Below are 124,475 nucleotides of genomic sequence, written 5' to 3' on the forward strand. Positions count from 1 at the left end.
AAGTGGCTCAGCAGGTCACTAAACCCAAAAGATTTACACTTCATGGGCAGTTCTAGCAGCAGGCAAAAGAGAATACACAGATCATGTTGCATTGCTGGAAGGTGCTTGAACAGATTGCAGCAATGCCTGAACAGGAATAAAATGAGTAAAAAAGCTCATCAAAACTTCCTATTCCACCTCAAAGAAATTGCCCAGCAGGAGCTTTCTTCTCCCATGACAAAAGATGCTCACTTATGGATTAGGGCTGTGTCTTGCTGTGAAACCTCCTTCTCTGGTGGTCATGCTACAATTTGTAACCAGATACATGACCCCACATGACAGATGTCCCATATCTGCAGATATCCATGAATTACTGCCCTGGGGGAGTCTAAAAGCTTGGCCTGAATTAGCTCTTCAAGCAGCTGCAGAGAGCAACTTGTCTGCTCTTACTTAGCCAGCTTTTTTTTCTTAGGGTGATACCAAATCTCCTGTAGGAGATCCCAGGGTGTCTCCATCACCTGTAAGGCACCTCATCCTCTGGTGTGCTCTGAACCTGCTGCCTGACAGCTTCATTAGATCTCCATTGTCTAGACTAAAACATTTACATGAGTGAAAATGTCATTTTCACCCAAGGGGAAGGTAATTTATCCCCGTTGGATAAATTCACTCTGCTGAAGGGAGCCCAAGCTTGGTTCTGCTCTGTGTTCTCTTTGACTGCCTCCACAGTTTTGGAGTTGAGGCACCACCCCTGTGTCTTCCAGGACCACCCTTTGTGGAGTGGTGGGAGATGTGGGTTCTGTCAACCCCTGAACTGGCCTGGGAGTGAAATGGCCCAGCTCAGCTCCACTATTTACTTTAATTATATATAAATTAGATATAAATTAGATATAAATCAATCAGCACCTGTTCAAGGGTCTGAAGGCAGGTTCACCCTCAGTCCTGACCTGATTTGTCACTGCTATGGCAGACGTGGATGGGCTGCACGGGGAGAGCTTTGCTTTGTCCACAAATCCCAGACACAATGGACTGCGGGGAAGGGGAAATGATGCCAGGAGCTGGGGCAGACAGGGAGACAATTTCTGCCCTCCTAGGGCAGCCAATGCCTGGATCAGGCCTGCAACTTTCATTTCACAAATGTGCAGCCTTTAGCTGCTTTTACGTGTCCCCGGGCAGTCTCATAGACACCACCTGAAGTGTTTGAGAGCCTGGCTGATTATGGGTCTGCTCAAAGCCCTCTGAAGTCAGTGGGAGTCTTTCCCCTGACTTCACTGTGTTTGGGGCAGGCCCTGGATGTCTATCCCTCAGGTTAGACAGTTTAATCATCCATTCAGCAGTACACAAAGCAGATCACATACACTTTTAGCCTGCATTGTATGGTGTTATGAAACGAGAAGATTATTTGATATGATTCAGAGATAGCTCAGGTATAAGGTAAAAAAAAATAACACCTTTGATGTTTTACATCACACTTCAGTTATTCCTTGAGGGGCAAATTCTCGTCACCTTACCCAGGTGAATATTGCACTCAGTAATTTGGTCAAAAACGTTCCGTCAACCTTCTTTTTAATAGAAAATGTTGAGGGGGGGAACAGGGGGGGAAATTCAGCTTGATGGAGACTTCTGCCAAACAGGACAAAAAAGAAAAGGCAAATCCATGTTTTCCTTCTTTCAGCAATCAGAAAAAAAAAATTGGGAACAAAAATTAATTTTGAACGGATTTTGTAACAGGCCAATAAAACCAGTCTTTTTACTCTCTAAAAGCTAAGGAGAAATATCAATTTCCCAATTATTGCAGTCTCCATCTGTCACAGCTATTTCTAGCTGAGGTGTCAGCCATCCATGGACTATCAGCCAGACCTGATTCTCATCTTGACTCTCTTTGGTCAAGCTACAAAATGAGTCTTTGTCCCTCTTATTTTGTGCACTATCAGAACAAGAATGACAGGACCAGCTTCCATTTTTGAGCTGGGCAGAATTTGGGTACATCACACAGAGTCTGGTAGATCTGCAGGGTGTGCAGGGCCTTATCTCAAGAAGTCTGATGATCTTTTTTTTTTAATCTCTAGAAATAGAGAGAGGGCAAGAGCAGGGTTACTTGTTTATGTTGTATCATTTGAACTATTTATAAAATTTTTTGGGAAAAATCACCCTTAATCACCATTAAAAAAAAAAAAAAGGCAATAAAACCTTCTGTACAGGCAACAACACACCACCGTGGCCGAATTCCACGGACTTGGTGAGCGACAGGGCAAATCAAAGCCTCCACCTTCAGAGGAGCAGCAAACCACAGCCCATGGCCAGTGGCGGTAATTGAAGCCCCACTTCTGAAGGAGTTGGCGGGCGATGAAACCCAGCTGGGATGGCTCTGTTCTGCCTCTGGAATCCCCTCCCAGCCGGGATGGCTCTGTTCTGCCTCTGGGATCCCCTCCCAGCGCCCCGCATCGCTGCTGCTCCCCTGGCACCGCCGCTGCCTTTGTTGGTGGGATCCAGGTCTCCTCTGGGGTTCGGGGCTGATCCAGCTGTGCTGGCAGAGCTTTTGTAGCGAGGAGCAGCTCAAGTGCAGACCTGCAGTGGGTATACCTGCCCCAGCCTTCGCTGGCAGGTCGATAAGGCCGGCGCTGAGCAGAGTTAAAGGACCCCGTGCTGGAGAAATGCCACACGTAGGAACCAGCGAGTGTGGTACTCACTGCCCTCTGAACAGAGAGGAGCTGTGAGACAAGCAGAGAAGAAGAAAGGCGTAATTCTGATCCCTCTTGCTGTACCTGTGGAGCGCCAGAGTAAAATGCAATGTAGAAATTGTTTACCTAAAGTAAAAATGTTTTGTTGCCTTGGCCTGTCAGGGCCAAAAGTGTGTCTGTGTCAGGACTGTCTGCAGGCAGTCACGAGACAGTCAGAAATGAGTGCAGCTCTGTGCAGTGTGAGCAAGTACAAAGCAAATTCAGCTTAAATATAATGCATACAATATATATGCATAATATATATTATTATATAATATATATAATATATGTATATAATATATAAAATACAATATGTATAATAAAGTAATTCATTAACCTTCTAAAAAGACAGAATCCTCCTCATCATTCTCTCCCCTTCATCGAGGGTTGCCCTTGCTTCAGTAAGCAAGCATCTGTGTTGCTGATCCAGCACACCTCTGGAAATGCCTCTGGACTGTGCTTCTGCTCCAGAGGGGAATGCCTTTTTTAGGAGTTGTGAGTGCTGGGAGGGTGGCAGAGGTACCAGGCAGCTGAATTCGCAGTCATCAGCACAACCGTGGTTTCTCAGTACGGTTAAAAATAGGCAGAAACTGTTGTAAAATAGTCAATAGATCGTTAAGCATTTACTGTTAGTTTGGTTATGATATTGTTAAAAGGGTAATTATAAGAAATACGGTACTCAACATACCATAACACACCTAAGTAAAGTGCAGCCCCCTCCAAGCGAAACGAGCCAGCCTGGACAGAACCGTAATGGGCCAATCAAGTGCCTTAAACCTTCATGCAGATGAAGGACCCAAAATTAAACCAAACCAATGGGACAAAAAACAGGACAAAAAGGGGCTTTTGACCCACTGAATGTGTGCTGCTCCATCTGGGGCACCGGGGACATTCCCACATCGCTGCTGAAAGGAAGATCCAGCATCCTCGATGGGAACGCTCCTGCTTTAGGCCTTTCTTTTCCTTATAATAAATGCTGAAATCACTTTAGTACCGGGACCCTGCTCTCGTTTTTATCCGTAGCACAGCTGGGGAGGCACCTCTCTGGGTGCCTAAAAAAGAGTGGAGAAAACAAGCAAAGATGAGATTCTTTGTCTAAGTTATGCTTAACTTTAGTGGCCAGCAGCTGGGGTCCGTGGGCTACCAGCTAGGGCTGGTTACGGGATGATCCCCACAGCTCTGCCGGAGCAGAGAGGATGCAGGCTGAAGTTTGGGCCTTTCTCCTAAGGAAGGACAATTGTCGGCTGATTTCCCTGGGAGTGGGCTATGCCCCGGGCTTCTGGGCCATCATCTGACCTGGACTGGGGAGAGGCTCATTGTCATGGAGAACTGCCCAATCCAGGCATGGCCTTGGCATTTATAGGGGACTGGGACTCTCGGGGTGGGACAGCAGGCTAATTGCCTTTGTCTTCCCCCTCCCTCGATCGGGGAGTCTCAGTAAATCCCTAAACCCATGACAAAAGCCCTGCTGCTTTTAAGTGCTTTTCATTAAACTCAATTCTCTTGCCCTCCCTCTCCCAAGATTTGCTAAAAGAAGTCTCTTTCAATGGCAAAAGGAAAGCCAAAAGGCTGCCATTAGCTCATTCACCGTCTCCTCTGCAGCCTGGGTGCCTATTTGCTGAATCTGCTCTCAAGTGTCCCTTAAGCCCACCGGGGGCAGCTCCTCCGGAGGAGGGGCCGCATTCCCCGGTTCCAGCTGAGGATTTGCTTTCCCTGGAAGAAGCAGGCTCTGGTGCTTATGGCTGGACAGGTGCACCGGGGACAGTCAGACCTGCCAAAGCCTCCCCTGAGCGCACCACCATCCCTCAGGACCAGGGCTGGAGCACTGTGATGCGTGAATCCTTATTTGACTCTGCTCTGGCAGGTTCTGGCTATGCCCCTGCCACCTGAAGTGGCACAAACCCTGTTGAACCATGGGATATTGCTGAGGACATACTGCCAGGTGCAGACCACCCTGAAATACAGATTTTGTCATATTCGGGATCCTCGGGAGCAAAAGTTTATGGGTGCTGTGCTGAAACACAGCTGATGGAAGTGGCAATGTGAATTTGTCATTGGTCCTGCATTCTCAAACATTTATGGGTAATGCCTGCAGAGGGACAGCTGATGGAAGAGGGTAAATTTAAAAAAATCTGAGTGGAAGAACACGAGCTGGACACACAAGAGTGTCCTGCATTGGCTCAGCGCTTGCCAAGGTGTGAGAGCAGGCTGGCAGAGAGGAGAAGGGGTGCAATGGTCACTTAGATACACAAGTATGCAGTTCCTGGCTTACTTAGGGACTGGATCTTTATCTTTCAGAGGCGTTGGGAATCCCTCCTCTGCTCTTAGATCAAACTCGGCAGTCCAAACTCCAAATAAACCCATTCCACACCTGGTGGGATTGAAGCAGGACAAGACTGACCACCTTGCCCTTTTCCTAGTCACTCTGCCCTTTCCCTCCCATTATCGCTGCCACTGCAACACCCGAGATGGAATCAAAATCAGGAGGAATTACCCCTAAAGCCAGGAAGATGTTATCTGTGCTGGGAAGGGGCGAGGGGGAGGGGGAGAGGCAGGAGCTGCCGCCCACCCACCGGCCCCAGCGATTGCACAAAGGGCGCTCGGCCAGTGCCGGGGCAAGTTCTTGGTCCCGATCCCAAGCACATGGAAGTCATCTGACGTTTCGTCATGGCTTCATTATATTTTGGATCAGGCCAGCGGTTGGTCTTGCATCACTGCCCTGTGCGTTCTGCAGGTAGCCAGAGCACAGGCGCTGCCAACTGCTCTGTGCCCTGAGCAGCCTGCAGGGATGGCCCCAAATCACGGCAGATGCCTGTGCACTAAACAGCTGCAATTTCATGCCTAACTTCACCGGGGATGCTGCATTCCTCATGAAGACACCTACATTTGTGCTCTGTCTGCACACAGCCCCCGACAAACAGCTCGGGAACACGGCAGGGATGAGGGGGTGTAGTGTAATGGAGGATGGATTCTCCTGTCCCAGCAGCAGGAAATCAGGAAGGATTCCCAAAAGAGCTGCCTGGCCCTCTGGCTGACTGGTCCCAGCTCTTCACTGGCCGACAGTGTAAGCAGGTGCAATCCCATTAGAGAAACTGATTTGCAAAAGGGACTGGGCCTCCTGCTAGCTGGCACCACGGTGGGACCAGCCCCACCTCTTTTACTGTTGTTTTTGGGGTTTTTTTCTTCTTTTTTTACCAAACCGGGCTGAAAAAGGACAGTTGCGATTCAGACCGTGGAGAAAAACAAACAAACAAACGAAAACGACACAGAGCCCACACTGCACAGTGAGACTCCAAGAAACTGCAAACCAGCTCAGATGCATCTCCTCACTGCACAGATGAAATTGTTAATAAATTTTTACACCTTTTATCCCAAATGATGTGAAAGAAAAATCTGTCTCCCACAGAATTTTAAAATACTTCAAACATACTGATGAATCAGGCCAATATCTAACAATTGTTAATATTTTATTCCCAACAGCTGTTCAGCCTGAAAAGTTTCAGTAGTACACTAAAAACAAAAACAAAACCAACAAAAAAATTCAAAACAAATAAAACAACAAAAACGGGGGGAAACAAAGTAAAATAAACTTTAACAAAGTTTAAAACACATTATAAATAAGTACAGCTCCAGAGCATAATTTACAAATATAAAACCACATAGAAATGTATGTACAGAAGAGTTACATTACATACAAATATGTATAAAAATACCCCAGTGTTTATTCTTGTGCTAAAGCTGCATGGCTAGAGTTCTCTTTGGTACTAAGCTCAGGGAAAGAAGATTGTTTTACAAGACACAGCCCTGCTGTACAATATGCCAGGCACAGGAAGACCCTCTGTGGGTTTGAGGAGGTTTTGGGTGGGGGTTTATACAGGGTGTTCCCCCTGTGCATTGCATATTGCAGGATCAGGGCACAAGCAAGGGCTTACAGAGGCAATCGCTGGCAGAAGAGGTTTTTTAATACATTGTACAAGGCACTTCATAAGAAATCTCTTCATTTTTTTTTCCTGCTCTCTTCTAAGACTCACTGGATGTCTACGTTTGGCTCTTGCCAATACCACTTTATGGCTATGGTTTTTAAACTTCTTGTTCTACATTCAGGATTGGAAACCTCTGAAAACATTAATTCAGTTCACGCCTGCAGAATTTAGATGGCAAACCATCTACACCACCTAACGCTTTCATGGAAGGGGGAACAAACATTGCATCTGCCTTCTGCTGGTGCTTAAGGGGTGTTCCTATTTCGAAAGGTGAGAAGATCAGTCTTCCTGGAAGAACTCCTGGGAAGTGTCCACGTTGAAATGCTGTTTGCAAAAGCGCACGGTCCAACTCCCTTTCCCTTTGCAGCGCTGGCTGGCTGCCCCAGCACCCTACACCTCTGTCCCATCCCGTGTGTAGATGAGGCTGTTGACTGTGAAGTTGTAGTAGTGGTTGTACTGGGCTCCCTGGCTGCCGCTGCTGGGGTGGAAGGAGCTGTAGTAGGCCGGGGAAGGTCCCGCGACCCGCTGCAGCTGGTCTGGGGAAGGCACCTCCTGAGAAGAGCTGCTGGAAGGGGTGAAAGTGCCACTGCTCAGCTGTCCAGCAGAGAAGTTCCTGTGATGCAGGTCGCTGCTGAGACCCCCCGCCAGCCGGCTGCCCCCGCCGCTCAGGGAGCTCATGCCGCTGAAGAAGGTGCTGAGACAGCTGGGCGTGGATGAAATGATACTGGAGGGAGAGGAGCTTTTGGGATGGTCCCTGGCAGAGGGTGAGGGGTCCAGCTCTGGGGGTGGGCTGTTTCCACATGGTTTGCCTGTGGCTGGGATGGGTCTCTCTTCCTCGGCCTTCAGGCCCCCCAGAGAGGAGGCGGCAGAGGCGGCCGCGGGCGCGTTGGGCTCAGAGCGCCGCTTGCGCTTGCGACGGAAGTTCCCGTTGTCAAACATCTTCTCACAGTTGGGATCTAAGGTCCAGTAGTTTCCCTTCCCTGGCGGAAAACAGGAGACACAAGAGAGAAAGTCAACTTCTGCAACAGTGAGCCCCGCTGCTGACAGATAAGCAGCATCCATGTCTTGTCCAGCTGGCACAGAACCCACATCCCTCCTGCATCTGCTCCTCCTCCCTCTGCTGTCCAGTACATGGATCCAAAACCTGTCTCCAGGACATTTCCACCTCCATCCCTCCAATGCCCAAGTGAACCTTTAGGCCACATAGAAGAGGAGAACCTCCCCATCCTAAAGCACAAACAGATCTGCACCTGTACCTCCAGCCTGGCTTAAGAGAGTGTGAAGAGGCTTGCTCTGGCTGCCTCACAGAAGCTGGGCCACTTACAGCCATCTCAGCAGTGGTGACAAGGCAGTGCCCGGACCATAGCTCATAGAGAAGCTGATGGAGAGATGGGCTGGCACACTCAGGCACTCCGAGGGGACGGCAGGCCAGCAGCACTGAGCTGCAGACAAGCTGCCCCTCGCACAAGCCTTGGTGCTGGGTACTGTGGTGGCATCAGCTGTCCCCACTCTCCCTGCCCACGGCCGGGACGGGGGCAGTGACCCCACAAGGTCCGGAGCGGCTCCAGCCCGGCACGTCCCGGCACCGCCGGGCCGGAGCAGCGCTGTCCGGGCGCGCCTCCGCCCACTCGGGCACCGGCTGTGCCCCGGGGCCGGCCCGGGCAGCGGCGGGCAGGGAGGGGAGCCGTGAATCACGGCCCCAAGGAGCCGGGCCTTGCACAACCGGCGCTCCCGGGCTGCTCGGGGAGCGGGCGAGGGCTGGGGGCGGCCGCCCCCCGCCTACACCTCTGGCAGGGCAGGCCGGGCCGGGGCGAAAGGGAAGGGTCGCATCACAGCGCCCGGGTCACGGCAGCGCGGTCCCATCACAGCATCCGACTGGAAGGGATGGAGAAACGCGGGCTCATCATAGCGCTGGCCCTGGGGGGACGGGGAGCGCGGTGTCGGGACTAGAAGGGGACTGACTAGAAGGGGACAGGGGACCCGCCGGCCACGGGGACGCTGCCGCCCCTCTCTGACGGCGGTGCCGGTGTCCGCCCCCGCCGCTCCCCGCCGCCCAGCCATCCCTCCCGCCCGGCGCGGCACCTCACCGGGGTCGTCCTCGTCGCGGGGCACCTTGCGGAAGCAGTCGTTGAGGCTGAGGTTGTGGCGGATGCTGTTCTGCCACCCGGCCTTGCTGCGCTTGTAGAAGGGGAAGTTCTCGGCCACGTACTGGTAGATGTGGCTGAGGGTGAGCTTCCTCTCGGGCGCGCTCTGGATGGCCATGGCGATCAGCGCCGAGTACGAGTAGGGCGGCCGCACCAGCTTCAGCAGCTCCTCCTGGCTGGCCAGGCTCAGCCAGCTCAGCTCCGCGCCGCCCGCCGACGGCGAGCCGGGCGCCGGGGGCGAGCCCACGAGCTGCCCGCCCCGCGAGCAGCCGTACGAGGCGGGCGGCAGGAAGGGCGCGGCGGCGGCGGCGGCGGCGGCGCCGGGCGGGCCCTGCAGGTAGGGCGCGGGGCTGTTCATGCCCCACAGGTACCCGGCGTTGGCGGGCGCCCCGTAGTCCCCCAGCGCGTAGCCTCCCGCCCGCTGCCCCGAGGAGGCGGCGGCGGCGGCAGCGGCGGCGGCGGCCGCGGCGGCGGCGGCGGCGGCGCCGGGCGGGTGAAGGCTGGGCTGGGGGTACACGCTGAAGTTCTCGCTGCAGTACACGGCCATGTCGGGGGCTTCCTGCGCGCTGCGGGGCTGCGGGGGCGCGGGGGCGGCCGCCGGCGCCGAGGCTCTGGGCTGCGCCTGCTGCAACTCACCGGCGCTCATAATCCCTGGCCATGCAGGGCGGCCGGCGCTCCCCGCCGCTCCCGTGCTCTGCCGGCGACACCCCCCGCCCCGCGGCCCCGGTGGCCCTAGACCAAAAAACTCCCGGGGGGCTGCGGCGCGGCGCCCTTATAGGCGCTGCCGTGCGCCCGCGCTCCCCGCCCGCGGCGGGGCCGGGGCTGGGCGGGCGGCGGCGCGCAGCCAGCAGCCAGTAGCGCGGCTCGGCGGCGGGCAGGGAGGCGGAGGGGGGCAAGGCCGGGCCCCGAGAGCGGCGAGGGGGGAGGGACCGGCGGGGGAGCTGCGGGAGGCGCCAGGGATTTGGCTCCCGGCAGCGCGGGGGCAGCATCCCCGAGCCGGTCCCACCCCTCCCGTGCTGTGCCCGTGCCCCCCCTTCCCGACCTGGGGGTCTCTGCCGGTTGCCCCCCTCCCCGGGGCTGTCCCGGCGCTCTGGGATGCCATCCTGCTTTCCCACGGGTGCCATCGCCCCCGATCCCTCCGGCCCCGCCGCTGAGGTCGGAGGGGGATGAGCATCGCTGCGCTTCCCTCGACGGGAGCGCCAAGGGAGGAATTCGCTTAAACTCTCTTCTAGAAGTGTAGTTTTGCCGCCCGTCTCCCAACAGCCGCCGTTCATTAACTTTGGATAAGGAATTGCCCGAAATTAAACAAACAAACCCCGCCGGTGTCTTCGCTCGTACCGCGGGCGGAAGGGGCTGCAGGGCGCGGGGCGAGATTTGGTGAATAAAAGTCATTTTCGCCTTAGTGCTCCGGGGCAGCCTGAACGAAAAGCGCATCCTTTTGCCGAGAAAAAGCTCTCGGTGTTCATAACGATCCCGACACCCGGGATCTAACAGGGGCCAGCTCCGGCAAATCTTCTGGTCCGGGGCAAAGCACACGTGTAACAACAAAAATACAGTCAATGGAGCGGGATGGTTTAGAGACTTTGTCTAAATACCAGGTACATGAGATGTACATTTCATCCCCCGTTCTTAAAAGGAGTTGTTATTCAGTTTTCTGCTGGTAAAAATTACAAAAAGAAAAATAGTGCCCTTTCCTGGTGTATACACGAAGCGCTCTCTGCAAGCGCCGGGTGTCTTGGTCTGACAACAGGATTTGGGGCAGAGAGGAGCGTTTGGGAAAAGTCTTTGCATTTTATGTCTTCCATAAAATATCTATAAAAGCACATGTAAACCAGTGAAGCTTTCCCGAGCTGACTTCAATCCCAAATTTTCATCCCGTGCGTGATTTGAGCAGGGAAATAATAGCCGAAGGATTTCCAACTTTGTATTTCGTTTTGAAACAAGTGAAAAAACCTTTTTTGAGACAGAAAATAACTGAAAAAAGTGTCTGGGTTAAAGAATTAGGATTTGGGGTTTTTTTCACTTTAATCATAAAGAGTTGTTTTGGGGGGGGTTGTTGGTTTTTTTTTTTGTTTTTTTTTGTTTCTTGGATTTTTGTGTGTGTGCGCGCGTGTGGTTTTTTTTTTTTTCTTTTTCTGTTGTTATTTTGTTTGTCACTGTTGCTTTTGCTGATTTTATTCTGCACCCCTTGGGAAAACAGCTTTCCGTGTATATTTGGATGCCCAGAACAGCAGGAGAAAATTTTACATTACGTTTCACAAGGTGCTTTTTCCCTTCTCAGATTCCTTCTCTTTAAGATTTATAACAGCTCCTCATCTTTTTTAGAGCAGGGTCGCGGCGGAAAATGCCGGTTTGAATTCTGACGGGACAGCAGGCATCCAAAACAAACAGTTTACAGAGGAATCACAGCTAGAAAGGACATTTAAAGGACAAGAAACAGGTAGACTTTTAAGAAGCAATTTTCCTCTAAGTCTGAAGAGCTAAGCCGAAAATATTATTCTCTAAAATTGCAACAAATCTGTGTTTATCCGTTTGGCCAAAACCCCCGCGATCGTTGCAGCAGGGAGAGGAGCAGTCAGTGGTATCGCCGTATCGCTCGAAATTGAGGTTTTTGCTCCAGGGATTTGATGTTTTTGGGCAAAGGCAGAGCCATCTAGAGGAGCAGCCCGGCTATGGCGAGGCGGGGAAGGCAGTTTCCCTCACAGGCATGGGGTGCTGCTGCCTTCGAGCTTCCCTTAGCTGATTTGTCTGCCTCCAACAAAGGAAACGGGTTAGAAAATAATGCTGAATTAGCTCTAATAAAAACGCGTGTCCTCAGAAAACTCCAGCTTGCTTTACCAAATAGTAAGGAATGTGAAACAAAAATAGCTTTAGAGAGGTTATTACATAGCTGGGATGGCATGGATATACAAACCAGCACTTAATTTAAAGAGTGGAGAGAATAAAGCTTTGATGCTGTGACGGCTGTAAAAACATTTAATTTTCTTAATGCATTTATCCTGCAAGTAGCACGCAGGGTTGCCTCGAAACATCATCAGCTCTCAGTACAGACCTGTTGCTGTTCCCTTCTGCCAAGGCATGAGGAGAGCATGAGGAGATCCAGCACTCTGCCTCTCTGCTCTCTAAATGCTGGGTTTTTTCTGGAGAGCTCTGGGAGACGTTTGCCTTGCAGAAACACACCAGGGAGCTGGCGAGAGATGACGAAACACCAAACTGAAATCAGTTTCAAGGTAGGAGTCTGAGGCCAGCGTCCATCACTGGGAGCAGATTGGGGCTGGGTTTCAGCAGCTTTGTTGGCTCTGTGAGTGGGCAGTGAAGTGTTCTGGACAGAGGAGCCTGTGGCACCTCGAGCTGGGCTGAGCTGTATCCCCAGCCAGCTGGGGTTAAGTGCAAACCTCTCCAGCCAGCTGCCTTGGAAAGTGTTTCAAGGCTTCCCAAGTGCTGCAGGAGAGCAAGGTACTCCCCATCTTTGCCTGGTGCCATCCCCACCGTTGGCTCAGGTGCTGTGCCTGTCCTTGTCACGCACGCAGCACACACTTTTCCCCCTGCAGGAAGACACTGGCTGTGCCTCTGGGGCCCTGCTCCTCTGAACGTGTAGGTACAGGCTCCACTTTCCTGGTGTGGATCTCAGGTGTGTGTGCAGCTGAACACAGAAACCTGAAAAAGCTTCAGAGCTGAGTGCCCAGCCCAGCAGGGGAACAGAGACCTGCGCCCACCTGGACCTCTCTGCGTTTCCCAAGGATGCTGAGCTCTGGGAACGGGGTGTGTGTTGGGGGAACAGAACACAATAGCCCATATTGGCTTCTCTTGGCTTTACTAGGAGGATAGAGAAACCAGGACCCCTTCAATGGCTCCAGATCTCTGCAGGTTTGTTTTGTTTTGGCTGCGTTTGCAATCCGAGTCTCGCTTTTTCCCCGGGGCTGGCGAGGAGCAAGGTGGTAACTCCAAGGTCCACATAAAATCTGCTCAGTAAAAATTCTTTTCTATCTTTCTCCAGAGTGATCAGTGAAATTTGGAATGAGTTCTTCATCGTCAGAGGCAAGATGAAAAAATCATCTTTTCTCTTGAAGTACTCCCGTCTCTCCACCCTCAAGAACAATAAAGAACTGACTAAGAGCAGCTCAAATTAAATTTAAGATCTAGTATCCCTCCCTTCCTTAGAGCCAAGCATTTTTCTCCCTATTCCTCCCTATTAATATGCTATAAGAACATCTCTTTTTTTCACTCAACCCCTGATTTGTCCTGCAAGTGCCTAACAGAGAATATCTGATGGTGTGCAATAGATGTTTTACTGCTGTGAATTTGGGAGGGGTGTTCTGTGTACGTGTACACAGGTTAAAGTAATTTTTTATCCCTTACCTAAAGAGAATGATGTATATTCCTCTCTCTGTATCTAGTCATCTACTGGACTGAAGTTCTGGCAATCTAATTTTGCCAGCTCTCCTTATGGTAAGATCAGAGGTTTTCAAACCTTTTCCTGATTTTTCAGACTCTACCATGTTTCCTGGGGAGGTGTCCTCAGCCCACCATGTTCAGGCTACCAGCAACAGGCTTGGTTTGGTTGTGAGTTCATGGTCTATCTTAAACTCTGCAGGCTGCAAACTGAGGGTTTATATTTTGGATTATTTATATTAATATTTTCTCAGTGCAATTGTATGTTGCTGAGTGTCATGGAGCCACAAAACAAGGATTAAATAATAGTTCATCACAAGCTGTAGATGCTGCAGCACTTTGGGCTGCTGGGAGCAAATCCTGGTTGAAAGGAGCAGTGTCTGCTCTGTGTCCACTTCTCACTGGTTTTTATGGCTGCTGTGCTCTCACAAGTGTTTCTGTGGCTGACTGCGGCACTAATCCGGTTTGAGAAGAACACTCTCTTCCCAATCCTTTTCTTTCCCCCTTTTTCTTATCCCCTCAGGTTAGCTTTAGCCTGGGCCTGCCTAGCTCCTTCCTGAGAGCTTGTTAGAGACTGATTACTGAAGTTTTGATGAAAGCTTCATTGTTTGTAACCCCTGTAAAGTACCCCGAGCTGTGCTCCCAATAAAAGCGGGATTAAATAGACACCTCCGGAGTGAGACAGTTGCAAGTGGGAATTTCAGAGTTTTGAAGGATTGAGGGATGTGGCCAGGCTTCAGTAACTCTGTGTATCAGAAGTGATTTTACCAGAACTGGGAAAGAAGCCTGACTTTTGTGTTTAGGGGGGAAAGGAACCTGGTGGGAGACAGAAGTCACCTGTTTGTGGCTGGATTAAGCACACGCTCCGGGGGTTTGGAAACACGTTTGCAGAAGTTCTCAGCACCCTGCATTCCTCCAGCCTCTCCTCAGGCTTAAGTTCATAAAAAAGTATTTTAAAATTCTCACTCTGATCACATGAATTGAATCCTTCCTTGTTTTATTTTTTGCAACAGTAAAAAAGTCCACTTGGCAATGATGTGTGCTTGACTTGGTACTTTTGGGTTGTGTCTTTTCTGGGAGGAATGTTAAGCAAAGGGCTTCATCCCTTCTGCCTAGAGCAAGAAACTGACCTGGGCTGAAATAAAGAATCTCTGTGCTTTTTGAATGTTTTTTTTTGTGTGTAATGGGATATTTGAAATAGAGTTTGGTGCTCTGGGCTGGTTATTCTATAGTGATCACTCCTACAGGGTCCAAAATCTTTTGGTCCTTATTCGTCTGAATGAGCCACCTCCACTCTGGAACGAGTAATAGAAACAGAAAAACATAAATTTATGGTCAGCTAAGGTAAAAAATAATCAAAACTGTTAGTAGATAAAGGCAGTGGCTGCCATCACCACCACCACAAGGAAATGGAGGAGTATTAAATTAGTATTTCTTTTCTATGTTTGTCTGGGGCAGAAAAAATCAGATAGCGTGTTAGTTTCAGGTGCTGGTGAAAAAGCATTTTGGGCTCCATTAATAACTAGGGATTACGTTAAATAGCAACCACATAAATGAAATATTTTATGATAAGCCAGTCCTGGTAATTCACAGCCAAGGGTTTCAGAACTCTCTGAACCAGGAACATATTGTGTGGGCTGCTAATGCTGGTTTTTTATTTTGGGACACTGGCAGTGTTTTAGAGCACTAAAAAAAGCTGATATTGGCTGATTATTTTAAAACTTTGGGCAAATTATTTGGTGATGCTCAGACTTTCAGCCCTTCACTGTTAAAGGCAGGAAATGTATGGGTGCATCTTTTAATTAATGATTAATTTCCTTCTTAAAGGAAGGCAGTGAAAGTGATGCCAATGAGTGTGTGTAGACAGAAAATAGACCTTGTCAAATTAATTTGCTGTTATTCTCCAGCAAGAGGGAGCAACTCTTGATGTAACTGATTTCTGAAAGTGTTTGATTAGTTCTGTCTTGGAGGTGGTTTTTACAAACTGGTATAAAATCACCATAGTGCAAATTAAGTGGATCCAACTGGTTAAACCAAGATCTCAGAATTTCACTGTGAAAAATGAATCCCGGAGTCTCTGCTCAGGGAAATTTGGTGGAAATTTGTTCATTATTCTGTTTCTGTAATCAATTTAGGGGGAAAATAAAGGATCATTGTATACTAGTTGTGAAGGAGTCTAAAATTGAGAGTATGGAGTGTTAAATAAGGAAGAGAACAGCTCACTGACACAGATTTATCTCTGCCTTGGGATGGGGGGCAAATGGGCAGGATGTCTTTTGATATGGAAAAGATAAAGGACACATTTAATAAAAAAGATTATATTGAAGAGGTGATGGAGTCTGCATAAAAAATTAATAATTTTTAAAGAGGTTATTGTGATTCTTGAGAACAATCAGCTGTTCCTTGTTGTGCTTTTGGGGTGAATGAGGCACAAGAATAAGAGATCATAATAACTCCATATTGATGCTGTATGAAATTGCGATGGCACCTATAAAATCATGAGTGGCAGGGTAAAACAACAGGGATGAAGTTGTTTATTATCCAGTTAAATACAATACAAATACCCTACAGGAATTAAACTAAAACTGGAACCATGCTTGTGAGCAGATACCACCACACAGCTGTGCCTTGAAGCTTCTCAAGGAACTCCCTTTAATGACTTACAGGAAGGGAATATTAGGGGTGACTTGTTTGTAGTCTGTAAATATTTCAGCAAAACCTGGAGCTTGAGAATAGAGTCAGGGGCCAGAACTGAAGCAGGACAGAGAGAAGGGGCTCAATTCAGCTGGTCACACAGAGACAGCTGACCACAGTGACACTGCAAAGAAACATTTTGAAGTCTGTTCACTCTTCTTGGCTCTCTGCTGTCTCCATCTTGGTCAGTGTCTGATGAGAGGAAGTGGCCCAGCAAAAGGATTGCTGCTAATGGAAGCTTTGGCCAGCAGAAACAGGAGTCTGAGATCAGTTTGGGTAAAATCTCACTGCTAATGAGCCAGTTAAAGATTCCAGCACAATCCTCTGTGCCTTTGAAAATCAGGTGGACCGATAAGGGAGTGACACCACATGGAGAAGCCTTGTTATAAAGCAGTGATGCAAAACACCAGAGAGGCATCAGCAGGAATCACACTTATAAAAAACCAAACCTGGTAAACTCAAGATTTGTCACCTTACAGAAATCAGCCTTTCTGTTCAGGGCTGTGGATCAGGTTCCCTGATGCTCACAGCCTCATGGGTTCCTACGATCGATGCTGAGGAAGAACTTCCTTGATTTCTTTGAAGAATTTCAGGTGATTTTGGTACCAGTCAAGGTGTGCCTAAGCCTGACCTTGGGAGTGAACCACTCATGTGCCCAGTGACTGACATTTGTGACTGACTGGCACGTGCTAGAAACCAGCAAAGGCAATACTAACCAGGACAGGCATGGCAAGGGCCTGCAGGCTCTCATGAGACTCCATGTAAGCAAAAAGAAGTGCAAAAACTAAACAGTCAACAGAGCTGAAAAGCTCTGATTGGCATTTAGGAAGACCAAAATTAGCAAGGAGAGGAAGAGCAAGACCTGGATTTCCCCTGGGGTCTTCTGAATTAATGATGAAGGGATCTCCCTGCTTTGAGAGAAGGACAGGCTGAAGAGATGGGGGAAATATTACCAAAGTTTTTAAAGCTGACCCATCAAGAGATTTAGAGATTCTCAGTGTTTGTGAGATTATAATGCTTCAGAAGAAGGCTGACAAGAAAATCTTGCTAGCAAAGGTGCAAAGAAGACTGAGAGAATTGGAATTGTTCTGTCTGGAGAAAAGAAGGACCTGAGGTGATCTTATTGCAGCCTTTCAGTGCCTGAAGGGAGCCTACAGGAAAGCTGGAGAGGGACTTTTTACAGGGGCGTGTCATGACAGGACAAGGGGGAATGGCTTTAAACTGACAGAAGGCAGGTTTGGATTGGATATTAAGAAGAAATCCTTTGTGAGGGTGGTGAGGCTCTAGCACAAGTTGACTGGAGAGCCTGCCTCATCCCTGGAAGTGTTGAAGTCCAGGCTGGACAAGACTGAGAACAATCTCTAGCAGAAAATGTCCTTGCTCATGCTAGGGGTGTTGAACTTGATGATTTTTAGGGTTTCTTCCAACCCAAACCTTTCTATTAAAGGCTGGGAGACTGAAGAATTCTGAGGGGCTGAGAAAGGATTGATGTGGCTGTGGCATGGGTCACTGGCCCAACCAGGCACCTGTGTGTTATCAGGAAAGAAAAGATCCCTGAAACATGGAAAAGTGTTCCTAGAAGGTGAGTTCCCACAAGGGTCCTTCTGAACATTGTGTGTTTCCTGACACCCAAGGAAATTCCTCCCCGTGCTCCTTGCTGGAGGAGTCAGAAGGTAAAATCTTTTCCAAAGAGCAAGAGGGACAGTGCAGCAAAACCAGTGCAAGAGGCTGATCCCTGGCAAGTTCAGAGATATCAAGGAGCACTTCATCTCTTCAGTTGCACAATTTCAAAAAGTCATTTGACCCGGAGTGTTGCAATAGGTGTGTGGAGTGTCCTAGGGCTATATGATATGTGTAAGAAGCTGCTGAAGAACATTATGGAGAGGTGAGGTCAGCAGCGCTGGTCAAGAACACGCTGAACAACTGGTTCAACACCATGACTGGTAGCAGACAGGGTGACTTGATAATTCACAGCAACTTCTGCAGCTGCATGTAGAAGCGAAGGATGGAGTTACAGTCACCAGAGACTTTGGGCAAAGGCAGAAGATCAAAAAACCTGAAGATGATCACATCTGCAGTGGTGGTGCCGGTTCCTCAGGCCTGCAGAGTCAGGTTGCTGTGTCCTGTGATGGATGATGCAAATCAAACACTGGCATGAGCCAGGCACAGGCCAGGAGGAAAGGGAGAGAGGATGGGAACTACACGGACAGGCAGCAGCCGGGTGGACAAGGTGGACAGCCCTGTTTGTCTGGGACATTCTGCCGCACAGCAGATCCCTCACAGAGATCTGCAGGAGGATGTAGCTGGCACATGTGAGTGCAGATCAACTGAAACAGCCATGAAAAGACGCAGAAAAATTATGGAAGGAAAAAAGCAGGCTGCTCAGTCGGTCCCTGTCCTTGCTTTGTGTGCGAAGAGATGAATGGTCAGAAAGGCAAAAAAAAAAAAAAAAAAAAAGCTGGTGTTTGCAATGAAGTGTCACCGATTTTGGGAGTGTGCCAGGACAGGGACAGTCAGCAGGAAGATGTGCAAACAGTTCTCTCTGTGAGGAAGCTCTGACTGCTGCATGGATGGATAATCTCCTTGAACACACCCTGTTCTTTATTCTGGTAAAGGGAAGAGGGTTAAGATTCAGATGTTAACAGAAATTAGTTTATTGCTTTTCATTTGGATTTTTTGTTGTTAGTTTACAGTTTTCTCAACAGACGTGTGGACCCTCATACCCTGCATTTTCACTTGCCTCTTAATATTCCCCCACAGACCCTTTGGGTCCACAGCCTATGGATGGAAGGGGTGGAGGACACAAAAAAAAGGAACCTGTACCTGCTGAGCACAGAGGAGCACTTGGGAATGACTTGTAACTGCCCTTTATGGTCATTAGTCTGTGGGACAAGATATAAAGGGCAAACATCTCTGAAAATGGAGATGGGAATACAAGGGAACCGAGAGGGGAAGGGACAAAGAGCAAATTTTTTGCATGCAGCAGTTCCAGTTCACCCGTGAGCAGTGAAACCACTTTGAGTTTCAAAGGGGGGACCTGTGTCCCCAGGTCACTCTAATGGGCCAGGCAGACAGAGCCCTGACAGACAGCAGCCAAGCATGTGGAAGAGGCAAAACCAAATTTCCACAGTCTCCTCTTGACAAGGAGAGTGCAATCTGTCTTTTTACAAGTCAGGAGATTCCTGCAGAGCAGTGAATTCACATTGCATAGTCCCAAAGTTTTGGATGGGATCCCTTAGAGGAAAAAAAAAAGTTCAGGATGGAGAGAACCAGATGATTTAATCTGGGTTGTAGGAAGGGTGAGTGAGATAGAGGTGATTGAGCAGCATCAAAGGGTGACAATCAATTTGAATTTCCCCAGAAGTGATGTTGATGCCTGTGTTGCTTCTCCCCGTGCTTTTTCTTTAATTAAATACCGAATGTTCCATTAGTAGTTGGAATAACATGCTGTTCTTGGGGGAAAGAAAACCCAAGTAATCCCTTTATCTGCTAAAATAGATGATTTCTAGTAGATTAAACAATGGCCTTTCAGCTACCAGAGCATAGTTCAGGCCATAATTGAAGTCCTCTCCTTGGCCTCTCCTGGTCCATGGCAGCCAGCAGCCCGTGGAGCCCCATCATCAGAGATAACCTCAGTGACTCTTGTCTGCACTGAGTGTTGCTCCAGATGAGGAGATTAGTCAGAGATAAAGCATATTACCTGAAAATAATAAGTGATTACAGTCCTGGACTGTCTCTCCACATTCATTTCATGCTGGTTAACCCTTGCAAAACTGGCTGCTGGTTGGGTTTAGGTCTTTAAAGAGGAGGGAGGGTGAAGGAAGGTTTCCAGTGCCTGAGTGGAAAAGGAGGAATTTGGCCCTTTGTTGTCTGTTTCATTGTCTTGGTGGGGATTTCTGGGAATGGCAGGAGGCCTGGCTGCAGTCCACAGTCCATGGAGCAGTTGGAGCTGTGCCTTGTGGGGTTTTTGTGTGATGCCATCACCTCCTCCTCCCCGTGCTGGAAGCTGTGAGGATTTAAAACTCCCTTGCAAGTGATCTTCCATTTACCTGAAAGCAGCACAGGAGAGCTCTGGATGCCCAGCACAGACTCAGTGGCTGAATTTCCACTGCTGCATTGAGCAGGACCGTGCCATGGGCCCAGGCAGTGACCTGCAGCAGTCCATGCTGCCCAGCTATCAGCAGGGACCTGGCATGTTTTGGGATTTACAGTACTCTCCCATCCCCAGGCATGGCTCAGAGGCTACAGACTTCTCCAGTGGGCAATTCCCATGGGACCAGTCTGTTACTGAGAGTGCTGGCTGGGCTGTGTGGATGTGAGCTCAGAACACAGAACAGCCCCTGGTATTTTTTTCCAGAATGGATGTAGCTACTCTGACTTGACAACACAAAACCATTTATAGCTTCTCTATTCATTCAACAGCAAGAGATCCAGAGAAATAAAAAAACATTGCAAGGTTTTTGTAGCAAATTTTAAACCTGTCTAGATGGAAAAAAATGTAATATAGTATTCTAGAAATTCAGGTTGGCTGCCTAGGGATGTTGGAGATAAAAATGTAAAAGAAAAATGTTGAAAAATGCCTTGAAATCTGCTTATGGGGCTGTGTGTTTTTACCAGTTCTGGGAGTGAGCTCCTGTGCTACAGAGAGTGTCCTGGTGGGACAATAATTCCCTTGGGCTCCCTGCAAATATTACAGATTAATTCCTGGCCCATTTGAGTCATTGGGATTTTTGTGACCGACTTCATTAGCACCACGGCCCTTTCATTCATAAAAGGCTCCTTCCCAGCTCCTGTGCCATTACAGCATCCCCTGTCTGTCATCAGCCTGGTCTCCCTGAGTGAGGGGAGAGCAGGTTCATCCTTCTTCTTCTAAATGCTCCATCAGCCGCTCCCTTGAAAACTGTAAATAAAGGCCGCTGGGGATAGCTTTTCTGCTTGACCCCTCACCTGAAATGAAAATAAAGGTGACTGAATTTCATCCTGACGTGGAGCTCCTTCCCAGGCTGGCTCTTTCCCGTGGCTGTTGACAGTTACCTGCCAGCCCCATGGTTACCTTTGATTTTGCCGTAATGACATCTCCGTGCTTAGGGTGGCTCTGGGACTGTAATCCCCTCTGCAGCCTCAGCCAATTTATGGGGTAACCTGAGACCAGGCTCTCTCTTCCCCGTGATTTTTCCACTTGTTAGTGCTCACTGAAGGCATCAACAAACTAAATGCAGGGTTTCTTTTGTTGCATGCCCAGGGTTGGTGAATATCTGCATCCACACCTGATATGAATCTTGGCCTTCAGAAAGATGCTGCATGTTCTTGCCACATGAAAATGGCACAGGGTTTAATTTCCCCAAAATGCTAAAACAAATGCTTTGTTAGCAAAAGCCAGGCAGTGCTCCAAGGAGCTGTTAAGAGCAGAAGTGAGGATTCAGCAAAGTGGGGTTTATCCACAGTTTTGCCACAGATTTTCTGTGTGATCTATAGCTTGCTTTGTCTCAAAGTGCTTCTTCTTTAAAAATCTTTCCAGTCAAAGTCTTGATGTGTCTCGTGTTTAGACTGTTAGCTTTTCAGGGACAGGGCTTTTTTATTTGCACAGCAGCTTTGATAGCAAGTCCCTGATCTCGAGGGAACCTACCTGTGCATGTGTAATACAGTTTTAAAAGAGAAGGCTCAGCTTCATCACAATGAATGATCCCGGTGTTAGGGGAGGACTCAGGTCCTGCTCCCTTCTCCCTAATGTGTATTATTTGGCTTTTCTAAAGGAAATCTTAGGGCAGATGATTTCCACGGAAGTAGAAGGAGGATCCCTGGGGAAAGCAAACACTTGAGACTTCAAGGTTGGGATGGCTTTGGTGGCACACTTCTCCACTGGCCATCTGATCCAGGAGGTGCCCGCTTCCTAAGCACAGATCAAAGACAAAAGGTGACTTCTGAAATGACATGCAGCCACCTCTTGCATTGCTTAAATTCTCTCCTCCTGCTCCTGTTTGATCTCACTTTACTTTTCCTGTCACTGGAAGCAGGTGGTTCCTTTATTCTCCCCGCCAAGTTTAGATCAGCTGAACAGTTCTAATGGCTGCAGTGAGAATCTCCCCGTGGCACAGCCAGCCTAAACCTTGGAGCAGTCAATGGAAAAGCTCCTCTTCACTGCAGTTTGGTGTCTGGATGAGCAGATTCAGAGTGGTCATTGTCCTGCCAGCCTTGCCTTTAAGAAGCAGATGTGGTTGTGATGCGAGGTGACACTCAGGGAAAGCCCAGGAGCTCCTCCAGGCCTGTGGGCATACAGCTGGAAGATTTTCATGATGTGCTAAAGGTGCACATTTCCTCTTTATGCCTTGTTAGCAGAGGCTCATGCTTGCTACCCTGGGCTCTTAGCTCCATAGGGTGGCTCTGCTGACTGCTGGTGAAATTGCCCAGCACAGAGAAAATGTTCATCACATGAGATGAATGTGATCACGAGTGACAGGCATAAGTCAAGTCAATGTCATTTCGAAACCAGAGTTGCATTAGATCAAGAGACTCCCCAGACTTGGGTCACTTGTGTGCCCTGCTCTGAATTTTTTCTGCTTTTCCTATTTCTCTGCAAAGCTGCTCTGCTTTACTCGTGTGAGCCTGTCTCTAATTTTAACCTGCTTTTTCCAAGGAGAAAGAGAAGCAGAATTTACCTAACAGGCAAGCTCTTAACAAAGCCTGGATACCTGATACACATAATGGTCCCAGAGGCATGTTTACTTTGGCCTGAGTGAGTGAGTGAAAACCATTTTGGAAGGACTTTTTCACCTCCAGCAACTTAACCTAACGAGGAGAAAAGTGATGTGGTTAAAGGGCTGTTTAAACAACGGCATTAGGGAGCAGATTTAGGCTCTCTGACAATACCCATATGTATTTGCCTTACACAGGTGCATAAATATGCCATGATTTATATCACAGGACACATCTCATAGGCAGTGATGAGATTTCAGCCGTCCTCTGCTGATGGATGGTTTTTGGGGGATTATCAGGGACAAACAATTGATTGTTTTAGCAGGTTACAGCAGAATTGCCCAAAGATTTGGAAAACCACGACTGAGTTCACCAGCTGCCCTGGTCTTTTGCACTGAGGAGTGTCTGTGCAACAAGGAGTTTGGCTTTGGGGGCTCAGTCCTGTAAGTGCTTTAGGTAAGTGCTGGAGGAGAGCAACAGGGGCCTCAGATTTAGGCTGAAGAGTGCTGCTGGTTTCTGCTCACAAGAAGTCATAAATGCCCAAATTTATCCAGAGAGCAGGAGAGGAGGATGAAATAAATAACTCAGTGGGAAATGTGGCCATGCTGGAGTGCCACAAAAGTTCATGTTTTTACACCCAAATGGGTGGCTGACCTCCTGCTGACAGAATGGGCTGTCAACACTCCTCCCTCGAAGAAGAGTCTCCTCTTTGCACTTTGTGTCCTGGTGGTGATAACCTGAATGGAGATTCCCAGATTAAACCCTGCCTCTTCCACACGCTGGGGGTCCTGCTTACCCATCACTTCCCTCTTTCAACATCCTCATGGGGGCAATGAATCTTATTCCTGGCCCAAGGAGCACTTGCCAGGGGCTGGGCTGACAGGGAGGTATGTCCTCCTTGGCCATGTTTTTGTGCATGGAATTGTTAATAGCTGAGATGGTTCCCCCAGGTCCTGCCAGTGCACAGAGGACAGCCTTGCACAGGGGCAGTACAGACCTAGAGAGAACTCTTGTCTTTCACAGGTGGAAAAGACAGCAAAAATGGTAACTTAGGGCCAAACTTAGGCAAAATTTATCTTTGCATCATGTCCTATATGCAACTGCAGTCTTACTGAGACTACAAGATTGACTTTCCAGAGATACCTCTGAGTACAGGGGGAATGACCAGCAGGATGCCAGGAAGGATCTGCACAGGCCAGGTACACAAATCTCATTGTTTTACATTATAGCTGAGGTTCTTGACTCCAACTTAAACTCTTCCTATGTGATTTTAAAGGATCTGAGCTCAGCTATCACACATTTGGGCCCACTGGCAAATTCTCCCAAGGTGCTACTCAAACACATGAATGTCTGCCTTTGACTTTCTGGTCCTGGCTGATGTGTACTTTGCTTTTGTGCAAAGGTGGAGAGGCCAAAAGCACCAGCACCCTCTGAATACCTTCCTGGATGTTTGGAGTTGCCATTGCCTAGAGAAAGAGGGGCACTGCCATTCAGATGAGTGGTTTAAGCTCCTGACTATGGGAATCTGAGCCATCATCTCCCTGGAGTATTGTGAAAATAAACCAATTATTTAAGAGTAATTTCCTCCTGCAGGTGTTTGTTTGGTCGTCAGCACTATCTGCTGTCTCAGGGATGTGCAGACAGCTACACAGAGAGCAGCCATGCAGGGCACAGCTTTCTTCACATCTGTATCAGCAAAGAGGAGGCAAATAAGTTCTCTTGGAGGCACAGGAAAGTGAGAGCTGCGAGTTTGGTTCCTCTCCACTTCTAATTGGGATTATGCTGGCAACTATCAGCCCCATCTTTTGATATTTGGGAGGAAGAAATGGGAAACTGAACAGCAATAGTGGGCTGCTCCTGCATAACCCATTCTGGCAAAATGCCTTTTAATTTCATGTGAGCTGTGCCTGCGAGAAGACGGAAGGATCAAGCTATCATCAAGAAAGATTAGGATTTGGAGCCAGGTTTTGGAAATTGTCTCCTATCTCAGTAATGAATCAGACACCTTAGGTTAAATTCGGATCCTACTGAATAAGCATTTTCCTTTTTTGTGTTTACCAGGGCCAGGATTTTACCCCTAAGTTCAAATATTCCCAAACACTGCTGTGCCTGGGCTTGGAGCTGGTTACCAATGTTACATCCTAAAATTGTATCTCATTTATATTATGCTTGTAGGACCTGATTTTGCTTCCCATTATGGGGGTTCCAATGCTGAATTCAAGATGAGGGACAGTCCTTTTTTTACTCTGCTGTATTACAGAGTAGTGATATTCTTAAAGTGATTCTTCTTAATTTTTTTATTAGTCCTGGTAATTCTAGATTGCAGGCTTGGTTTCATTTACATCAGAAATAGAATCCATTTTCCCTGCCCTGGAAGGAAGACACTCTCAAGAGCTTACTGATATTTGTGTGTTTGACTTTAAGGCAGAAGTTTGTTCCTAATTAATTGAATAAGTGCTTTAATCCCTGGCCTGAGGGCTTCCCATAGAGCATTAGCTGTATTAAGAAGGAAATGGAGTGTAATCCCTTTAATATAAGCACAGGAGAACATGAGAGTTTCACATTTCTGGAAATAGTTTCTTTCCTTGATGCGTTATTTATTCTAATATTAATTTGCATAAAATGCAGGGAACACAAAGGGCTTCTCCTCTTTCCTGACACCAGTGCAGAGCTGTCAGCAGCACACAACACTTGCCAGAGCATCCTTGGGCTCCAGTTGCACACTGTAAGAGTGTGCAGAGAGAAATAACTCATGGAATTCAGCTCATTCCAACGGTGCCTGTGAACACAGGTCTGTGACTGGCTCTCCTCCTGGAGCTGAGATCTCATCTTCCTGCCTCATCACCACCATTCACGGCTATTTGCATCACTGTAGTGGCAGAGAATCTAATTTCTGAGCCAATGGCTGCACTGGGCTCATGTGCAGCTACAGAAATTGGACTCTTGGGTGAGATTCAGCTCACCAAACCCGGGTTTCTGGATTTATGTCATCCCCAGCTATGTACCTGCAGTGGTCACATGAATTGTCCTAAAGGAGCCAGGAGGTCAGGAAGGATCAGCTCAGAGGGAGATGTCCTCCTCATGTACACCCAAAACTAGGCAAGATCAGTCTTTTGGTGAAATGCATCCAAAGCTGGTCAAGGCTTGGTGTTTTTTAAGGACTAAATACTGCTCTGTGTATCTGATGGGGTGTTCCTCTCTATTCATGGGACAGAGGATTCCATTTGAGCATCCCCTGCTGCCTCACCAGAGGAAGAGGATGGCAGCATTGGAGGGGGACAGTTCAGGTGTCCTCAGCCACCCTCTGAGCCCAAGTGGAGATCCCTGCCTGCCCTAATTCTGCAGAGTTCCCCATCCTTCCGTGCAGGGAGGTAAGGATGCTTTCCTTCTGCTCAGCACACTCACCAAGTAATGTCCTTTTCTCCTCAGTTTCCCCACCTTTTTCTCACCTCTTCAGCAGGATTTGGGGGGAGGCTTCAAGAGCTCACAAGGGGCAGCCTTTGTCCCTCTCCTGGCCAGGTGTCCCCAGCATGGCTGGCTGCAGCTGGAAAAGTGATAACAGCTCCCCAGCAGGATTGTTGGGTGCCTTTGCCTCCAAGAAACAACACCAAGCCCCTCAGGCTGCCCTTCCTCCAGCGAGGCCTCCAGGGTTCTGAAGTTCAGTGGTGTCACAATGGAGTTTTCCCTCGACCCTGGAGACACAGTGACCACACGGGCCCTGCTGGATCCCATCACTGATGTTCCTGTTGCAGGAGGGGTCACACCAGTTCACCCTCTGGGTGACTTTGGGGCTGCTGGTGCTAGGATGCCTCCATCTCATCCCTTCTGAGTTCCAACACACTGCATCCCCTGAGGTGTCCATCTCCTTCTGTCCTGCCTGGGTGTATTTTACTTTGCTGAGGCTGGCTGAAATCAGTCATACTCTGCCAATCTGAGTATTTTCAGCCCCATCTGAATCCCCTTCCTCCTGCCAGTAGCCAGCTCCAGGTCTCCAGTTCCCTTACCCCTTGAGGTGGGATGGAGGAGAAAACCTGGTCTGCTGATTTTTAACTGAGTGATTTTTCTGGTCCAGGTTCCTGGCTCACCATGGAGATAATAAGAGATGAAAAGCCATGGAAGGTGAAGTACACACAGGACTCTCACTGGTGTTTCAGTAGTGGGTTTGGCTGGGTCTGCTGGTCAGGGAAGATAGTAGGAACTGGTGACAATGGAATTCTGCATCCTGACCAAAGGCAAACATTGGTCTGGGAATCCCAGAGGGGGAAAAGAGTGAAATGACAGGAAAAAAAGGACTGAGAATATAAAATATATCCTTGCCCAAGGTGGTTGGCAAGGCACACAAAGCCCTCCCTAAGGTGCTGGGTGCTGCTGCAGTGTCCCCAACCACAGGGACAATGGCACTGCAGCTCCTGCCAGGGCTGGCCAAGCCACCCCTGTGTGGTGGATGTGTTTGTGTGACAGTGACACTGCAATCAGAGCTCACCTCCCCCAGCCCTGGCCTTGCATCGATGAGTTGTCATTGATGAGCTACCACTTTTAATGCTTCAGCATAGGAACAGCTCTGGAGCCAGCCTGAAGGATCATCTCAGCAGCTTTCCTGCCTCCAGCAGTGCATGCTGAGGGACAAAACACAGACAGTGCTCTCTCCCTAAAATCCTCCCCCTGTCTCCCGAAATTTGCACTGCAAGGATTTCTGGTGTTGGTGCAGGTGTCACTGCCTTTATGTCCCCTGGCAGAGTTTTCCTCCGCAGTTTCTCCCATGGCTCTGCAGAATGAATATTGACATTAGCCAGCTCTCTAAGCATGTGATAAGCACACAGCAAATGTTCCTGAGATGGAAGATGGAACATGTGCTGATTTAACCTGAGTGACGCTGGACCTCAGCAGCTGATCAAAGTATTTCAGCAGCTCTGTGTTAGTGCTCTGCCCGGGGCCATTTGGGCACTCAGAGGAGGTTTGAGGAAGGCAGGAGGAAGGTGTTTGTTGCAAGGGAAACCCTGGGACAAGAAGAGCCCCAGAAACCATTGCCAAAAGAGTGTGGGACCTTCCCAGCCACCCTGCCTGGGGCTCACTGAGCAAGGAATTGCCCTGCTGGACTGGCCCCAGAGGAGCAGCTCATCCTCTCCTGAGCCATGAGGGAGCATTTTGGGTTTGTATCTCCCTGTTTAAGGCTTCCCCCGAGGCTTAGTGCTGCCTTGTGCTTGCCTCTCTCCCTCCCAGCTGCCCGCCGCCCTGGACAAGTACAAGAGCGTCTATCGCAAGGACTTCTGCTGGCACGACGACTACCACTCGCCCATCCAGGCACACGTACCGGTACCGCGCTCCTTTTCCTGCCTCGGATGCCCCCGGCTCAGCTGGGGACGGGATGGTGCCAAAGGGGCGGCAGGGCTGCTGCTGTGACCCAGCAGCTCCCATCACTGCCCTCGGCTTGTGCCCCTTCCCTCCTGCGGGAAATCCCCCTCGCACCCTCCGGTGAAGCTGTTGCTGGGGAGTGATGCTAATTACACTTATTAAGTCAGGGCGCTGCTTGCTGAACCGGTGCCTGGGCCCGGGGCTGTGCCTGCTCCCCCGGGGCTGCATCAGCACCAGCCGCATCCCTGAGCTTCTTGTGGAGGGAATTGCGTCGGGATGGGGATGGCTCCTTGCCCTGACACGGGCTTGAGAGCCCTTCTGTGGGGAAGCTGTATTTTTTTTTTCTTTTTTTTTTTCTTTTTTTCTTTTTTTTTTTTTTTTTTGTGTGTGTGTGTATTTTTTTTTTCCTAATCTCCTTGCAGTGCGAGCGACCCCCTGAGCTATTTAATCTGATTTGCCTCGCTCCGCCTGCCCTGCCTTAATTGCTTGTGGCAGCCCGGTGGGGACAGCTGCGGTTTGCTCTGGGCCACTGCGGAGAAGTGGTGGGGGGCGAGTTGGGCTGCTGGGCTGCTTGGGGCTCACAGGCTCACGAGAGAGGGGAAAAAAGGTTGAGGCTGGGGAGGAAAAGATGGGGACAGCAACAGAGAAATCACTGTGTGAGGGTGCCCACCAGGGAAGAGGGGCACCGCTGCCATCCCTGCCCGGGCAGCAGCCTGGGGAGCTCCTTCTCTTCTCTTCTCTTCTCTTCTCTTCTCTTCTCTTCTCTTCTCTTCTCTTCTCTTCTCTTCTCTTCTCTTCTCTTCTCTTCTCTTCTCTTCTCTCCTCTCCTCTCCTCTCCTCTCCTCTCCTCTCCTCTCCTCTCCTCTCCTCTCCTCTCCTCTCCTCTCCTCTCCTCTCCTCTCCTCTCCTCTCCTCTCCTCTCCTCTCCTCTCCTCTCCTCTCCTCTCCTCTCCTCTCCTCTCCTCTCCTCTCCTCTCCTCTCCTCTCCTCTCCTCTCCTCTCCTCTCCTCTCCTCTCCTCTCCTCTCCTCTCCTCTCCTCTCCTCTCCTCTCCTCTCCTCTCCTCTCCTCTCCTCTCCTCTCCTCTCCTCTCCTCTCCTCTCCTCTCCTCTCCTCTCCTCTCCTCTCCTCTCCTCTCCTCTCCTCTCCTCTCCTCTCCTCTCCTCTCCTCTCCTCTTTTAACCCCTGCCTGCTGGAACACCATTTCCAAGCCATGCATCTCCGTTTCATTTTCCTTTCGCTTTTTCCTTTATTTATTTCATCTATAATTTTGTTTTTGGAAGGCTGCACACTTCCTGTGGAGGTGCTGGTGTAGCTTGGGAGATAGGAAGGAAAGCTGTGCCTGATTCTTTTGGGTTTCAGCTCCATTTGTTTCCTTAATTCCCAAGACCTGCCAAAGAAAGCTGTCCCACTGGGTAGTGTGATGATGAGGTGCTCAGGAGGCCCAGGTTTCCCTCTTGGCCCTGATAGGACTTGTTCTTTTTTAAGAGGGTAAAACAACTGTGATGTTTTTATCTGTGAAATTTTGGGCACTAACCTAGTCCCAAGGGGAAGAGAACTCCTTGGGTTAAGGAATAAAGCACTGGCTGCTGAGCCATCCCCGCCAGGGTCTCCTGGAGGCTCTTGTCCCTCTGGAGATAGCTCAGGAGAAGCTCTGGCCATCCTCAGAGGGGAAAGCACCCAGACACAGGTAGTTCCTGTAGCTCTGCAGCCTCCACCTGCTCTACTGTCAGCCTGGCAAGGGAAAAACATTGGGGGATTGCCCTGGGAACACTGGAGTCTGAGGGACAAACAGAAACCCACAGAGACCCAAAGCAGCAGCAGAGAGACCCTCTGAGGATGTCCTTGCTGGCCCAGCAGCCTGGAGTTGCTCACAGCAGGAGAATCCCTTTCTGAGCCCCTAAAAAGCATCTGGAGCTGCAGTGTGCAGCTGGAGAGGCTGCAGGCAGCAGCCACACCAGGATCCTCTTTAGCCTTTCCCCGACAAGAACCCTGGAGCCATTCCTGCTTCTGCCAGGGCTCCCTCCCTCCCACTGCCCACCCAGGGCCCAGCAGAGTCCCAAGCTGTAGGATGGGCACACAGAGGAAGCTGTGGTGGTTCCTGTACTTCAGTGAGAGCCACAGAGCTGCTCTGTGGCCCCTGTGTCCCCAGGGATGCTGTCCCCACCCCAGCCCAGGCTCTGCTGTGGGCGGCTGTCTGGCGATGCTTTAGCTGCTGCCCCTCCAGCTGCTGCCTCTCCATTCACACGGGGCTTTTTTCTGCAGACACCTTCATACCCTCCTCTGGAAGACCTACCCAAGTGCTACCTGCCAGAGTGCCAGCCCTCTGACCTGAGCCCAAGATGGGCAGGGAAGCTGGAGATTCTCGCGGAGCCGATGCACGACCTGTGCTGCTGCTCGCCCCTCCCAGCTCCTGCTCCCACAGATGAAACTGAGGGTAACCCCTGGCTGTGTGTAAGGGGCTTGGGTGGTTCAAAAAACCTTTCTGCTAACAGTACCTGTCTGGCAGCAAATGTGCTGGTAGCCAGCCCTCAGCCACACCATTTAACAGCTTGCTTGCATGGATTAAAATACTCATGGAAGTCAAGAAAACAAAAGGAGTGGTCACCAAGCATCATTCTGACATGCTGAGCCATAAGCAAAGAAAAGATTTTTCTCTGAGTTCCTGCTTGAGAGGGAAGAGGGTATCATTGCTCAGCAATGCTCTAGAAGCAAACAGGAGACATGGCCAGGGATGGCCTCTCTGTTCCCTGAGCTGATCTCTCCCTGTGTGGGATGCCTGTGTCCTTTTGTGATCAGAGGGGAGCAAAGGCACAGCCATCTCCTGTAGCTTAATGCCACCCTGACAATGAGGTGAAGTAAACCTTGGTGGGTTTTCCCTCTCCACTCAATAGAAGGAGAGTCTGGCCAAGCAGCTCATTCAGATGTGTCTCCATATGGACTCCACTTACCTCTGAGGGCTGCAAAGATCTTCTTGCCAAGCCCATCTGAAGCTGTTTTACACTAATGACAAAACTCCTGTGGGCTTTTCTCTTCCTGCTCTCCCCTGTGCAGTGCACTCACACACAGACCTGCTGCAGAGGGTCTCCTTTTAGCACTCCAGGGCTATGTGGAGACAGTGGGCTCCTTCCCCTTGCTTTGCACCAACATAAATCCTTCCCCTACTTGAGTCATGAACCACTAAATTTGATGCACCTCAGCAAAGCTCTGCTGAAGTGACTGGGTCTCCCCTGATTTTTGCCAGCTGGGACTCCAGCTTGCCCTGTCCAAAGGGTATGGTTTGGGTGAGTAATTGATGGTGATTCCTGACTAATTCACCTTCTTCTCCTCCCGTGTCTCAGAGGTGTTGGAGCCAAGGGAGGCACCACCACCTGCCATCACCTACCAGCAGTTTGCCCAGGATCTGTACAAGGAAGTGCTGGCCAATGCTGATAAATACAAAACCAAGAACCGGAGCTCATGTGTTTTACTGCAAGGTCAGTGGGTGGAGGCTGTGGAAATAACTGGCGGCCTTCAGCCTGGTTTTATGTTTTTTAACATAATTCCAGCAGAGACTGAGGAGGGTGAAGGGAAAATGAGTGACACAGGAAGGGTTCACAGATCCCCTGTAACCATCTGCCCATCGGTGGGGAGAAAGCAGAGCAGAGAAAAACAGTTATCTTCTAGAAGAGTTTGGAGTGTTGTAATGGTGTTTCTTTCACCCCAGTTTCCAAACAGCCCACCCCATGGATCACAGCCCTGCTCCATGTGGCCTCCCTGGAAATAATGTCATAAGACAGGAGCTGCTGCTGGGTTGCATTAACAGTCTGACATGGCCATGCACTTGTGAGACACCTGTAACCTCAGCCTCAGTGAAAACAACAAAAATACTCTACTAATTACTCATTATTGGAATGTGCCATTTTTAAAATACTCAGAAAATCTCTCTACAATGGGCGGCTCCTCTTTGTGTGTCCTCCCTGCATGTTTATCCCCAGTTAGATCTGCTTGATCAGACAGACACACACCGAGCTGTTCACACACAGATAAGACATCTCTGCAGGGTCAGAAGGGAGATGGTACCTCCTCAAACCAGCTCCCACAGGGATTTTTGGGGAGGATATTACAGAAGATGTGATGGTCCTCAGTTAAGGGTTAAGCGAGCCATGAATCTCTTCCTTGGTTTAGTCCCTGATGAGTGGCAGAATGGAAAAGAAAATAGTGGGAAAATTCATACCGGGTGACAAGTCAATATCCAGACAGGAAGATCACAAGATGTCATTTCCAGATCTGCCTTGTGTGGCTTCCCTCACACAGGCTACAGAAAAGAGCTGAATAATCTCATCTAAATTACCTTATCTACACCAAGGAAGCAATTCCTCCATTTTCCCTTGTTTAACCCCTTCATCATGGTAACTCCAACAGGAGTGCTGGAGGCACAAACAGCCAGTGGAGCTCAGGGGAAGGGGGAACACTCAGACTGTGCAATACAGGAGACAGATATCCAAAAAAAGTCTTTAGATTATTTGGACTCTCTTTCACTAGACTGCTCTGACCTTGACTGGAAAAGTATCTACAAGCAAGATTTTGAGCCCCGGAGAGGAATCCATGCTGGATTGTACACAGAGGAGATAAGGCCTTCTCCCGTTTTCCCTGAAGATATCCGCTTCAACGAGTAAGGGAGAGGTGGGATGGGGAGGAGAGGGTGGCTGCTGGGAGTGGGGGACAGGCTAGGAGTAGGCCAGGGAGGTTTTGGAGCTGCTTGGAATTGGAAGGTGTTTCTCAAGTGTTTTTCTCCTTGTCCATGTTATGCAATGAGCCCAAGGAAGTTCCCTTGGGGACAAATCCACTCCCAAAGCCTGATCAGTCTTTTCTTGAAAAATTTAAAAGCAGAGTTGATAGGAGTGGGGTGACAACTCCTGGGGCAGCCTCATCCCTGTGGAAAGAAGATCCCCATGGGGCTGGGGCAGGAGGCATGTCTCATCATTTCCATGCCCAGGCTTCCCCTGGGAAAGGGCTCTCTCAAATCAAACAGGGCAGGAGCTGTTTGCAACGTGACTCATCTGCACACTATGAAGCAAACAGGCACAAACTGCTCCTGAGCTCTCATTTCTCACTGGAAAGACAATTCCTCCCTGCTGCCTCATGCCCCCCACGTTCCCCAAACACACATATATATTTCAGCTCTGCACTGCAGATTTTAATCTGTGATCCTGGAGTTGTATGTGGGGTGGAGACTGCGCCTGTGTAATGGTTGGTCCAGGTGGGAGATGGATCCTGGAGACAGCATCTGCCCCATTCCTGATGGAAACAGGCTGTTCCCCCTCTCCCCCATCCCACCTGAATGTGTTTTTTGTGTTCCTGATGGGCACAGGCTGTTCCCCCTCTCCCCCATCCCACCTGAATGTGTTTTTTTGTTCCTGGCTGGGTGGAACACCGCAGAAGGGGAGGCAGGTCCCTTGTCCCGGTGCATGAAGCACAGGGTGGAGGTGCTCTCCTCATGCCCTTCTCCATGTTCTCTGCAGGAGCCGCTGGGTTACTGAGTATGGGGACAGTTACAGCATCTTCCTGAAGAGGCTGGACTGGTCCTCTCCCATCTCTGCCCAATGGCTGCCCTTTGGGAAGGATGCGCGATGGACGCCGCGATGGAAACTGGTCGGCAACTGAGTGGTGCCAGGGTGGCTCTGGTAAGCACCAGCATCATCCATTTCAGCCCTGAGAGCTGGGATTTCAGGGACTGAGGCAGTGGGAGAAAGTATAAACAGTCCTGGGACCTGGTACAAACTGCCATGAGACCTGGGAGTTCGGGTGCTGGAGTGTTCTGAGCAGCAGCATTTGTCCCAGCTCAGTGCAGGAGGGTTGGGTGAGATAACCTTCAAAGGTCTCTTCCAACCAAAACCACTCTGTGATTTTCTGGGCTCCTAGAAAGTGATTTTCCAACCAGATCTAATTAGGAGGATATTTTTCACCGTGAGGGTGCTCAGACACTGTCTGGAGACTGGAGAGGTGGGGGAGTGGCACGGAGATGTTCACTGGGGGACAATGTTGGGTCTGAGGAGCCTCTTCTAGGCTGGCTCTGTTGGACCAGGACATCTCCATTATTGCACATTTCTCTGATTTCTTTTAGGATGTGTGACCTCTGTTGTTCTGTGATTACAGCTCTTTGGCCCTCCAAGCTGCCTGTGTGATATTCCTCATCTGAAAGCTTTGGAAACCTCATCACTACCAAACCCACCACCGTGTCTGTCAGATGTGAAATGTTTGGCAAAATCTTAAGTGAAAATTATGATTAAAACCTCCCATGAACCTCAGCTTTTATCATTGTCAGGAAAAGGTTTTTTTGAGGGGACCATGGAGGTTACAGAGCTAAAATCACTTGGACAGTTTCAATTCATGTACTTTAAAGAAAAATTGATGATAAAACTTTGACTGTCAGCAAGAAGCAATGTGTGTTAAACAGCATTGTTGGTGTGAATTTACTCTCTAAAACCCTGTGCACTTACAGGGAGGGAAATATCCTGTGTTATCCAGGGCAGCTGAGTACCAGCCTTGCAGACCTCCTTCCCCTCCTTTATATTTAACAACTTAGTCCAGGTTTTGACCATCAATTTCAGCTAATGCTGGGCAAACGGGAATTGAGTTTGCCGTGTCCGTTCGGGATTTTCAGATTTCTGGAAGGCTCAAGGCTGCTCCCAGCCTGAAGATGGCAATGGAGAGCCGCCGAACCCAGACCTGGAAAGGGCTGACAGCCCTTCTGCTGTGGCTTCAGTGACCTGAATGGGTCTTCTAAACTGATGCCAAAATTATCCCAGAGTCGGTGGTGTAGAGAAACCTCTCCCTGACTCCTAAAAGGTATTCCTTTTAAAGGACATCCTTGCAGTATTGAGGGATAAACAAGACATTTTTAACAGATACAGCTAAATTGTCAAAAATAATGAAAACAAATAACTTATTTTGTTCTTAAGAGTAATATTAACTATCCTCAGACCTGTTGGTGACAGGACCACTGTAGACACAGCAGCACACTGGTCCCTGCCCCAAGTTCATCATCTAAACTCTGCAGGATTTAGCAAAATCCTGCAGAGATTCTGGCAGACAAGTTGATGATACAGGGAAGCTCCAAGCAGAAGATACAGGGAAGTAGAATGGGCCAGTGTTTCTCAAAGCTGCTCTGGTGTGGGACATTGCTGACCACAGCTCATGCAGCATTTGGGATCTCCACTGTGGCTAAGTGTAATAGACCAGTAGCAATTTTGGAGGACAGAAAAAATGAAACTACCTTTAATTTAAAAAATAGGAAAAAGTACTTGCTTAGATCAGAGAGGAGACGAAATTTGAGTTCTTTGAGGAAAACAAGACCATTTGAATTGAGATGTTCTTAAGGGAAATGTGTGCTCTTACACCACTTAAAATTAACCCCGGGCCTTACTGATATTTTTCTGTTATGAAAAAAGCATAATTTTCCTGTCTTCCCATGCTGGAGTTGGGCTCCTCAAACTCAAACTGATTTCCACTCTGCTCTGCTGGGTTTTTCTGCACTGATGGGGGCTGTGTCTATATAAAGTTCTCAGAGCACACATACAAGGTAATATCACCAGGAAAAAGCATATTGATAAATTTTAATTACAACCACGGTGGGAAAGAATGGCTGGAGAAGAACTTTGTGTTTGTGCTGTCAGGAGCACTAGTGAGGATATTCAATCAGGCAGATGGATGCTGGTTTTGCTGAAGGGGTCCTTAAGTTTGTGCCAGGGGGAAGGAAGGAAGCTGCTGATGTTGGTGATAAATGTCCTTCCTGGTTTTTCTGGCAGCATCCTGGCTCAGGTACTTCTCAGATTTGGAGACCAGGCTTAGAGAGGCAGCTTTTGAAAGTTCAACCCCCACAAAGGATCCAGCCTGCTGCATCCTCATCTCCTGCCATTCCTATTCCCAAAATTGTCTTTCAAGCCTTTGTTTCTCCAGCCCTCATTGTCTCTTCCACATACAGGTCTGTGTGTCATGGCAGTGATTGCTGTCAGTGCTTTTCCCCCATCCCAGCTCCCTGGGAATGGAAATTGTGATGGTCCCAAGGCAGTTCAAACACACCAAAAGGCTCTCACACCTCCCCAGGAGTCACTGCTGCATGCAGGGACATTCAGGCTGCATGCAAATATATCCAGATGGCAGAAGGGAGCAGACACAGAATCAGGTTTTCAATTTTCATTTTCAAATTGCATCCAGGGCTTTTCAGTGGATGGATCCTGTTCATGTGAGTGACACACGGTTAACACTGAAGAGCACTGGGGCCAAAAAGAGGTGAGAAGTTATAGATAATACTGGCTTTACCTGAACACCATCCATTTTCAGTCTTTTTTCTGCAGCATCCAGATGACACCAGCCATGAGCTCAACAGGGTTCAAAAAGGGATGCAACCAGGTTATACAGAAATAACAAAATCCAAGAGAAAGCCCCTGAAACATCACAGAGAAACAAGCTGGGCATGAGTCAGGAAGTGGCTGGTAGAGATTAGGAGATGTTTTTCAGGATCCTGTTGCTTCATTACTGCTATGGTTGAGCCATATTTATTCAGAGTATTTGGTGCTTCCCTGTGTCCAGACCAGAGGAACGTCCCTGGATGGAGGCTGCTCTGATCTGGGGAGAACTCACTGGAGCCAAGAGAAGGACAATCAGAAACATGTTCCCTCTCAGGACACTCAGCTGGTCCCACCATGAGAAGCACAACCCAGCGAATGTAAAATTTGCAGCTTTCTTCCCCAAAGTACAACTTCAGAAAAAAACAGGTTTTTAGTAAGGCTGAAGTGATGCTTTTTACCTGAATGCCTTAGTGCCATCTCCTGGGTAGCAAGGGAAATTCTCATTTTGGAAGTGGAACTGAACTCCCTCGGCTGTTCAGCCATTAGAATCCCATTTGGCACCAGGATCCCACAATCTGCCTGGTCCTGCTGAGCTGCTAAAGAATTGTCTTCCTTGGGATTCATAATGGAGATCTCTGTTCAGGGAAAAGGATGCTCTGGGTTCATCCCTCATCTTCATCACAAATTTTGAAGCAGCATTTTCCATCTTTAATTTTGTCTTTTCTCTTTCCCAGCATGGAAGCACTGACTGAGCTCTAAATTTACTTCATGAGTCCTTTATGGAAAAATTAATTCCAAATTATCATGTGTTAATCCATTGATGACTTCCTCTACTTCTCTACTTTGAGTCTTTCTAGAACTCTCCACAAACTATCTCATTGTACATCAGAGGTGCAAACCATCCTTATTGAATGGCTAAATGAATTTCACAGGCTAAAATATGTCTGTGGTCATTCTGGCCACCACTACAGAGCATTTACTTCACCAAGGAATGACTGAACCCTCAAATGTGTTTGATGTTGCCTGCACCTTGCATGGGAAAAGGCAGAAATCCCACAGCAGCTTCCTTGGAAGAGCCTGCTTGGGAAGAACTGGTGATTTGTGTTGTAACAGGCACAAATTTCCTGAGGTGTTTTCACAAATGTAATTAGAGATTAATTTAGCCCAGCAGAACAAAACATTGGTGGCTGGGATTTCAGTGGCATGGTGTGACATTTATAAAAGAGAAGCACCTGCAGTGAATGCTTGGACACCTCCACTGCTCTGCAAACAGCACTGCCCATGAATGCCACCACATCTTTGAAGGCTGCAAGGACATTGACGGGCTGGTCCTGAGCCCCATCACTGAACAATCAACTTTTCCTCCTGTTTTGGACAAAATTCTTCCCATGGCTGCCACCCAAGTCACAATTGTGCAATAAATCATTCATATGCTTCATGTTAGCAGAGGAATTAAAGATTCAAATCCACACCAGCCAGGTCAGCCCTGCCCTTGGCTCAGCCCCCAGCCTGAGCAGAAGTTATAAGCAAAGAATTTGCCAATCAACATGTTTCACAAAACTGATTTTTGTCAGGGGATGGTGGTCAAACAACTCTTTTTGAGTGGTATAGTTTTAATGGCACTTTCTTGGGCAAGTGATGGAGTTCAATAGAGATGGAGAGAAACAGAGAGAAGTGTGAAAGGCTATTGTGATGGCTTGGCAGTCCAGAACAAAAGCAAGTGCCAGCCACTCCTCCCAATTTTCCTAAAAGCAGGTCTTCCTAAAAGCTTTCCAACCAGACTCAGCTGGCCTCATGCCTGTTTCCACACTGTTTCTGTGCTGTTTCTGTGGCAGCTCAGGTGCTGTTAGTGCTTGGGAGCAGTCTGCTGGGCTTGAATTTGAGACACAACCTTCATAGAAGTTCATAGAAGTTCATAAACCATTAAAAGTTCTTCACTGCCTTTACTTGATACCTTGCTTAGATGAAGAAGGTTGCTTTGGTTTGGTTAAAAGCTACGTGAATCATCAGTAGAAAGTGAAAGGGGATGTATTGCTGGGTGGGATGACTCCATTTATGGTGTACAGATCTGTCTGATGCTGCTGCAAGATAAAAGTGAGTTTACAGCTATAAATGACTGCAGCTATAAATGACTGCAGCTGTAAATGACTACAGGATGATGACAAGTCCTCTGCAGGCACCTGTGCTCAGCTCAGAGCTGGGCTCCAAGTGCTTTGCCTCAGTTCTCCAACTTCTGGAAGGAGCCACACTCCTGCTGTCAGGACCTGAGGGAATGGCCTGAAGCTGAGTCAGGGGAGGTTCAGGTTGGATATCAGGAAAAGGTTCTTCCCCCAGAGGGTGGCTGGGCACTGAGCAGGCTCCCCAGGGCAGTGCTCACAGCACAGCCTGGCAGAGCTCAGGAGTGCTTGGACAATGCTCTGGGGCACAGGGTGGGACTCCTGGGGATGGTGCTGTGCAGGGCCAGGAGCTGGACTCAATGATCCTTGGGGGTCCCTTCCAACTCAGCTTGTTCTGTGATTCTGTAGTCAGCTTGAAAGCTGCTTGATGGATTTTCCTCCATCAAATATAAACCATGCTGGTAAAACTGTTAGAATTTTCCATTGATAGTACTTTATTTTTGTTTTTAAATTACAAGTGACGTATTCTGTAATATGTTTTGATTTCCCCCATATTTTTCAGTTCTCCTTCCATGAGATCAAAACAAAATATTTCAACCCAGGGTCATGCTGACCCACATATTTTACTTTCCTCTTGATCTCCTTGGTCACTGGACCTTGAAAAAAATTGTTTTTTGGGTGGCCTGACCCTTTCCTTTACCTTGGAGGTCGTTCTTGGACACATCTCAAGTGTTGTGGGTTCATGTGGCCTTTGTAGACCTGAGCATTGTTGCTCTCCCTGTGAACAGTTCTGGGGTCCAACCAGGCCTATCCCCCTTAGGAGGAGCCATTCTTACATGGAACTAAGCCTGTATGAAATATTTCCCTTTTTAAAAAAGCAATTGTTAAATGGAAACACGCTGTAATATTTGCAAATTCACTTCTCATCCTTTCATGGAAACATCCACCTGTGTGTGCTACTCAGCAGGAAAATGACATGCCAGAGAAAAATTAAAAATAAGTAGATTTTATTTCTCTATGGGATGGCTATCTAGGGAAAATATTCTCATAGGTGATATTTGATGGCTCCTGGGTGAGTTGCTGATGATGAGTCAATTAATTAAGCAGGTCAGCAGGCCAAACAGTCCCGTCAGGAAGCTCCTGCTCTAACCAGCACGTGAGGCTCTTCCAGGCTGGAAGCTGCTCCTTCCTCTGCCAGCTGCTCCTGCTTTCCATCACTGCTCACTCTGTGAGGTTTCACTGGATTTATCCCAGGAATGTGTGTGTGAAAGACATAAATAACGACAGAAAGTGAAAACGAGCACTTCAGCTTTTTATTTCAATCAAAATGCCTCAAAAAGCACATACAGGCTGTGATTGATGTGACACCTTCACAATCACCTACGCCTTCTTCAATTCAGCTGTGACAAAAAACTGCCTTACCTGGGGAGCCAGATCAGCTGTACTGCACTGCAGGTGGCAGAGGAGCTCCCAAAACCCCATTGCATTTCTCACTGTGGTGGGTTCACACACCCTGAAAAATGCATCCAAACGCTGTTGGGTTCCTGAAAAAATTTTCCACTTATTCCAAGAGGCTCAGGCTTTAAAAAAATAAATAATAATAAAAAAATTAGAAGTAAATTTATAAAAATCAGAGAGAGGAGACCCCTGATGTGACTCTTGGCAGTCCCACAGCTGAAAGTGCTCACTTTCCCCACAGCCTCCCCTGCACTGTTTCTGGCAGTGGTCACATCTTCCTGCAAAAAAAAAACAACAAACCCGATTGTGCTGCTACAAATACCAGCCTGCAGGTTTGAATTCTGCCTTAGCCTAGATTTGCAAGGTGCTGGCACTGAGTTAGGCTTGTTCATGTGATACTACTGCCCAGACTGGTGCTGAGTGCCGGGTGCGACAGGGCAGTAAAGATAACAGAACCCTCAGAAGTTGGGGCACTGGCCCAAAATAGAGCCCCAAATATTAGCACACCCCACTGAGGCTTTTGGAGGAGTGTGACTCTTGAGAGGTGGGGAAAATTGCTTCAAGACTAGCAAAGGAATCAAGAAGAAGTGCAAAGCAGAAGGAGAAGAGCTGTGCAGCAGCTGATGTGCTTGGGGAATTAGGTGCCCTCTGAGCCTCCCATGATTTTTGATGGCTTTGACTTTTGTGATTCTGGCAAAATCTTACTAATTCAATGGGAATCAAGTGGGCAATCTTCGGTCCATATCCCTGCAGCTCCTGGAATCCCATGCCTTTTGATGGCTTTGACTTTGGCCATGTTTTTTTTTTTTGTATCCATGCCATGTCACTCCTATCCTCCCATCAGTGTTCTGTCTTCCTCCTTGATTTTTTTCCTGCTTTTGCAACATCTCTGAGGTTAGTTTTGGCATGTTTTGGCCCTTTGCAATGCACCTCATGTAATTGTAGTCCATTTTCTTGTAGTCATTAAATTTCCCAATTACTTTTTTTCTTCCCATATCAATGCCATGTCACTCATATCTTCCCATCAAAGCCCTGTCTTCCTCCTCGATTTTTTTCTTCCTGCTTGTGCATCATCTCTGAGGTTAGTTTTGGCATGTTTTTGCCCTTTGCACTGCACCTCATTTCCTCCAGACCATTTTCTTGTGGTCACTAAATGTCCCAGTTTTCTGGTGTTTTGGGTTTTTTTCAGGCTCATTCCATTTGTAAGCATTTTTTGTTTGTTTGTGGTTTTTATTTGTTTGTAAGTATTCCTTTTCTCGCTCACAAGATTTCGTTTGCCTTCCTAAAGGAAATTTCATTTCAATGGAGATCAAGTGGGCAATCTTTGGTCCATGTCCCTGCAGCTCCTGGCATCCCATGCCTTTTGATGGCTTTGACTTTTTTGATGAATTTTTTTTTTTCAAATTTCCCCTCAAAATTCTGTCTTCCTCCTCGATTTTTTTCTCCTGCTTTTGCAACATCTCTGGGTTTAGTTTTGGCATCTTTTATCTTGTGGCTGTCCACCTTGGAACCCAGCCACTGTATGTATAAGAGGTGGTGTGTACCCAGTGTTGCTTTGTTCTACTTCCCTGCTTGCCTATTCCAATATAAATGGGCTTTTTTTATTCCAAAGGGAGCTGTGCACGCCAGATGGAGAAATTCCAGCTCTGATTCTTTGGTTTTTCATACAATTTTTTCTGATCCCTATATGGTGTTTGCAGGAAAATCATGCAAGGAACATTTCTGCATTTCTTGGAGAACTCTAATATCTAACTCCAGTGCTCTCTGGAGGTCTCCCTGGTGAGACAGGAAGGCCATTGGCGTGTGACTTTGTGTGTTGGAGAATTTGGAGCTGCCCAGGCAGAAGGGAAGGAGGGCAGGGTGTGGGAACAAGCCCATCCTGGTCGGGAGTGAGGTGTGGGATGTTAGGAGATCAAGGTTGGTAAGTTTTGTGGTTTCAGGAGCAAGTTGCTCAAGGTTAAAATAAGTGTGGGAATAGTCTCTGAAAATGAGTCAGGCCTTTTCCTTTCACTGGCACATTTCTAGCTTTTGAAGAAGAAGATTGAAAAGCAGAGGAACTGGAGAAAAGACAATACTCGGGCTTTTAGAAAATGGTAACTCTTTCCATTAATTTTTAACCTAATTTGATTATCCACCTTTTTCAGGGCAGGATCAGCTGTCCCTTTAATCAACATAATCCTAACCATGCTAGCAGGGTGTGTTTGGTGGAACCCACCTGAATTTTCAAATAGTTTTATGGCCAAAACATTTTTTTCATCCTGAATGAAAACTGCATTGAAGGGGATCCTCTCTCCCCCCAAAATTTCACCTCTGGGAAGGAAGGGAAAAGTTCCTGAGTGTGAGCCCCAAACTCCCAGGCCTGCAGCTGGTAGGGAAAGACAGATGGATGGATTTGGGATGCTCCAGGGGATGGGACTTGCACGACAGGACAGAAATCTGTGAGGCTGGAGATGAAACTCTCCACTGAGTCACTCAGCTCTGCAATGCAGGTGCTTTCCTGCCACTCTTTCCTCCCTGTTTTGACCACTCTTCTGGGGATGACCAATGTCTGAGTCACCCCTCATAAAGCTGCTCCTGGATTCACATTTTCCACGGTTAGTGCACATCCTGTAATAGATGTCTTCCTATTCAAACACTGTTTGAGAGAAGGCAGCAATCCACTCCTTTATTTATTGATCACTCAAAACTTTGACCAATAAAGTATAATAAATAACTTTGTCTGGGGGATAGTACTGAAAGCTGACTTTTGTGGGTTTGTTTTGTTTTGTGTTGGTTTTTTTTTTTTCATTTTGTTTGGTTTTTTGCTTGTTTCCTTTTATCTTTATTTATTGTATTGTTCCCACATTAAACCAGACTATGTAGAGTGGGTTTGAAAGGAATCCTGAAGGCACTTCTATGATGCTAAATCAGAGGGTCAGGGAAATCAATCAGCTGAAGCACTGGAACAGGGTGGTCCATGTGACTGAATTTGTGCTCAGCCCACGACTCAGCAAGACAAAGCTGCTGTAAAGGATTAGTGACAACTGGTGTGGATGAAAGCCAGATCTGGCTGCCCAGCCTCACAGCCAGGGTTTGGGTTTGAGCATTTTTTTCATTTAACATTTTATATATTTTAATTTTTATTTATTTATCCACTGTGTGGACGTACCTCTGTGTGTGTGTTCCAGCCTGATTTCAGGCACAGCTCTGTGTTTGCAAGAAGAACAGCTCGTGCACCCCACACGCCAGAAATCCAACACCCCAAGTGCCAGCTCCTAATCAATCCCCAGTACATCATACCAGACCTCCTGCAGCCTGTCACCATCAGCCACTCTTCTGTCACAAATCATTCATTAATTCAAGTTTTTTATCTCCTTGCTTAACACCCAAGCAAGCTCCTGGCAGAGCTCTTCTTTGGGAATTCAAGTTTTAATAGCTGGCACCTTCTTGCTGCACACCCTACTCTGTACAGTACCTCTTACTGTGAGCCAACCTCATGATACACTCCAGACATTTATTCAGAGATTTATTTAATGTTGTTTATTGCTTAACAGCAACAAACATCCATCTCCTGCAGCCTGCATCAGGCGCTGTCATCGTGGAGCTTTTCTGGCAGCTGAGAGCTGAGAAAGGATGCTCACATGTGTGACACAGCATGGCATGGAGCTTGTTTAACTGCTGCATTCCCAAAGGGGGGGTGATGAGATCCATTAATGCCAGAAGCATCCCAGCAGTGCCTGCCTGCCCTTCACCTCCAGCTCAGCAGTAATTGCTTTGCCAGGCTGGGCCACGCAGCGCAGCACGCTGTGACCAGGAGCAGCACTTTTCTGGGCAGGAAAGCTCACAGGTTTAACCAGCTGAACACAAATCTCCACTGGAAACTTGTGGAGTCTTGTTGTGGAGTCTTGTTGTTTTTTTTTCTTTTTTTTTTTTTTTTTTTTTTTTGTCAGGATTAACTGTGTGAGATGGTATTTTTTGTTCGGACTCAGATGTTTATTCATTTTTACTTATGTTTTATAAACTGAGTTTCATAGTACTTTAATAAACTAAAAATTGAACTTTATATCTCTCTCTACAAGGCTTTTTAAGGATAAATTTTCTAATTAAGAAAGTACACTTAAATTATTTTTACTTTTAACTCAATAACTAACTACTCGTGGCCCGCACTGTGGGCTTTTTTATTTAATTACACAGTACGACTTAACCAGGGTTCCAACAGCAGCTCATGAAATCTGCATTTTCCCTCCCATTCTGTGTCCAGGGTTACAGCACCTGGATGCTGCAGAAGCCCCTTAGGGGTCACTGGGCACTCTGCAGTTGTAAAGCACTTTCTTCAGGCAGTCCATTTATTGTGCCAAGGGCAAGATGAAGCTTCAGCTTTCCACATTGAGCATAAAATATTAAACTCTACAGCTTTTGGGTTGTTTTGTGAAGCTGCCATGTGTCAGTGGTTTCATCAAACGCTGAGCTGGGAACTTCAGTGCATGACAACTTTATTTTCAAGTTTTTCTGGCCTTCAGGCCCATTTTTTACTGCAGAAGCACTTGCTCCCAGCTGTGGACCACCACTGGCCACCAGCACAGGTGTGTTTCAGTGCTGGAAGGGTTTTGCCTCCTGGGATTGGGTTGTGCAATTGACAGAATCTGGCACAGCAGCAGCAGGTCAGCAGTTGGAGTCTCAGTGTAATGGTCAGGGATTTCACTGGGGACCTTGGCTCCTGTCAGGAGTTTCAGGAACACCTTCAGGACAGGTGAGAGCAGTAGGAAGGTTTAAATGCTTGATCCATCGCTACTCACACTCATGGCTTGCTTCCTCTGGGTATTTCTAACATGTGTTTCAGCCATTGCCTCTATGCCTGGGAAAAAAAAACAAACCAAAAAAAACGAACCAACCAGAAAAAAACCCCTCAAAACAAACCCCATATCAATACATCTATATCCATATATAAATATAAAATATGTGTATTTTTTGGTGCCAATTACACAGGCAGACCCTAAGTGTCACAGAGGAGCAGGGTCAGAGAGCTGAATTTGCTAAAGGATTCCTGCAGGCAGAAAAACCTAAACAAACCAAAACTTTTTTTTCCTTTTTTTTTAATCCTTGAGAATGTGTTTTTTTGAATGTGGGTCTCTTTCCAAAGTGACCCTGTGACTTACAGGCCCTTGGCTATGCCATGAAGGGATTTAAGCACACAAGTCCAACCATGGCTTGGAAATCCATGTGATCCCTGTGCTTTTGGTAGGAAGAGTTTTTAGGGAGCTGATCATCTGACAAAGAAAGAGGATTCTGATTGTTCTTCAGGGATGACCTAATTCCATCTATAACTCACATTTCCAGGACCTCCCAAACAGGACCTGGCCTTGACCAGAGGTCCTGTTCCTCTTCTGCTCCTCTTCAAACTGAGTTCCCACCACAATCTGGGACTGGCAGAAACTGGAACTGGAAAATTGCTGAGTGCGGCAGCAAGGTGCTCTTTGGGAAAGGTGCCCAGAAATGCTCAGAGCACCCATTTTCCAACACCATTATTGTCCTATGGGCAATTGTCTGCATGGGTTTGGTGCCCTCAACCCCACCACAAGGCAAAGGGAGCACTGGGCACATTGGAAATGTGGTCCAGACACAGTGGGAAGAGGAAACAGCTGAACACCTCCATGGGGTGATGCTGAGCTCAGCTCCTCCCTGGGAAATCAGGCAGCTCATTTTCATGGGCATGAGGGGGGATTTCTTGTTCTGATCATGATATTTTCCATGTAGCTCAGCCAGGGCTGACTCCTGATGCTGGGATCTGGTGGTGAGGGCCATGGCTGGGAGGAGATGACACTTGGATAGCTGTGGAAAAGCATCTGAAAAGTTAATTCTGTCCATTTGTTCACCAAAACCAAGTTTCTAGCTGATATCAGATTTTTAAAAATGAAAACATTTATTTCTCAATTTGGGAATAAAAATCTCTTCATGTTTTGTATTTCCCAGTGCTCTTGCCAACTTGAAAAAGGTAACAATGGGCCCCTATTTAAAGGGACAAAGGATGGTGAAAAACAGAAAACGAAATAATTAAAAAGCAAACAGGCTTTTTTTTTTTGCCTAAACACAGAGCTGGAAGGGTAAATTTAAAAGCACTGAGTTGAAACGGGCTCTGTTTCATGTGTCAGAGTATGAAATGAAAAATATAGACTGCCTCTTGCCACAGTTTTTTTATTCCATGTTTATCCCTGCCAGGGATGAGGGTGAATCAGGGGAGGAGGATGCCACTCCAGCAGGAGCAGCCAAGGGTGACACTGCCACTGTAACCTACAAATTATACATGGAGAATTGCTTTAATCCTAGACTCAAAACCAGTCAATACATTTTCTATGTTGATGGAAGGCTCTCCTGGGCCCCTTGGGGTTGTGTTTTGGGTGGGCTCTGCTGCTCCTTCCCCACCTCTGAGGACACACTTCTGCCTCTGCAGTGAGATGTTTTCATTATTTCATGCTACACCATGAGCCAGTGAGGAGGTGCTGCCAGGTGTCTCCATCTGAGCAGTCTAGAAAATGTTCAAATATAGACATTTTTCTCCTTTGAGAAGATATGAGCCCTGAATTTTCCCTTTATTTTTGTTCTTATAGTTTTGGCCTTACAGAAAAGCAATTTCACCTGAAAGTTCACCTGAGATTAATGTATCTTTATAAAATATTCCCATCCTTACTTTGGAGATGGCTGTTTTTCACTGTACACAATTTGTTTTCCAACCGAGCCGAAAGTATTTTTGTGTTTTAGTGGCATTTTTCATTTTCTATCAAAATCCCTACACTAAATCAAGTTTATGAAGACTGCAAATAAGTTTTCCTATCTCTAATAACAACCATGAAAAACTACATTTCAGACTCATCCCACTAATGGCAATGTTTTCTGTGTCCTGCTGTCCCAGTATGGGATTTTGTTTGTTTTGGGTAAGCACAAAACAATAAGAAGACTGAAGATTCATTTTTTTTAAAACCAACACCACAGTTCATCTCTTCTAGACACCCCATACCTGAGTCCCCTCCCAAGACACTGCACAGAGGCTCTGAAACAGTTTATTTTATCTTTCTTTATTGGCTCTCTCCAGGCTTTTTTTTTTTTTTTAGAGCAGTTTGTTTAAAACATGGATTTATCATTCAAGTGGCGGTGGGTGCTGGCACAGATCAATTACTGCAGCAGCTCCTACATTAACAGAATTGCAGATATTGGCCTTGCAATCCACAGAAGCACGGTGCCCACAGATGAAACCCTGCTTCTTTTTGAGATGACAGCATTTCTGTCACAGGGAGCTGGGGAATATGGTCAATACATAAATCAGCGCGTCGGGAAAAGGAAATGGAGTTGCAAGGTTCTGCTCTGTGAGTTTCAATTCTGTGACTCATGCAATTCACAAGCAAAGGTTAAAAATGTTATTGGGCTTCTACTGGTTGTAATGCAGGGGCTGCCAAACTCTACTGATTGCTGTGTCTCTTAAAGAAAGAAAATAAAGGGAGAAATTTAATATGCAAGATTCTCTTTCTAATGCATTTTAATTAAAAACTTAATTGGTTTGAGCTAAGTATTTCTGAACTCTGGTAAAGTAAATGAATATTTAAAGCTCCCTTAGGGCCATCATGACAAGCACAAGCCAGAAAAACAGGATTTCCTTTTACCAAAGAATAAAGGCTTTTAACAGAACACCATGTAGCACCAACAGGCAAAAGTCTGAACTGGGCAGTGGTGAGGAATCTGATTTGCATGGAGGTCTTTTCTTTTGCCAGACACTCTTATTTTCTGTCCCCCAACAACAGTTTTTATATTTTGTTTGGGGTTTTGGGGGCTGGGTGGGGTTTTAGGTGATATTTTTTGATCTATTTAATGAAGTAGCATTTCCCAAGCAGTGACCTCACTGGAAAGCTCTAAAATTGCTCTAATTAGAGCAGCTTTTTGGCACATCCTGGGTGTTAATTAAAAAAGGGACAGGATACAGTGCTCTTCATCAATGCTTTGTGCAACATGAATATACATTAACCAAAAAAAAAAAGTAAAAAATCAAATTATCAGAAATAAAAACATCTTCATGTGTATCTTCTGCAATAATCTACATAAAATCTGATGAATTTACATAAAATCTGATCCATCAAGGGACCTGTTGCTAAATTTTTTTTTTTTCCCAGGGTTGTGGCAGTCCTAACCCTGGAAGTGTCCAAGGACAGGCTGGATGGGGCTTGGAACAACCTGGGATAGTGGAAGGTATCCCTGCCTTCACCCATCACCTTGTCTGCCTCTACAGACTCACCCCCAAGCTGCAGGAACACATTTATCCCACCCAGTTAATGGAGCAGAGAATGTGAAATGCTTTAAATTCAGAGCTCAGACCCTCCCTGGAACGTGCCCTTCACTGAGAGCATCAGAAAGTGGCAGCACCTGGTTGGGAAGTGTTTGCTGCCTGTGGTGATGCTTTCAGATCAGGTGGTTTTCCTCATTTTATTCCTGGAATAATGTGGGATTCAGCCTTCAGAGCCAGAGGACTCTGCTTCAGCCACAGTTTTAATAGGTAAGCACTAATTTTTGACTGTGAATTCCTGTAAAATGCAGCCACTTCCAGCTCATTGCCCAAAGGCTCCTGGGGATCCTCTGCCAGCTGTGATTTCTTTGGGCTGCCTCTCCTGGTTTTGGGAGAGTTGCACAGCCTGAGTGAGCAAAAGCAGAGAGCAGAGCTGTGCTGCAGGTACTGCTCACAGTCAGACCCAGACATGACAGTGACCCCCCAGGGGAGCCTGAAGGTCACTCTGACCTTCATCTTCTTTTGTGGATGTCCCTGATTTGGGAAATGTCAGCTTTGTGGCTATGGATGGTGTCAGAGCTAAAGGGGGTGAGTGGCAACTTCATCACAAAGGTCAGAAAAATATAGTTTTCAAAGAGACAAAAATACATGAAAGCAACTTCCTTGTTATTTATTGTTCTTGTTTATTACCTGGTTCCTTTTCTATATTCAGATTTTACTTCTTTACCTTGGCTAAAACTGATTCAGTCAAGCTGCTAACATAAATAGCCTGGATACCAATTCTTTGAATCCAACCTATATTTATTTGGCATAGATCACATTCATCTAGCACAAGTCAGTGTCAGATAAACAAATATAGCCTGGCTTGCATAAAGCCAGACATGAAAGGCAGAACAACCAAAAATGAGTCTGGGTATTACAGAGTAGGCAGTGGAAAGCAGACAGGTTATTATTGGGAGAGGAGGATTTTAGGGGTCCTTCGGAATCAGCCTGACACAGTTGCCAACATTTTGGATTTTGTTGGCTAGGAACAGCACCTGGTGCACTGTTTTATGTGAATTGCTGGGAAAGAATTACTGAGCTGGGAGAACAGGGGAAAAGGGGCAAAAAAGCAAACATGAGAAAGCAGTGAGATGCTGTAGAGATCTGCTGCGTGGGCATGGTTGTGTGGCAGGGCAATGTGCACACCCTCTTACCCCACTTTCTGTTGTCCTCATCAACGATGAGGATTTTCATCCCCTTCCCCACTTTCTTTATATCTGTTCCTGGAAAAGATGAGGTTTTGATGAGAAGGATTTTTGCCCTGCCCTGAAGAGCTGTGTGATCCAGCTCAAAGTTCATCATCCTAGCAGACAGGATGCATTTTCCTCTATTCAGCCTCTCCTACATCATAACCCACAGATGAGTTCCCCTCTCTCCTGCTCTTTCTGAGACCCAGAGATGCAATGGTGGGGTGGCAGAGGGCACAGCTGGGCACAGCTGGGCATCCCCAGCAGAGATGCCAGCATGAACACATGCCCTTGGCAGCCCACCAACATGTGCAGTGATTCCTGCTGCCCCAAAACCATTCCAATTTTTCACCTGCCTTCCCAGCCTTGCATTTATATCCCATCCCTTGTCTTGCCACCCAGATTTAATGACCAAGTCATATTCACACATCACGCCAAAAGAAAAATCCTTGGAGAATAACGCCTGATTTCCAACACATGCTTCTTTAATCTCCCTGGGGCTTACTTATCTCGGGAGCAAAGCAGCATTTCCAGAGAGTGATTTCCCACGGCAGAGGAGCTGCACGCTCCTCCTCCTGCTGCTCCAGACACATCCTGGCTTCCACAAACTCCTCCACAGGCATTCAGATCAGGTGTGTGCTCTCAGCACAACCGCGGCCAATTATCCCACCGTTCCCGCTGGAACTGCAGCTTCGGCTGCTCTGATCCACTTTCCACCCATGGAGCTGTGAGGTGTTTTGCAGCTTTAGTTAAGCTGAAAAAGACAAGCAGTGAAATGTTTTTTTTACATGCAAATGCATGTTACTTAACTTAGTAGAAGTATAGTGGCAAGGGATGTTTTGTTATACAGCTCTAAAGTATTTTGTAACTCTAATTATGATTTTATAAGTAAAATTTTTGATGGGTAAAGTAATGGTGGGGGGGGGTATGGGGGAAGGGAAATCATGTTCTAAAAAAAACCCAACCAAACTTCCACTAGACCAGGTTGCACAAAGCCCCATCCAATGTGGCCTTGAGTACTGCCAGAGAAGGAGCAACCATAATTTGCTGCAAAAAAACCCCAAACCAAACAAAAAAAAACAACAAAAAAAAAACAAACAAAAAAACCAACAAAACCCAAAAAAACCCCCCAAAACAAACACACAAAACCAAAACAAAACAAAAACAAAAAAACCCCAAAAAACAACAAAAAACCAACCAAACAAAAACAACAATAAAAAACCCAAAAAAACAAACAAAAAAACCCAAAAGCAAAAACCCCCAAACAAACAAAAAACAACAAAACCCCCCCCCCACAAACAAACAAAAAACCCCAATAAACAAACAAAAAAACCCCAAACAAACAAACAAAAAAAAACCCCAAAAGTGTATAGTTCAAAGTTTGGGTCTTGTAAATAATTTTTAGATCCTCAAGTGAAAATCCATAACAAAATGTGAAATATTAACTTTGCCAGAAAACATTTCATTCTTCAACTAGTGAACCAAATCAGTAAACAAGTCCTCTCCTGGATTCAAGATGAAATGCCTGGGAAAAAGAAAAGATTATTAATTTGCTGTTGCTGTGCTCTTCAGCATAAGATACTCTGCATCGTGTCTGTATTTATGCCACTCCACTTGCTCTGGGTGGGCAGTGATAGGATTTGAAAGAATAGCTAATTAAAGCTAAAAATAAACCACAGATCTACTTGTCAAATGAAAAAAGGACAGCACAGCTTTTTGTGGAGAAGAGCACCATTTCCCAGTGCAGCATAGGATGGCCTCACATTGAAACAGAGCATGGTTCTTTTCCTGTCCAAAATCTCCCTGTCCACATGAGTATTTCCTCCAGATTTGTCATTTTTTACTGTGAAACTCCTCAAAAAGTCAGGCATCACTGCCCTGATGCCATCCAGCAAGATAAAATCTGTGCTCCAGGCACATCCAAGGAGCTGGGGAATGCACACAGTTCATTTCACACATTTCACACATTTCAAACATATTTCACAGCTCAGGAGCTGTCCCTGGCCCAGGAAATGCTGTGCATGTGAATGGGACTGAGTGCAGTACTTCGGGGATTAAACAAGGGTTTAATCAAGGGATTAAACTGCAGAAATTAAACAGCAAGGGGATGCATTTTCAAACGGGACTGTAAAATTGAAATGAGACTGGTTCTTGTTGGGACAGGTCCTGGCATCAGTGCCATGGAAGTTGAGGAAGAGCATCTCGGAAACCCTGTGTTTCAGAAATTCACTGTCCATCTCACTGTGAAAGGATTAATTTCTTCAGAGTTCTCCAGGGTTTTAAAAGTAGCTTTGTTTTTTTAAAAAAAAAGTTGTCTTGGTTTAAAAAGACAGGTGTCTGCTAAGGAAGGCAGGAGCCTCCCTTGAAATGGAAAATGTAAACCCCCACACTCTGAATTGTTATAAATTTGAAATTAAGGGGCTCTCAGGCAAAAATATGGGAGTGGGAATAACAGTTCTTTATTAGGGAAAAATTCAAAATAAAATAAACAATGCAGTAAAACAAAACACCACAGCCAGAGTCAGATCAGGAGCTGAGCCCTGTGGGTCAGGGTGGTGGCACAGTCCCATCCCATGGGGGCTCAGCCCTCCTGCAGTGCCAGCTGTGCTTCTGCTGGACCAGGGATCCTGCACAAGGCTGCAGTTTTCCTCTGCAGCTCCAGGGCTGCTGGAGATGGGCCTGCTCTTCCTCTGGGAATGCAGGGCAGGAGAAAGCTGCTCCTCTGGGAATGCAGTGGGCAAAGGCTGCTGTGCTGTTCCAGGCTCAGATTGTATCCAGGTAGGAATGCTTGGCTCCTGCCCTGGGCGGAGCATCTCCCAGTGGGGTGATGGAATTTGATCAGCCATGCAGGGACACTCAGTGGCCATGAACAGAAGATAATTAATAATTAATGGCCCATGGACAGAAGAGATCTCCTGGAGGGAGGATTGGTTGTGGAAGAGATAAAGAAAAAACTCCCCAATGAACAGAAAATAATTGCTCCACCTCTGACAGATGGCAAATAGAACACACATTGCCTTGCAATCTAGAACAGCTGTCTACTTATTGAAGCCTGTCTATAGCAGATCCATCACGTCTGATGTTCTGAGGCTGAGACTCCTGTGATCTCATCTTCTGCTCAGCCCAGGGTCCCCCTCTGTGGCTCTGGTCTGCCCTGACAGAATCACAGAACCATAAAATGGTCTGGGTTGCAAGGGACCTTAAAGACCAGCCAGTTTTAACACTCCTGCCATGGGCAGAGACACCTTCCACTGTCCCAGGTTGCTCAGAGCATCATCCAGCTTGGCTTTGGACACTTGCAGGGCTGGGACAGGAACAGCATCTCCAGTAAACCTGTGCCAGGGCCCCACTGCCATCACAGTAAATAATTTCCTCCTAACATCCAGTGTAACCCTGCCTTCTCTCAGTTTGAAGCCATTTCCCCTTGTTCTGTCACTCCATTTCTTGTCAAAACTCCCTCTCCAGCTCTTTTGCAGCCCTTTAGGCCCTGGAAGAGGTTCTAAGGTCTTCCCAGAGCCTTCTCCTCTCCAGGTGAGCACGCCCAGCTCTCCCAGCCTGTCTCCACAGCCGAGGGGCTCCAGCTCCTGAGCATCCCCCTGGCCTCCTCTGGACTGGCTCCAGCAGCTCCAGGTCCTGCTGGAGTCCCAGAGCTGGACACAGCACAGCAGGTGAGGCCTCAGGAGCTGGTGTAGCCCCAGGACAGAGAGGAAGAGGTGCTGCAGAACCCAGAAGGATACAGATGGACCCAGGTGTTCCAGTGGGGTTGGTGAAGAAGTGAAATACATTCACTGTGTGCCCTGGTGAGGGGGTCCAGGTCCCACCATGGTGAGGCAGAAACCTTCCTCCCACCACCTGGTGCAGGGCAGGGCTTTCCAGCCTTGCTCCTGCACAGGAGGTGGCCATGAAGATTTATTTCAGACAGGGATCCCCTTTTTTTCTTTAAAAGAGGAGGCCCAAGTGATACATGAATAAAGGGTTTCACAGCCATTTATTTAAATTACAAGCTGTTTCTTCATCTCTTCTGGGATGTACAAATGGTATCAGCCTGCAGCAGGGATTGCCATTGAAGGCACAGGATTGTCCTTTAGTGGTTTGTCTCCTGCCATGCTTCCTGCACACAATAATCCCAGATGTCCAGTGAAATCTTCCTCCCATCTTCTCCCAATTACTCAGCCTAATCGTTGCCAGCCTGTAATCAAGCCAGGCAGCCTTGTGAGACACTAATGTGTTCTGTGATTGTAGTTTGCTTGCCAGCATTTATGACATTTGCAAAGACAGTGGTGAGTCATGCAAGACAAATGGTTGGTGCTATCTATTTTTTTATGCATGTATATAATTAGATTTTTCAGCATGAGAGAAAAGAGCCCCTGTCCAGCTTGTCAGGAGAACAATAAAAAGGAAAAGGAAATTTTTCTCTGGCAACTTATTTCAGCCTGACAAGTGGTTCTGATGATAAGTTTCTCTTTTCTTCCTCAGAGTTATACAATAATTTCAGCACTGTTGCTAGAAATACACAACAGACCCAAGAAACAGGATTGTTGGAAGCAATTAAAATATGGCAGCTATTCAAACAGATTCTGTGTCCTGATACAGCATGTAGGATATCCTGAGATTTTCCCCCAGTGGTTTTGTCTGTGGGTGTTTAGTGCTCTCCTCTCTCTCAGGACACTGTTTTGTGTATCAGTGGTGTCTTTTCTTCCAAGATCAACAAAAAGCCCTTGCAACTCCCCTTGGTGGTCTCTGCAGCAGATCTCTGGTGTCTCCTCAGTGGCATTTCTGACTAGATTTATAATTTTCTCCATCCCTCACATCTGACACGGTCTAACAGGTAACACTCAGAATCAGAGGATTAGCCTCAGACTGTGATGTTGAGTCATTGTGCAGCTTTTGGCAGGCAGTGAAGGCTTAAAAAATGTCCACTCATTTCTGATGACTCAGTTTGAGTATTTTCATACCTCCTGGGCTTGAATTTCCTGATGCTTTTTGAGAACTCAAAGCACACATCAAGCACACCCCTGCTGCAAGCCCAGCCCAATCTGGATGCCTAGGAATGGAGGAGCCCATAATTAGAGAGCACTTTGGGGAATGTTACTCACTGGGTTTCAGTTTAAGGATAAAAATACCAAGGTTCCTTCTGGACAGAGCGTTTCTGTTTGCACAACATGGAGATCCTCAGGTGAAAGTGCCATGGTGTGAACATGGCAAGGAGTGTGACCATGGTGAAAGCCTGACCATCTGATACCTGGGACATGCCCTGTGCAGGGAAAAGCATTTTGCTTAGAAGTACCATCTAATTTTGGGAGAGATCTCCCACACAGATAGAAGTCATCTGCCCAACAGCTGCCGGGAGATAAACAAGCTACTTCAGAGATGTGAGCAAGCAATTCCATGAGAATACCTAGCAGAGGTATGCACACTCCAGTGCAAGTTACCCAGAGCTCCCAGAGAGTCTCCTGATGTCTAACAGCTGTAAAAATCATTATTGCTTTCAAGTAAACTCAGGGACAGCTCCCTGCCAGCCCTGGATACCTCTGTTTGTATTGTTTTTGCAGGGAAGCCCCAACAAAGGCAGGAATGATGCATCTGACTCCGTGTTCTCAGAAGGCTAATTTATTACTTTATTATACTATATTATATTAAAGAATACTATACTATACTAAAGAATACAGAGAAGATACTTACAGAATGTTAAAAAGATAATAATGTAAACTCATGGCACTGGTTGGCCAAACAGTGAAAACAACTCACAGCAGAATCCAATGAAACAATCACCTGTGGGTGAACAGTCTCCAAACATATTCCATATGTGAGCACAACACAAGAAAAGCAAATGAAATAATTATTGTTTTCCTTTTTCTCAGAGGTCTCTCATCTTCCCAGGAGAAAAATCCTGGGCAAAGGGATTTTTTTCAGAGAATGTGAATCTCACATGCTTGAATTACAGGATATCCCCCTGTTGGGTTATGAGCTGGTGTGAGAGGACAGTGCTCTGGCAGTATCAGATCCATTATCCCTCTCTGGGATGAAATGCCCAATCTCCTCAAGCAGTGGTGAAGGTTCAGCTGGAATTGCTCCCTCCTCCGTGAAGTGACACCAGAGTGTGGCTGAAGTGAAGCTGCAAAGAACAGCTCCAACATTCAAGAGCTCTCAGGAGCTGTTACCATTGCAAGTCCTGAGGCAGAGCTGGGCCATTTCTTTGTCTGGATGTGCTTTTAGAGCTTATGAGCCTCAAACTCTCCTCTAGCTGAAGGGAAAATCCATGACAGAGCAGAATCTGGACACAAAACTTCATGTACTGATTAACTCAGTTCAGTACCTACAGCCTCTATCAGCAGAGTTCTGGGGACAGTGACCAGATGTCCCCCTGGCAAACACACATGGCTGCTTTGCACCAATGGGAAACTCATGGGGAGTGACAGAAAAAAGATTTTGGAACTAATTTGCAATCATCATGTGTGGTATTCACATACTCTCTGAACAGAGAGAGACATACTTCTCTCTTCCAGGATTTTTCCTGAGGAAGGCAGTGAGAAAGCTCAGGGAGAGAAGAGGAAACAATCCTAATCTCTATTTGCTGGGCCTGTTGTTTGGCCCATGTGGAATGTGTTATGGAGATTGTTTACTGAAGAGTCATTTGTTAATTGGACACTGGTGATGGTTGTTTGGACTGATTGGCCAATTAGTCAAAGCTGTGTTGTGACTGTCTGGTAAGGATCACGGGTTTTTCTTTAGTAGTATTATTTAGTATTAGTGTAATATAGTTTAGTACAGTATTAGTATAGTATGTAGTGTAATATAGCATAGCTTAATAAAGCATTTGTTCAGCCTTCTGAATCACTGGAGTCATTGCATGGTATTCCCTGGCTGGGGGTCACCTTGCAACTACAGTCAAGCAGCTTCAGAGGAGTCACAGGCTGGTCCTGAGCAGTGCCCTGCAGCCCAGCCCTCTGCAGTGCCCTGCTCTGTGCCAGGGGTCACATCTGCATCCTGGGCACCAGGAGAGACTGGGCTGAATCCACACTGGGCTGGGAGATGCCCACAGCATTTCAGGGTTTCGGTTCTGAAGATTTAAAGTGTGATTGCTCTCCTTCCTCTCCAAGTGGGATTGATCCTATGACACCAAATTGCCCTTAAGACCAGAACCACTGAGCATATCCCTACAAAATTCTTGATATGTACAAACACCAGCTCTCATGAGCCAGCTTAAATTTTTGAGGTTTTTTTTAATTTTATTTTTTCTATTATTCTATAACTGCATATCCATCTTACTGCCTCGAATTCATGGTTGTGATGATAATAAATATCTAATAAACTATCTCAGGCTCCAGTAATTCCCATGGATTTCACCAAGAATGTTTTGGTTCTCTCCATTTCCCTTGATAGCAGGGAGAATGCTGATTTTTCAGCAGTGTGACACATGCTGCTGTTCAGCTGAGGCACACCCAGAGACGTGGAGCTATTTGCAGGGTTAAAAGTGTACCAGCATAAACATTGTTGGAAAGTAGTGGGAATAGTTGTATTATGTATTTCCAGAATATCAATTGTATATTGTTCAGACAGAAAAAATGAGGGGTGTATACCCCCTAGATACCCAATGGGAAGAAGAGAAACCCCTTTTGGGGTCTGAGGGGGAAGTGGAAGCAGCACAGAACAGCTGAGCCTCCCACAGGCAACAGAAGCAGTCATTTCAGGAGTGATTATGTCAAAGCAGGAAGATTACAAATCCCACCTGAAAAAGAAAATATAAATATATGGGGCCTGATGAAGGAAGAGAGAGAGAGAGAATTTGTCAGGTAGAATTCATCAAGCACAAGGAGTGCCTCAGACACTGCAGCACATAAGATATTGACAAAGCAAAACCAGGGATCCTGTGTCCGGGGAGCTTCCCTGCCTGGCTGGTGACTCAGGAACTTCCACAGGGATGGAGTGAGGGTGCCAGAGCAGCCTGGCACAGAGCAGAGCCCTCAGCAGCTGCCTCTGGGCCCTGGGGCTGCCACACGAGTGCTTAGCAGGCACCTCCAGAGGCTTCTGCTCAGAAACCCCGTCAGCCAGCAGCGTTAGGAGAGAGCTGTTTAACAGCCCAGACAGTTGTTTGCACAGTTCCACACTTGGCTAAATCAAGCAAGCAAATGTTTCTTTCTTCCCTCTTCTTCTCATGCTGCTGCCTTCAGGAGGGGCTGGAGAAGAGGCAGTGCTGTCAGGACAGGCTCCCGCTCAGGAGGCAAAGGAAAACACCAAAGCTGCCACTCCTAATGGGCCGATTTGCCCCATGCCATCTGAATTACAGGTCTATTTTTATCCATCATTCTCTGTGCATTCTGTAAATCTCTGTGCATGGTGGGGTTATCACCTGCCACAGCAGCATCTCCACTGCTGAACCATGAGGTCCAAGACCCACAAAGTTTCCTTGTGTCCTACTTGGCAACACAACACATTGGCCTGAGCTCCTTTCCTCCTTCCCAAGGGATTTAACAATGATGTCCAAGTAGCCACTGAGTGTAAATGAAGCCTCAAACCATTCCTGAGTATTCCCTGCACCACCTTATCTGCCAGTTTAAGGAGCTGTATCTCAGTGTCTGCATAAACAGCTCTATTACTTCCCAATTTTTTTAAGATCAAGCTACTTTTGATATACAAAAGGCTCTGAAATGTACATTTCCTATTACCCTTCTTATTGTAAAGGTCAGGAAGCTAAATAAACTCCATTTTCCCTTATTCCTTTCTTTCCAGGTAGCACTGAAAATATAATGTAAATATAATGAAAATATACTGTAAAACCAGAACCCCAGAACACATGAGAAGAAATCTCAGGAATCCCTGCTTGACAATATCCTTGAATTTCCAGTAAATGTTACATTTTGTAATTTTTTTTTTTTTCTGATGGTTTGTGACAGGTGAATTGTTCACATTAATGTGAGTGGCTGACACAGCATTTGCAGCACTCTGTCCAGACCACTTCTTCTGGCTGTTTTGCTCTCTCCTTTGTCATTTCTTTTGAGATTGGTGCTTTGGAAGAGCTGCAGGCCTTTGCTACTATTCTCTACTCCATAAAAACTCAATTACTGGAGCCTGACAGCCTGCCTGGAATCCAGGGGGACAAAGAAGGGCCCAGCCAAAGGAAAGCCAGGACCCAGCTGTGCCACCCTCTGGCACCACAGACGTGGCACAGACCCCTCCCACCCCCAGGAGCGGGCAATTAACGCTAATTAGGGAAAGAGGCAGCTTCCCTTGGGAGTTTTGGACTGGTTTTTTACTCTGAATTCAAGGGAAATAAAGGAGAAGGGGGTGTTGGCAAGGCCAGGTGCTGAACCTGGGTGGATGCAACCCCATTGTCAGTCCAGGCTGGGGATGGACAGACCAGGAGCAGCCCTGACAAAAAGGATTTGGGGTTCCTGTCCATGGCAGGGGGATTGGAACTATGTGACCTTGAAAGGTGCATTCTGTGATTCTATGGGTCTATGAAAAAGTAGGCTTTTGGAAGGTTCTGTCAAAAAAACCCCCAACCAACCAAACAAAAAAACAAATACAAAAACAAACAAACAAACAAAAAAACAACCCCACCATAAACTAGATGTTATTAAGAATCACAAGTTTTTTCTTGTTTCTGCAATTTAATATATTTATTATACTTTTAATATATTAATATGACACAAAATATAATTTATATAAAACGTGTATATAATATATATGCTTTAATTCTATTTGTTGATGTTTGTTTGTCGGCAAATGGAGAAATAAAAGACCTAAGACCTTGGTACAAGCTTTTAAATAAAACTTCTACCCCTTTGCTTATCTTTCCTGCTCAGATGATCCTGTTTGGCTCAGTGGCATTAATGGAGTGAGAAGAAGATGAAAAAGTGGCTTCAAGAGCTCAGCTTTCAAAGAGGCTGGTGAACCTTTTCTTCAGGTTTGAAAATTGTTCTTTTTGATCAGAAATATTTTGCTCAGATTTCAAGTTTTATTAAAACTTTTAAAAATTAAATGTAAATTAGAAGACAACTTTAAACACAATAATTTAAACTACTTACATTGAAGTTGTCAAAGCCGATTTTTTCAGAAACACATGGAAGCTTATTTTGACTAAAGTAATGGGATCACTCTAACTTCACAGAAAACTCTGGTTCACACATTACTTATTTCTCCTGCTTTATAGAAAATATTTTGTTCTTATCAAAGGAAAATACAGGGATTTGGGTATGTTCATCTGTGTCACGATTCTTTTTCTTTTTCTTTTTCTTTTTCTTTTTCTTTTTCTTTTTCTTTTTCTTTTTCTTTTTCTTTTTCTTTTTCTTTTTCTTTTTCTTTTTCTTTTTCTTTTTCTTTTTCTTTTTCTTCTTCTTCTTTTTCTTTTCTTTTTCTTTTCTTCTTCTTTTCTTCTTCTTTTCTTCTTCTTCTTCTCCCTCCTGGGGCAGAAACTCCATAATTTAAAGTATTTTAAATTAAAGATTTTATTATTTTCAAAGGGCAATCCACTATTTCTGAAGCAATAAGTATGACACAAAATGACCCAAACATGCTCTTCCATCACAGTTTGGGTGTTAATGTCACAGACAAGCCTGAAACCTTGAGAGGCCAATTGCCAGCCAGGAGCTGAGCTATTCCAGGGAGAGAACAGTAAATCTGAGTTTCTTTACTTTCCACCAACCCTGATCAAGAGATTTCAGAAATCCATTGAAAAACCCAATGAAAAAATTCTCCAGTGTCATTTTTGGTGGCGGGTGAAGCCAGCTTTCAAAACCTTTGCAAAAATCTTTGGAAAACAAATGGAAAAGGAGCCCGGCATGCCAGTGACAGCAATTCAGCGTGAGGAGCCGGTGCCTTTGAGCGGGATTTGGGGGTTGTTTTGGGACAGGAGCTGTGTCCGAGGGTTACACCCTCCCTCCTTGGTGTGTGGCACTCACCCCAGCACTCAAAGAACCCGATGATTTTCACACCTCCTCTCGCCGGGCTCCTTTTCTTGGCTGAGATCCCGGAGCTGGGAACGGGGCCGGTCCCGCCCAGGCCAGCACAGCCAGGCTATCCCATGGATATCCCTAAAGAACCCCCTGCCAGCTCCCCAAATCCAGCCCAGCCCTCCCGGCCTCGGGGACGAGGCACAGCGCGGCTGGCCGGGTGACATCCCGCCAACTTCCCGCCGCAGGTTCCTCTTCCAGCCCGGCGTTTTTCGGATTTTTCCGCCTAGTTTATGAGCCAAACCCACGGAACGCCTCTTGTGTTTTTTTTTTTTTATTGCTGTTTTCACGCATCAGGTCGCCGTGCGCCCGCGGCTGCCGAGGGGGAGTGGGAAGGGCTGGCTGGGAAGCAGGAGGACAGGGAGCAGCGTTTCCCGGAGGGAAGGAAGGAAGGAAGGATTCCCGGCTGGAGCGGGAGCGGAGGAGAGAGGGGGCGGCTCCTCCGCCTGCCTCGGTAAGTGCTGCCGGCGGAATCCCCATCCTCATCCTCACCGCCATCCCCGGGCACATCCTGACACCGGCCAGGGCTCCCCCCGGGCGCCGCTCCCCGCTCCGGGTGGGACCCCCTCTGCTGCAGGCTACCCCTGGCACGTCCTGAACCCTCTGTCCAAAGGACAGACCCCCTTCGAACACGATCTCCCCCCTGGAAGGGTTCCTCCTTCTTATTCCCCACCTCCAAGACAGCTCCCCTCCTCGGGCAGGACCCCAGCCCCTCCCCGGGCTGATGCAGATGTTCTCCGCAGCATCCTCGGCGTTTTGCCCTGCCTGGGGCCGGGGGTGTTGCTGCCCCGGGGGTTGGGGGTTTTGCCCCCAGAGGTGTGGCGGGTTTGACCCCAGGGAGGGTGGATTTGGCACCCCGGGGCTGTGGATTTGCGCCCCGGTTGTAGTGTCTTGGTACTCAAGGGTTTGGTGCTTTGCACCGCAGGGTTTGAGGTTTTTTGCACCCCAGGGGTTGGGATGTTTGTACCCCAGGTGTTGGGGTTTTTACACTCCAAGGGTTGGGGGTTTTGCTCCCCAGAGGGTGAGGGGTTTGCCTCCCCAGGGTTTGGGTTTTGGCACCCCAGGGTTTGGGTTTTGGCACCCCAGGGTTTGGGTTTTGGCACCCCAGGGGCTGGGTTTTGGCACCCCAGGGTTTGGGTTTTGGCACCCCAGGGGCTGGGTTTTGGCACCCCAGGGTTTGGGTTTTGGCACCCCAGGGGCTGGGTTTTGGCATCCCAGGGGCTGGGTTTTGGCACCCCAGGGTTTGGGGTTTTGGCACCCCGGCTCAGCTCCTGACCTCCCGGGTGAGCACCCCGGTGTTTGCAGCGCGGGTTTCACCTCGCCTTGAGTTTTGCTGCTGCGATGTCGCCCCGGTCCCTCCTCTGTCCCCGGGGCTGCCAGACCTGCTGTGGCCGTGCAGGATCGTCCCCGTGTGCCGGGGGGATCCCGAACGCTGTGGATGAGGGTTTTGTCCCGCTTCGGGGCAGGAGCCACCATCCTCAGGCAGCCAGGCTGGGAGCAGCTCCCTGGGGAGGGATCCGGGCTCCCAGCCCCGGTGCCCTCAGCTGGGAAAACACGCTCCGGGCTCGGGGGCACCTCTGGGCTGCTTCTGCCCACACTTTGGAGGGTAAGGATATCGTGTTTCACTCTGTTCCTACCGCCGGCAGACCTGCCTTTCACAGCTTTCCCAAAACCCCCTGATTTTATAGATTCCCACAGTTCCCAGCCCCGCGGCTCTCCGAGAGGATGTAGGAGCGCAGGTTTGGGGGTGGAAAGAAATCGTGCCCTGAGAAACGCTGTCCTTCCAGCGGGAAAGTTGGATAGAGGGGGAGAGAGGGAAGGAAAGTCAGCGCTGGGGCTCGCTCGCTGCCTCGAGTGCGTGTTGTACTGATGGAAGCATCCCCAGGCATTCTCCCCCTCCTGTATCACCACCCACAGCCTTCCACAGCTCGACAAATCGCTCGCTCTGTTCCAAAATCACTGAGCTGCTGCAGTTTTCTCACGGGGAGGAGGAGGGAAAGGTGTGCGAGGTCCTGGGGCAGGCATTGTTCCCTGCTGCCGTGGGCTGGTTTGTGCCTGATTCGGCAGAGAACAGCAAATAATTCCCAGTAATACATTTCCAGTTTTCATAATTCCTCTAAGATTTTAAAGTGCAGTCAGCCTTGAGATTGCAGAGCTTTTTTTTCCCCCCTCCCTTGCCGTCAAAATATGCCTTTTACTGATGAAATTAACCTTTAGCTTGGGATTTATCTGCTGAACAAATTAGATCAAACTTTCTGGATATTAAAGGGGAACAGAAACAGTGGAGTTTCTTTGCTCAGGCAGCCTCAGAGCAGAATCCTACCCATCAGTTTTTTGAAAGGAAGTAAAATTATGATATCCAAAAAAGATCACTGCAAACCCCTGAGATCCCCAGGAAACCTGGGAAGATCCCATATCCTGGTACAACTGGGCATTTGTCCCTTTGGTTTAAGAGGGCTCTTACAGGAAAGACTGCATGACTGGTGTTGCAGAAAGACTGGGCTGTCTCAGCAGTGTAGCCACATGGGCTGCTGCAGCTCACAGGAGTATTTAAAAGCTCCAATATTTTAAGCTGAGGAAGTGCATCCCTGGGAAAGATGGCACGTCCTGATTTGTCCCAATGATTTCCACAGAGAGGTTAAGATGGTATCACCCCCTGCTTCCCCGTGTTGACAATTCTCCAGGCAGTTTGAGAGCAGCACTTCTTACTTAACTTACTTAATTACCACACTTTGGGTAAAGATTGGCTTCTCAGTCAGAGGCAAAAGGATCCAGAGATCCACCCTGGGCTGTGACAGGGACTGTGGATGAGATTCCAGGGACTCTGCCAGGGGATTCTCAAAAGGGATCAGGGGCAGCAGGATCCTGTTATCTGCACCCTGAATTAGAGCTCAAGGTGCAAACCTGAAGTTTCAAGAACCCATCATCCCTTGTTTTTATTGTTGGAGAGATGGATGTCAAATAAGGACAGGCTTATTTCCAGTCCCCCAGCCTTTTGTTGATAAAAAAAGAAAAAAAGAAAGACAAGAGTGTTTCTCTGGTGTTTTGTGAGTGTGGGCACATCTGTCTGCTGCTTTTGTGCACTGTCATACTCCTGTGTGTGTCCTGCATTAAGGATAATGCTGCTGTGAGTTTTTCACTGGAGAAGACCTTTGAACCCAGGCTGGTGGCTGAGATGGACTTGAGGAGCACAAAGAGCTCACAAAGACTAATTCTAATAACCTTGTCCTAATTCTGCTCAAAGTCTGAGAGTGGTGTGTGTTCACAGAGCAATGTGAGTAATGATCTGCTTTAATTGGAGTCGTTCTAACACTGATACAAACTTAATGACTGTGTGGGAACAGTCGTTCTTTGCAGGAAGGTGTGACTTCAAAACCCTCTTGTCTCATCTAAAAAAAACCCAAATAATTAATCCAGAATTCTCATCTATCAATCTCATCTACCCGTGAACAAAAATTTGACAGTGCTTTTTTAAAACCTGAAGACCGAATGTTTTAAGCTTTAAAATTAGACATAGTTTGGTTTTTTTTCCTTTAAAAAAATGATTTTTCATCAAACTTGATTTTTTGCTGTTCATGTCTTAGGAGCCTATCCTAATCCTGGATGGGCTTTAGGGGGTTCACTGGGTGGTGCTCAAGTGTTTGACTGGTCAGGGATCAACTCAAGGTGGGGTCAGAGGGCATTTTCCAGATCCTGTAGAGGTACCAGAGGTGTGAGGACACCAGCAGGTGTGGGAGATGAGATGGAGGATGGCTGTGGAGCAGGGAATGGCCCTTGCAGAGGCGGGTTCTGGAGCCTGGCTCCTGTGTGGCCCTGTCCCTGTGGATTTCCCAGCCATGATCCTGTGGATTTCCCAGCTATGTCCCTGTGGATTTCCCAGCCATGTCCCTGTGGATTTCCCAGCCATGTCCCTGTGGATTTCCCAGCCATGTCCCTGTGGATTTCCCATCCTGCTGTCCCTGTGGATTTCCCAGCCATGTCCCTGTGGATTTCCCATCCCACTGTCCCCGAGCTGTCTGTGTGGAGCACACAGGGAGGAGAACAGCCTGAACAATTCCTTCTGCCAGGAGATGTGGCTGCATTGAAACCCAACTGTTCCACAGGAGCTCATCCAGCCTGATGACATCCTCAGAGGAGCTGTTAGAAAGAATGGCACAGATTCTCCTCTTTCCTGGCAGTTATGGGAGAGCTGGAGACTGGATTTTTTATTTTATTTTGTTTTTTTATGGGGTGTTACCAGGATGTGGAATGCTGTCCAAGGAGCATTTTCATTAGGACTGAGGAACTTAAGACACCCTGCAGAGTTTTAGCAGTGCTGGCCCAGGGGGCTGCCTGATTTGATGTCCAAAAAACCTGCTTGTTCTCAGTGCTGGAGGAGCAGGAGATCTTCAGGTTTCAGCCAGTGGCTCCCAGCTCCAGTGAGGAAGAGCTTTCCTTCTTTACTTTTTCTTTCCTAGACAGCTTGAGTCTTCTTTTAATTTTATTTTTCATTTTTAAAAATTTTTACTTGCAAGAAAGGAAGCCACTACATCCAGCAAATAAACAGAAGTCAGGGGATGGAGCTGAGGATTTTGAAGGATGGGTAGGTGCATGAGCAGACAATTACATCCAAGGACAAAGTCACTGCTGCTTTCAGAAAACGCAGCCCAGCTTCACAGTTGTGTAGGAATGCTTGGAAGAAGTCAGCAGGTGGAAAAGAAAGTAGGCTGCTTGCAATTCTGGAAAGTTTTCAATATAGTCCTTCATGGTGGGGGCTTTTAAGGAAATGTAATAGTCCTGAGTTAAGAAGGAAGTTCCCTGTGTGAAAAAAATGTGGGAAATGTATTGGTAGAGATCTTCAAATTCATTTCCCACATTAAAATACTTGTCTGAAAGGTGACATGCAGGAGGGGAAAGTGCATGAGAGGAGTTACAGAGAGGTCAGGGATGCTCTTTACAGGGATAGGGGTTGGGATATGTGGGGTTCTAGAGTCTGTGAATCATGAAATGGTGATATTTACAGGCTAAAGAAAGTTTAACCAGGGCAGGAAGGAAAACGTCTGACTTAATGAAGTGAAAAAAAGTTTTTATGAGACTCATTGAGCATTACAGTGGAAGAAGGAATTCATCTCTGAAGTGATGGGGTTTTGAAAAGATGGAGAGAACTCAATGTCCTCATTTCATGCTATTTTCCCATCTAAAGCAGTGGACTCTGAGCTCCTGCTGCTGCCCAGGAACAGGACCTTGGGATGGCCACAGCCCAGGGGAAAGGGCAGCTCAGTGGCACTCACTGAGCAAATCATGTCAGGATGGTGGTGACAGGGGAGCAGGACAGAGCAGATCACGCCCTTAGGCAAATCCACAGGTAAATCTTGGAGCTTGTTTGGAGCTCTGGTCCTTCTCAGAGGAGCAGGAGGGATGGGCAGGAATCCTCTGCTGCTTCACAGTGAGGAATGAGCAGGTGAGGAGGGAGCTGGTGGGTGTGACAGAGGCTGAGAGCCCAGCAGTGGCACTCAGGGTGGGGATGGGCTGTGGTGTCTCTTCCAAGGCAAGGACCAGAGGCACCCAATGCAGCTGGCTGGGGCAGGCTCAGAACAAGCACAGAGAGGTTTCTCTGCTGGTGCAGAGCTGAGCCGTGGAAGTTGTTGCTATAGGAGGTGATGGGTGCTAAAAGTTTGCTGGGCCAGAGAGGTAGGACAATTTCATGATTCAGAGATCATTGAAAACACCTTAAGAGGTAATTCTGGACCATAGGCTGCAGGAAGGACAGAGAGATGTTGGGAACTTTAAGCTGCCTTGCTCTTACACCCCTCCTAAGACAAAGTTTGGCCCCTGTGAGGTCAGGCAAGTTGGGCTACAGGGATGTTATCCAGGCCCACCCTCACACTGCACTCAGCAGGATGCCCTGGAGATGTGGGATTGACCTGAGGGTACTGTGGAAGCAGATCCTGCTCACAGGAGAAGGGATGATATTTAAATATAACAATTTTTCATCGGGAAGCATTTCTGTAATTCTCTTTTCCCCCAAAGACTGTTTTGTCTTTGTGTTCCCTCAGCTACACCAGTGAGCTTTGAACTGCTGGAGTTTGTGCAGGGCATCATTCCCACCTTCCCAGACTTTGTAGAGTCTGGGAACTGAGCTCTGGACACAAGCATGTGGATTTCCTCAACAGAAAAATCCCCAATTAAGGAGTTGGGAGCATCACTCCCATCTGGCCCAGAGGGAATCTGACTCTGGGGCCAGGGCTGCACCTGAGACACCTCAATGTGATGATCCTCCACCCCAAATAACTCTGTGATCCCATGATTCTGCTCCCTGTGGAGCTGCTGGCAGCCCTGCTTGGCCATTCAGGCTGGGGGATGGAGCTGCCCACTGTGGTAGTAAAAAACCCCTGAACTTCAGAGTCTGAAAAAGCACCAGGACAGCCCAGGGCACAGCACAGACTGAACAGTGGGGCTGTGGAAGCAGCCAGGCTGGGCAAGCAGCCCCAGCTGGTCTGGGGGTGGCAAGGATGGTAATGAGAATATAGAGCCACAGAATGGTTTAGGTTGGAAAGGACCTTAAAGATCATCTAGTTCCAGCCCCCACATTATGTGGACTTGGCATGCTGTTCAGTGGGATTTAGCCCAGCTGCTTTAATTTTTGATTTCTGTTGTTTTCTTTTCCTCTCTCTGCTCTCAGTACATTTCTATATTTTTTTTTCTGGTCTCATGCTTCATCTGATGATGCATTTTCATTCACAGGAGGGCTTTTAATTGCTGTGAAGGACTTCAGTCAATGCTTTACATTTATCCTACCCGGAGGATTTCAGACACTTCTAATGGGCTGCTAACCCAGGACACAGGCACAGCAGGGTATGTGGATTTTTCCTGGAGAAAATGAAGCAAAATATTATTTCCATCCCCCCTTTCACACACCTACAAATCATCATTGAAGTAATTCTTCTTCTCCCCTTTTGTCTCATTCAGATTTTAACAGTGGGAAGATGCTGACGGACAGGAATGAATCCTGGCTCTCTAATTTCTCCTCTGCTGCCTCCTCCTTTGCAAGGGGAGGGGTTGGGCTCCAGGAGGTGCTGGTGGGGCTGGTCCTCACCCTCATTGACGTGGTGACACTGCTGGGAAACACCGTGGTGTTCCTCTGCCCCGTGGTGGAGAAGAGGCTGCGCACTGTCACCTACATGTTCATCATGTCCCTGGCCATGGCAGACTTCCTCGTGGCCTGTCTGGTGATGCCCTTCAGGTGAGGAGTGTCTGTGGGGTGGGAGCACAGGAGGACAGATGTCCTTTCTCCCTGCTCTTGGGGCAGGGCTGGGGTTCACCTGCTGGGCTCAGGGCTGGGCTCTGCAAAGGGCTGGTGGCTGTATGTGCTTCCCTGTCTCTGCTCTGCGTTATCATCCCTTATCATGCATGGAGACACAATTCCCAAGGGTCTTTTTCCTGCTGGACACACAGGGACCCTGGCTGCTCCTCTGAACTTGATTTCCAGCTCTGTGTGTGGAGCTCCAGTCCTTGCTCCCTCTTCCCTGCATATGGAATGTAAGGAGCTTATTCAGGATAAGCAGAGTAATTTAGGCTTCCCCCACATTTCATGGAGGAAGAGGCTCTTGAGGGGGCAGGTGTCCCTGCATGAGGTTTATATGTATGGGAGCTGGATAAAACAGTGAAACAAAAGCAGAAAGCAGCTGGCTTGTGGTCCTGGCTGTCTTGTCCTGCAAAGCAGCCAGAGGTTTGTGTAAATCAGGGAGCTGCACCCTGTTTTGAGTTCAGGGGGCAGCATGAGGAAGCTGAATTGTTTTCATGTTCTATGCTTCAGTTCTCATTGGGCTGCCTATTCCTTTGAATTTAGCACTGAAAAATATTGTCCCAACAAGCAATTATAAACTGAGTTAAAAGTTCATGGTATCAGGTGAAAAAAAAAGCATTTAATGATGTTCTTTTAGAAAGAATTTTACTACTGTCTTAAATTCTGTGCTCAAGGAATTTAAAGTTCAGGCTCTGAAATTATAGAACCATAGTGTGGTTTGGGTTGGCAGGGGCCTTTAAGGGTCATCTAACCCAACCCCTGCACTGAGCAGGGACACAGGCAGCTGCACCATGTTGTTCAGAGCTCCATCCAACCTGGCTTTGAACACTTCCAGGGATGGAGCAGCCACAGCATCTCTGGGAATCCTCACTGTAAAAAAAATTTCTTTCTCCTATCTATTTTGAATCTACTTTTAGTGATGTTTTACTTAAGCAACAAAAAATTACAAAGGGGAGCAAATATGAGAGCATGGCTGGTGCTTTGTGCCCCTCCTGAGTGTCCTGGTGCTGCCTGGTGGAAAACCTGCCAGCTCCTGGTGGGCCATTCCTGAGGGATGGGCCCTGCTGGCTCCACCAGCCTTGTCCAGCCCTGCCAGCACAGTGGTTTCACACTTCCCCACTGTTTTGGCTTCACATCTGTGCTGCTCTTTTGGGTTTCAGTTTGCTCCTCAGCTGGCAGGTTATTACGTGCCAAAGGGAAGGAAAAGAATTGATCTCAGGAGGCAGTTTGGCTCAGGAAAATGTGGCAGAAGGGAAAAACAAATTTGTCCTTGTTGTCTTAATTTCATAAGAATGAGAGTTTTCTTTTGTTCTTGGCTTGACTGGTTTGCAGGGGTGGTTCAGCTGAGCTCAGCTTGTTGTCTGAGTACTCCAGCCAGTCTGTGATTTCCAGGCTGAATATTTCCAGCTATTCTTTTCCTCTGCAAGCAAAAGGGCAAGGCAGGGGTGACTTCATTGTGTGGGATTTTTTGGCTTTTACTACTCCTTCTTATCCAGCAGCATTTCCAAGCTGCAGAGACTTTTTACCTGAGAGAAGAGGGGTCAGGTGTCCATTGCCTCGTGCTGTGAGACATCTGCAGGTCAGGTGCACCCCACCAGATGTGTGCAGGTGAGAGCTGGGCACCTGCTCACCTGGGATCTGTGTGCAGCACATCTCCCTCTGGGAGAGCAGGGCACACCACAGCTCTGCTGCATCTCTGGGGGTAAGGAGGGCTCTGAGGAATGGCAAAACAGCACCCAAGTGCAGAGCTGAACCCGTGCTCCAATTCTAATGCCTCATTTCCCCTCTGTAAAAGAGCCATGAAACCTTTCCATGAGTGTGCTGTGGGATCCTCCATGCTGCCCATGGTGGAGGGACAGGCTCTGCTGCAGTTTGCTTGGAATTTTTGCATGGAATCCCACATAACAAAGAGCTGCTGAGGGCTGGGACCCTTCAGCAGCACTGCCCCCACCTACAGCAGTTGCTGTGCTCTGGAACAGCCTTCACAAATCAATTTAGTGAACTGGTGTGATGAGATGTAGCTCAGGCACTGTTTTCTGACATCAGGTTGAATCTTTCCCCTTTGCTGGACACCTGAGCACTGCAGCTCAGCAGCCCTGAGCTCACTGTATTTTACCAGCAAGCTGGGAAGTTACAGGATAATTAAAGCTTTGCAGGACTAGGGAATTACTCATCAAATTCACTCACAATGGTGATTTCAGCAGCACCTTGGGAGTTGCAGAAAGCTGGAGAAAGAAGGAAGCAAATGGCATCTCCCTGAATGCTACAGAAACATGCATCAGCCTTCCTACAGCTGCCATATGTTCCTTCCTTCACTGCTCACTTCTCACAGGCCCCTCTTGACTTTGTTAGAAATATTTTTGGTACTGTGTCTGTTTTTGCTGGTGTGTTTACCTTGCTGAGGCATTTATGAGCCACAATATGTACAAGCTGCATGGGCTTCCTCCTAGGATGTTGTTATTTTGTATTTTTTTTAACCAAGAGTGGAAATCCTTCCTGGTTTTGAAGCATTTGATTGGATGTGAAGTGAGTTTCTTGGAGATGTCCCGTGCCCCAGGAATTGTATTTGTGGGGTGCCCTGATGAAGGAAGGAATGATGAATCTGACTCCCATGTTCTCAGAAGGTTAATTTATTATTTTATGATACTATATTATATTAAAGAATACTATAGTAAATGATACTAAAGAATACAGAAAGGATACTTACAGAAGGCTAAAAAGATAATAATGAAAACTTGTGACTCTTTCCAGAGCCCTGACACAGCTTGGCCCTGATTGGCCAAAGAGTGAAAACAACTTACAGCAGAATCCAATGAAACAATCACCTGTGGGTAAACAATCTCCAAACACATTCCAAAGGAGCAAAACACAGGAGAAGCAAATGAGATAATATTGTTTTCCTTTTTCTCTGAGGCTTCTCAGCTTCCCAGAAGAAAAATCCTGGGCAAAGGGATTTCTCAAATAATATGAATGTTTCACCCAGGAATTGGGGAGAAATCATAAAAGAGTGTGCTGTGCCAGGCACTGGAAGAATGCTGTGATAAACAAGCTGTGCAGATGTAAATTTGGGGAGTTTTGTGGGGCAAAGCACCTCTCTCAATGCCCTTGGGCTGCAAGAAGCGCAGCTTTGCTCTTGTTCAGTCATGCTTTAGGTGTGGGGTGCTCCTTTTCTTGTTGCTCACCCAGCCTGGCCTCATACACCTGCAGGGACGGCACAAAGAGCCCCTCCAGCTCTCATTTCCACCTGTTTCCTCTCCCAGCATCATCTACGAGGTGACGGGGATGTGGCTCTTTGGGAAGCTGTTCTGCAAAGTCTGGATCTCCTTCGATGTCATGTTCTGCACCGCGTCCATCGTCACGCTGTGCTTCATCAGCCTGGACAGGTACTGCTCCGTGGTCACCCCCTACCACTACTCCAGGAGGATGTCCCGGGGCAGGTGAGTGCAGCTGCTCCTCCCTTGGGGCCCCTCCAGGCTGTCACTTGGCCATGGTGTACACTGATCTGAGGCTGAATGAGCAGAGGGATGTGGAGAAAGGAACTTTCACCATTTAAAACTGCATTAAATGCTTAACATGGTGTAGGAGAGGACAAGGAGGATGCAGCTGAGGCTCCTGGGAGAATATTTTTAGAGCTAAGGAAGGGTTGCAAAATGGGGTAGAAACAAACCAGTGATACGGGCTGAGTTGGACCTACAGGTTTTTCCCTGTGCAGTCGTTTCACAGGAATGTCACAGAATGGCTTGGGTTGGAAGGGACCTTAAAAATGACCTTGTTCCATCCCCCTGCTGTGAGCGGGGACACCTTCCACTAGACCAGGTTGCTCAAGCCTTGGCCTTAAACATTTTCAGAGATGGGGAAGGACTTTGAAGAACTTCTAAGGCCTAGGTGAAGGGAGACCCAGAGGGTCCATGTAGCTGTAGTCCTCCCTCTCTTAAACTTATCATCTTTTGTGAAGTGATATTCAAGGAAGACAAGGAGAGTTTCTGAGCTCCCATGAGGGTTTCATGTGAAAGACTGAAATGAGGACTGCAGGGTGAGGAAAATCATCTGAGGGTGGGCAGAGAGCACACTGCAGCAGTGGAGTGCTTTAAAGGGTGGGTTCAGGCATGTTTTTCCCACTGTCACTCATGCTGTGTGTGATTTGTGGATCACAGGCAAAGAGAGGAGGGCGCTCTGTGGACCCCCTTGCAGATTCTGCCATGTGGTGTCCATTCTCATCAGGCCCCAGGGGGTGAGATAATGGCCAGATACTAAAGCTGAAAGAAAAAATATCTACACGCTGTTGCTTCAAATACTAACAAACATCTTCTGTAAAACCTTTCCTCATCTTCTCTCAGCCAGCTATGAGTACTCCTTGAGCTGACCCCAATTCTGTCAACTACAGATCAATTACCCAATTGTTAGAGGTATGCAAGTCTGAATTTGTTATAGTCCAGCTTTTTCCCTTCTCCACGCCCTGCTGGACTGCTCAGCAGCGATATCCCACACAGGTTACCATGGGGATTGGATTGCACTGGATGTTCTCAACCCAAAATTACTCAGGCCCTCCCTCCCCTCCGCATCTCTTTCCTTTTGCAGATGCATCGTGATGACCTGCACGGTCTGGGTCTATTCCTCCCTCATTTCCTTCCTTCCTGTCATGCAAGGCTGGAATGAGATCCCCGGGGTGGACTTTGATGCGGGCAGGGAATGCATCTTCGTCACCAACTGGGTTTTTGCCATCGTGGCTTCCGCCCTGGCCTTTTTCCTTCCCTTCATGGTCATGTGCAGCATGTACTTCTTCATCTACCGAGCCTCCCGCCTCAAGGCCACGCGCATCATGTCCCAGACGCTGGAGATCCACTACCACCCCAACAGCAAGAGGCAGAACCACCTGCAGCTGGAGAACAAGGCCACGAGGACCATCAGCATCATCATCTCCGTGTTCGTGCTGTGCTGGCTGCCCTACTTCGTGCTCAATGTCTGGCTGGCAGCCAGAGGCACCGACTCCACCAGCACCGTGCTGCTCGGCACCTTCAAGATCATCACCTGGCTGGGCTACTGCAACTCCACCATCAACCCCCTGCTCTACGCCTTCCTCAACAGGGACTTCCAGCACGCCCTCAAGAAGCTGCTCCTGTGCAGGCGCAGGTCGCAGGTGGACGCTGGGGAAGACATGGTTTCCATAGCCACGTTTTCCAAGACCGCTCCAGATCTGGAATACAGCGTGACGGTGCCCAACGGTGCCCCGAAGGGCAAACCCAAGTCATAGGGATTCAGGATCAGTCGCTGGAGGTGGTGATATAGAAAGTGCTGGAGCACATCCCAAAGGAAAAACAAAGGGTAGGAAAAGAGGGGAAGGAGGGGCTGGAATATTACAGCTGGGGACAATACAACAAAGATGCATTTCTTCACCTTCCACAGTTTCAATAATGAGAAACTCAGATATTTTAGGGGCAATTTGTTACATATTAATGGAACTAATTAATTCCTGGATAATTATTTTTCTAATGAGCACTTTCTAAGACAAATTCAACCTCCATGTTGGGTAAAAAAAAACCAAACCAGTATGGCATAATGCGACCTTATATTTGTGCACATCCTGGTGATCTGTGTCAGGTACACAGTGTTTCTTATCAAGCTACTGTAGCTTTTCATCTCAGAGTTTCATTACAGATTTGACCAGTTTTAGTAACTCCACGTGTGCCAGTCTGTGTATGGGAATTAGAGGAGGGATGTGCTCGCTTCCTAAAGAGGCACCACTCTGCAGCCTGGGCTGTTGCTTAGGGTTCAGCTCACTGGCTTCTACAACATCTGGATATTCAGAACTTTCCGTGGCCTTCTGTGAATTATCTGTGGGTTTCCTTGTTCATTCTGGACGGGGACGTTCCCTGTGGCAGACCCCAGGAGATGACAGACTTGCTGCAACAGCAGGAGCACTGCAGTTTCAAAGCTACAGCTGGTGACACCATCTGAAGATGGGATGTGAAGAGGAATTATTACTTGTGTGTACACTGTAGTATCTACCACAGAGACATCAAAAAATCATGATAAATGGAAATTATTTTTACTACTCCCAAGTGCTCATCTGGACTTCCAACAGCACTGGCTCCCTGCAGGAAAGCTACAAGTGCCTCACTGAAGGGTTACTCTGAAAAGGTAGCAGGGGACTGTCCTCAGAGGTAGCAAATGCAGGAGGACCTGCCTGGAGCAGCTGAGAGCTACTGAAGAAACCAGCACAAGGGTCAGGAGTTCTCTCTCAAGAGGCTGGTAGAACAAACAGCCCTGACCTGGGGTTCAACAGTGGTTCTCCTGTGAAATCACTCTCCATGGAGAGTGTTCCAGACCCTCTGACTCCAGCAACGACATGGAAGTGGTAACTACACCTTATCCTGGGGGAAGCATCCTGTGGGCACAAAGGTGGGCAGGGTAGAAATCCTGCTGCTGGCACCCAGCTCATTTTGGTAGAACAGGACAAGGAATGGGGTTTCATTCCCAAGAGCTATGGGGGAGGAAAGGAGGGAGAGGCAATTTCCTGTGAAAGAATGGGACACCACAGCAGAACCCCAGGCCAAAGCTCCTTTTGCAGGGCTGTGAGCTCAAAGCTATCCCAGTTTGGGTGTTCTTCCACAAAAGGTACACATCATTCAGAGGAAACCCTCCCAGGTTAGAGAAGAGCCTTCCTCTGTCAAACCCTGGAGCAATAGGGGACAAAGACAGGGACAACACACTCCAGTGCAGAGAGAAGCAAAGACTGACCAAGCAGTTCAGAGCTGAGCATGGCCAGATGCTTTTGTCGCTGGGCAGGGACCACACAGAGGACTCATCCACCTCTCTGAGGGCAAATTAACACCCCAGAATATGCAGGCACACCTGGCGTGAACACATATGCCAGGTCTGGTACTGAAATGCTGCAGGGCCCTTGGAATAGGCAGCTACCCACATCCACATCCACAGCAAGTTAAAAATACCTTAATCCTCATTTGCCGTGCCCCACCTGTGATCCCTGAGCTGGCAGGGAGGGCAGAGAGGCTCCTCACGTGGCCATTTCACTGTGCAGCTGCAGCTGATGCAAACAGGGACAGCCAAGGGAAGAGGACACACTTAACTCTCCTGCTTTAACCCAGCTAAACACAAATTCTGTTCCTGATGAGACACTCACTGCAGCATTCTGGTTTCACCTGGACAAGCCAGTATCTGGGAGAGTTATCCAAGAGGACATGGAAGACAATCATTGTAATCTACTGCCTTATCACAAAGCTGCAGGGTGTCAGCTGGTTTCATTGCTGGTCACAGTGTCACACCACAGTAGAGTAATCCCCAGAAGGATCTGAGTCCAGTATCTTTTTAAGAAACTGATCTCAGAGACTTTAACAAATTTAAGTCTGTAAAACAGAAAAATAAAATTGTACAAGAACAGCTCTAACAGCATAAGAATTATCCCCTCTCCTCTCTCTGGTGAGCAATTGCATCTATAATCCACCCAGTTTAGAGCTCAATTCCCTTCTTTCTCCAGATTCTGTCTCACTTCCAAGCAGCCCATTGGGTTTTGCGTCATCACACACGCTGTGGCCAGTGTGAGACAGGGAAGTAAAGGAAGTTTCAGGAATGCAGAGCCCATCCTGTTCCCACTGCACAGGGCTGCCATCTGCAGCACACACCGATGCAGGCTTCCAACAGAAGCAACTACTATTTTGTCTTATAAATAAAAAAAGTTTATTAAATCATTTAGACTTGAAAGAAGTCACAATAATCAATGCACTCAACAATTACAGCAAGTGCATCCTGTACACCACCAACCCAAATGGATTGATTCTGTATTTTATAAATAAAAATTAACATATTTACAGTGAGAAATAAAAGCATGGCATTAGGCAGTTAAATTAGCAGATTACACAAATGCCTACCAGTTGATTTTTTTTAAAAAGTACAAATCTACAAGATTACATACGACATGTATGACTTCATTAGGTTTAAATTTTCAGAACCACAACATTTTTGCACATAATTTTGACTATGGCTCTTCCAACCACTGCCTATAAAACCCCCCATTTAATGGCAAAAAGCTCCTTTTCCTTCTCTACAGCTTCATCTGTGTAAGATGCATTCCCTAAGATCTACTGTAGTGCAGAAATATGAAATTATTTCCTCTAATGACAGGCTATGGACAATGACAATATGTACAACTGTGGTACTTTTTTGCTTTAAAAATAGTGCAGATTCCCAGTTTACCCACCAGGGACAAAAATGGAGTCAAAGTTAATTTCAAAATCATCTTCATTTCACCAAAGAGCAAGTGACCCAGATAGACACTCACTAGGCTTAGAGACTGTAATTTGCTCTATAAAAATACAGTATTTTAATTCTATTTACATGTTACAGATCTCTCACTCACCCAGCAAGCTGACATTTACAAGCTTCAAGAAAACCCAAGACACCCCCCACAAAAAAAAGGAAAATGGAGCACAATATTGGCAAGCACAGCAGCTGGACCCGTCCGCTTAGGAGAGCAAAGGTAAGGAAAATGGAATGTGAAAGGTTTGGTTACTGGGCTTCATTGGCTGTCAAAGTAAACAAAAATCTGTCCAACACGTCTTACACATTAAACATGGCAAAAAAAGCTGAAGTAAACTATTCCCAAGATGAACATTCTGCATCATAGGATCCTTCTGCTGAACAATCCCTGTGAAACCTGCCGAGTGGAAGAAGTGATCCTGAGGATAGTTATTTGCTTGGTTGTCTGGAATGTTTATTTCCTGATAGGCTCATTGTCCGTGACCTCTGCCTGAGCACGGGCTTGGGTGGGAGCTCCAAGTCTTCAAAGACAGGATTTTCTATGATTGCTGCAGCCTCTGGTCGTTCAGTGGGACTTGGAGAGAGCATGTCCTTCACCATGGTGTACTGAAAGAAAACATGACACATATTATGTGAACCAATGGAAAATAGCCAAATAACTCAGAAAGCAGCTGGGGGTGTTATTTGGCTCAGCAGTTAGATGTGCACTAAATATTTTAAAATGTATCACTGTGCATCTCTTAAAGTGACTTTATTGTCATTGGACTCAAGGTTTAATAGAGATATAAAAAACTTCACATTATTTGCAATCAAAATTAAATGTATGATACATAATTTATATGTAACTCTTAGATTCATGTTTAGCCATCACACATTTAGCTACACCGAATTTCTCTAGTGGCAAATTAGAATTTTTCCTTTAAATATACAAGTAGTTTGAATATTTGTTTCAAATTTAATCAGAATTAGTGTCCTGCTCCTGCTGAGCACAGCACAGCCCCTCCTCCCAGGCAGCTTTCAGCTGTAAAGCAGGAAAGGCTGCTCTCACCTGGCCACTGGTCTGAAGCTACCCTGAACACCTGAAAGCACCTCAGCTTTTTACTGGGGAGGTTTTGTACATCACCTCCTCTTTAGCTACAACCACATCACTTTACAGACCTGACTAATGAGAACACAGCACAATTTGCTCATGTGATTTCCCTCTTGGGAGGTGCAGTTCTGGAGGGGATCCCATACAGCCATGGTGCTACCTAGAGCCTCTCCTTTACCTGTCTCAAGTCTTGCACTTTCTCTTTGGGAATATGGATTTGTTGCAGGAAATCATGACAGGATGTATGTGAAATGAATGACTTGTAAGTGACAAAGGGAAGCCAGGTAAAAATGTATTCCTGGAGGAAAACTGTGACAGAAGTGTCATCGTGCCCATTATTGCAATGTTATAGCTTTGAAATGTAGAGAAGTACTGGGATAGAGAAATGCATCTTAATAACATGAAAGCAACCTGGTTTCTCCATTTTTACCTGCAAAGCAATTGGAAAGCAAAGGAAAAAAGCTACAATTATTAATGAAAAGGCTATAATTAATAGCATCAGCTGTACATACCTCTTGTGCATATTTCTGAGTGAACAATGGTGGAAACTTCAAATTTCGAACATCACTTAAGGTCTGCAAAAACATGAACAACGACATGTAACTTTTCCAAAATATCATTCCTTAGTAATATCATCCTATGTACTTCAAAAATATGCAAATCATGCAAAGACATCAGCCTGCTGGAAAGAAAACCCTTTGTTTTAAAGTGCTGCTTTAGTGAATTGGTGAGTTGCTGCTTCCCTAGGCACTGAGCCTGCAACAGGAGCAGTTGTTCTACAAGAATTGTGATCTCTGCAGTTTTAAATCAGTCAGATACATGAACTTGTACTTTCTCACTTTAGCTGAACAAAATCAACAAATCTGTGCACCGCCCATAACTGGCCTACACCACTATTAAGACACATGAAAGGCTTGTCTCTGCATTACCAATGTAAGCACCTGTCTTTGTTTAACATTTAAGGAGGAATGAGAAGATTTATCAGCAGTGTGGAAAGCAGTTGTGTTGGGTATGTCTGTGCTCCTTTCATACAAAGACCACTGGCTCCATCTAGTGACAGTGTTTTTCCCATGTTCAGTATTTAGCATTTCAATTTTCTTGGAAGGATCTCTTTTTACAGAAGTTTGAGCACAAAATACAAGAGTTCTGAAGTTAAATCAAAATTCATTTCACTATTACTCCATTGGAAGTATAAAGTGACCAGTAAGTAGTGACGGGCAACAGCCAAACTCCCGTTCAAGAAAACTGAGTTTGATGACATTAAAATGCTTCAGAAAACTTTTCTCCTTTTCTGTCAGTTCAGTCTGCATTTAGTGATCTGTTTTATAGCATGTCACTTGGAAATAAATTGCACTGCTACTGACTAACTGCTCACAGCTTGAGACAGAGGCAGCTCTCACGCTCCACCTCTGAGGATTTTTCCAGCCAGTTGTCACAAATTCCTAGAATTTGCTGGGTTACTTGGTCAGGCAAAGCATGTTTTGCTTCAGCAAGCAGTGCTAATGCTTGGCTGATGCCAATGAAAACCTCAGTGTAACAACTCAGAAATAACTCCTGAAGTAGCCAAACTCTAGAACCCAGCAATGAAAGGGCAGGGGTTTCTTTCTAGCAAGAAGAGTGAAATGACAGTGAAAATCCTGGAAAGTCAAGGCACTCTTTTAACACTCTCTTCAAGTAAAAATTCAAATTAGATGGAATTTAGGTTTCATTCTGATTACTTGCTTTGCTTCTCTTCTTAGGAAAGAAACTGGAAAGGTAAAGCCTGTAATCACTGCTGCAAGAGATCTGAGAATCCAGGATGGCTCTTTCCCAGGTATTTTATTTCAGTAAAACTGATTTAGAGAAATTGAAACTGATTTCAGTGCCAGAGGTTCAAATTAAACACCAATTCATCCTCTAGACTGTACTCTTTGTGCCATGAAAAGCCAGAGTATCTTAATCAAGAGAATGCAACAGATGAAGCACTTGGTCAGGCTGCTGTTCTCTCTGCTAAACCCACTCCATCTTCACCTGAGAATGTAACACCCCCAAGCAAATTCAAATAATAAATACAAGTTTTAATGACTCTTTCTTTCCTAAACAGGTCACTGGTTGTCACAGAGGAGAGACCTTTCTGGCTGTAGCCCCTGTTCTCCATGAACTTGCTCCTGAGCAAGATGGATCTCACATTTTAACAGCAAGCAAGAGCTATAATGCACCATCAAACATCCCAAATTCACATCTGCTGCAATGAATGTCAGCAGTTATGGGAAGATTATGCTTGAAGCTGAATGAAACTCACAGCTAAGACTCACTATAGGAAAAGGAACAGTCATTTTTCACCAAGTGCTCTGGGTGAAAAAGCACTGCAGTTGCAAAAGAAGGAAGAAATAATCAAAATGCACAGCATGGTTCCAATTCTTGAATGAAAACCAAGCTGGTAGGCTTAAAGTCACAAGCTATATTTATTGCTTGAGCTCTTGGATATTGTAGTTCAATAGTTTCTCTTACTTGGCTTCACAACAGAGCTTTGTCAAGAAATTAAAGCCTCAATTCAACCACACACATTAGGAAGACTGCAGTTTATTTTCAGTGATTCAGGGGGTCTGTACAAGGCTGATAAAGAAGCTGTGCTCCTAGCTGCAAGGCTTTTCTCCAAAGAAAACAGGACAGGAACCTCTTGCCAGTGTTTCACCAAGCAAATAGCTGTTTCAAACAAATGCTCAAACTGAAGATAACCCACCACCACACGTACCTTGACCCTCTCCATCTGTGTGCTGAAGGGGTAGAGCAGCTCAAAGAGAATCAGTCCCAGGGAGAAGATATCCACCTTGTGCGAATAGGTGTTGCCACAGATCTGAGAAGGCAAAGTCAGGGTCAGGGCAATCAAGCTGCTGCCTGCAATTATCTACAAAGTAAACAGCACCCTTGCAAGTTCACCTGTGCAAGTCACCAGCCCTGTGCAGAGCTGGAAGTTCTGTTGGTGAACTTCAGCAATGAGCACCAGGGAGCAAGGTCCTGATCCTCAGCTCCTCTGTGCAGAAAGCAAAATGTTTCACTGTATTTAACCTCATGCACAAGAGTGTCTTTTTCCTCAATTAAGTGGAATCTTTTACAGTTACCTTCCTATACTGCATTAAAAACAAGACAAATGAGCACATTCAGTCTGAATAACTGGCCACTGTTTTTGCTATAACAAATATATACATTTAAATATTAATTTTGGAATTCAATTTAGGTCAAAACTCTATTTTGATGAGAAAGAGTTTAAGTGATGTGATTGCAAATGGTTTAATAGGAATGCCTGATCTTAGAGCTCCCAAAAATTCAGGGCTCTTCCAGGCACTGCCAAGCACAGCATTGGAGAAGAGAGCACAAACCTGTTCCGGGCTCATGTAGAGTTTGGTCCCTACTTGTCCTGTGTGCCTGGCATAAGCTGGCATTGGGGTCAGAACTGATTCCTCCTCCTCATCTTGGTCCATAGCAGTCACCAGTCCAAAATCCCCAACCTTTACTACGTCATCCATTGTGAAAAATATATTGGAAGGCTGAGAAAACAAAGAGGTGAAAAGAAAAGAAAGTAAGTAAAAAAGTGACTGTATTTCAGTGGTTATAGCACTTGGTTCTAACTCAGAAGCTGTCAAGGTTAAAAACACTCATAAAAGTGCTGAAGAATAGCAGTAAAGAACTGTAACTATTCAGTAAAAGGAATTACTCCTGCATTAACCACTGTCTTTTCCTGAAGCTCAGACTGCTCATTTCTTGTCAATCAGCAGAGTTTGCCAGCAGCACACAGCTCTGCTGAGGAACACACACAGAGTCAACACTGCTGGGAACAGCACAGGAAAGTTACCCAGCCCACATGACACTTTGACACCACATGCTGCAGTGCCCTCTCCTGGGCTTGTGTATTTTAATCCCCAAGTGCTAAAGTAATTTGCTGTATTACTAACCAGCACACAGCACATCATCTCAGTGTTAAATTACAGATACAGTGGGAACAAGGGCTGATTTTCAGTGCAACTGTGCAGTTTAATGTGGGAACAGCTGTTTGCATAACAGAATTAAAAGTTTACTTTTGATAGAAACTTAAGAACTTTGCAATTCATAAAGGCAGCAACAGTGATGATCTGGCTTAACTCTCCTTTAGCTTGTTTGCCACACACCTCCAATCCTTGGCTTAGCCTATTGATAAAAGAGACTGGAACAGAGCTGTCCCTTGGCCAATGGTGCACATCCAAGAGAGTTTTTCAAGAAATTTGCTTCCTGGCTGATAGAACAGCACGCACCAAAAGAATGATTATTCCCTTGAAATATAACCACTCCAGCTGGGTTACAAATACAGACACAGAGTTTGGGGGGAAGAACAGACTGATCCTGCAAGGGGAAGGAAGCAGCAGGATGCTGTACAGGGAAAGCTGTGAAGAGGCAGGTGGTGCTGGGCAAGCTCCTCTCAGAGCTCCTGGGCCCTTGAGGCTGGGAGAACATGGTCTGTGCTCTGCTGACATAAACCCTGCAACAGCAGCAGGCAGACAGATAGAAGGCAATATTTTCCCACAAGATAAAGGACTGTGTTTCAAAGTCCATCTGACTTCCTCAGTTAAAGACAAACCCATTGTATGCACAAGAAACATGACAGAGAAAAGGATTCTTCTTCTTGGTTGTTGGTTTCTTTTTTTAGGCAATGGCCAGCTCTGAGGGAAGCACTAGAGAAACAGTTCCACAGTGCCCACATCCTGCCTCTGCGTCCTGAGCCAGCTCTTATCCCTGTATCACTGTATTTCCCTGTAATGGGTGTCCAGCCCTTTGGAGTCACAGTCCCTTCAGGGCACAAAAGCCACTGCCCTGTAAACCCACAGTGTCTTCAGGCTCTGGCTGAAGCATTTGCAGAGCACCCACCCCTCAGTGCACACCCACAGAGGCAGAAGCCTTGATATCAGTATTTTAATGCTCAAGGAATAAACATCTCCATTAAGAGTTTGTATCCCATTGCCTTATCTCCTTTCTCCTCCAACGAACATACAAGGCAAGATTTGTCTTGCTTCCTGGGGAAAAACTCCTTGTAACAGAAAGTTTATTTTAATACCTCTCTGGCTGGACACAGACTGCCTCTGAACAGCCTTGCACATACTTTCTACAAATACGGGGAATGGACTCTCTGCTATTGCAAAATACCAGCAAAAAGAAACCATCAAGACCACATTTGGGAGAAGAAAAAGCCTAAGGCAGAAGCACACAGTTTTGATTTAAATCATCAGCAGAGTACAATCAAATATAACCACCCTCTAGTTTAGTTATCTTGCCACCTGCACAAAGAAATTTCTCTCCATATTCCTCAGTTAGAAAAAGTATTCTCATTTTTCCACATGAATAAGCTTCTCACACATCTGGAATACTCTGTTTAATTCAATTAATGCTGCAAATGTATCCAAGCCTGTTCTTGCAGTTCTGTGAAACTGATAATTTCTTTTGAGCTGCCAAGCATGACCGACAGCTTATCCTAGGAATAACAGTAAATTCACTTGACAGGCAGACTTTTGTTTCTGCACTTCATTTTCTTCAAAAGAATTTGAACTTTGACCTTCATTTGCCCACATAAATTCCTACCATCTTGTCACTGCAGTATCCCTGATTAGCAGGAGCCTAATTAATGCATTTTTAATGTGCGTTGTTAATTTAAATATTTAGATTAATTATTGGAAATTTTAATATGCCCATATAGAAATTTATTTTCACACAGATCTACCAGCTTTTGTTGGGAGCAAGAACTGGCCTCTGCTATCACTGAGCTCTGCCTGCAGCCAAGCCAAAGCAACTTTGCAGTTATTCAGTTGTTAGTGCTGGCACCAACTCAGGGCTGCATGACCAACCTCTTGGACAAATTACAAAATTAGATGAGATCTCTTCCTAGGAGCTTCTGAAAAGTATAGAAAATAATTAAATCAACCGGCTGTTGTTTTGACCAAATTAACACATAACAGACAGATAAACTCTGGGATCCAAGAATAACATCTATACAAGCATAGAAAGTTTCCTGAAGGAGGAAGGTGTTCATCCAGGGAGATGGTTTCCAACGTGGTTATACCAAGTAAACAAAATTAAATCTCTTGTTCAAACTGCTGCCAGCACTGAACTTTTAAGATGTTCCAACAAAATACTCCACACCTGATTAAGACTAATACATTTTTAAGTGAAGATCTAGGTAAGGTTTACTGAACATTGAGCTCAGTGAAGACTGCAGAGGGCTACACCTGACAGTATTGTTAAGAAAGGTTATTAATTAACATGTCTAGCAATGTATTAGTACAGGGGTTTAATTACTTTTATGGTCAGTTTCTCAAGCACTAAAGATTTGTCAGATAACTGGTTCAAGGTAATTGCCTAATGCTGATGGGAAAAGAAAATACTTGGAAGGGCTCACGAGTTTTTCTAACTCTGACATATCCTTTGAGGATTATTTAATTTGAACCTCCTTTTACTGCCACATCTGACATGGTATTTTTTATCTTTTGCTTCTGCTGATGCCAAATTACCATCTGAGAAGCCACAATCATTTCAGTAATTACCCCACTGAGGCAGGCTACTAATGCCTCCTCAAACTAGCAAAGAGAAACAGAACTGTCCACATTTGGCAAAAGGGATCAATTTCTCAGACCTAAACCTAATAAAACTAACTCTGGCTGGGCTCATCAATTACATTTATTTATTTAGTAACACATACTGACAGTTCCAGTGCTTTAAGTTGCAGCAAAATCAGGCACTAGCACAGGAGGATCACATATAAAATGAAAGAAAATGTACAAGTTACTCCTGACTTCAGTTACACTAAACACCAGAGGTGCAAACCACCTTTCCCAGTCCTCACTGTCTGGATGCTGTAAGACATTAAAAATGCTGTGAGTCCTTCAGAAAACTTCATTGTGATAGCTGGCATTGGCTCATAATTCTGCTCCAGAACAGTTTACATTTCAATCCCAGAGAAGTACTGCTTAATTTTTACTTTCTCTAACCAAGAGTAACACTGATCATTTTAGGCTGTATTGCTATAGAAAGAAGGAAAATACCAGAATTAGAATAACAGAATTATTTAGGTTGGAAAAGACTTTTAAGATAAGTCCAACTGCAAGCTCCACACTGCCAATTATCTGCTTCACTTGAAATAGTAGAACAGGATCCAAAATAGCTTTGTCATACAGCTCAGCACTGAACAACCCTGTACAAAGAACATGAATTAAAAATACCACAGGACAAATGCCACTGATCTGTGCCAGGTACAAGAAGTCTTGCTGTAAGAAAGACTTTAATTGCAGTAACAAGTGATGAATATTTATTTCCTGGAGCACTGCACCTCCAGATTATTGTACAGAAATTAATTCAGCTTTTTTAACACCCATGCTGAGGTCACTGAGAGGAGTCAGCTATTTTGGCAGGCTTTGCCTGCAGTGCCACATTCCTCCCACATAGAGCAACCTATGGATACAAACCTTGAGATCCCTGTGCATTAATCCTTTGCTGTGCAGAAAGTCAACAGCTTCAGCAATCTGCAGAAAGATCTGCAGACACTCTGTCCTTTCCCTCTCCTCTATGGTGCATCTTCTGCTCATCCAGTCTTTAAGGTTCTCTTTCCGGCACAGCTGCATCTGGATGTACAGATACACCTTTGGAGAGGTGGGCTTGACTTTTTCTGCAGTGTTTTTAGAAAGGTCCAGGCTTAAACTCGTTGGCCTTGGAGGAGAAACAGAGAGGGGACTTCCTGAAGCAGATTTCTTGTTATCAGATTCCTTTGTAGTTTTGCCTTTATCCTCAGAAGGACTCTCATTGTGTGAAACATCAACTTTATCTTCCTTACTGGAGGCATTTCCACAGCCAGAATCCTCAAACACAATAGAGGAGGAGGTCCCTTCCTTCAGATGTACAACAGGAACAGCTGAAGAACAAATTTCCATGGAGTGTCCGAGCTCATTACTGTTGATAGTACTGTCTTCTACATCACAGCCTGTAAGGACACTGTCCTGAAGGTTTAACAGTGGATCTTCTGAGTGCTGCAAGTCCCTGTTGTCTGTGTCAGAGAATTCCAGAGGGGAAAACTGGCTTCCAGATGAATCTGACTGACCACAGGGTATCCCCACAGACCTCACCCTCTCCGAAGAAGCTGCAGTAACTTCAATGTGTTCCTTTGTAGAAAATGGCTCTGTTGTGATCTTAAATGATGGGACATCCATTGGGCTGGGAGAACTGAGAGGCCAATCAGTGCTGGAAGACAAAGTTGAGAGATCAATACTAGAGAAATTGTAGCAGATTCCAATAATTTCACTAGAAATGCACTTCTGAAAGCCCACATTTTAACAACTGCTACCCCTGACACATGTGTCATACTGCAACAAGGAGTGACTACCCAAGTGTGGGAATCACCAATAACCAGGATTTAGCATCTGTGTCTTAGCAAGGATAATGTTTTCTCATTGAGACCAAAGTGTTGATAAAGGAATATTTAACAAGCTCTACTGCCTGGATTCCTAATGTGCAATCAGGCTCATCTACAGTTTGAAAAAATCCACCCCTTTGGAACATGCACTGCAAGGACTATTTAAAGTGCCTTGGAAGAATTACAGCTGTGAAATGTTAATTTGATGCCTGAAATATAAAGGTCCCTGTATTCTAAAATTTGTGAGGCGTGTTAAGATGTTATTATGAAACCACCCAGCAATCTTGTATTAGGCCTCATTCTATAAATGTCAACATACACCCACTTTTTCCTCTCTCTTCACGTTCTCTAACTCCTTCATCTAATTTCCCATTTTTAACCTACTTCTACCAAGCTTCACAAATCCTCAGTCTGATTATCCCTCATATTTCTAGTGAAATAAATTAAATGAATTATTGGAGTACTGTATCAGGTCCATCTAACTCAAGACACTGAAGAGGAAGAAAGCAGTAGAAAGGAACAAAGAAGGCACAGATGCCAAAGTTTGCAATTGAATCACAGCAGCAATGCTCCAACCTTCCAATCACAGCAAGGTTCAGCTACACAAGTTCAATTAAGAACCATGCAATGTTTCCTAAGCTGAAAGAAGGACCTTAACACAAGAGAGGACCCATAAATTAAGAACTTTATGCAGAAGTGTGATATATTTGTATCTGTTCAACTGAAAAGTTGTCAGGCTAAATTAACAACCACCTCTCTTCCTAGACAGTCTCTCCATCTTCCTGGATCCTCAACCAGTTTTTCTAGTTCTCTTGACATACAATCTCAAATTCAATTGTTAAAAAGAGCCCCATGAGTTACCTTTCATCTTTTAACCACTGCTCATCCATCTTTTCCTGCCATCTCTCAGGGGGAGCTTCCAGCCACGCATTGAAATACCGAACAATCCCCGGGTGCTCGAGCTTAGCCAGAGCCTTGACTTCCCTCATCACCTTCTCACGAGCCAGCTCCCTACGGTTTGGGGTGAGGAGAAAAAGAGACATGGTCACAAGAAGCAACAGCACAGCACAAAAATTTCTGCAAAGGAATTTAATCAAAGCTGCCCCAGTAGACACCAGGCCAATAGCATTGCTTTTCACATCAAAACAAAAATATGTCTTAAATTCCCCAGAGTAACTCCTTTAGCTTAGAAGTGTGGAGGAGTAGAATGTGCTCACAATGGCTCAATATTCAGTGTTCCCTTTTCACAGGATAATTACAGACAGAAAAAATAAGAAGAAATTCATCTTCCTCTTAACTGTTCTCAAGGACAGAAAAAAATATTTTAAACAGCAATATTCTACAGGGATGCAGAAGACACTGACACACAAGACAGACAGAAATACCTTAGTATTTGTTTTTTAATTGGCAATAGGTAAGGAGGTTGCATAAGGACTATTTCTGTTCTGTGGACAGGAAAGCAGGCAGCCTCCTATTTTATTGAAGGAATTTATCTCTCTTCATAAGACTGTAACTGGATCAAATAAAGTCTGGTGGTTTTATTTAATGGCTTTGAATATTCTTGGAAAACAAGAATCTAGGCTACCTTAAGTTTCTGAACAAAACCTTTAATCTTAAATAGTTACGCTTATTTAACACATTCAAAAGAATAGTAATTCTAGATTTCATAGCTTTACCCCCTCCCTCTTGCTGTTCTAACTTGAGATTTGCAGCAGCAGTGTCTCCCATCTCCCACTAAAAGGAAGTGCTGCAAGCTCTGGGTAGGGTAATCCAGCAGCATGGCTTGACCACCTATGACTGAGAGAAAAGGTAGGGGTTGTGGGACCAGAAAATGAAAAAAGTGGGCAAAAGGAGTCAGAAAAGGAGGTGAGGGGAGAGAAAAAAAAAAGAGAAGGTGGAGTAGGAAAGGTAAGGAGGAGGAGAGGAAGGAGAGGAAGGAGAGAAGCACATTAACAGCACTACAGTAACTGGTCCTGCTAGCAAAGGCTCCATTCACCAAGGAAATCCCTGTGGAGCAGCATCCCCACAAAGGGATCTGTGATGCAAGTGTTTGAGCCAAGCAGGTCAGCTCTGCTGGGACTGCATATGCCACATTCTCTGTGCCAAAACTTAGACAGCCCCCATTAAAAAGTATGTCATTCACCCTAATGAAATATCTGGGAAATCAGCTCAGGAGCAGATGGTTCTCTGTAGGATGGGATCCCACCACTCATTCATTATTCTGTGTCCCAACCCATCCATTCTTTACCTGTTGGGCAATCGGATCCTCTTGATGGCATAGTTGCAGTCATCTACTTTATTTCTGGCTTCAAAAACCACTCCAAAACCTCCACGACCCAGACACTGGATTGGTTCAAAATCTGTCAGATATCTGGGAAGAGAGGGGTATGTGGAAGGGACAGAAGAAGGGAAGGAGGATAGAGGAGAAAAATGCATTAGTACAGATAGAAAAATAAAGTAATTTATGACCACAACTGAAGTAGTTTTGTACAGGCAAAACATGTGCAGAATTTCTTTTTTTTTTTGTCCCCTGCTCACACACTGTGAGCAATGCCCTATCTATGAAATGGACAGTTGCTAAATATGTATTTATGCAAAGCCTATCACAGGCCAGCAGAACCCATTCTGCATGCACTGGACAAACTGGAGAGGTTTTTCAGAATACCAGATTGCATGCCTACTGGATCCTGAGTTTACAGCCCATGTTTCTATAGCTGAGTATTTTCTAAATCATCATTTGCCTTTAACCCTACCCCAAATAACTGTTTCTGCAACTAGTCCTTCTAGTCCTGGGATTTTTCCCTCCTCACCACAAATCAATTAATGCAAAACCAGCACAACATCCCATCCAAAACATCACTGTTCATATACATCACTGCTTTTCTTCTCCTCATTTCAAACACTCCAGTCTTTACTTTCATTGAGTTACAAATGTACAGGAAATGGTCACATTTGCTCTAGAGCATAATGGCATGCCCCTATTAAGCCTTTTGTCTTAACCAACTCCTTTGGAAAACCAATAAAGATTTTATTTCAAGTATAGACTGTTTATTCTGCAGGGTATATAAGATGTCATCTGCTTCCATCTGCAACTGCCTTTCTCTGCCTTGCACCATAAACACAGGAACAGATGGAGTAGACACTGATTAAGACCTACAAGGATCAATCTCCCATTTTGCTTATCAGCAAGAAGTATGAGAGCAATACTTCTGACCACATGTAACCTGTTGACTCTCTGGAATTTCTGAGACTAATCATAACTGCAATCTCCCATGAGTAATGGGGTCACAGAGTCCTTTGTGCCAGTTGCTGATTATCCTGGGAAGTCAGAGGACTGGGAGTTCCTAGGTAAGAACAGGTGAACACCTACTCTTTCTATCTCCAGACAGCATTAGTAGCCACACTGATTAAACACCCTGTTTATGTTGTGTTGAACAGACCTCACCTTGACACATATCCAGAGTTCTTGGCATCACTCCAGCTGTTGTCTTTAATGTCTCCACAAGTGGGCTCATACTTACAATCAGTCTGACACTGTGTTTCAGACTCCTTCCGCAGCTAACAAGGATTTCCAAAACAAGAACAAAACAAACAAACAAACAAAATCAACTCCTTGAGTGCCCGAGATTGGTTTGTACCCTAGATATGGCATTAAATAAATATCTCCAGACACGTCAGAAGCAGTCTAATCTGCTTGCTGAAGCAGTTAAGCAAATTGTATGTGGCAGCTGGCAGCCTTCACACACAGATTAAACAATAAATTTAGGCTTTTGATTTTGTTATCTCATTAGTTATTAACTTATTAATATTACTCATTGCAGAGTCCAAACTGAAAGAAACGGCTAAAAGAATTCCTTCAGTATTTGGGATTCTGAAAAAAATACTCACTCTGCTGTAAGGGTGGGGGTGGAAGAGTTTGCGCACAATGAAGGTGGTGGCCACGATGCAAAATAAAATGGTGCCAACAATCTCCTTCCACCAGTGGAGCAGAAGAACAGGATCCTTTTTGCGAATGTTCTTGTAATTCGTGTCGTCGAAAAATCGAACCGTGATCTGGTTGCTGCGCTTGTTTCTCTCCCTCTTGTAGTAGGGTAAGTAATAACCATTATCTGTGTATAAAACACACAAAAAGAACACAGATTTACCTGCAGGTACCTACAAAACAACTCTGCCTTCTCATTAGAGGTCTCCTCAACAGATATGGTGTGGTTTTATTTCTATGCCTCATGATTTTAAATAAGCAAATTCATTTAATTAAGGTTGTGGACAGCAACTAGGTCTCTCTAGCTTTAAACCAGAGTATCTTCCATATGGGAAACTTGTGACAACTATCCTGAGTCTCCAGCACTGTCAGTAAAATCTGAAAAAAAAGTAATTCCCAAGATTTTTCCACTCCAAACAACTCTCAGTGGCAACAGCAGCACACACAACAGCTCTTCAGTGGCAATTCCTGGCACTGTGTTGTGCTTTACGTGGCACTAATTGTACCTACATTGCAATCTGGAAATCCTAGTTTGGGCAATAATTTCCTAATTCATTAAATATTTTAAAAAAGACACATATTTAAGGTCTAACAAATGGACATTTATTGAAATTCTCAGATAATAAAACGTGGGTATTTGAACCACTTCTATGTCTGGAACTTCACCTACCATATGGGTACTGCAGAACTGACAGTGCTCCATTGCTGTACTCCTCATGAGAATACTTGTCATTGCTGAGACACTTATCAAACTCATCAGAGCCCACCAGCACTGGAGTCCTGGAAGGAGACTCTAAGCACAGAAAAGACAAAATTCTCTGAGCTTTATTTCAAGTACAGACTGCTCATTCTAAAGAGTATATAAAATGTCAATTGTTTGTAAAATTCTGTTCTCACATTAATTTAAAGAGAACTCCAATTTCATAATGTTACAAAATGCCTCTTGAATCAGGTAATGAGAAGTAAATTTTATAGAAGGAAACATTAAGAAAGTTAGTTTAAGGTAACAGTTACTTAATAATTCTCCCCCTGGACAAGTCAAGTCACTCATATTGACATCACTGCAAAAAATTCTTCCTCTTTTTGTTGAAAAAATTGATTAAGAAGACCCAATATTTAATTACTAACAAAGACTCTGTCAAATCCATAGTAAAAGAAAACAGATGTTAAACATTTAATTAGAAAAAAAACCACTTAAGACAGCACAGAGATATTCCTGAAGTAGTTTACAGTTGGAAACATCAGTCTAGTCTGAAACATATTGGAAACCAGAAAGATGCCCTGTCTTTTTTGAGCTAAGATACTACATTAAACTCTGAATTGTCACTTACGGATTAAAGGTTTCCATTTGATTTTGGGAAGAGGAATAATTGCATTATCATTCCTGGATTCCAGAGCCTTTGGGTTGGTTGGGAATTTCTCAAAAATTCTGACTGATGACTGAAGATACAACTGGCCCCTGAACATACCTAAGTAACAAACAAGGAAATGTATTAGTCTTTAGATTTGGTTCTCTTCACTCCTGGAATAAAACTGCCTAGTCAAAACACATGGTTAACAACATTTTAAAAAATATTTCTGCTTATTCTGAGAACCTGAGATCCTGACTCTGACTGGTAAGCTGGTCAGAATTCAAGTAATATCTTCCCTCTGTTCTAGGAAAGCAAGATTTCAGAACATCTCATTTTTACTGCTGCGAAGCTGGTGATACAGGAAAATGCCAGCAATTTTTAAGAGCTGTAAAGGAGTCTGGGATTTGCAGCAGTAAGACCTCATTCTAACTTCCTACCCTTGTAAATGCTGCACAAAACAGCCATTACCAGGAAGGCTGCAATGATCTGTCTTCTTCCTAGTGTTATTCTTTATGTGTTATTCTAACCATTAACTGGAAAGCTACAAGATGCAAAGACTTAGAGAAAAAGGCTTAAGGCAAACCAAGTCTTAGGAAACTAAAGCACATTTACCTCCCAGAGACAGACAGCTGAGGAGGAGGCTCTCCAGCCACTCTATTTCAAATTGTCCCAAACCACATCCAATGGATCCTGACAGCTGGATGAAAACTAAGCCATGCAAAATCTTATCTGAATTTTCTTCACAGTATGTTACTGCAATCAGTGTACAAATTAATGGGCAATAAGACTGCTTCATTAGCTGTCTACCTGTCTTCTGTAGTTTCAAGATTTTTAGTCATCTCCAGTGTACTAAGACTATAAAGCTATGAACATTTCAGAATCAAAATGGAAAAGATTTATGGGTTTGAAATCCACCGGTACAAAAAGATTTGCTTTACTACAACCTCAATAGAGAAATGAATAATGTTTACTACAGAAAATGCTGCAGGTGGTGTCTCACCCAAATAGACACTGGATTCTGTGGCCCCTCTGGCAGCTTCCACAAGATCTTCTTCATCTTCCAGTACCTCGTTATTTGTTGTGTAACTCGTGTCATCAAACAGACTGATTGGAATTACTTTGCCATCCTTAAGCAGCCATGCAGAAGCAATTGGAGTGCAAAACTGAAGAGGAGAGAGGTAATTGGAAAATGAATGTAGTATTAATGAGCTATTAAATAAGAATAATAAAAAACAAAGTGCTTAAATTTCTTGTTTAAATTTTTGTAACAGATGCAGCAGCTCAAAGTCAGAACTTCAGTTAAAAAATTACAAGCAGATGTGTGCTCCTTTACAAAGACAGTGCCTGAAACCAAAGATGAAAGACATCTTCAAAACATCTACTTTTGTGATATTTAATATTCTGTCTTTCCCCCTACCTGGTATTCCCATTCCAGATGTCCTCCTCGTCTGTTAAAAGCCATCACCTTCCAGTCAGCCACAGAGACCTTTATCACTGTGTCTTTCATCATAGCTTCCTGCTCATCCACGTCTGAAATAATTTTTGTTTCTTCTTTGTTCATAGTTGATTTAAAACTGCTCTCAATGTATCCTGCTCTAGTTTCAATATCTGGGACATAGCGCAGCTCAAAGTGACCAACACTGAAATTCCACCTCAAAGAAAAAGAGAAAACCTTTATAGAAACAGCTTTTATATTCCAAGGAAGTCCCAAGTCCTCTGTGCAGAAGATTTCTACACTGAATTACCTGTATTTGGCCCATATTTTCACAGTCAACTCTCAGACTATCAAATGAACAAAACTGTACCAGGAGGGGAGTGCTAATCCAGAATACAAATCAAACAAGCTGAGAAATGTTGTCCAACATTTGATGAGTGAACTGAGAAAAATGGTAAAGTAGGGCCAATGGCACTAAGGCTTTAGTGTATGAAGGGGGAAATTAAAACCATCAAGTACTAGAGCTGGGTCTGCCTAGTAAAGAAAACATTCCATAGCTGATGAAAGCAGTAAGTACAAAGCTGTGAGGAAGTGGTATTTTAACAAGCCATTTTCCTCTTCACTAATTAAGTGGATTTAACTGGAAACATAAGATTTTTCAAACTGGAAAAGGGACTATGATTTTTTTGTTTAACCCCACATACAACCTAACACAGATCCCTTGGCAAGTACTTCATGAAACCAGGACTACTCATGTCCCATAGGTTAACACCAAGAAAAGACAAATGTATAATGTGTAAGGAGCACAGTTTTCTTGCACAGCAAAAAAACTCTTCAATTCTTGTAAACCTACAAAGATTCAGATGGGAAAAACATGGCATGTTTGGAGAGCATGAAGGGGTAAATATTTCTTGAACAGAGTATTTGGGCACCTAAAGCTTCTTACCAGTCTGGAAACCACTAGGAGCCCAAACTGGCTATTTAAAGAATTTACACCCTTATGGTAAAAGTTTGGCATATTTTAAACACTCAGTCGATTTACTGAAGACATTACTTTTTTTCCTCTGGATTAAAACCCCAGATGTTTCTTACCCATTCCCTGTCACCAGGAAAGCACCTCTGTTTCTCACCACAAAGACAGAGGATTCTGTGACACAAAGACTAAATATATGGTTTTGACATACCTCTCCTGGCTAATATGTGTCTCCAAGAAACACAGAAACCAAGATTTATCCTCTCAGACATCTGATCTGCTACTGAGTTCTCATTAGGTTCTCTCTGATAGGCTACAAATTCACAACTTGTCACATCCTGCTGCAAACAGAAGAGGGAGCAAGGGAACACGGAATGACTGATTCTCCACTATGTTGCTGGGCAGTTACTTGTATCTATGTACAGAACCCATCTTTTAAAATCTGTGTTTTCTGAAGTGGGTTTTTTCCAGAAAATGCGCGTCTGTAATTTTACAGAAATCTTGATGTATTAAAACTTCAGTATCAGAGCGTTAGAAAAATTACAGATTGAATCAGTTTCTACAGCTTGGAAACAACAAACCACCTACATTATGGAATGAACAACATGAATTTAAGAATGGTTTAAAATATCAACTTAAAATGAAAACTAAAGACATCATGTATAACCTCTCTCCTCAGAGACAGTTACCATTAGTAGGTAAAGAACCTTAAAGGGAGTAAATTATAAGAAGACTTTTAAACTGTCTCCTCTTGTACAAAAGCAGCAGTTAGAACAAATGTTATAGTGACATTTGCCCTGTGCAGTACATCAGTGACAAACTCTTCTGAGGTGTGTCGCCCTGTTCTTCTAAAGTTCTTCTAAGCCTTCTGATGTTCACATTTTTGTAATGTTTTTCACACACTTTTCATGTAAATAATGATTGTTTTGCATTCCTTTCTGGAGGAAGAGAGAATTAATGGACTGCTGGTTTGACCAGTGTGGCTGGAGAGGTGGCAATTTCATCCTCCAATCCATGGTCACCTTTGGAATTCTATAAATATCAGAGTCGAAAAATAAACACACTCTTTTTGGCCTTAAACATCTCAGAGTGTGATTGTCGTTCATTTCGTGCTGTACTGCGACAGAGGTGAGCAAGGATGAAGGAAGCAATGTGATCTGATTCCCATCTTTTCTGCCCCACCACCTCCACAGACTGCTCCTGAGCAGCTCAGACTCACTTCTCATTGCCGCTGCGTGGCCCCACAGCCCGGACGGTTTTCTGGGTGCGGTGCAGCAGCAGCGTCTCCTCCTGCTCGCTCTCCTCATCGTCCCAGCGGCGGCAGCCCACGGCTGAGCAGATGTACTTCACCTGAGGGACAAGGCAGGCTCACATTGCAACTTCAAAACAAATGTCAACAGCCATATTCAAAGCTAACAATCCTTACAGCCTGCTCTTGGCTGGCAGGCAATTTGGAACACCGTGACTTTAGATGTTCGGCTGGAGGGATGGTGAAAAGCCTGGCTTAAGAGATAACAGCTTTTCAGAACAAAAACTTTCAAAGGATTATAGGAAGTTTACAGCCTGTGGTATTTTGACTACCATTTGACTATATTTTGCATGTACTTCTAACAAAAAGAAATTTGAGCTCTCTTTTCTCCACTATTTCTATGGACATCAAAAGAACATTCCTGCAAGACCCACAGCATAATTCTGCTTTCATGTCATATTTATCTCAGCATAACTCTATCAGCTTCAAATGAACTACTATTGATTTATATAAAATGCCACAAAGCCTTCCCCCTTTGCCTTGTCAGTTATCAAAAGGAAAAGAAAACCTTAATGAACTTTCATAGTCACAGTTTCCAACAGTCTCAATCTCCAACAGAACTTGCATTATATGGGCAATGCCAGAGAGATGAAACTGCCCAAGCTCTTAGGAAGGAAGAGTCAGGCACTATTTCCTCTAAGAGGCAGCTTTGCTGAGCACAAGCCAGGAATCAAAACAGAAATGAAAATTTCCTCTTCTGAGCACTGGAGGAGGAGCCTGGTGGTGCACAGAGCCCTCTGCTACCAGTGAGAAAACTAAAAGGATTCCATGAACTCTGGTTTGGGATCTGTGCTTTTTATCATTAGTGATGATTCCACACCACACCACAGAAGTGATCCACATTAAAATGCATGGTGAAAATGAAAAAAAAAGAACCACCAAAAAATCACCCTGATATTGTTGAAAACAAACACTGGGAACTTTCATTTTTTTAACTGCATCTATTTTTAACTTGTTTTAAAATGCAATGCTTCTGAATTATCAAATGTCTGTTCTTCACTACACAAAGTATTTACAAGCACTTCAATGACATCTGACATTCAACTTAACTTTTAAATATGACTTTAAAATAGAAGAACTTCTTCTGCTAGTAAGCACACTGACAACAGCTAAAAGTCCTTAACTTTTGCATATCTTGAATTTTTTCTGTTCTCAGTAGTTTTAAAAATCCGAAATTAGTTTTTAAAAAGGTGTCACCTAAAGCATTAATTGATACACAGTGAGCTGAACTGCAAAGTCTCCTTCAAACAGAGCCAGATGATAAAGCTGAACTGCTTCCACAGAAAGGGGTTATCCCTCTTATTCTCTCACTATGCTCTGGTGACAAAGCCCCTGTCCCTTCCCTTGTGCTGGCTCTGGCACTCCCCAATCCCCTGCTACAGCTAACCCAGCACAAAACTAATCCAGTAAAAAGTGAGCAGTGCTCTGCTGGTTTAGCAAAGGTGAGACAAAGGCTAGAGCCAGCACAGGGGGCAGAGCAGGAGCTCCCAGGCAGGAGGAGATTCCAGCACCACGCCACCTACTGCAGCCCACAAGGCTCAGCTTCTGCCCTTTTGTGCCCTGCATTTTAACTCTTGAGCTGCCCACAGTTTAAACCTCAGGAGTTACCTGTTTGCAAGGCAGAGCTCGAAACACATGGACACAAAACACCTTTTCAGGCTCTTACCTTCCCTGAATAGGAGCTCAGCCCATAGGTGGTCAAAGACTTTCCCCCAACTAAGACAACGTCCTCGCCGAACTTGTAGGATGACTCCAGAAGAGATTCAACCGTGAAAGGAACGGCTTCCATGCTCTCGCGATCCCGATCCCACTGGAAGAGGTCCCCATCCAAGGAAGGGATAATCATCTTGTTTCCAAACACCTGAAATAATTGAATTCAAGGTTAGCTATGATTTAACAATAATTTTATCAAAGCACACAGACCACATATGGCAAAAGAAATGCTGTATAAGCAAGTTGAGTGTGTTATGCTCCAGAGTCCTAATGGTTTTGTGTCTCACAGTCCTACTGGTTTTCTATCTCAGCGTCCTATTTTTCAAAGTTGTACTGAAGACAGAAAACTTTCAGGCACTCAAATCAAATCCATATTTCACTATTCTTAGTTAAAAAACAGTTCAGTGTGTGACACTTCTTCAAAACATTTGAAAGCTCGATGAGTTGACAGGTTTCATCCAAAACTGCAGAAAATATGATGTGGGTTGAAGCATTCTCCAAGAGACAGGCACTGGTTAAAGTGCAAAGTTTTGCAGATTATTTGTGATAGTTTCAAAATAGAGTAATTTTGAAAGTACAACTGAGGCTGGTTTCACAATTAATGTCTATTTCAGAATATCCAACTTGCAGTAAAGCAGAGAGAGCAATGATCACTGAGATCAGAACTCACATTTCAGACAGTTAAATCTGACTTCTCCTCGGAATTTCTTATCTTTAAGCACACCGTTCCTTTAAAAATTACCTGGCTTTTCCCTAAACACACAAGTAAGGAAAAAAATCTTCACTGGGATACAGTATTTCACCCATTACACAGAGATTTTCAAGGAGATCCTGGCTCGGAAGTATGAGTCATTGTCAGAGAGTACTAAGGGACTTATTAAGAAACTCATTATCAGCATGATGGACCATAACTAATGCTGTGGAGCCACAGTGGCTGTGCCCATCAAGAACTGAGAAACTGTAATCCACATTATCTTAGCTTCTGAGGATATGGATTAACAGAGGAGGCTTTACTGCTTTTTCAGAACCTCTGTCCATTTGGGCAGCATCCTACAACATAATTACATTAAATTTGGATACTTGACACATTAGGAATTCAAGACTGCTCCTGGTACATGTGTATTAGTCACTTGGAAAAAAATATTCCTGCTCAGACTCCAAGGCACAGATGTGTATTACCAAGTGCTACAAAAGATGCAGAAGGTTTCATCTTGTTATTTCTGGAGCTACTGTGAGGATCTGAAACCACATATTCTGTCTGTATGATTCAAATTCCATGTAACATGGAATTTTTATTCCTCTAACTGGGTCAGAGTCGAGAAAACATCATTAAGCAAAGTTGGGATTCACCTGAACAGGGAGGGAAAGACAGATGTTGAAGATGTGTGCATGTCACAACTAGTATCTCCTCATACAGATCAACACACCTCATTTAAAGAGAAAATTCAGGTGAGTTACCCCACACTGCTGGTATTTAAGATCCCTAAAGGATGCAACACCAATGCTTTGAAGCTTTGAAAAGCCTCATGATGACAGACAATTGAAATAAAAACTGCTCTCAGGAGCACAATTTGTAATTGAAGAGATGATAAAAATAAGCTCCTGAGATAGCTGTGAAGCTCTTACAGAGCAAAACTAGGTGTGTTCTTTCCCTCTCAGATATTTACCTTATGGCAATAAAGGCTAAATGTCCTGGAAAAGACATTGCATTCGACATATAAATGTTGCATTATGGCCTACTACTGGGGAGGAAAAATAAACACACACAGCCCTATACACATACACAGAAATAAACCAACAAAAAAGGAAATATTCCAGTGGGGAGTGGGACATGTCATTTGTAGAGATCACCTGATTGGTGGACAAATAAAGCAAACAAGGTTTATATAAACATTCATATTCAAGAGCAATCTTGTGGTCTTGAGAAACAAGAGACTGAGAAGATTTGGAAAACACATTTTTAAAACCAAAATGCCAGTGCCAAAATTGCAGCTGTAACTGTGGTGGAAATACCTTGTTAAAACATTCAACACAGAGGAGTAATGCCACAAAATGTTTCTGCAATATATTCTTTCAGAAGCCCATAATAATTCTGATGACAACTTTTAGCCTGTGCAGCTGTTACTTTGCATTAACAAATCCTCTGAATGGATCTGCACATGATCCATACACATGCAAGTAGTCTGAAAGCCCAGCCAGTATGAGATACTCTGCTCCAGGGGCTGGAGACCATTCCATGGGTTGTGAAGAATGGAGACAGGGCTGTAAACTGCCCAGGAATTGCTGCTGAGCAAGGAAGACTCTGTGGGTAACTGCAAGCTCTGTGACACATGTCACCTTAAGTGCCTCCCCTGTCCCAAAGCTCACTCCAGGGCCCGAGTAGGAAATTTTCCACCGGCAAACAACACACACACATTGGCCACTTCTAGGAACCACGCCCAAATTTCCAAGATGCACGAAGCTGACTCAGCAGCACACACCTGTATACTCCCAAAATATGGATCAAATCAGGTTATGGCTTTGAACATGCCCTGACAGTGGCTCTCTGCCTGCTCGAGTGTTAAACCTCGGTCCCCACAAACTGCAGAGGAAAGCTGACACTGTTGGTCAGCTCTGCTGATCACCTGTCCTTGCTCCCAACCCTGAGGGCAGCCACAGGAGCAGCACGTCCTGGGTGACACTGGGAGGGAAAAGCTGAGAAAAGTCACAGCTGCTGTCCGTGAACACACCAGGAAAGGGAGCAGGGCAGCAGGAAGAGCTGTTGCAGTGAAGGACAATGCCAGAGTAGGAGTGGATAAGGTTAATCTGACCCTAAGTGCAAGTGAGACATTCGGGTTATTTACATTCACAAATGAGTTATTTCACTACAGAAAAAGAACAGGGGAAAAAAATCACCTTCTTTTAAGATGACTATTTATAAGTGGATTACATGACACAGTGCTGACAAGAGGTAGTACCTGATAACCATGAAGATCTTCTTTCAACAAAATAGCTTTATTTGAAGAATGGGACAGGTATGCAAATGCGCCACTTGCAGGTGCCCACATACACGTGTAACAAAAGGCATTTGTGGCCACTTGTGGTGACACCCGTTTTCAAAAGAGCAGTTCAGCCAGAGGCTTTGGAAGGACATTAATAACAACAACCATCTGAATTATCCAGCTCATTCTCTAGTACCCGAGAGGCAAAAAAGGGACTTTCCTTGAAAGTACTAGCAACTAGCATCGGCATGCAGCTCAGGTAAAGGAATGACATCACCCTGTATCTCAAAAGCATTACCTCATCTCCTAATCCAAGGAGTGAGTCACCCAGGCAGTCAGCTGCAAATCTCTTGGCACAGAAAATGTAGGTTACCACGATGCACTTACACATTCCTCTGATCTGTCAATGTAAATAGCTATTTGTTCAGCTTCACCGGTCAGCAATATGGCACATAATTGTTAAGTGGCTCGTCTTTCAGAAGTAACACTTAAAAAAAGCCCCCACATTAACTGGGGAGCCCGAACCGAGCCGCTGCTCTTTTGCTCATTAAGAGTTTGCAGCCCAAGTTCTCCATTGGCTCCGCGCGGGGCTCTGCAGCCCTATCAGCGGCGCGGGCTGCGCAATCTCCAGGCCGACGGGTGAGGTAATGCAGTTTCTAAAAAGCCTCCACAAAAAAGCAAAAAGGCATAACGATCCGGAATGGCACACGCTTCCAGGGAATTTGCTGTCTAGACTCTTTTACTGGAAAGGAGGGCACCGTGGTGCCACGGCAGGTTGGTCCGTGCAGGGAGCCGCTGATTTACAGCGGTGCAGGGAAGAGAAAAAGAAAGAAAAGGAGAAATTGTGTAAACAGAGATCAAAACAAGCTGAAGTACTAAAGCTCCCAGGAGCTGTTTAACAGCAAGCGTGACATTCTACCCCCTTCCTAACGTTCTTTATCGTCTGAAACAAAAATCAAGCCTGCTCACGTGCAGACACATCTGAGCCAAGTCTGGTGCCAAAACAGTCAATATTATTGTTTACAGATGGGCTGGACTATCTACTAACTCCAAGGAAATAACCACGCACAAGTGAAATATTTTCCTTAAAATAGGATTTGATGTCTTTATGTTTTTCTAACACTTCTGCTTGTAGTTTTCAAATCTCACTGTTACTATAAGCTCCAAGAGCTTCATTCCGATTACTAATTAACTAAGACCAACCTACATGATCTTAAGTGATAAGGGTACCAGTTTTTTCCCCCCTCTATGATTATCCCTACAGTAGGATCACTGTAACAAACAAGATCAAAGCCGACATCAGGCATGGTCTTAAGAAAACTACTTCTCACTGAGAACTATGTCTTTTAAGCCTCTTTAAAATTAATCTAGGCATCATATTGAAAGTCACATATGGCAGCTTTATTCAGGAGGGTAGAAACAAGAGTCTGCACAAAGAAATCTGGGAAAGTGAAAGGAAGCTGGTACGCTCCACATTAAAAAAACAAACAAACAAATTAAAACCACAAACCCATAGACAGTTAACACAGGTATTCTTACTGTAATTGTTTACAGATTTTTCAGGTGATATAGACACACACAGATATACATATACACACACAGTTTTTGGGATGTCCCTAGTTTGGGCTGGTCTGGAACTGATTAATTGTCTGCTCTTTTTTTGCTAAGCATGCAGGAAGGTTATCTGCACAGAGCCACAGCCTTATGACTATTCCAATAGAAGAGGTTGTTTCTCCTCTTCACCTTAGATTTCAGGATGCTGATTCATCTGTTTTGCCTCCAGCTACCTGCAGAAATCCTGAAGCACAGGGCACTACAAGGATGACAGTGTACTCTTACTAACAGGCAAACCCTAATCAAACAGCAGCTCACTGGGATGAAGGGGCCACCCAGAGTCTTCGAAGTTCTGCAATGTCCACAACATCCCCACTTCCTTAGGAGAACAAAGACCCAGACACAAGCACAATCTTTTGAAAAAGTTGAGCTATTCCACTGCCTAAAGCACTGGTAAAAGAGCAAAGTATTCTTCAAAACACGGACTGTTCAAGCAGCCAGGAAAAAGAAAATTGACTGTGAAAGGAAGTCCATGATTTAGATCAGTAAAACAACCTAAGACATGTTCAAGGGCAACGAGGAAGCTGAGGCAGGAAATACCAACAGGCTGTTGTTTGTCTAGAGAATTTTTCCTTGTGAGAACCATTACTTCTGATCTCAGCACTACACTTGTTTATGAAGTGCATACCTGTCCTGAGCACCTGCTGTGCCTGTTAAGCACTGAACATGCCCAAACCATCTCTGAGCCCAGGACCGTGAGAAAGGCTGCATCTGCACATCAGATAATCAGTATTTTATTGAGCTGTTTACAGAGGTGGGGCTAGGTGGCCTTCCTCCCCTGCAGAGGTGAGAGCCAGCCAGTGCCAGGGCGGCACATCAGAGAAGCCATGGAAATAGGTTTCATCTCAGCTGGGCTGTGACAGCCTGAAAGAGCACACCAGGTCTGCACAGCAACAGTGAGCAGAGATGTTTCTCAAAGTTCAGGCTGATTTTTACCATCAGGCTGTACAGCTCACCCAGCAACAGCTCACAGCATCTATTAAGTGACCAGACCTAGTCCCTGACTCCTACCTGCATTAAGTACCTTATGACACGAGTTTATATCTATTACTGTCTGTCTTCTCCTTCCATCATCCCACATACTCCACAAGCTGGTAGTTTCTATTTCATTTTTCATGAATACATGGAAAAGAGTAATAAATTCAACTTTCGTGGGCTTGTATTTTCTGTATGATGAGTGTGTGAAGTGATGAACCCTGTGCCTGGATGAGTACTAGAGAACTCATTTCAAAACTCCTTTCTTCTCTCTCTTCAAAGTAACACCTGCAACATCCTCCCGACAACTTTAATAAAAGACTAGAGCTGGTATCTCTGTCATGATTCTACACTTCAGATCTTAAAATCTGATCAGGTGTAAGCACCAGGGTCCCAACAAAACTGTCTTTTTTACACAGAGTAAAAAGCAACAGATGACAGCAGCACAGCAGCTTGAGACTTACACTCTCCTCTCCAACGTCAGGGGCACGCTACCTTGTTCAGCTTGAGTTTGGCCTTAAAAGAATTATTCCTGCTCTGCCCTCCCCTGAAGGGCCATAAAGGAAATCTGAGGAAATGCACTGTGCTAACTAGACCACCCCAGCTTCAAAAGAGATAAGGAACCCAACACTGTTTGCTGTGCAATCACACAGACCCTTCCTCTGAAGACAAGCAAAGTGAAATACCACCCTTACTTTAATCACAGTCAAACAAGACTTGGGGTTTTGAGATACAGAGATGCCAGCCTGCTCTGCTGCCATGGTAACAGACTTTTAAAAACTGTTCTCCTTAATAATAATAAAAAACCCAACTGCACAGTGCTTTAAGAAAGACTTTATTTTGACATTATTCCATCCCCCTCTTTTACATGGCAAGTTTTATTAATAAGACTGCAAGTCTTCTGAAACTTAAGAGCAGTGCTTTCTGAGACAAACCAGTGCTGCTGCTACCGAGCCCATCACTGAGCTCCTTGAAACTAACAGCACCTAAGGGAGTGGATTAGTGCAAAAGAAATTACCCAAAGCCTTGCCTTTCCAGAAACAGCCCCTACACAGTTCATCAGCCACCATGGCAAAGCTGGTACTTGTATTTGGTTTGCAAGGCAAGGCTTTGGTAGTGGGGGCTACCACAAACTGGAGCAGGGGAAGAGTGTGAGGGGTTCTCCCCTGAGGAGGAGGAAGTGGCAGAAACCACGTGTGATGAACTTATGCAGCCTCCACACCCCATCCCCCTGCACCACTCTGGGTGGAGGGAGAGAAAATCAGGGTGAAGTTAAGCCTGGGAAGAAAGGAGGGGCGGGGGAAGGTGTTCTTCAGATTTGGTTTTATTTCTCCTTTTCCTACTCTGGTTTTATTGGTAATAAAACTGGTTTCCTTGTGTCAAGTTTGCTTTGTCTGTGATGGTGCCTGGTGAATGATCTCTCCCTGCCCTTATCTTGACCCATGAGCCTTTTCAACAGATTTTTCTCTCCCCTGTTCAGCTGAGGAGGGACGTGACAGAGTGGCTTTGGTGGGCACCTGGCATCCATGCAGGGGCAATAGCAGAAGCTTCTTGTGGCACTTAAGGAGACCAGGATTTAAACTGACCTCTGCTGGACCCTGTGTGTTTCTTCCTTTGGACCTGCATACACAAGATGGTTTTGCAGATAAGGACACAGAGTCCATGTGAGAAACTAAGTCACAGAGGAACTCCTACAGGAAAAGAGCCTGATACAGGAGGAGGACAGAACATGGCAAATCACAGTCTCCTCTTTCAAGGATGCAAAGAAAGAGTGCATGAAACATGCAGCGAGTCTGACAAAGATGAATAGTTACCTCCTTATGGAGCACAAAGTCCAGAAGAAATTAGGAAATGAGATGTCAGTGGCTGTGCTGCTAGAGGAATGATTTGCTAAACTGTCTAAACGCTTAACCCTCAAAATGGACCCTTCTTTATAAAGATAAAGATGCAGCCTGAAAGCTAAAAAAGGCTCTAGGGCAGAATAAATTACTTTTTCTGTATTGGGCAGCTGAATTCCAACTATCTAAGTTATCCATTACCTGAAACTGGTATTTGTTGAGGTACTAGAGTTGATCCATTTTAGTATTTGTAAACACCAGAACTGCTAAACAGCCAATACAGAACGTGCAGTGGGCCATATGCAACTGAATGACAAGCATTCTTCCTGCCCTTATCTAGGCGCAGGAGGTGAAGGGTCCAGAGCACAAGATTTGCAAGATATGGCTGAAGGAACTGTAGTTAGTTAGCCTAGAAAAAAAAGGAGGCTCAGGGAAGACCTTAACACTCCCTACAACCACCTGAATAGAAGTTTTAGCCAGGTGAGAGGAGTCAATCTCTTTTCCCAAGAAACAAGCAACAGGACAAGAAGGAATGAGCTAAAAGTTCCATCAGGGAAGGTTTAGATTGGCTGTAAGGAAAACCTTCTTCACTGAAAGGATGGTCAAGCATTGGAACACACTGCCCAGGGCAGTGGTGGAGTTACCATCCCTGGGGAGATGTAAAAGCCTTGCGGATGTGCCACTCAGGATGTGGTTTAGTGATGACCTTGGAAGTGCAGGGTTAACACTTGGATTCTGTAATTCTGTAATCTTAGAGGTGTATCCCAACCTAAACCATTCTGTGATTCTACTATAAAGAGAATAAAAAAAACAGAGACAATGGGGATGGTAAAAAGCCTTTCCAATATCTGGAGCATTTTGACTATGGCTGGAGCATGAGATGAAAGCTGGTCATACACAGAGTGACTGAAGAACGTTCCTGGCTCTGCTCAAGGCACAGCATCACCTGAGCACTGCTCTCAGAGCTCTGGTATCACACAAGCCACAATATCCTGTTCTGTAGCTGCTCATGTGTCCCCTAAAGGAAGCTGTCATCCTCCAACGTGTCCTTAGAGCAGTGAAAGGACACGTGTCAGCACTTCCCCAGGGCTTTGGGTGCTAACTCCACGTGTCAGCAAGGCAGCCACCAAGCTGCAGCGACAGAAGTTTTTTGGGTTTTTTAACTGAACAGGACACCAAACTAAGAGGACTGAAGATAGGCAGTTTGGATAAATACATAACATCACTTGCCTAAGCAACAGCCCTACTTGTGATAATGGTATGATGGTGCTGCATCACACTGACCACCACCTCACCTCAGGCAGCAGTCAGCAATTCCCCTTTTCCTCAAGTTTACCATCTCCTACTAAAAAGTTGGGTGTGTTTCCTACAAAAGCACAGCTTCCAGCTATCAGGGTACTTTAAAACAATTAGTCTTTTGCACATGACTTTTTGTTCACTAAACAACATTAGAGGTTTATTTTCAGGAAAAGTGTAAATTATGTTTTAGTTTCATCAAGAAAGCAACAAAAATCTGTACTCAGAAATCCACAGGTCTCTCTAGTGAAGTTTCCCAGGCCTGCCACCTCTTCATGCACAGCAACAGAACTGAAAAGAACCATTTGTGCCATCAGGAATGCTGATATATCCATGCAGTTAAAGAGTAGTCACATCCATTCTCTTCCTGCAAAAGACAGGCTCCACTCCCCTTGACGGCCCTAATAAGCCTCCTCTCCCTCAATTGCAATTAGAATTTATCTTCCTTTGAAGTACAATTCTGGACACTCACTTCTTATTCATTATGAGCATTTCCAGGACCATTTAAGACACTAATCTGTCTCTCTCTACCCGCAGGCAACACGGAATCACATTTCCTTTCCCTGCAGTGGAATGGAGATGGCAGCTGATTCCCTGTCACGGGATATCTTCGTACACAGTTTTCTCAGTTTTAAACTGGTCACCTCCAACCTTCAACAACAAAACGACTGTTATCAATCCCCACATCTTGTATTTCATTTAGCACAGTTTAATTTCATGTCTGTTATAGAAAACCTGTGTGACTGAGAACCAGCTGATATGCCAGTCTTTCTCTGCAGGAATGACACCTCCAACTATGTAAGCATCTGGTGGTTCTACACATCTCAGTAGTACACAAAAATAAAGGTCACTACAGGACACTAGAATACTCTTCCAGACAACTAAAATGATACCAGTTTACCTACAAGGAAACACATTTTCCCCAGGTTAGTCACCTCAATAACCAGACCACTGATTTACACTCTGCCTGCTTGAGAAGAGTGGCAATTCAGTGCTTTAAATCTGCTCAGAACGTATTATAGCCAGAAAGTAATTTTACAAATTTTCTTCTTTGTTGAGTGAAACTGTCCTTTAAAAACCTTTTGTACCCAGTCAAACACCTCAGAGAACCAACCTGCTGTTGTATGTACATGAAAGTCTGACTCTCCTGTGAGCTGCCTGGATGGAGCACGGAGACTGTTCCAAGTGCTAAGCAGGAAAGATTGTTTCTGTTGCTGGCTGTCCCATTCCAGATGCTTTAAGATGCATCCAAGATTAAGAGTTAAAATTACTAACAGTGAACTAGACAGAGGCATTCATTTTAAAGCAGAATTCAGAACAAAGACATTTTCTCAGAAGCATCTCTTTTTTGTTTGGCCAGTGAATGTTAGCAGAATCAGAACAATTTTATGAAGGATTAATATAAATTCCTAATATTCATCACTGCATTTAACAGCTGCTATAATAACCTCTTCAGTGAAAACACTCAAGTGTCTGACAGTCTTAAGTGTTCCCCACCCATATCCAACACAAACACTATCAGCTTTTCCTTGGATGGTATTTACAGACGGTGACTCAACCAAAAAATAACTATAATAGAAAGCCATGAGCCAAACAAACACAAGTTTTATTCAAACTAATAAAATACTGCCCTAAGTGGTTGGTGAAACTTTCCTAATTCTTTCAAAGACACTTAAATTATTTACCCTCCCTGAACCTCTGGGAGGGCACATAAGAATTCACAATTCAAGGCCCTCAAAGGGCATTTTGACCTCTTGCCTTGCCCTGACCCACTTCAGTGTGGATTTTTTATTTTCTTATATTCCAGAGTGTAAGAGGTCAAAGGATGGGAATTGCTGAGTTTCCTCCTGTGTTCCCAAAGCAACCCAAAACAGATCTGGGCTTTTTTCTGGCTTGTCTGGGCACAGAGGTTGCCTTATCCAAAGTGCAGCAACGTGCAGGCAAGTCAGTACCTTGAAGTGAGTCCCAGGTGTCTGGACACCTCACAGCAGAATTCTGTATTTCTTTTGGGAAACCAAAGCACTGAAAATTTGGAAGAGTTAATGATGCAGATAAAGGGAGGGGGAAAGAAAGAAGATACACTCATACTGTACATTAAATGCAGTCACTAGTGGAGTTTTGTGAGATTTCAAAATCCTTTTCCACCTCACTGCTCTAAGCAAAAAAGGAACAATCTCCTCAAAGTCTCTATGGGTTCACTTCATGAGCAATGCAGTGAGTTTTCAGATGACTTCAGTATAAAACTTCCTCACCTCTTCAGATTTCTCTGGAGAAAAAAACCCATAATACTAGGCTATGCCATAAAAAATATGCCAGTTCTATGTCCAAAAAAGATGACACAGATGTCTAAGTTTGTAGAAAAGATAATTTTATGTGGCTATCACAATAAAAATATATATTTATGTTTATATATCTCTATATACATACATACACATAATGAAATACAAAGGTCATGAGAGTCTTTATTGGAATAAGGATGTTGACAGATTTGGTGACATGGCATAATCACATTATTCCATTTTTCCAGGATACAGTGGTATGTTTACTCTGCTATAAATGCCAGCCTTGTGAGCTGAAACTGATTTTGTCCCATGATCTTTAACGTCTCAAATAAGGAAATAAGATGCTTACTTAGGGATTAGTCTGTAACAGCCCAAGCCTACCAGGTACTTTTATCAAGTCCATCCCAGCGTAGCCTCTGCCCAGAGCACTGAAACAACTCTGATTGGTGCCCATTAAGTAATTTAGTATAAAGCTTGCAGGTAAAAGAATTAATCACCCTCATCAGCAAACTACGTGCTATGAACCTTTCCCACTGCTTCTGAAGCAGTTCTCTCACTATAATTAAGCATCATTATTTCAATATGCTGCTTCTCCCAGAAGTATTCTTTTCTAAGTATGGACAGTGTATTAATTACAAACCCAAATTTTAAAGAGCAAAGTGTTTTTATTAAAATTAAGCTCCCTTTTGGAAAAGTTGTGATTCAATGACTTTACTGTGAATTTAATCAGGCAATCCTTATGTGCAGGTAACAGGAACACTTGGAGTTGTAACCAGGCTTTTATAGAGAAAGGTTTTCCATTTTAAAACAATGGATAGGGAAACAGTTTTTAAATTCTCACACACATGAGAATGAACTGCAGAGTCAACTTTTCAGCACTGGCACCCCAACCATGATTTGTTTATGTTGGAGCTTAGAGACAAGGAAAGAATTTTAGCATTTTAGCTACCCAGACACACAATTAATACTTCAGCAGCCTTTCCTTTCTAATTGATCTGGTTCACATGACAAATGATGAACATCTCACTTGTCAGTGTCTTAAGCAGTAGTTTCAAGATCTGAAGCGTTTGACAGAGCTGCTGGAACATTTGAAATTTCACTGCCTCACTTTCCTAATTAACACATGAGCTCCAGACAGCCAGGTTGACATTTTATAGTTAGGTAAAGGAAGTTAACTACAGCTCTGTTAAACACTGAAAGTTTGAAGATCTAAAGTCTATTCTTAAAAGGCATTTGGAAATTAAATTCATGCTTTTGCACCAGGACTTGGAACTACAGTTCATTATAGTCACACTTGAGATAGTTTAAAAAAACCCTCATCAAAACAATTAAAACCCAGCAGCACACCTTCCTTGCTCTGAAAGAACACAAATCTTTGTCACTGTAACAAAGTTTCTCATCTGCCATTTCTTGCAAGAAGATGTAATTTAACAGCTTACATAATGTTACTGCTTTATTATGAACACTGTGGTTGCTAGCACAGAAACCTTTGCTGCTTCAAAAATGCTGAAGAGGAAGGAAAAGCCTCAAGACTCAGTCTGAGAGAATAAAACTCAACAGGTCACATGCCCACGTCAGTATTTTGACCCAAACCAGAATTTTCCAGCAATTTTAATGAGGTGAATTTCTCAAGTAGGTATATAGATTCACTGCATGAAGTCTTTCAGCTGATTACTGACAGCAGATTAAACATTTAAATGCAGTTTATTCAGAGTATTCATCACTTTTCATCATGTTTCTTGTTAAATTCTGTCTTAACAGCATTTGTTTACATGACAGTAAGAAGTCTAAAAAGGCCCATATTCATAACACATAACTAATTTTGTAAGGAAAAGGTCATTTTGGCCTTTTAGAAGCTGTTATCTTGTAGGCTCTGCATCTTAACTGCCGAAATCCCTGAGTGTCTTTGGCCACAGCTGTAGAAATGAAACTATTTGAAAGCCCATCTGAAAGTCCAACTTCCTCTATCCATAACAAAAGCTCTTTAAAAATGTATTTTTATGACTGCCACAACCTACTGACTTGTAATCCCAGAAGGGAATTAAACACCACATGGATAAACTACAATTTTTGTTGTCTAAACCCCAACCTTTCATTTTTACAGTCGTACCATATTGGAAAAATATCAAAACCCTGGACAGACAGTTGAGTGACAAAATCTTATTTGCAAAAACACTTCTATCATTAGAAATGCTTGCACTCTCAAAATCTTTAAAAGCCTGGGCTTGTGACTTAACTTGTAGTGAAAAAAACAAAGTTATATTTGCACAGATTTCAAATGTGTGCTTTTCATAACCACTGGTTCTGTTGTTATGTGGTCATCAGAAACTATTTGCAGCAACAGGTAACAGACCAGTATTTTATGTATCTACTGCTGAGAACATTTGTGAATGATCACACAATTACTGACATCTTCCACCTCACAGAGCTCTTTACAGTTCTCCTGTATTCTTTTCAATGCTCTTAACCAATTCAGTGCTTTTGAACATATTTTGGGGGGAAAGTTCTTATTTCCTACAGTGTTTTTTCTAAACCACAAAAATACACGTGAACAAATCTCACAAAGCTGCACCCATAAATAAAATTCTGTCTCAGAAACAAAGGAACTTGAGTAAACATTCATATTACTTCTGCAACCTGAGATACTCATTAGCAGCTCTCATACTTACACTCCCACAGCAACAGACCACATCTTTCCTTTGCCTTCTTTACACCAAAACAAAGGTCATGTCCACAGATAGCAACAAAGAACCACAAGCAGGAAAGTCATGCAGTCTGAATAATCCTGAACTCAACTTTCATTCTCTGAAGCTCACTGTGCAAAAGCATGATACAGGACTGGTCATCAAATCCAACCATCCCTGGCAGGGAAGGACTGTGTACTTCTGTGGTGTGTTATCACCCCAAATTACCTCTTTGCTGGGGTTTTTATTCCTCCTAATTCTAGGAGAGAATGAATCAGAGATCTCCCCAGTGCAGGAAAAGGAAAAAAAAGGAAAAAAAACTCCTACTAATTTTTAGCCTAGTTCATTGAAACTGATGGTGGCCAATAGCACCAATCAAAGAAACTGAACTCAACATTTTCTTCTTACAGTTCATCAGCAAGAAGTGATGCAACCCTCTACCATTCAGTTCTTCAGGGTGACCTTCAGCACTCTGTTTAATTGCTAACACATTCTATTTCACAGGCAGCCTGCTTATCTAGTACAAAACACCCAAAACAATCCTTTGTTCATTTATTAAGTCACAAGGACTTTTGCTTTTCTAGAGGGAAAAAAAAAGCCAGTACTTGCCAAGACATAGTCTAGTAATACGAGGCAGATGATCCTTTCATTTGCTTGAAATTACAAGTAACTTGTTTTTATTCAGCAATTACACACAATTCCCCAACTCAGTTACATCATCTAGTTTGATGGTTATCAAATACGTCAACCCCAAGGCTGAAGTGCTGACACACTCCAGTTTGAAATGGCAACATGATGTAAGCACTCAAAACCAAAAGTTTAGAATAGTACTGACAAAGTTTTCTAAGTGTTTTCTCCATTATTTAACATCTACCAAACAGGGAGGAAGCTGCATTCCTTTTATTACAGACAACTCCATTTAAAAATATTTAGTCAGGAAAGAAATTAAGCCTTACCTCTGGTTTACTGAGGCTGGATGACACAAGAGAACCTGATCCCACATCCAGATCCCACTGTTTTCTCCCACTGTTTTCTGGATCCAGTGCAGCAATTCGTCCATCCAAAGTACTGATAATTACCAGAGATCTGCAAGATGGAAACATTCACAGTCAGAACTGGACTTCCCCTATTAGCTGCCTTTTATGCTCAGTAAAATCCAACTCCTACCCTTAAGTCAAGTCTCTATATTCTGCAGAAAAGCAATTCAGCTGGGTATCTCTACCAGACCAACAATACAGTAGAAGAGCTGAAGTCTCTGGCTGGATGTCAGAAACTAATTTCCATGTTGTAAGACACTTTCAGAGTTCAGATTCAGGGGAAGGCAGTTGACTTTTTGCTCTTGCATGCAGATGTTACCACAACAATACTGAATGAGATCATGGTTTTGGAGATATTTATACAAACAGTATGGATCCCACTTCTTCCAGTCCCTTCCAAACTGAGCTTTAATACATCCTTTCAAAACAACCTAAACCTGAAGCTATTAACCCAGCCAACCAAGATGCAAGAAGTATTAAATTGCAGCGAAGTTTTCAATGATTTTGGATTAAATAGCAAATTTCTGGGATATTTTCTAAGTCTCTGAATAAAACAAGTCCCTCCAAAGGCATACACAGGCCACTACAAACAACCTTCAACACAAAGAAACTAAACTGGGTTTTTCATCTTAGGCTTTAAGTAGCCTGATGTCTGGGGATACAGGGCCATGGCAGGCTGGCTGCAGATTTTCACAGTGCCTGAAGCTCCTCAGTTTCAGTAAATCTTGTTTCTTACAGAGCCATACAATTAGAATAAGCATTTCTGGTTGGGCTAGAGCGCCAGCATTAAAATAAACAAACAAACAAAATAAACAACACATCAGAGACAAAGCACTGACAAGGCATTTCTGAAGGGCCTTTTTTTTCCCTTGAAGATCGTTTCTCTCTGACCTGAAAAGGCTGAGATTGTGTTGTCAGTTTGGCTTGCAGCAGCTCACCAATCTTCAAAGGCACAGGGAGTAGAACTCCATCACTTCACAGGCTGCTTGCACCGAGGGGGGCTGGATCTAGTGACCCAGAAGGACCTTTGTAGTCACTGATTTCAATGAGAATAAGGAACTGTGCAAATAAAGTCATGGGGAGATTAACCAGTTTCAGTGAGGGTGAAAGGGCAGGGGGCTGGTAGTGCACACACAGACATGTATATTAATCTTTACTTTAAACAATAAGGGACAATAAATTATTGTGTAGAACTCTGGCCAAATATATTCACTTGTCCAAGTTAATGGTGGAGTAACAGGGAATTTAGGGAAGAAATGATGGGGAGGGAAAAACTGAAATCATGATCTAAAAACATGTTCAGGGAGAGTGGCCCATGACATCACCTCTAACAGAGGTCATGTAAAACATGGCCATTTCACATGTTAAAGTAACCCACACAATTTACAGGATTTTATAATGCTTACAGCACTACACTACTAATAAAGAGAAAAATAAAAGAGATCTTTAACCTGTTCCAAAAATGCCATAGCAGCTCCTACTTCTGAAGGTGGCCAAGCATCACATTCCTCCAAAAGTTTAAGAAACTGTTAGAAAAATACCAATTGTGCAAATATTTGCACAGTAGAAGACATAAGTTTTTATAAGCTGATTACAAACGCTTTTTTCAACTGCACAGAAATGTAGACTGGGTTAATAATAAACCAGATTGCAGGAGATTGACTATTTTCAAGTACTGTAAACAAGTGCTCACACACTAAAGGCCTTGGACACATATTTAACACAATCTGTTTGCTTTATGGTAAACTAATTTATCTGAAACCCTCTAGCATTGCATAAGAAAATATTATTCCAAGTGGGTCTACTTAAATTTTATGTTGATCCTCCTGACAGCTAGGTTATAAAAAGAGGTAAAATACAGCTAGAATGAAGGGAATTTTGGCAGCCATACTGCAGAGAAGACAAATCCTAAAATCACACTGTGAAATGTTTTCTTCCTATGTGCTCCCATTGTTTTCCTTTATTTAATTCTTCCTCTTTGACTTCTCCCTCAAGTAACAAATGTTTCATGTCTTTGTTTCTGTATTATCCAAGATGCAAACCTCAAGCTTCCCTAGGAGTTACCTCACTATTTAAGGCTCTCCACCACCACTCAAGAGGGTGGTTTTGGAATTTGTACCTGCACCCTGACCTCCAGCCACCCAAAGGGTGCTGTAACCACACTTCAGTTTTAAGTTTAGCTGATTAGGAAAGAGGAGGGGAGTGTGGGGAACCTTTGTGCCAGCAGCACAAAGCAGTGCTTGGAGGAACTGGTTTAAGTAACCACTTCTGCACACTGTAAAAATCCTGGCTTTTCTTGGGTGCAGTGGCACTCGGGGTTAGTCCCCAGCTGGAGAATGGACTTTGTTTCACCTACTGAGCACACACTTCATGAGACAGAGGAACAGAACCAGCCCAGCTATATCTAAATCTTAGGCGTGGCTACCTTTAGAACTGGAATTAGGTGCAAAAAAACCATCCATTTCTCTCTGCTTTTTAAACAACTGATTCATTCTGAAGCTAATAGTCACATTTCTGGTTCCATCTTCATCTTGCTCTTCAGTGATACCACATACCAGGAAAAAAGAGCTAGAACTCCTTACTCTTCTGATAAAGTCCTTCATTCCTTACTCTGTTTGTCTATGAGTTAAAATCTTAATACCCGTTCTCCTCTTCTCTGATGGACCTGAATAAGTTAAAAACCTGTCACTTGAACTCTAATTGGTGTGAGAGCTGAAATTTGTGCCCAACACTCTCTCTGGTATTACACTTTCTCACTGTCAGATTCTCCCTTCCCTTTCTCTGTGAGATTCCAGTGCTTGCAGCTTTGTGTACTGGGAGCATCAAGTGGTGACAAGAGATCTTTCTGTTGCTCAGGTAGTCCAGTCAAGTACTAAATTCATACATTATGATCAAAGCAAGAAAATATTTCAGAGCTTAAAAACAGGCAGGTGACGTGCCTTTTGTCACCCCACAGTGCCACCGTGGGCTTACTGCAGTGTATTATGGAAAGTCTTACATCAAATTCTTAGAAACACAAAAAGAAAGAATACAGCCACAGTTCCAGAACAGAGTCCTTTCAGCCACCTGTTTGTCAGCCTTTGCTGGCTCAAGATGTCAGGGCTGCAATTCCTGTCATTCCATTACATTAAACTGTAAAAGTGTATTTTTGATGTGTCTTTGGGCCAACTGATTGACCAACTGAAAGCAAAAGGAACTCCTGGCTCAGTTTCTATTTTGGTTAGGCCTGATAAACTCCTATTCTCTGAAAACCAGCACCTTATTGCTGGCTTTATTAACATCACTTCCTGACTAGGGTACAGCTGAAAGACTGCCTCGGCCAAAGATGCCAACGTCCAGGAACACACAGGTTTTCTGAGAACACTGCCAAGCCAGGTTCCCTTCTGAGGAGGGAAAACATAAAATATTACCCAGCACAAGGTCAAAAGTCCCAACTGTAACACCAAGGAAGTGAGGAGGATAGAGACAAACACCATCAAGGCTGTGTCAATACTTGTTGACAGTAAATTGCAGACTATACCAGGGAGTGAATCACATCACAGGGATACTAAAGAAAATAAAAAAACCCAAACCTATGACCAATACCACAGAATTATATTTCAGTAGTCTCCACAAGCCTGGACCAGAACAACAACAAAAAAAAAAGATACAAAAAGAAATAACTCAAAATTAGGCAGTCACTTAAATCCCGGGATCCATCACTTGAAAAATAATCATCAGCAAAATGAAGACCTGCACTTCTCCTTGCCTTGAGCTGCTGGTCCAGAATATATTGTGATGGAGGAGAAGAAAATCCCTTCAGGCCCTTACAGATGGCCAACAGCAGGACTAAAGCAAGGGGCCAGTTCGTGCAGCACAAAGATATCAGTAATTGCAGCAGCTGGCAGAGAACAAGCTAATGTTGTGCAGTGAGATTTTATTTGTCACTATGAAAGCACATCTGGACACATTTCTCTGACCCCAGCCATCTAAAAACAGCCTCTAGGGCTGAATGAAAATGATTTCTTACCAGTTCTTATCCTCTTTTGCTCACAGACAGGAACTTGTTATTCCAGGGCAGTGATAATGTCCCCCCCTTTAAATTATGCAAAATATCTACTGCAAACTTCCACATAAATTGACAAAAGGCCAGTCCTGGGCCTTGAAACCCTTGCTAGTACCCCACAATAATCACAGCCCACTTGGGGAGATCAAGAAGCCTGAGCACAGCTACCTGAAAGAAGTGAATGTATGATTTACCCACAAACAAAAGGGCTAAGATAGTAAGGGGAGTTGTAAACAGGACACAGGAGGAACAATTCTTTAGCTCACCCACACCTTTCCACTGCACCAAACTTTTCATTTATTCATTATTTGTTAGAAAAACAAAGCAGAACTCCTCGTCACTGTAGTACATGTACCACTGTTCCTGCTTCAGTTTAAAAGAATCATCAAACCCTCAGAAGTTCATTGGGACATTGCAGATATGGCTGCTTGTTAAACTTGAACTCTAAGCAGCTATTCCAACAGCAAACCCTGCATGTCTGTATGTAAAGAGCACAGTAAATCACTAACCTTCCTATTTTCTTTCAGAAAAACAAAATCTTCAAACCAAGATTATTATATTCATTTGCCTTCAGCAGAGACAGTTGGGGTTTTGGTTTTGTTCTTTTTTCCCAGATTATATTGACCTCGATATTGCCTGTGTATTGCTGAAGAACAATTAGCTGAGATGAGTGGAAATCTCAGAAACACACATTAAAAAAATAAATGCACACAAACACCATGGCCAGGCAGCCATTCTATTTTTATTTGATGACAGCAAATCTGTTCCTACATACTAATCAATTACAGAGCAGCTACATTTAATCTCAGGCTTAATTTACTACATTGAACATCTTTAGTGTATTCTACTTAGCTCTAGGAGGCAAACAAAAAAATATATTTTTAAAAATGTCCTAGGCTAAATAAACAAGGCTCCTATCAAAAACTGAATACAGTAGAATTGCAATAAACCAGGTGGTATTTTGATCACCTGATACACAAAATAATGATCCTGTTGCTAACTGGTAAGACTGTCCTCCAAGAAAACAGGGTGCCAAGTTATCAGCCGGTTTCTTGTTTTAAGTGAATGCTTGGGCATACTAAGAACAAGCTTTGGGCTATTCATTTTCATGTTTTCAAATACAGCAGGCATTTAGTCATCCTGTTCTTCCTTTAAACTCAGGCTGTGGCTTATCATCTGTTCCTTAACAGCCAATTCAGAAACAGACTGGAATCGGCTCAGTAACATTTCTGCACTTGAGTCATTCATCCAAGTCTTCCCTTTGCCGGAGCTTCTTGCCACACGCAGTTATTAAGAATTTTATTTCCCCTTCTTGTATTATGAAACTTGTTCATCAATTTGCCTAGCATGTTTGGCTTCCCCTCAGGCACACCCCAGGATCTGCGCTAAGAGACAATTAAGTACTCAGGGGGAACTGCATTTTCTTTAAAACAAAACGATGACAGAAAAGGGCAGCGTGCTCTGAACAACTGTGAGCTGCGGGTACTGGGAGGAGTTTAGACTCCAGATGCTTTGGGGTCTCCTTCCCGCAGGCACAGAACTGGGACCAAGGCAAGGAAGGGATCGAGACGCGGAATCGCCAGGGTAGGCAGAGGGGCCAGATGTCACATAGCGTGACATCCGGCAGCTTGTTTGTTTGAGAACTAAGACACGCTTTCTCCTTGCTAACAGCGGCGTGAAGAACGAGCACCTGAGCGCTGGTGAGGTCCCGAAGTTCCTTTTCCTCGCTGCCATGCCTCCCCCTCGCTCCAGCCCGTCCATCCCTGCAGCGCTATCCAGCCCCAGCACGGACGGGACTCATCCCTCCCACCCCTTCTCCCCGCACCTCTCCTCCGGCCCTGGGACACTTCCCTGCGTGTCCTGCAGTACAGCCCCACGCACCGACACCCTTATTTCACCGCTTCCCAAGCACAATTCCACCTGCGATCACCCTACAGGCTCAACTCTTCCCCCTCCGGCACTCCCGACCCATCCCAGCGCTGTTCCCGTCCAAGGCCACTCCTGCACGGTCCCTTCCCCACACACGGCGACCCCCGGGACGCCGCAGCCCTTTTCCCAGGCACTGCCCCCTCCCCAACACTCCCAGCTGCTGATTCCTAGCCTGGACACAATGGCACCCCTGGGCACGGCACCCTTCTCCCCTGAGGCGCTGAGCCCCACACGGAGCCGAGCCCCCTCCCCAGCACCGCCCCGCTGGCACCCCGACCCCCACCCCAGTCACAAACACCCTTCAACAGTCCCAGACACTGGGGGTCCCATCCCAATCACTGATACTCCCCCCAAGCAGAGCCAGACGCTGATTCCCGGCACTCCTCAGGCACTGATCCCACGTCAGCCGCCCCACACCGACCCCCACGCTGTCATTGACCCGCAGCCACCCCCCGACCCCCCTGAGGAGCCCCAGCCCCGACAGCCATCCCAGGCACCGACACTCTCCCCACCCAGCCCCGACCTCGCACTCTCTCCCGGGCACTGAACCCCCCCTCAGCCCCGGGCAGTGCTCCCCACCCCGGTCACCGCCCTCTCCCGCTCACCTGCTGCCGCTCCGGGCCTCCCCGCTGCCCTCAGCGTCCGGCTCTCCGGGCCCTGCAGGGGCCACACCGCCCTCATCGTCCTCCACTGTCACGTCCGCGGAACCGGCGGGCAGAGCGGCGGGAGCGGCGGCCGCCCCCAGCCCGAACGCGGCCTCCACAGCCGCGGCATCGCTCGGCGGCGGCTCCGGGCCGCCCGCCGCTACCCCGAGCAGCACCAGCAGCGCGAAGGCGGCCAGAGCGCTGCGGCCCCGCGGCCCCCGCATGGAGGGGCCCGGCTCGCCCGCCGCCGCCACCCGTTAGGACATGAACGCCGCTGTCGCTGTCGCCGCTGTCGCCGCCACAGAATGGGCGCCCGCCGCGCGCGCAGCTCTGCCCGCCGCGCCACGCCCGCCCGCCACGTACCGGCACCCCGCGCGCGCCCGCCCCTGCGAGGCGGACACGCATCCCATTGGTTCTCCGCCACGCCGCTCAGCCCGCCGCTTCCTTCTGATTGGCGCGCCCGGCGGCGGGGGGCGGGGAGGCGCTGGATGTTTGTCAACAGAGCCCGCCGGGCCAATCGGAGCCACGCCGCTCTCTCCCCCTCCTCTACCGCCGCGCCGGCCAATCGCCGAGCGCATGATTCACCGGCCCGCTCGCCGATTGGCCGCCGGCCGGCGCGCGGGCGGCGCGGCCCCGCCCCTTCCTCGGCCGGGCTGGAGACGTGGCTGTTCCTCGGCGCCGGCAGGGCGGGGCCAGCGGCGCGCACCACCCGGCGCGGGGGGGGAGGCGGGCGCGGAGAGTGGCTCCCCCCAGCGCGGAGCGGAGTGGAGGCGTCGGGCGGGAAGCGGGCCGTGAGGGAGCGCGCGCCCGGCGGCGCCGAGGGCAGGGCGGGCACGGCGCGGGGCGCCCTGGGGCTGTTCGGGCACACCTGGGGCTCGCCCAGCTCACTGTCCAGCCGAATTAACTCTGCCATTCGGTGTGCCCCCCGGGCTGTTGTGGGTGGTGCAGGTAACCCCAGCCCTGGTAGCGAAATCGGCCCTGTGCTGGCCCCAGGTGACCTCACCCGCGGTGACCCCGCTTTTCTGAGGGCTTGCTGTGCCCGCAGCCCCAGCACCTCGGCCGGGGCTGGCAGCAGCCCCACAAAGCCCCTCTGGTACCTTAAAGTGGTGTTCCCCCTGTGAAAAAAACGCCAATCGCTTGGTTTTTTAAATTTTAAATGTTTAGTAGTAATAAAATGGTTATAAAAATAGCAGTATAATTAGAGTAATAAAAATGTGGACAATTTGGATTAGGACACTATGAGACAAAAAAAACAAAGAGTTACGGGCAGTCCAGGTACCTCTTTCTGGGCAAAATAAGCCTGAAAAAAGACACACGTTAACAGAAGATAAACCCTTAAAAGCAAAAGCCTGTTGCATATTCACACACCTCATACAGGACGCATAAATTCCATTCAAACAAAGGATTCTGTCTGGTCGGCAGCAACTTCTTCCTCTTAATCCTAATGGCATCCTCAGGGCTGAGCAAGGTGGGAAGAAGTTAGTTTCTTTTGATAACAGAGCAATAAATTCTTTTTCTCTGAAAGATTTAGGTGTCCTGTGGCTGCTATCTGGTGCGAGTACCTCGTTCCTTTCTTTAAAAAAAATATTCCACATACATAGCTTCTATTGTAACATTATGTTATAACCTAAAACTACGTTTAACACACTACTTAAGAAAATTAATACAGCATAACTTTCCAACATAACACATATAATATTCATTTTAATACTTGCCAAAAGCCAGTTATAAAATATGCATTTTTCACACCTCCATGTGTTCACAGATCTGTCCTGGGAAATTGTGAATGCCCCGTCCCTGGAAGTGCTCCAGGCAGGCTGGATGGGGCTCTGAGGAACCTGGGCCAGTGGAAGGTGTCCCTGCCTCCCAGGGGCTGGAATGAGATGGTCTTTGAGGTCCCTTCCAACCCGAGTCATTCTGTGAGTCTGTTTATGGTGTACTTGGTATAAATGATATATATATGAAATATAATTGCCTCCTTCAGGGTTACTTCCTCCCCAGTTTTTTCCAGACCCAGTTTACCACATTTTGAAGAGCAGTCCTTTGTCATCCTGATGGCAGCAGCTGACTGATGAAGATGTCATTTGCAAATTGGATTAGGGCTGATTTTGTGTTTACTTCCAAATGAGTAATGAAAATATTGATTACGTATGTGTGTAGTACAGCCCATATGATCCTGGAGGGTCCTATTCGATGTAGCCTCATTCAATAGTGATTTATAACCACTTATAAAAAAATAATCTCTGTGACCAGTGTTTAATGCATTCTTCACTGATGCTTTATTACCCTCTTTAATTAAAATATTGTGCAGTTCTAAGTAAAAATGCTTTTAAAAGTTTATTACAGCTTTTTTTCCTTTCGGTGGAAATGGAATTATTTGTTGTCTTTTAGAAGCATGAAATGAGATTTCTATTAGACCTCTGACTGGCATTGCTAATTCTTTAATGAGTGACATAACACCCTTTTTTTGTGTTTATCCAGAACATCATCCACAGATATGATGTTATTAAATCTACATTTCCTCCAGACCATGCAGCCTCCTTTCCTGAGGACAGGCACCAACCTGGCACTTTTTCAGCCTCCTAGAACTGCCCTGGTCACTCAAGGTTCACTCAAGAGGAATGTCAACACACGAGGGGTCTCTGCAGCCAGCTGTTTCCAACCTCCTGGGCCACAGTTATCCCTGGAAGACAAGAGCTCCATTGGTCACTAATGCACTGAAATGAATCTCACCACTGTCAAGTGACCCCCCACACATGTGTCCTCCTGCTTCTTTACAAACACAGATCAGAAATGTTCAATGAACACTTCTGCATTGTTATTGACAATTTAATCATGTCCATCTAGTAATGGGCCTGTACCATTCACTTCTAGGGTTTTCTGGGATTTAGCCTTGCCAGCTATGGATTTTCTTTGATGTGCTTCACTTCCAATAACTACTCTGCTTCTCACAGCTTTTCATTTATACCAACACTTTCTTATTTCCTGCTTTCTCCAATTTGGCTATTTCTTTTTTAATTTTACTCACACTCTCCAGTGCATTAATAAAACAAGAGTTGTCAATGTTTTTTCCTCTCTTGAAGTTGTGGCTCTTTGGTTGCCCAAAGAATTCTTTAAGAAAAGCTCATAATTGTCATTTTTAAACTTGTACCTAAATTTTTTCTTCCTGCTTGCACTCTTATTTTCTGGTGATTTGAAAATACAGCTCCTTTAGAGCACCAGGTGTATGCAAGCCCAGGTCACAAACACTGCTCCCCAGCCAACCACTGAACTGCAATCCAGGGATCTTTGTTTGGGTTTTTTTACTTCCTTCATTATAACAAAGTCCAAAAGAATTTACCAATTTACCCTGTGCCACATGCCAAATGGCTCGTGTCATTTTTAGTAACTTAAATGACATTTTATTACTGTACCCATATGGTCTTGTGCTACTATTTTCTTTATTTAGAGAACTCTTCTCTCTTGACTGTCTACCCGTTCATATGTTTATAAAGAGTAATCAAATTCCTTGTTTCTCTAGGCAAACCAAGCCAAAGGCTTTTATTCTTCCCTTACACATTTGGCTCTCTGCTCTAACTTGCCCTCCCCTGCACCTGTCTCCATTTAAATCCATTTTTCTTGCATGGTGATGTTTTGAACAGTCACATTGAAGGGTAAATTTAGTTAAATTTTAAACTCCATTATATTCCTAGACAATGAAGAAAAGCTGATTCCTTGCCATGCTTTCTACACTAACTTATCTCTTATCCCACCAGTTACTTGAGGGACTCAGAGACATAACCACAGACCCCAGAAGCTTCCAGAACATCGGGATCTGTCACGACTAGACTTGCACTTGTACCTTTGCGCTGGGTCACGAAGGTTTATCGCATTTAAGGCAGAACAACAACCACCCGAGCAAGTGTCCCTCTCACACCCGTGGGCATGACCTCATCCTCCGGCGTTCCCTCCACCCCGCCCCGGAGCAGCCGCCTTCCAATCGCAGCCTTTTATTTTGGGGAGGATCCGGCGCTTCTCACCAGAGAACACGTTCCCTTCTAGACTCCTCCTAGATTCCGTGGCGCCGAGGAATAATGAATAATCATCAGAATGCAAAAGCTCTTATCTTTCTTGTTTTGGAAACATTTCTCCAAGGGATGGACAACGTTATTCTCGAATCCTTATGACAAACATGGCAGTACAGCCCTATAATTTTCTCTCTGTATTAAATTTTTTTGCCAACAAAACCAAACTTCCTGCTTTTTGCAAAGCATGACTCACATCCTCCATTCTGTTTTGACTGACATAAGAGATCTATTTCAGTCATATGACAATAACTTTGAATCTGACTAGCCACTTATGTGGAAATCAAAGCCTGTTCTTGCAGGATGGATAGATGTTAGCAGGAATGGTGTTTTACATAACTCCACTGAAGATCTACCTGCTTTTCCCGAAGAACTTGCTCCTGGAAGAGCGAGGCACGGCAGTGAAAGCCCAGCGTGCCACCTCGTGGCTGCCCTGTGCCCAGGGCCGATCCCAGCGCCTCCCTTTTCCAGGAGAATCCAGCCCTTCCAAAGTCTGCATGTGTTGTAATTAGCACACCGGCACCCCTGCTGATGCCTTCTCACAAGCAGAATAAAACCGAGTGATTCTTCACCCGACAGATCAAACCAGAGACAAGCAGGGAGGCAGGTGTTATTCAGAGGAAATATCACTGAACTGGAGTTTGCAGGATAAAAAATCAGGTCGCAGGAATGTGAATTGCAAGGATGTGACAGGCTTGGAGTGCTGCTGCCAACCAGAAGGTTTGTCTGGGAAATTCTCCATCTTCCACTTGGTTTTACCCGTGTGTTGGTGAAGTTTTACTGTCATGGGTCCTGGATTTCAGCTGTTTTATGCCTAATCAATGAGAGAGGGGTAGTTAATTGGATCAACACATCTGCCACGCAGAGGGCTTGTGCCTTCACCAGGATTTCATTCAGGTTAGAATGCACTTTTCCAGCTGGTTTAGGCTGGGTTAAGCCTGCAGTTCCACAACCTTCCCTCTCCCACCTGATAGATCTTGCTGCCTTCCTCAGGACAGGTCAAGGAAAACTGACCTTGATTTTTTTGGTTGCTTTACCTTTCAGGAAGAGCAGCTCTCTGCCAGCACATGGAAGTAGCATGAAAACTTGGTAAGTGATGGACCATAAGGTGGGAATGCTCTTCGGTTTTTTTTTTTTTTGTTTTTTTTTTCCTTAGACCAGGGCAGCTTAAGCCAGTTACAAAACTCCCTTTCAGAGAGATATATTACGTTTGGCTGACCCAGTTCAACCTCACTCACCTGGCAAGAAGAAACTGCCTTTTCTTGCCTGCATGGCACAGGGTGATGGGAATGCCAGCACCAGCATAAACTGTACCCAGGCTGCGTGTGGATGGTGACTGAAGGCAGTGAGGAGCAGGCTCTTCCCTTTTTGTCAACAGCAAGCTGTTATCTCAGCTACCATGTAATTTTCCTACCATGTAATTTCAGCCTCAGATGCAGAATTCAGCACCCGGAGTCAGGCAGTCGCCCTGACAGCCTGAGAGGCTGAGCTGCTGCTTTGTGGTTTTTGTGGGGGTTAACACCTCGTGGTTGCCGTTTGACAGGTGGAACGTCTGCTCAAAGCAGGTTCAAACACCTCCTGGCACTAAAGCACACAGGGTGAGAGTTGGCTCCTGGAGAAGCTTTGACATGGGACAAAGCCGGGCTTGTACAAAAGGACTTTGAGCTGTTTGCAAACAGAGCTGGTTGTTGCTGAAATTCACAAAAGATCCGTATTCAAAATGCCCAATACCAATTTTTAGTGCACATGCCAGGCTCTGCACATCATAAAGGAAAGATTTGCTGCTTTCACTGGAGCTGTAACTCACCAACAGATTCAGATAAATTGCTAACAGAAAGGCCATTATCTAGAAGTGGAAATGTTTGTGTTTCCCCAGGCACTGCAAGATGTTTTTCAAGCCAAAGCTATCAGCTGTGAGGGTACAACAGCTTTATCACCCCACACTTCTGCACTAGCACTCCCCACAACAGCGGGATTTGAGAGAAGCCCAGGATGGGCTTCCTGGGTCAACATAAAACCCTAGTGACTGTTCTTCATTTCAGTCAAATACTTAGGATACTGAACAGAATAATCATAGAATCACAGAGTGGCCTGGGTTGGAAAAAACCTCGAAGATTACCTCGTTTCAACCCCCCGCTGTGGGCAGACACCTCCCACTAGACTAAGTTGCCCCGAGCTCCTTCCAACCTAGCTTTAACTCTGGGGCAGCCACAGCTTCTCCGGGCAACCTGTTCCAGTGCTTCACCACCCTCACAGTAAATTTCCCCCTTAATATTTAATCTAAACCTCCTCTCAGTTTAAAGCCATTCCCCTTGTCCTGTCACTACATGCTCTTGTAATGTCTCCCAAAGCTCAGTCAGCTGCTCCTTCAGTTTTAACCTTGTTGCATCATGGAAGAGCGCAGTACTTGGGTCTAATTCCCTTTGAATATATATCCCACTAGATGTGTGTATTTACCCTTTAAAATGGGTAACTTGCAGGAAAAATCGTTGCCAGCTGGCAGAAAACACTGAACCACTGCATAGAAGAACCACGTGCTGCTCTTAGAATCGAGTCACCTGCTCTGTACAGAAAGGTAAGGCCTCCCCGAGATGAGATAAGCCCGGGCAATGATAATAGAGTCTTTGTCGAAATCCCACCCCATTGTTCAAGGGCTGATGTGCCGGCCCAGGGAGAACAAAAGGAAATGTTTCTAGTCCTTGAAAACCACAGCAGAATCAGGGGTTGGCAGCAAAAGCAAGCCAGTCATACACAGAATTAAAAAAGAGAAGTCAGCGGCAGCTTTTTTTGTTGAGCAAATAAAAAGATTATTCTCTATGAATTGTGGCCTGACCTTGGAGTGAGTAGTAAAGGGGTAAATACCTGCAATTCTAATCCATCTTTGTGGGATTGCAGCTGGAAAGAAACTGAAGTCCTTGTGAATGGTCCTAATGTGGCTCACAGGAGTGAAAATGCCGCTGTAGAGGGACTTCAAGGTTGCTC

At 45.5% G+C, this 124,475-nt stretch overlaps 4 protein-coding genes and 2 long non-coding RNA genes across 12 annotated transcripts; 3 read left to right on the plus strand and 3 right to left on the minus strand.

The window, feature by feature from the left end:
* Positions 1-6,141: 6,141 nt before the first annotated feature.
* FOXI3 (forkhead box I3) lies at positions 6,142-9,543 on the minus strand. Its single transcript, XM_064419010.1, has 2 exons — positions 8,767-9,543; positions 6,142-7,659 (listed from the first exon to the last, which is right to left on the minus strand). The coding sequence occupies exons 1-2, from the start codon at positions 9,467-9,469 to the stop codon at positions 7,070-7,072; spliced, it is 1,293 nt and encodes a 430-aa protein (XP_064275080.1). The 5' UTR covers positions 9,470-9,543; the 3' UTR covers positions 6,142-7,069.
* Positions 9,544-9,887: 344 nt separating this feature from the next.
* LOC135299672 (uncharacterized) lies at positions 9,888-14,663 on the plus strand. Of its 3 annotated transcripts, XR_010361618.1 has the most exons (3): positions 9,888-12,053; positions 12,644-12,690; positions 12,821-14,663. It is a non-coding gene; the product is annotated as an uncharacterized LOC135299672 (long non-coding RNA). The 3 variants fall into 3 exon arrangements; XR_010361617.1 differs by having other exon boundaries at positions 9,888-12,690; XR_010361619.1 differs by lacking the exon at positions 12,644-12,690.
* Positions 14,196-26,278, minus strand: LOC135299671 (uncharacterized). The gene is made up of 2 exons (XR_010361616.1): positions 26,052-26,278; positions 14,196-14,510 (listed from the first exon to the last, which is right to left on the minus strand). It is a non-coding gene; the product is annotated as an uncharacterized LOC135299671 (long non-coding RNA).
* A 31-nt stretch (positions 26,279-26,309) lies between these two features.
* LOC135299670 (uncharacterized) lies at positions 26,310-34,243 on the plus strand. Of its 3 annotated transcripts, none has more exons than XM_064419012.1 (8): positions 26,310-26,456; positions 26,675-26,721; positions 27,823-27,915; positions 30,219-30,390; positions 31,295-31,429; positions 32,478-32,607; positions 33,458-33,619; positions 34,060-34,243. In XM_064419012.1, exons 2-7 carry the CDS (start codon positions 26,689-26,691, stop codon positions 33,597-33,599), a joined length of 705 nt encoding a protein of 234 aa, XP_064275082.1. In that variant the 5' UTR covers positions 26,310-26,456; positions 26,675-26,688; the 3' UTR covers positions 33,600-33,619; positions 34,060-34,243. The 3 variants fall into 3 exon arrangements, with proteins under 3 accessions (XP_064275082.1, XP_064275081.1, XP_064275083.1); XM_064419011.1 differs by having other exon boundaries at positions 34,092-34,243; XM_064419013.1 differs by having other exon boundaries at positions 26,450-26,589; positions 34,092-34,243.
* Positions 34,244-58,444: 24,201 nt separating this feature from the next.
* Positions 58,445-75,988, plus strand: LOC135299674 (probable G-protein coupled receptor No9). 2 transcript variants are annotated; one of them, XM_064419017.1, is made up of 8 exons: positions 58,445-58,768; positions 59,142-59,242; positions 60,585-60,741; positions 67,011-67,121; positions 67,236-67,509; positions 70,833-71,009; positions 72,151-73,971; positions 75,934-75,988. In XM_064419017.1, exons 5-7 carry the CDS (start codon positions 67,253-67,255, stop codon positions 72,821-72,823), a joined length of 1,107 nt encoding a protein of 368 aa, XP_064275087.1. In that variant the 5' UTR covers positions 58,445-58,768; positions 59,142-59,242; positions 60,585-60,741; positions 67,011-67,121; positions 67,236-67,252; the 3' UTR covers positions 72,824-73,971; positions 75,934-75,988. The 2 variants fall into 2 exon arrangements, with proteins under 2 accessions (XP_064275087.1, XP_064275088.1); XM_064419018.1 differs by having other exon boundaries at positions 72,151-73,927.
* Positions 75,244-117,781, minus strand: EIF2AK3 (eukaryotic translation initiation factor 2 alpha kinase 3). 2 transcript variants are annotated; one of them, XM_064419015.1, is made up of 17 exons: positions 117,391-117,781; positions 110,731-110,860; positions 96,058-96,252; positions 94,302-94,432; positions 92,092-92,326; positions 91,675-91,837; positions 90,654-90,791; positions 89,993-90,115; positions 89,229-89,449; positions 88,786-88,898; positions 87,589-87,711; positions 86,202-86,351; positions 84,400-85,168; positions 80,296-80,463; positions 79,671-79,772; positions 77,449-77,511; positions 75,244-76,452 (listed from the first exon to the last, which is right to left on the minus strand). In XM_064419015.1, the coding sequence occupies exons 1-17, from the start codon at positions 117,651-117,653 to the stop codon at positions 76,276-76,278; spliced, it is 3,264 nt and encodes a 1,087-aa protein (XP_064275085.1). In that variant the 5' UTR covers positions 117,654-117,781; the 3' UTR covers positions 75,244-76,275. The 2 variants fall into 2 exon arrangements, with proteins under 2 accessions (XP_064275085.1, XP_064275086.1); XM_064419016.1 differs by lacking the exons at positions 110,731-110,860; positions 117,391-117,781 and adding an exon at positions 99,384-99,519.
* Between the last annotated feature and the right edge of the window lie 6,694 nt (positions 117,782-124,475).

The sequence above is a fragment of the Passer domesticus genome, chromosome 4 (genome assembly GCF_036417665.1).
Source record: "Passer domesticus isolate bPasDom1 chromosome 4, bPasDom1.hap1, whole genome shotgun sequence".
Taxonomy (NCBI): domain Eukaryota; kingdom Metazoa; phylum Chordata; class Aves; order Passeriformes; family Passeridae; genus Passer; species Passer domesticus.

Coding starts and splice junctions, on each gene's coding strand:
- FOXI3 (XM_064419010.1), bottom strand. CDS start 9,469: ATGAGCGCCGGTGAGTTGCAGCAGGCGCAGCCCAGAGCCTCGGCGCCG. Junction 7,660..8,766: donor CCGCGACGAGGACGACCCCG/GTGAGGTGCCGC, acceptor GTTTTCCGCCAG/GGAAGGGAAACTACTGGACC.
- LOC135299670 (XM_064419012.1), top strand. CDS start 26,689: ATGGAGATAATAAGAGATGAAAAGCCATGGAAG. Junction 31,430..32,477: donor CTCATGTGTTTTACTGCAAG/GTCAGTGGGTGG, acceptor CTCTTTCACTAG/ACTGCTCTGACCTTGACTGG. Junction 32,608..33,457: donor GAAGATATCCGCTTCAACGA/GTAAGGGAGAGG, acceptor TGTTCTCTGCAG/GAGCCGCTGGGTTACTGAGT.
- LOC135299674 (XM_064419017.1), top strand. CDS start 67,253: ATGCTGACGGACAGGAATGAATCCTGGCTCTCTAATTTCTCCTCTGCT. Junction 67,510..70,832: donor TGTCTGGTGATGCCCTTCAG/GTGAGGAGTGTC, acceptor TTCCTCTCCCAG/CATCATCTACGAGGTGACGG. Junction 71,010..72,150: donor AGGAGGATGTCCCGGGGCAG/GTGAGTGCAGCT, acceptor TTCCTTTTGCAG/ATGCATCGTGATGACCTGCA.
- EIF2AK3 (XM_064419015.1), bottom strand. CDS start 117,653: ATGCGGGGGCCGCGGGGCCGCAGCGCTCTGGCCGCCTTCGCGCTGCTG. Junction 86,352..87,588: donor AGGATCCGATTGCCCAACAG/GTAAAGAATGGA, acceptor CCCAAACCGTAG/GGAGCTGGCTCGTGAGAAGG. Junction 77,512..79,670: donor CACAGATGGAGAGGGTCAAG/GTACGTGTGGTG, acceptor ATGTTTTTGCAG/ACCTTAAGTGATGTTCGAAA.